Here is a 121,896-nt window from a genome sequence, read left to right on the forward strand (position 1 = left end):
CAGTGTGGACGAACAGAGGGATCTTGGGGTCCATGTCCACAGATCCCTCAAAGTTGCTACCCAAGCTGATAGGGTGTAAAGAAGGCATATGGTGTTTTGGCTATCATTGTCAGGGGAATTGAGTTTAAGGGCCGTGAGGTTATGCTGCAGCTCTATAAGATTCTGGTTTGACCATACTTGGAATATTGTGGTCAGTTCTGGTTACCTCATTACAGGAAAGATGTGAAAGCTTTAGAGAGGGTGCAGAGGAGATTTACCAGGATGCTGCCTGGACTGGAGGGCAGGCCTTATGAGGAAAGGTTGAGGGAGCTAGGGCTTTTTTCACTGGAACAAGGAAGGATGAGAGGTGATTTTTAAGCGACTCTTGAATAGGTACATGAAGGACAGTAAAATGTAGGGTATGCTGGGTAGATTAATCTTAGTAGGATACCAGGTCAGCACATCATGGGCTGAAGGGCCTGTGTTGCGCTGTGCTGCTCTATATCTATACGTAGATCTAGATCTATATCCATGGCTCTTTATTGTCCCTCAGCTACCCTATGCCCCTAATCATCCTTATGGTCCTTTAAAGTCCTTATGCTAACTCACATGCCCCAGCCATCACACTTGGTCCTTCTCTCTCCATGACAACTCACCTAGTGTGCACTGGGGCAAAACTCAGGAGACATGCTGACATTGTCTACTTATGATATCACATGGAAAACAGAACACACTCTCATTAATAAAAAAAAGACATTAAAATTCCTCAACTAATCTGTAAGGAAAAAATATTCATTCAGCAAACAGTTGGAGACAGATAGCAAATCCTAAAAAGCTAATGAAACAGCACTTGGATCTTGCCATCATTATGACAGATAAGAACTCTGAGTAACTTACAGACATATTGAGGTTTTAATACATGTTCTTTTTAAAAGGACATTAGACAAAACCTGAAAATTCACAAATTTAAAAAAAAGCCACCTGAATTGTGTGTATTCGTGAAAGAAGGTGTGGCAGTTAGCACAGAGATAACAAGGTGTAGAGCTGGATGAACACAGCAGGCCAGATAGCATCAGACGAGCAGGAAAGCTGGCATTTCGAGTCTAGACCCTTCTTCAGAAATCTCTGTGGTAGTTAGCACAGGTGCTCCTGTGTGCTAGCTGTTAAGGTATTTACGTACTAGCCTGGATATGAGCAGTGGTGGGCTGTGAATGTCACACACCCAATAATTAGCAATGCACAGCAGGTAAAATTATTCTCTCCCTTGACTGCTAGAAGCCAGCAGTCTAGTAAGCTGGTCAAAAGAAAACAGGACAAAAGGAAGACTCCCTCATTTTGAGAGCTGTATGCTAGCCATCATCAAAAGGAAACAGAAAAGTAAGATTTCAACTAACCTGGAAAGCCAAGAATCCTGAAACTGACTATTCATCTAATAATTTCCCAGAATCCTCTCTATGAAGAGACTGGTTAACTTTTGATTTTTATGTTTTTTTGGGCTCACCTCACAGTTCTAATCATTGTGTGTATTGTGTTTTTATTTCTTCTTGCGTTCAGTAACTAATGAACTCACTATTTTGTTAAGAAAACCTGGTTAAATTGGCTCCTTTTAAAATATTAATTCATTTGGCCTGGGTGAAAGGTATCTGTAAGGGAGAAGATGCTTTGTAAATTAACCTCATTCTGATTATCTGAGGAGGTAGATGAATAAAGAATGGGAGTCAATTAGTATTGCTCACCTGGGAGTTTGCCAATTTGGGGTATTCCCAAGTGGAATCATAATCCCTGGGGACCCTTCCTAGGCTCCAGTTGTAACATGGGCAACTATGTTCTTTTATTAACTTCATACATTTCTTTTTCACAATTCTTTGACAGCATTACCAGTCTTGATGAGTTTGAATGCTTTTTAAGCATAATCATGCTTCTTCACAATAAGTGTTTTACATATCTTGCATTCACCAAAGGTTTCCCTGAACCATTGAGTCATTCAGCATGGAAACGGACCCTTCAGTCCATGCTGAATATAACCCCAAACTAAACAAATCCCACCTGCCTGCTCCCGGCCCATATCCCTTTAAACATTTCCTATTCATGAAAAGACATTCTCCAAATGCCTTTTAAACATTGTAATTGTACCCGCATCCACCACTTCCTCAGGAAGCTCATTCCACACATGAACCATCCTCTGTGTAAAAAATTTGCCCCTCATGCCTTTTTTTAACATCTCTCTCCTCTCATCTTAAAAATGTGCCTCCTAGTATTGAAATCCTCCATCCTCGGAAAAAGGCAACCACCACTAACTCTATGTATAGCCCTCATTATTTTATGAATTTTTATAAGATCGCCTTTCAACCTCCCATGCTCCAGCCTAGTCCAGCCTTTCACCTTAACTCAAACCTTCCAAACCTAGCAACCTAACACCCCCAAAGAATACCTTACTTTCAACAAAGGAGTCTCGGATCCAAAGGGTACTTTACCTCTCCAGGAGTAAAATAAATCCATCTCCCTAGCCCTTATACCTTCATCAACTCCATATGCATCCCTTGCCCCAGCCATTCTAAACCATGCAAAATAATGATTTCTACCCATCATCCATTGGCTTTCACAGCCCCATTTCACTTTATGCCCTTCTGCCCAGCCCCTTGGCATTCATACCTTAATGCTAACTTAGTGCCTACCTACACACAGCACTTTTTAATCCCTTAACCTACACTGCCAACTCAGTGAGTATCCCTAAGTACACATGTACATTGGAGAAAATGTTACACTACAGGTTCATTCTATCAGGGAAGCACTCTCATTTATGAAAAGATATTCTGAGAACTTTTCACAGTTCATGGCAGGTTTTGACAAGTTGGACAATTCCAAGATGTTTTACTCTATTTACAAACAATAATTCTCCCTAGCTAATGTTTCCAACTCACCATCTGACTTGGAAACATATCATCCTTCCTTCAAAGTCACTGGATTAAAATCCTGGAACTCCCTTCTGTAGCTATTGTAATGAGGTCAGCCAGGTCGACCTCATGGAATATAAGTTCCCTGTTTGCGGCTGTTAATCTGGGGTGGCCAGGGTGCTCTGGCTAACAGATAAGAACAGGACTGTCAGATATCCTGCTCACTCTGAGACCTGGCTCTGAGGGAGCTGCATTAGAGTCAAGGATGTGTGTAAATAAAGGGTGATTTGATGGCGGGTAACCGTCCTCCAAAGAGTTACATCGTTGGCAATGAGAGAAAAGCATGCTCCTGAAGAAGTTCACTTGCAACAGTCGTCTTTGAGTTGGCATAAGCATTCTGGTATTACACCCGTATTTGGGAAGCTTGACTTGTTTGATTCTGTCATCGAAGACAGGACCCAGTATGTGGAAAGATTGTTTTTTTTATTGAGGCAGAAAAAAAACTGATGAATAATTCTCCTGACAGCTTGTGGGCCAGCAGTTTTTCTTATAGGAGTGTAACTTTACTTGAGGCACCAAGTACTAAAACCTTTCAAGAGTTGATGGATTTAGTTAAGGAATATTAGAGCATCAAGCCTCCTCTAATTCTGAGACATTATCAGTTTTACTTGGCAATTCAAGAACCAGGAAATTACACAGGATTTTTGATGAGGTTAAGACAGCTGGTGGAGTCAGGTGACTTTGGTTTAACCCTTAATGAGATGCTGAGAGACTGTTTGGTATGTGGGATTCATGTTGTAACCATGCAAAAGTGCCTACTAGCTGAAGCCTAACTGGGCTTCAAACAGGCATTCCAATGGTAGTGGACACCTCGCCAGTCTGACTGAGCTTGGGGAACACCACTTGAGTGAAGGTAATTGCATGGCCTCACTCAGGACATATCCAGAACAGAGTGACTCTCGATCAGCCCACTGGAAAACCCCAAAATAAAGCCAAATCTTGGCTAAATGGTTAACATTTTCTTCATGATTCCGGGCCAGCAAGCTATTGTAGTTGCTGACGGCATGTGGCCTTTAAGACAGCAAACAAGTCTGACTGGACCTAAACTGAGTAAGAGAACTCATTGGCCAGTATCCAGGAGGGTGCACACCCTAGAAATTCCACCTACATCTCGTTTGGAATGGTTAAATTGTTTAGCAACATCCTAATCAGAGCCAATCATCATAAACATCCAGTTAAATGGTCACCTAGGTATAATGGAAGTTGGCAATTGCTCACCTGTATCAACGATTGCAGAAACAATCTTGAACAAAATTCACTCTGCACTCCAACCTTTCAGTCTGCACAAGACCTCAGTTAGACTGAGAACCTGCACGAGGGAAACTTTATAGATTGTGGGTTCAACTTTGGATCCTGTCTCTTGTGAGAAGAAGCTGATTAAATTACCACTGACCATAGTAAAAGGCTTGGATCCAAGCTTGATGGGGTGAAATTGTTTGCGAAAAGTTCACCTAGATTTGTTCAACATTTCCAGATTAGAATACTTTAATTTAATTAAATTAATAAGATGCGTGGAAGTCAATTAGCCTAATTAAATAAAATAAAATTAAAACATTTTTACACTCTCTAGGGCAGCACGGTGGCACAGTGGTTGGCACTGCTGCCTCACAGCACCAAGAAACTGGTTCAATTTCACCCACAGGCAACTATCTGTGTGGAGTTTGCACATTCTCCCCATGTCTGAGTGAGTTTCCTCTGAGTGCTCCGGTTTCCTCCCACAGTTCAAAGATGTGCCGGCTAGGTGGATTGGTCATGCTAAATTGCCCATAGTGTTCAGGGATGTGTAGATTAGGTGGGTTGAGGGGGATGGGTCTGGGTGAGATGCTCTGAAGTTCGGTATGATCTTGTTGGGCCAAAGGGCCTGTTTCCACACTGTAGGGATTCTATGATTAAAGTCTCAAAAGACATTCAACCCTCCCTAAGTATCTCTGACCCCTGCTCTCAAAGATACCCGATTCCCGCTATCAAGATATCCTGGGACCATATCAACAGAGGTACCTAAGCTCTGTGAAGGTGTACTCTGGCTATTCAAAAGAAATGCATTAAGAGAAGTCCTGTTCTTATTTTATCTAAATTCCACACTCTATGTTCTAGATATGAGGGCGACTGCAAAATCTCATTTCATTGGAGACAAAAAGTAATTTATTATTAGGCCTGATGCCTCCTGGAACTGCACATGCATGAACTACAACCCACTCCTAATATCGCTCCTTCAATGATGAGAATACTAGGTTCTGGGAAGGGACTTGTGATTTCTAATTTCTTCTGGTGTTTCCATGAAAGCAGAGACACTGTCTGTAAATTTAGCTTTAAGCAAGAGCTCCAAAGAAATTTGTTACCGTTAACAGATTTTGGATAAAGCCTGTTCTTCTTGCAAAATTTGATATGCATTATTAAGATGATAGTCACAATAAAGTAAAGTTAGATTGCGTTTGGACTTTCTATTTTTTGTGTGCAATTTAACCATTGCAGGAGATTGGGATTAACCAAGTGCTTGTTAAGTCCAATTTATGCTACTAATAAGGAAAAGGCATGATTTCTTATACAATTGACAAAGCGTAAGTGATGTACTGAGGGAATGCTACATTGTTAGCAATGTTGTCTTTCTGATGAAGCATACATAATATCAATACCACATACAGCAGTTCAGGTACTGACAAAAGATCCCGTGACACCACTTCAAAGAAGGCAGAGGAGTTATCCCTCATGTTCTCATTAAATTGGTTTCCTGCAATGCAACAGTGACAGCACTTCACAAGGATTCAATTGGCTATAAAGTGCTTTGGAATGTCCAGAGGTATTAGAAGTGCTACATTACTGGAGGGGAAGTGATATCTTCAAGTCAGGCAGTGGCAGCGACAGCATTTTTGATCCCATATCACGCTTGTGTGAAAAGCCAGGTTCTGAGACTTTAAAGGAAGAAAGGAAGGATTGCATTTTTATAATGCCTTTCAAATTCTGAAGCCGCAGGGCTTAAAGCCTGTTCTGCAGATGTTAAAAATAGTTTTTTAAAATCTCGTTATTAATAAGGACTGATATATTTGTCTCTGGTGCAGTTGAGAGAAGGTTCACCAGACTGTTTTCAAGGATGAAGGTGTTATCTTATGAGAAAAGATTGAACAGGTTGGCTTTATACACACTGGAGCTGAAGAGACTGAGATGTAATCTTATTGGAACATACAAGATTCCAGTGGCTTGACAGTTTGGATCCTGGGAGAATGTTTTCCCGACTTTTTCTTGCGAGGGATGAAACAAACTCTCTGACTGATTTCTTAGATAGACATAAAAGATTCCAAAACTATGTTGGAAGTAAAGCAGAGGAATTCTCCTTGGTGTCCTGGGCAATTTTTATCCCTCGAACAACAGAACACTTAGAAACATTGTCAAGTTCATTTCATCGCTGTTTGTGAAAGCTTGAGTAAATCGGCTGACAAGTTTTATTGCAGTGACCACATTTCTCAAGTACTTTAATGATCGTGAAGTACTTTGGGATGTCCTGAGGTATATTATAAATGTACATTCTTCCCTTCATTCCTACTGATTGCTTCTGTGACACTCAGGCCCACAGGGACAAAGATTTGCTCCTGTGTTTGATGTTGGCTATACTACGGTTGACTCTGGAAGAGAGGTTCGTAAATATTGCAGTATCAAACATTATCTTTTTATTGCTAGAAAACAGCATATTTTGTTGAGGCTTTTCATCTTGCATGCATCAGGACATATTTGCAAGAAAGGGAAAACTAAACTAGGTGTTGCCAAGAAGCATTCACCAGTTAATAGTAATTGACAGTTAGCTGCCAAATTTTCTTTATATTTAAACCAGGTGGGTTGACTCTGAATGGTCAAGGCACTGCTCTGAGAAATAAACCAATGAATAGCTGTCATATAGTTTGCTGAGTTGAATCAGACACCATTTATGTACATGGCCTGTGTGCAAAGAACAGTGCCCTGTGTATTAATATATATATATAGCTTTGAATGCATGCACATACACCACTACGCAAATCTGACTAGCAGTCCTAAATTGGTATCCAGCATAATTGTGCATTCAGGATTATCCAGCAAATGTTGTCTAATTGCAGAATCACATCTAATGTCGGACACTACTTTGACAGTTAAGCAAGCATGGATTGTTTCGATATGTTCAGCATCTTGATTATTGCAAAAACCCGAAGGGATATATTTTCTCATACAAGTATTTGTGATACGCAGCCAACCAATTAGGAATTTCCTCTCTAGCTCCATAAATACTGCTTTCCTCTTTAAATCGGTGCTCTTGTAAATTGTCCTGATGAGCGCAAGATGAAAAGCTTTGACGAGGCATGTCTTTTTTCAGCAATACACATGCTCTGTATTAGCAAATGACTACGATGTTTTTATTTAAACACGACCAACACTAACCAGAGGTCAAGACTTCATTTCTGCCACAAGGTTCTTCAGGAGAGCTGTCTTCTTGCAGTCATGTGATTGTACATTACTTCTCAATGATAATGTAAACCACCTTAGTTACATATCACATTAACCCTCTAACTACAATGGCAATCCTGATGCTGGCCACAAACGGGTAAATACATGAATGTTGACTCCAACCCTTTTCCTGTTGCCACTTTGGCTTAAGGCGAAACCTTAGTGCATAGTATAGCTTCCTCGCCATGTTCAATCCATCTTGTTTCAGCAGTGTTTCCACACTCGGTCTCTACCTATCCAGCTGTCAAACCCAAAACTTTGCCTTGTCTGCTTTGGTGTATGGATTCTCCCATAGCTCTCTCTGTATTATAGCTGTAACTACATCCCCCTGACCTCAATAAGTTACATGGGATCCGTGTTTCACCATGAAGATTTGAGTCCCTACCCCCTTCAGATCTCTTCACAACTTCAGTGCTGCCTGACTGTGTATGCTCCTCCAGCCCAAGAAGAATTCTGTGCACTGTTTCAACATTGCCCACTACCCTGACTCTTACATTTCCAACTATCAATCCACCTCCCTCAGTATAAACATGCCTTTAGGACTCTCATGTTTGTGCCACTTTATTCTCCTGGCCCTCTTCCTTTGCTCCCTGTTGTCCATTCACTCTCATGTGTCCTGTAAACACAAAAAAGAGAGCTGATGTAGGCCAGTACAATTATGGCTGCTCTTGGGCTTCAACTGCATCTCTGGCCTGCTTCTATTCGAACTTTAAGTATATTCAACAATGGAGCATCCATAATCCCCTGGGATAGAGGATTCCATAGATTCATGACCCTTTGAGGGAAGAAATGTCTCCTCATCTCAGTCCTTTGTGATTGGCCCTTTCTATTGAAATTGCCACTGTATTTTCAAAGCCCTAAACAGTGAAAATAATTTCTCAGCATCTACGGGGCAAAATAACAATTGCCCTCCACCTTTTCCAAAACTTTCAATACCCCAGCCTCCAACACCTCACCTTCACCATGGATGTACATTCCTTTTACACCTGTATCCTTCATACAGCGGGTCTAAAAGCCCTCTGCTTCTTTTTCTCCCTTAAGTCCAACCAGTCCCCCTCCACTGACACTCTCATTTGTTTGGCAGAACTGGTCCTCACCCTGAACAATTTTTCCTTTGATTCCTCTGATCTCCTACAAACGAAAGGGTTGGCCATGGGCACCCACATGGATGCGAGCTATGCCTGCCTCTTTGGAACTCAGTCCTGTATGATTGGGCCTTTCTATTAAAACTGCCACTCTACTTTAGAAGCCCTAACCAGTGAAAATAATTTCTCAGCATCTACTCCATTGGTAGAATGGTCCCTCTTCAACATATGCACTGGCACCTTGCCTCACATCTTTCTCTGTTACAGAAATGACTGAATCAGTGTGGCCTCATGTACCCGCGAGGCGAACAAGCAGTTCATCAACTTCATCAACACATTCCACTCCGCCCACAAATTCACCTGGGCTATTTCTGTTACCTTCCTCCCCTTCCCAGGACTCTCTATCTCCAACTCCAATAACCAACTCACCACTGACATCCATTTTAAAGCCAGTGACTCCCACAGCTAGTTTGACTAAACCTCTTCTCATCCACTCTCCTGTAAAAATGCCACCCCATACTATCCACCTCTGCTGCATCTGCTCCGAGGATGAAGCGTTTTACTCCAGCTCATCCAGATATCCTCCTACTTTAGGGCCGAGAATTTCCCCTCCTATGTCATTAAGGATGCCCTCAAATGCATCTCATCTATTTCCTGCACTTTTTCCCTCAATCCTTCCCCGTCAACAACAATAAGGATAGAATCCCCTAGTCCTCACATACCCCCCCACCAACCTCCGACCCCAACACACCATCCTCTGACATTTTTGCCACCTACAATCAGACACCACCACCAAAAAGATACTTCCTTCCCCACTCCTATCTGCTTTCCACTGGGACTGTTCATTCCGCAACTCTCGACAGCTCTACACCCACCACCAACTTCTCCAACCCCACCCGGTACTTTCCCCTGCAGCTGCAGGACGTGCAACACCTGCCCCCACATCTCCCTCTCACCTCTGTCCAAGGCCCCAAACTGATCCAGATCCAGTAGAGATTCACCTGCACATCAGCCAACCAGATCTATTGTGTCTGTTGCTCCTGATGTGGTCTCTCCTATACTGGGGAGACCAATTGCAGACTTGGGGACCAGTTCGCGGAGCATCTGTGCTCCACATGCTCCAACCAACCCAACCTTCTGGTTTCCATCTAATTTAAATACCCCTCCCAATCCCCTGGTGACATGTCCATCTTTGGCCTCCCCTAATGTCAAAGTGAGGCCAAATGTAAACTGGAGGAACAACACCTGATGTTTCGCCCTGGGAGCTTGCAGCCCAGTGGCTTCAATATTGACTTCAGCAGCTTCAAAATCTCTCCACCCCTGCTGTAATCCCACATCCAGCCCTCCCCTCCTCCTCGCCTCTCTGCCCTGACCTAATCTAACCTGTTCACCTTCTGACTCACTTATCCTCTCCACCCTCCCACTGACCAATAACCCCCTACCTGTATCCTCCTATCACCATCCCACCTGAGCTTCTCCCAGTCCCATCTCCCTTCCTTTACTTCTGGGTTCCCTTCCTCTGCCTCAGTCCTGACTTCCCTGCTCCTCAGATGCTGGTCTGACCTGCTGTGCTTTTCCAGTTTCAGATCTATTGACCCTGGCTTCCAGCATCTGTAGTCCTCACTGTCTGCAAATCAATATAGAGAAACTCTGCTGTAACATCTCCAATGCAAGTATTGTGTTTCCTCCTTAAATATAGAGACCAAAACTGCACTCAGTACTCCAAGTCTCATCAAAACCCTGTAAAGCTTCCCTGGATTCAAGAGGTGCCTGTGAAGATGTTGTTAAGAGCTTCTGTTTTGCTTACTTTAGGGATATTTATTTACAGTAGACTGTATTTTCCACTTCAGTGTGCTCTTGAACTAAACCAGCAGAGCAGTTCAGAAAACCCTTAAAGCTGAATGTGACAGCTAAGTAATAATGGCTGTGATCTGTAATTTCATAAAGCTGTTCAAATGAAAAATTCCAACTGAAACCCCAGCCGCTGTTGCCAGTTGAGAGAATTCTTCCTTCAATAAGCGTTTATAATTGAGCTCAGTGAGACATTGGAGAACTCTGGTTTCCTCTCAATGTTGATATTAGACACTACTTTCCGTTCCTCATTGCCTGCGTGAAGCTTATGTGCACATGTGGAGAGTCTCAAATCTGATAGTTAAGCTCTTAGAATAAAAAGAATGTCTTGAATTTAAATTGTGTCTTAATAGATTTTCTGAGAGCACTTTGCAGCCAATTAAGTACATCTGAAGTGCAGTCACTACTTTAATGAAGGAAACGTGGTAGCCAATTTGTATGCAACAAATGCCCACAAATAGCAGTGTGATAGCAACTTGTGTTATCTGACAGAGAAGTGTAGTCAAGACACCAGTGAAAATGTCCCCGTTCTGCTTTAAATAGTAAAACAGGATCATTTATGTCCACCCGGGATAGTAGATTGCGGGAGTGTGGGCTGGAGTATTTTGGTTGGGTCATTGCTGCTCTATCTCTAACTCAGTACTTATCGAGTGATGTGCATATTGACTCCAATACATAATGATTTAAAGCTGTCTTTCTATTTTCCTGAAGTTTCTCAAATACAATATTTTTCAATTTGATCTTGGGATACTGGCAACACTACTGCAGTAATTTAATGGTCATTCCTCACTGTCCTGAGGATCGTGAGAATCAACCAGCGTTTAGAGTGGCAAGTTGAGTCTTTGGCTCGCATTTTTGATTCTGTGCCAGGGACACAGAGGCAGAAGATTTTCTGACTGCCTAAATCTATCTTGGGAAAAAACTTCCTGGAATGGAATGGGGGAAGGAATGTTGCAGGTGCTAACTGGAGTTGGGTCTACTCCTCCTGGAAAGAGTGGCAATGAGGAGGCAGGTCCTGTATGCAAACCACTCAGGCTTTACACTGAGGCGCAGGCTTTGAAGCAGGAACTGGCGGGATAGTTGGCAGTTGCTAGGGGGAGATAGCAGATGATAGTGCAGCAGATCATGGAACTTCTTCCTGCATAGTATCCAAGAAATTCTATGGTCCCCTCTTGGGCTAATATCTCCTGCCGCACTCTCTTGGTCTCAGTGGGTAGGTTACACTGGCCAAGGGGGTATAAAATGGATCACTGTCTCTGGGCCTCCTCCAGGAAGATCTGGGGTCCTGGTGGCTGATGTATACTGCTCGACTTGTATTCTGGTCACATTCAGAACGATTGTTATGCTCACAACTGCAAACTATCTGGTGGTCCGTTCCTTCTAGTCATACTCATACTGAGTCATACACAAGGGAAACCATATGACATAGGAACATAAGTAGTCCAGTCAACTTCTTGAGTCTGTCCCACCTTTCAATGAAATCCTTGCTCATTCATAATCCTCAACTTCACTTTTCTGCCTTATCCCAAAACCCTGGATTGCCAGATTGTGAGCAGATTTTTAATAAATGAGGTCTCCTCTACACTGGGGAGAGGAAGCACAGACTGGCAAACTGCTTTGCGGAACACTTAGGTTCTGTCTGCAAAAATGGCCCTGACCTTCTAATTGCCTGTTGCTTCAACATACCACCATACTCCCTGGCCAACATTTCTGTATCCAGCTTGCTATAGTGACCCAACAAAGTTCAGCACAAGGTGGAAGAACAGCACCTCATCTTCCACTTGGGAACCCTGTAATCTGTAACCTTTAGGGCTCAATATTGAGTTCAATAGTTTTAGGGTCCCAGCACCTTCTCCCATATTCCACACCTTGTCATTACATGGGCTGCTACTACAAAAACAAACCATTTTCAGCACTAATAGTCTCCATTAGCAGCTATTCATTTTCCCAGGTTAACCTTTACCCACTCTTTTGTCTGCCCAACTGTTTTTCTCACTCTCTGGGCTCCATCTCTGCTTATCGTTTACTTCTTCTCAACTCTCATTTCCTCCACCCCTTCTCTAGCATATATACCCAAATTTTCCTAAACACAATCAGTTCTGAAGAACGGTGACAACGTCCAAAATGTTAACTCTGCTTTCTCTCCAAAGCTGCTGCCAGACCTGCTCAGCTTTTCCAGCAATTTCTGATTTTGTTTCTGATTTCCAGTGTCCATAGTTCTTTGGTTTTATTGGGATTAAAAATATATCTCACCTTGAACATATTTAACACCACAGCTTCAATACCTCTTTATGATGAAGAATTCTACTACACTCAGAAAATAAATCCTAATCTCTGTCTTAAATGGGTAGCCTCCTGCTCTGAGATTATGCCCATGGTCTTAGAATCTTCCATAAACAGGAACAACCATTTTGCATGATTCAATAAGGTCTCCTCTCACTGTTCTAAACTCCAACAAGCCCAACCTACTCAACTGCCGCTCACAACAAAATCATTCCATGCTAGGAATCAATCCAATGGACCTTCTCTGAGTGGCCTCCAACACCAATATACATTTCCTTAGGTAAGGGAACAAAAACTGTTCATAATATTCCAGCAGTTGTCCAACTATTTCTTTATGTAGTTTTAAAAAGACCTTCCTATTTTTATATGGCATTCCCTTTGAAATAAAGGCCAACAGCACATATGCCTTCCCAATACCTACTGAATGTGGATTGTAGCATTTTATGATTCGTGCACAAGACCTTCAAATTCCTGAATGCTGACTATTTGTGGAGTGTTTTTCCATTTCCATAGTACTTAGCTCTTTTACTCCTCTGTATAATTCCATTACCTCACATTTTCCCATGTCATTCCATCTGCTAATTTTTTCCACTCATTTAACCTATCTATATTTCTTTGTAGACGTTGTGTCATCCTCATTGCTCGCCGTTGCATCTATTTTCATATCATAGTACCTTCATCCAAGTCAATAAACATTAACAGCATTAATCCCAGCGGCATTCTATTAGGTACAGATTAGTAAGCCAATTCTCTATCCATGCTAATATACTACCTCCAAGACAGTGTTCTTTATTTATTAATTTATCTCATGCCCGCCCAGCTCTGTTGGTAGAGCATGAGACTCAATCTCAGGATCGTGGGTTTGTGACCTACACTAGGCGTCTTTATTGGGCAGCACAAGTGGTTCAGTGGTTGGCACTGCTGCCTCAGAGTGGCAGGGAACTGGGTCTGATTTCAACCTTAGGGTGATTGTCTGTATGGAGTATGCACTCTCCGACGATCACCACCTTGTTGTTCTGGAGAGGCTGCTGTGTATCAAGGAACCCGAGATTCAAACCATCTGGAGTGTAGCTCCTGACAGAGTCATCCATGATGGTAAGGCCTCTGGGGAGCCTCCAGACAACGTTGGATGCATGAAAACCTCACCAGTGGAGCAGGCAGAGGATGATAGGTGAACTTAAATTGGAGCATTGCGGTTGTGAAGCTGCAACAGAGAGTGGACACCAGTCATCTTAGTCTCCATGGCACTGGGCTTAGACACCTATCTGCCAAGGGCCATGTGGAGGGGTGGCTGTCTATGCACCAGCCTCCCCATTTTAAAAGACACACAGATGCCTTTCCAAGAAATATCAGTCCTATTTACATTCCGGATAAAAGTCCCATGGCAATCAGCTAGTGGTAAAACAGTGGTATCTGGAAGCCCCAAGCACAAACTGACCCATTAGGTGTTGGCTGTCAGATTCATCCATCTTTTTCCTGCACGAGGTAGATAAAGCATTTCAGCAGCTGCGCACAGGATTGAACATCCCAGTTTATAATCTGCTTTGCACACCCCAGTAGGGGAGGGGGCCTGGAAAAGGTGCCCTAAAAAAATAGCCTGCCTAATAACTCCTGACTGGATTACTGCACAAGAACATAAGAACCAGGAGCAGGAGTAGGCCATCTGGCCCCTTGAACCTGCCCCACCATTTAATAAGATCATGGCTGATCTTTTTTGAGACTCAGCTTCACTTACCCACCTGCTCACCATATCCCTTAATTCCTTTACGGTTCAAAAATTTATCTAGCCTTGCCTTAAACACATTCAGCGAGGTAGCTTCAACCACTTCACTGGGCGGGAATTCCACAGATTCACAACCCTTTGGGTGAAGAAGTTCATCCTGACCTCAGTCCTACATCTGCTTCCCTTTATTTTGAGGCTATGCCCCCAGTCCTAGTTTCACCTGCTGGCGGAAACAACCTCCCTGCCTCCACCTTATCTATTCCCTTCATAATCTTATATGTTTCTAAAAGATCTCCCCTCATTCTTCTGAATTCCAATGAGTATAATCCCCAGGCTATTCAGTCTCTCCACATAGGCCAACCATCTCAACTCTGGAATCAACCAAGTGAAATCTCCTCTGCACCCCCTCCAGTGCTAGTATATCCCTTGTCAAGTAAGGAGGCCAAAACTGCACACAGTACTCCTGGTGTGGCCTCACCAGGACCCTGTACAGCTGCAGCAGAGCCTCTCAGTTTTTAAACTCCACCCATCTAGCAATGACACACAAAATTCCATTTGCCTTTTTAATTACCTGCTGTACCTGCAATCCTACTTTTAGTGATTCACGCACTAGGACACCCAAGTCCCTCTGCACAGCAGCGTGCTGCAATTTTGTACCATTTAAAACATAGCCCATTTGCTGTTAATCCTACCAAAATGGATGATCTCACATTTATCAACATTGTACTCCATCTGCCAGAACTTTGGTCACTCACTTAGATGCCCCTCTGCAGACTTTCAGTGTCTTCTGCATACTTTGCTCTACCACTCACCTTAGTGACATCTGCAAATTTTGACACACCACACGTAGTCCCCAACTCCAAATCATCTAAGTAAACTGTAAACAATTGCGGCCCCAACACTTATCTCTGAGGTACGCCACTAGCCACTGACCGCCAACCAGAAAAAACACCCATTTACCCCTCCTCTTTGCTTTCTACTAGTCATCCAATCTTCTATCCATGCCAACACATTACCTGTAATACCACGCAACTTTATCTTATGCAGCAGCCTTTGAGGTGGCACCTTGTCAAATGCCTTCAGGAAATACAGATACACCACATCCACAGGTTACCCACTGTCCACCATGCAAGTAATGTCTTCAAAGAATTCCACCAAATTAGTTAAATATGACCTACTCTTCATGAGCCTATGCTGGGTGTTCCCAGTGGGACAATTTATATCCAGGTGCTTTGCTATTTCTTCCTTAATGACAGATTCAAGCACTTTCCCCACTACTGAAGTTAAGCTAACTGGCCTGTAGTTACCTGCTTTTTGTCTACTTCCTTTTATAAACAGTGGCATCACATTGGCTGTTTTCCAATCTGCAGGAACCACCCCAGAGTCCAGTGAATTTTGGTAAACAATTACTGGTGCATTGGCTATTTCCCTCACCACCTCTTTTAGTACCCCGAGATATATTTCATCAGGGCCAGGAGACTTGTCTACCTTTAGCCCCATTAGCTTGCCCAGCACTGCCGCCTTAGTCTAGGTCCTCACCTGCTATAATCTTCTTGCCATCAGTTTTCGGCATGTTATTTGTGTCTTCCACTGTAAAGACCAACATAAAATAACTGTTTAATGTCTCAGCTATTTCCTCATTCCCAGTTATTAAATTGGCCTTCTCATCTTCTAAAACACCAATGTTTACCTTTGTCACACTTTTACGATTTATATATTTACAGAAACGTTTGCTGCTTGTTATTATATTTTGAGCTAGTTTACTCTCATAATCTATCTTACTTTTCTTTATAACTTTTTTTTGTGGCTTTCTGTTGGCATTTAAAAATTTCCCAGTCTATTAGTTTCCCACTAATCTTTGCTTTTTTGCATTTTTAAAAAAATCTGATACTTTTCTTTATTCCCTTAGACATCCATGGCTGAATACTTCTTTTCCTACAGTTCTTCCTTATCACTGGAATATACTTCCGCTGAGCACTGTGAAAAATCGTTTTGAAAGTCCTCCACTGTTTGTCAATTGACCCACCATAAAGATTTTGCTCCCATTTTACCTCCTCCCTCATCCCATCATAGTCTCCTTTGTTTAAGCACAGTACATAGGTACTGGATTTAACCTTCTCATGCTCCGTCTGTATTTTAAATCTGATCATACTGTAATCGTTCCTTCTGAGAGGATCCCTAATTGTGAGAACATTATTAATTACTGACTCATTACACAGGTCTAGACCTAGGATAGCTTGCTCCCTCGTAGGTTCCATTACATATTGTTCAAGGAAATTATCGCAGATGCATTCTATGAACCCCTCCTCAAGGCTGCCATGACTGACCTGTGTTGACCAATCAATATGTAGATTAAAATCCCCCATGATAATTGCCTTATCATTTTTATATGTATTAGCTATTTCTAGGTTTATTGCCTGGCCCACCACAATGTCATTATTTGGTGGCCTGTAGACCACACCTATCAGTGACTTCTTCTCCCTGCTATTCCTAATTTCCACCCAAATGGATTCAACCTTTTGTTCAGTAGAACCCAGGTCATCTCTCACTACCGCCCTGATATATCCTTAAAAATCAGAGCAACACCACCTTCCTTACTTTCCTGTCTGTACTTCCAAACAGTTTGATACCCCTGGATATTAAACTCCCAGTCATGACCATCCTGTAACCATGTCTCTGTAATGGCCACTAAATCATGTCCACTTGCCATGATTTGAACCGTCATCGTCACTGTCATCCACCTTGTTTCGAATGCTCCCAACATTCAGATGAGGTGCCCTTATGCCAGTTTTTGCACCTTCTTTTTGGTTCCTATCACCTCCATTACTAACAGCTCTTGAGTTCTCCTCCCTTTAAATTTTCTCCTAATTTTCATGGAATTGAAGCTTCCTCAGAGGGATCACCCACACGCGGTAAACCACGAAGAATAAATAAACTTTTGGAACCTGGGATTTAAGAACCCAGATGGACCCAGCTAACAGTGACTGAGCTGAGAGAAGAACTGCAATCATAGCCAGACAACTGAAGAGTGCCAGATCAGCCTAGCTGCTCTTTCCAAAACTCGCCTTGCAGACAAAGGGCAACTGAAAGAGGTGAAAGGTGATTACAACTTCTGAAAAGAGAAGGCAGCTGATGAGCCCAGAATTCAGTGTTGGATTCGCAATTACGAACCAGCTCTCCAGTTGTCTCTTACAACTTCCCTTCGGGATCAATGACCAACTTATAACCATCTGCCTGATCCTCACTAACAACCAGATGCCTACAGTTGTGAGTAATTATGGTCCGACTGTTGACTTGAAAGAGGTAGTTAAGGGGACTTTCTATGCTGATCTTGCCAAACATCCCTAAGGAGGACAAGATAAATTCTCTTCAAGGCTTCAAAGCCAGGGTTGGTCGAGGCCACAACCTTTGGAGGGGCACTATAGGAAGGGAAGGACTCCAAAGAAGTCCTTTTTCTCACTGAATACACAGAGTACAACCTCACCATTACAAACATACTCTTCCATAAGAAAAACAAATGCAAAGCACTTGAAACAATAGCATCTCATTGATTATGACACTGTTTGTTCCAGGGACCACACCATCACCAGGGTTATGATTGGATCAGATGACTGCTGGACTGATCATTGCCTTGTCCATTCCACAATGTCCATCAGACTACACAGAAAGGGGAAGGCTCAGAAGAAGCAGACTTGGCCAAGATTCAACATGGACAGCCTGGGTGACATGGGCACTATGTGACATCTGCAGGCCTCACTTGCTAAGAACCTTCCTCAGGAATACCCACAGGACATAGGAGAATGCTGGAGTCTAATTAAATCAACCGAACTCGGTACTTGCGGTAACACCCTCTGGTACCATCAGGACTGGTTTGATAAGAATGACACAGAAATTGAACAGCTCATTTGCAAGAAAAGGACAGTACTCTATGACTGGCAGAATGACATCAGTTGCAAGGCCAAAGAAGGGCCTATGCCAAAGCTTAGGCTGATGTCCAGAAGTGTGTGACGGAGCTCGAAAATATGGTGGACTGATAAGGCCTTGGAAATCCAACTGCTGGCAGATGCCAGTGACACAAGAGGCTTCTTCATCGCAACCAGGCAGTATACGGTCCAAGCTACTATGGTCTAATCGTCCTGTGCTTGAAATATGGACAAAATATGGACAAAAACTGCTCAAGGACAAAAAGGCTGTTGGAGAAAACATTTCCCAGAACACCTCAACCACAATGCCAATGTTAACGTGGAAATCATTAACCAAATCCCCCGGAGATCCATGCAAGGCGACATGGGAGAACCTCCCAGTGCGACCTAAGTACAAGATGCCATAAAGGAGGCTATGAAATACCAAGGCTGCTGGCCTTGATGGGATTCCTGCAGAGATCCTGAAGGAGAGTGGGCCAGAGGTCCATGAACACATACTTTGCTCTTGAAGATGTGCTCAAAAAGAACTCATCTCGGAGCTCAAGAATGCTCTGATTGTGAACTATTTTCAAAAAGGATGACAAGGCTAACTACGGGATTTAGAGAGGCATTTCCCTTCTGTCAACCACTGGCAAAGTACTTGCACGTGTCCTTGCCAATAGATTTCTGCTGTTATCTGAGGAAATACTCCCTAGATTGCAATACAGCTTCCGCCCTTCCAGGAGGAACAACAGACATGATCTTCATAGCACATCAGTTAGAAGAAAAATGTCAGGACCAGAAACAGCTGGCCTTCATTGACTTAACTGAGGCCTTTGACACAATTAGTCGCTAGGCTCTCTGGCAGATACAGCTGTCATGATGCAGCTGTCCTGGTAAGTTCATCAGGATGCTCAGGCTGTTCCATGATGACATGTCTGTGACAGTTGCTTAGCAACTGCGGATTGAAGTTTGAGCCTTTCACCTTGGTGACGGGGGTCAAGCCGGGCTCCATCATTGCTCCCACCCTATTCACCATCTTCACTGCCATCAGCATCCATCTCACTGCCCAAAACCTTCACAATGGAATTCAAATCATTTACCGCATGGATAGCAGGCTGTTCAGCCTTAATACTTTCAAGGCCAAGGGCAAGGTCTCCAGCATCTCCATCTTGGAACTCCAATATGCTGACAACAACACCACTGCAGCACACTCTGCAGAAGATCTGCAGTGCATCTTGGATGGCTTTGCCAAGGCACATAAGCTCCAAATTTCACCCTTAATTTAAATAACCACTCTAGTACTCCATCAACCACCACCCAGCAGTTCCTCCACCCTTCCTACAATAAGGGTCAACAACCATTCCCTTGAAAATGTGGATAACTTCCGATACCTCAGTAGGTTCCTCTCCTCCAAGGCCAACATCAATACAGAAATACAACACCATCTGAGTTGTGCCAGTGGACTCTACTCCCGACATAGAAGAAGTGTGTTTGAGGACCATGACGAACAGGCCTTCTGATCTACAAAGCAGTTGTCCTTCCCACACTATTACTTGGAGCTGAAATACAGACTACCTAAAAGCAAGCACTGCAACAACACCACCCAAGATCCCTGCGAAAAATCCTGTGGATCACCTGGGAACACAAGCGCACTAACACCTGTGTCTTGGAGGCCAACGCAGCCATGATCACCACCCGCATAATTCAACAGCATTCATCCAAATGCCCAACTTACACTTCTAAAACAGATCTTGTACTCCCAGCTGAAGGAAGGTCAGCATGTTTCTGGAGTTAAAACAAACACTTCAGGGCAGCACGGTGGCTCAGGTGTTAGCACTGTTGCATCAAAGTGCCAGGGACCCGGGTTTGATTCTGCAGTCAGTGTGACTGCCTGCATGAGTTTGCACGTTCTCCCCGTGTCATGCTAGGAATCTTTTCTAGCCTGAATAGAGTGGCTTCCTTCATTGCAAAGTGAATTCATAGCAGCAATAATTATATTTTCATAGGGAAAGCTCATGGGAGCCACCTTATGCAGTACTGTCAGGACAGATTCAATTCAAAAAGAAAAACACTTTCTGATCAAGGGCCGTTCTTCTTAGAGCCAAAAAAGGGACAAGGCATTGCATGTTCCAAAGTCTGTCGGTCTCGTACATGTGATCAAATCACTAATCAGACATGGGGTCCTGGCAGACAAAGCTTACTCAGCGGATACAACATTGAGAGGTGTTTTCAGTCACTGTCTTCCAGGAGATCGGATTTCATATTGGATTCACCACAAAGATGCTTCAGAAACCGGGGACACCAGCTTGTACTTATTCAGAGCCAAATTTCAGAATTGAGGTGAGTGACAACACTTGATATCAAGTCTGCATTCGACCGGGTGTGGCACTAAGGAGGCCTGGAAACACTGAAATCAATGGGAATCCGCACAAATGTCAGGCAATGATCATCATCAATAAGAGGCAATCTAACCACTACCCCTTGACATTCAATGGTGTTACCATCACTGAATCCCCCAACATCCTGGAGGGTATCATTGACCAGAAACTCAAGTGGACTCACCACAGACACAGCAGCTATAAGAGCAAGCCAGAGGCTAGGAATGCTGCGACAAGTAATTCACCTCCTGACTCCCCAAAGCCAATCCACTATCTACAAGGCACAGTCAGGATTGTGATGGAATACTCCTGACTTGCCTGGATGGGTGTAGCTCCAACAACAGTCAAGAAGTTTGATACCATCCAGGGCAAAGCAACTGCTTGACTGGCTCCACATCCATAAGCATCTACTCCCTCACCACTGATGCTCAGTAGCAGTAGTGTGCACTGTATTCAAGATGCACTGCAGAATTCACCAGTGTTCCTCAGATGGCACCTTCCCAACCCACTATGACTTCCATTTTGAAGGAAAAGGACCCAGTGACACAAAGAAAGCTGACATACTTCCAAATCTGGATACTGAGAGGCTTGGAAGGGAACTTGCAGCTGGTGATGTTACAACATAATTGCTGCCCTTGTCTTTCTTGAAGGTAGTGGTCATGGATTAGGAAGGAGCCTTTGTGCATTTCAGCAGTGCATGTGTAGGTGTGATATACTGCTGCTACTGACCATCACTGGTGGAGGAAATGAATATTTGCAGATGTGGTGTCATTCAAGAAGACTACTTTGTCCTGGGTGGTTCAGCTTTGAGTGTTGTTGGAGCTGCGGGGTTTGGGAGTCCAGAGGTGAGTTAATCGCTGGCTACAGGAGAAGGGCAGAAGCTTGGAATCCTGTACAATATATCTAATGGATAGTCCAATTCAGTTTCTGGTCAATGGTATTCCCCAGAACGTTGATAGTCAGGGATTCTATGATGGTAATATCATTGAGTGTTTAGAGGCATTTCTTAAATTCTCTCTTAATGGAAATGGTCTTGTTCTGACACTTGAGAGGTACGAGTTATTCGCCACTTGTCAGCCCAAACCTGGACATTGTTTACGTCTTATTGCACAGGGGCTGGACAGCTTCAGTACTTGAGGAGTCATAAATGAATGTTATTCACTGACAATTGCACATCCCCACTCCGACCTTATGATGGAGAGAAGGTTGTCGATGTGGCAGCTGAAGATGTTTGCACCAAAGACACCTCGCTGAGCAACTCCTCACTGTCACAGGAGTGTGCTGGCAGACAGCAAGCTGGATTGAAGTGTAACTACTTTAATGTCAGGAGTATCCGGAATAAGGTAGGTGAACTTGCAGCTTGGATAGGTACCTGGGACTTCGATGTTGTGGCCATTTCGGAGACATGGATAGAGCAGGGTCAGGAATGGATGTTGCAGGTTCCAGGGTTTAGATCTTTCATTAAGGTCAGGGAAGGTGGTAAAAGAGGGGGAGATGTAGCTTTGTTGGTCAAGGACAGTATAACGGTGGCTGAAAGAACCTTTGAGGACTCGTCTACTGAGGTGGTATGGGCTGAGGTTGCCGAGGAAGGTTTGTCGAATGAGTCAGTAAGGGTGGGTGTTAGGAACAGCAAGGGAGCAGTCAACTCACTGGGGGTTTTCTACAGACCCCCAAATAGCAGCAGGGAGATCGAAGAACTCATTGGCTGGCAGATTGTTGAAAAGCACAAACATAGCAGGGTTGTTGTTATGGGTGACTTCAACTTTCCCAAAATAGATTGGAACCTCCTTAGTGCAGATGGTTGGATGGAGCCGTTTTTGTCAGGTGTGTTCAGGAGGGTTTCCTTACTCAGTATGTGGACAGGCCGACGAGGGGGGAGGCCATTTTGGATTTGGTGCTTAGCAATGAGCCAGGACAGGTGTCAGATCTCGTGGTGGGAGAACACTTTGGTGACAGTGACCACAACAGCCTCACATTTACCATAGCCATGGAAAGGGAAAGGAGCAGTTACCAGCGGAAGATATTTAACTGGGGTAAAGGAAACTATGATGCTATCAGACAGGAGTTGGGAAGTACAGATTTGGAGCAATTGTTCCACAGAAAGGGCACAGCAGACATGTGGAGGCTGTTTAAGGAGCAGTTGTTGCGACTGATGTATAAATGTGTTCCTCTGAGACAGCTAAGAAGATGTAAGATTAAGGAGCCTTGGATGACAGGTACAGAGGTGCTTCTTGTCAAAAAGAAAAAGGCAGCATACGTAAGGTGGAGGAAGCAAGGGTCTGGCACAGCTTTAGAGTATTACAGGCTTGCTCAGAAGGAGCTCAAAAGTAGACTGAGGAGGGCCAGGAGGGGGCACGAAAAAGGCTTGGCAGGAAGGATTAGGGAGAACCCGAAGGCATTTTACTCATACATGAAGAATGAGAGAATGATCAGGGAGAAGGTAGGGCCGATTAGGGATAGCGTAGGGAACTTGTATGTGGAGTCTGAGCAGATAGGGGGAGCCCTAAATGAGTTTTTTGCTTTGGTTTTCACTAAGGAAAGGGACCTTGTTGTGAATGAGAACTTTGAGGAGCAGGAAAACAGGCTTGAACAGATCAAGATTGGGGAAGTTGATGTGCTGGAAATTTTGGCAAACATTAAGATTGATAAGTCCCCAGGACCAGACCAGATTTATCCTAGGTTGCTCAGGGAAGCGAGAAAGGAGGTTGCTAAGCCGCTGGCGAAGATCTTTGCTTCCTCACTGTCCACGGGAGTTGGACCGGAAGATTGGAGGGAGGCAAATGTTGTTCCTCTTTTCAAGAAAGGGATTAGGGAAATCCCTGGAAATTACCGACCAGTCAGTCTTACGTCTGTGGTCAGCAAGGTTTTGGAAAGAATTCTGAGGGATAGGATTTATGACTATTTGGTTAAAGCATAGAGTGATTAAAGGGAGTCAGCATGGCTTTGGTGAGGGGCAGGTCATGCCTTACAAATCTTATTGAGTTCTTTGAGGAAGTCACGAGACAGGTTGACGAGGGTCGAGCAGTGGATGTGGTGTACATGGACTTCAGCAAGGCATTTGGTAAGGTTCCCCATGGCAGGCTCATTCATAAAGTCAGGAGGTATGGGATACAGGGTGATTTGGCTGTCTGGATTCAGAATTGGTTGGCTGACAGGAGGCAGAGAGTGGTTGTAGATGCTAAGTATTCTGCCTGGGGGTCAGTGCTGAGTGGTGTCCTGCAGGGCTCTGTTCTTGGGCCTCTGCTCTTTGTAGTTTTCATAAATGACTTGGATGAGGAGATTGAGGGGTGGGTTAGTATGTTTGCTGATGACACAAAGGTTGGAGGTGCTGTTGATAGTATCAAGGGCTATTGCAGGCTTCAGCAAGACATTGACAGAATGCAGAGCTGGGCTGAGAAATGGCAGATGGAATTCAACCTGGATAAATGCGAAGTGATGCATTTTGGAAGGTCGAACTTACATGCTGAATATAGGATTAAAGGCAGGATTCTTGGCAGTATGGAGGAACAGTGGGATCTTGGTGTTCAAGTGCATAGCTCCCTCAAAGTTGCCACCCAGGTGGATAAGGTTGTTAAGAAAACATATGGTGTTTTGGCTTTCATTAACAGGGGAATTGAGTTTAAGAGCCGCAAGGTTATGCTGCAGATCTACAAAACCCTGGTGAGACCACACTTGGAATATTGTGTCAAGTTCTGGTTGCCCTATTATAGGAAAGATGTGGAGGCTTTGGAGAGGGTGCAAAGGAGGTTTACCAGGATGCTGCCTGGACTGGAGGGCTTGTCTTACGAGGAGAAGTTGACTGAGCTCAGACTTTTCTCTCTGGAGGGAAGGAGGAAGGGAGGTGACCTGATCGAGGTGTACAAGGTAATGAGAGGCATGGATAGAGTCGATAGCCAGATACTTTTTCCCAGGGCAGGATTGACTGTCACGAGGGGTCATAGTTTTAAGATGTTAGGAGGAAGGTATAGAGGAGATGTCAGAGGGAGGTTCTTCACCGAGAGAGTTGTGAGCGCATGGAATAGTTTACCAGTGGTAGTCGTGGAAGCGGAGTCATTAGTGACATTTAAGCGACTGCTGGACATGCACATGGACAGCAGTGAATTGAGGGGCATGTAGGTTAGGTTATTTTATTTTTGGATTAGGAATATTCCACGGCATAACATTGTGGGCCGAAGGGCCTGTACTGAACTGTACTTTTCTATGTTCTATGTCCGGGAGCTGAAATGATTGACTTCTAACAACTACAACCATTTACTTTTGCTTAAGCCTTGACTCCAACCAGTGCAAAGATTTCCTTGATTCCCAATAACTCCTGTTTTGGTAAAGCTCCTTGATGCCACACTCAAATCAAATGCAGTATTGATGTCAAGGGCAGGATGGACTTCGCTCAAGTGGTGTTCTCCAAGCTCAGTTGGATTGGCAAGGGTCTCCAATTTCACTGCAATACCCTGCAACTCATATGGTCCTCTTGCTGCATTTTCCAATGATAAAGCGAGTTGTAGTGCTTGTCTGAAGTTCAGTTAAGCATCAGCTAGTAGGTCCTTTTGAATGGTTACAGCATTATTGCCACATACCAAATGGTCTCTCAGCAACTCATGATGGGTTAAACCAAAGTCACATGCTTCTGTCAGTCACCTTAACCTAGTCAAAAATCCTGGTACGGATTTGCCTCCTTCTCAAATTGCTGAATAAAACCAATAGAATCTCATAATTACAGGAGTCTAGGAGTCATAATATTCTTTTTTTAAAATATAGAATCCTAACAGTGTGGAAACAGGCCCTTTGACCCAACAAGTCCACATTGACCCTCAGACATCCCACCCACACCCATCCCCCTATAGCCCAATTAATCTACACATCCCTGAACACTATGGGCAATTTAGCACAGTCAATCCACCTAACCTGCCTATCTTTGGACTGGAATACCTTGGGTGGCATGGTGGCTCAGTGGTTAGCACTGCTGCCTCACAGCATCAGGAACCCAGGTTCGATTCCACCCTTGGGTGACTGTCTGTGTAGAGTTTGCACATTCTCCCTGTGTCTGCATGGGTTTCCTCCTGGTGCTCCATTTTCTTCCTACTTAACTAAATCCGCCAACTCTTGAAACGCTTTTAACTGGTGCCTCAGGCAAAGTTAGGCTCCTAGCAGCCAAAAAAGCTGTGCATCCATAATTTGTCAGGAGAATTACTCGCTGATTTTCATCTGTCCCAATTTGCCTGGAAAACAATAATGCATTCTTTCTACATAACGGGCCCAGAGTTCAACGGCTGGATCAAATAAGTCAAGCTTCCCAAATAATAGCATAATACCAGAAATGCTTACCCTAATTCAAAGATGACTGTTGCGAGCAAGTTCCTTGAAGAGCGTGCTTTTTTCTCGTTGCCACTGAAATAACCCTACAGAGGTCAATACTGCATCACCAAGTCACCCTTTAGTTACACATGGAGAGACCTTGACACTGATCCAGCTCCCTCAGAGACAGCTGTGTGAGTGAGCAGGATATCTGACACTCCTGTTCCTATTTGTCAGCCAGGGTTGCCTGACTGGACCAGATTAATAGCTCCAATCAGAGAGCTCATTTATATTATGTCACCTGGCTGACCTCATTACAATCTCTACAACCATCAACTTTCAGCTCCAAACCAAAAGTGATAAAAAATAAAAATAAAAATAAAACAATAAAGGTCTCAACACATTTGAGTGATAGTAGCCCCTGACCAGAAACCTGCTATCCTCTCCCAGAATGACAGCATTCATACCGCAATGCACCAGTGGCCCTGTCAGTCAGCATGGCTTACTGCCGTTTGTTTGAAAATAGTTCAATTCAGCACACAGCTCTCAAAGCCAAAGTTATTTGAAATTGACCTCTGAGTCCATCTGCAGTCTCCCCACTGTAAGACAGTAACCTTCCACCAGCAATATTGGGACTGTTGATGATGCAAAATATAGGTTAGGTAAGGAATCCCAGAAGATATTCTAAGATGCACAAGGCTGAATGATTGTACAATGCTTTTAATAAAGGTGTTAATGAGGTGACTTTTGTTGTTAGGTTTCATTGTTTGATGATAGCCAAGACAGCATCATAAAGGCGGGGGGAAGCGGGGTTTCATATAGATGTAACACTGGATCTAGGGGAATTGAGAGCAGTGTAGTATGAAAACATATCTGAGAATGTGATCTCTATGATTGTGCAATGTGTTAAGTGTCCTCCCTACTTCTTCCTCCAAGACGGCTGTCCCTTCATAATCGAAATATTATGGAGAACACAAGCCACCACAACCTTTCAGGCCAGTTAACTGCGTTCAGTAACATGTCATGAGTGTACAATGCAAAATAAACATTGTTTCAGCAAGATGACTGCCTACTTGTTTTTTTTTAAACGAGGTTTTCATTGCACATGTGCTCTCCTCAAGTGTGGTAACAGAGAAAGTTCACCAGCAGGCTGGTGTTTGACCCATTAAATAACAATGGTGCTGGATCTATTCCGCGGCTGAGTGAAGCTCCTGCACGAATGAAAACTGAATATGTCAAACAGGCTTGCCTGTTCCAATTTCAAACCAAGAACATAAAACTAGCTTGTAGGATTGAGTAAGATCATAACGCCACGTGTAGAGAGACTTCTAGTGCATATAGGGGCTGCCTGTCTGGGCACCTTTCTTAAAGTGGGCACCCAGGTAAGTAAGATAATAAAATGTGAGGCTGGATGAACACAGCAGGCCAAGCAGCATCTCAGGAGCACAAAAGCTGACGTTTCGGGCCTAGACCCTTCATCAGAGAGGCTCTCTGATGAAGGGTCTAGGCCCGAAACGTCAGCTTTTGTGCTCCTGAGATGCTGCTTGGCCTGCTGTGTTCATCCAGCCTCACATTTTATTATCTTGGAATTCTCCAGCATCTGCAGTTCCCATTATCTCTGACACCCAGGTAAGTACTTTTCCCAGCAGGTAATGCAGGTAGGCACCCTGCCCAGTGTGAAACACCTGTGTGAGCACACAGTTCAGTGCGAGACATTTGTGGGCACCCTGTCACATGTATGAGCACAATACTCAGTATGGCCACCCTCTCCAGTGTTGGCACGCTATCTAGTGTGGTACACCTATGGTTAGCCCGTCTGGTGTGGGGTGCCTGTATGGGACAATTGCAAGGGCACACTTTCTGGATTTACAAAAGAGAAAGCAGCAATGGTGACTTCAGGTGGCAGCAAAGGCTGTGGATGAGACAATGAAGGTGGTTGATGGCATGGAAATATTATTAGGTGGGGATTGAGGCTGAATGGTTCAAATAGGACACGTGTAAGTTTGAATTCCATTCTGCTGGCCTTCTTCCTCAAGAGGCTCAGAAGCCAATCTTCTTCTAAGACTGCTGGACCCCAATCTTTGCCCTTTCCCACTTCAATAATGCTGCAGTCAGACCCATCAATCCTCTGAATCACAGAATGCAGACGTCTGAAAAAACGTTCGACTTTCACATAGAATCGACATCATTGCACCAATTCAGTGAGAAGAATGTGGATGGGAAATATTCCAACTTGCTGGAAGTTCATTCAACTGAGGAATTCCTCAGAAGATTTGAAGATGTGCCAGAGGACTCGCCTTGGAAACCACCACCTGGAAAATATATTTAACATACCATATACTGGAACAGTGTTTCAGTACATCATCGGTTTGTACTCCATCTGTGTTTGCATTTGAAAATCACAGGCTAATGATAATATAGGAACAGAAGAAGGCAATTCAGTGCCATGAGCTTGTTCTGCAATTCAACAAGATCATGGTTGACCTGTATCTCAATTCCACATTAACAATTACCACCGTCTTCCCACCACCTCCCCTTCCTTCATACTTTCCTGAACAAAAATCTCAGCATCAGTTCTGTAAACTCCAAACAGGCCCCATATCGACATGGTGCAGAATTCAAGATTTCAAATAGCTATTACGTGAAACACATTTCCAGATTCCAGCCAGTAATAAGTTGCACTTACATGGCAATCTCCACAATGTCTGGGCACAGCAAAACACTTTACAATAAATCAAGCATATTTGATATGTACGCACTTTTATAATATAGAAACGCAACAGGTAATTTGTACCAAGCAAGCTCTACAAACTGAAATGTCATGGTGACCCAGATGTCTTTTAACGATGTTAATGAACAGATAATCATTGGCATGTTCACATGAAACACACCCATCCACACCTGGGGCCTCGGTGACAGAGAGACAGAAGGAGACAGAGAATGCGTGTATGCTGGTTTACATCAGGGCCTAATAATTGGGGCCTGGACCTCTATGGGTCCGTGCTGTGATTGGGTCAGGTGCAGGGCCACTGAATTGGGTCAGGGCTGGTGCTAGAGGTCCAGGACAGGAGCAGTCCCTGCCCACAACCACACCTTAAACAAAGCAAATATGCACACACACACACACACACAGCACAACCACACAAATACATACAGCCGTACATACATCAGAATGATCAAATCATTCCAGATTTTCTAGGATTGCCATGTGTTTGGGTCTGTGAACTGTTGCCTATCTCCTGCCTGAATGCTGTTTGTTATGCAATACTGTTTTCTAATTTTGTGCACGCTCAATAAATCTTTGCTCAATAAACCTTTCCTTACAGCACACTCCGACAGTACTCCCTCCTTCTTCACCTGACAGCAGTGCCAGTTCAGAATGTCCCTTAGTTTATTACAGAAGCGCTGATCCACTGCAATAAACAAAAACATATTATCATCACCAAAGGACTATGAAGGTCAAGTCTTTATACCCTTGTGGTTTGGACTTTTGATTCTTAGAGACTGTTCGTTTTCACTTATGTTTTCCACCAATGATCTTTCACAGAATTGTCTATCTCATTTGAGAATAGATGCGTGTAGAGATTTAAAGGGGTATAGCTGAATTCTGGATATTAACAATGAATAATCCATTTTTCCATTTGTTAAATGATGTATTTGTTTAAATTTTGTTGTTTATTGATTAATTCGGGCGTGAGTTTCTCTTATCACAGACAGCAGTCAGAGTCAGGCAAATTAACCATCTTCATGGATTTATGACACCTCATGGAAAAGTGGGGTTTGATTTCCAGCACACCACTCCCCTCCGGGTCATGGCCACACACACACACACACACACACACACACACACACACACACACACACACTCTGGCATCGTCCCTTCTGATTGCAGATGATAACGGATAAATGGAAAGGTTAACTGCAACTGAACTCATGATCCTTGAATTGCAAGAGGTGGAATGAACACCCATGAAGGCAGTCATTCAGGGGTGGAATGGTCAACTTGGAGACATTGACATCCATGAAAGAGGAGGTCCTTGGCATTGAAACAATGCCTACAGGACAGGCAGTTGCTGATGGTGAGACTGGTGTACAGCAGAGGATGATTTGTTCCCAAGCACTGCTTCTACCAGTGCAGGTCTATGCACCTCAGTTAGGCCTCAGGCAAGTTTAGAATTGGAGCTCAGGTAGAGCATAACGGCACGTGAGCAGGAATGGGTGATGGAGGTTTTGAAAGCTTTGAGCAACCAGTGGGGCTATGAGAAAACAGTTTGAAAGGACCTCCCACATGCCTGACTAATTCCTGAAGAATGGTCTGAAGAAGGGTCCAGACCTCCTCTGATGCTGTTTGGCCTGCTGTGTTCATTCAACTCTACACCCGTTGTCTCAGATTCTCCAGCATTGGCAGTTCCTACTATCCCTCTAATTGCCTGCTTGCCAATGTCAAAGTTGTGGTTGAACACCCAGCTGTGCCAAACCTACAGCTGCTGCCCAAAACAAAATAGCACTGAGGTGGTTTTAAATTGGGCGACTGGCCCACCATGCTGCAGCCTAGACTGCCAAATCACCGAACCTCTACCTCTGTTGCAAAATCCAACCCGCAGACACAAATACATACAATCACACACAAATGCACATATACACAAACACATGCCAACACTTGCGCATGCATACCATTAAACAAATTGCTGCACTGAATTTGAAATCTGCAGCCACTGATTGGCTTGTCTAGGAGGAATTCCTGTCTCTAAGAGCTGTCTGGTCGCAGGGCCACTGCTGCAAATATACTGAATCCCCGGAAGAAGAGGAGCTGGAGGCTTGGACAAAGGTAAGTCCTGCTGGGGTCAGGTTGGCAGGTCTTGAGAAAAGTTTGTGATCTGAGATGGACAGGGTGATAGGAAATTTCAGAGGGTCTTTGTTATGTGGCTTTTATGCCCACATTTGTAAGTTTGGGTTCAAGATAAATGCTTGATAAGAAGGCAAGGTCAAGTATTGTCTCAGGTTTGCATTTCTTTATACCACTGTTTATTAGATATTAAGGCTGAATACTCCAAAGCAAGGTATAGACAAAGATCTAGTCTTACTGTTACACTATAAAAATACTAATCCACAAACTCTACTGCCTCATTTCTTTTAACCCATGGGACGTGAGTGTTGCCGACTGGGGCAGCACTTTTTGCTTATCTGGAGCTACCCTTGAGTAGGAAGTGGTGACCTGCCTTCCTGAGCCACTATAGTCTATTTTGTGTAGGACACGCATGATGTTGTTTGGGATAGTTCTATGATTTTGACTCAGATGCTGAAAAGGAATTGTGATATATTTCCAAGTCAAGATGGAGAGTGGTTTGGAGAGGAACTAGCAGATTTTGGTGCTCCTGTGTACCTGCTGCATGTCTAGATGAAGTGGCTGTGGCTTTGGAAGGTGTGGTCTGAGAAGACTTAGTGAACTTTGATAGTGCATCTTGTAGATAGTACACATTGCTGTGACTGAGTGTTTATAGTGGAGTGAAAGTTTATGGATACAAGGGATATATCAGACTCTAATTTTACTGTTATCTTATTGAAGGTCTATTGTATAAACTTTACTGCCTAATGCTACTTTGTCCACTCTACTTATTTCTCTGCACATGTTTCCAACATTCAAATAACTGGACTTCAAATTTGTGCCTAGAGCTCCATATGTTTCTCTTTATTAATTTGACCCACACTCTTTATTTATGCCCAGTGGAAGCAACTCCATAACATCATCTCAAGATTCCTCCAGGATCCACAATGTGGAAAGGGGGTGGAAACCAAGGTGAGGTCTCTGATTGACATGGAAATGTAGGAGGCCCTATTGCCATTTCCCAGCCACCAGTGGTGGCTTAAATACTTTGCACCAGCCTTCAACAGCATGGGAAAAATTTTCAGGCAGGATGAAGGCATTAAGTTAGTGTCAATCAGCAAAACTGAAATGAGGGGTGAAGGCACATGGATTAGCCAACATGCATAAAATGAAATACCAATTAATGGGGGAGTTCAACTTGGATGCACATTGAGCCAAGCAAATTACCAAGTGTCAGAATGATAGTATAATTATTCGGGTTAGTGCTCGAGTGCTTTCTGCAAAACTGGTCATAGAGCCAGCCTAGGGGCATGCCACATTAAACACAGTATTGGGTGATTATCCGCATTTAGTTAACAGCCAAATGATGCAGGGCATTTCTCTAGTAGAGGCCAACATGTTTGTAAAGAGAACAGCAAATGTTGGAAATCATCTTCTACAGAAGAGTCACTAGAATTAACATTCTGTGGCCTCCCCACTGACGCTGCCAGACCTGCTGAGTTTTCCCAGCAATTTCTGTTTTTGTCACCAAAATGACTGTATTCAACAAAGGTCCTAATTTCCACTCCCAGCCCAGGTGCACAGAATTGGAAGAAATCTCGGCTCCACAAGCTCAACTTATAAAAATGGCCCTATGTGCTCTTTTTATTTGATCCACAGGGCAGAATGGCTTAGGAGTGAGACCAGGTAGTTCAGAAAGGCTAGAGACAGCAAAGTGTCGAGCTGGATGACCACAGCAAGCCAAGCAGTATCTTAGGGGCAGGAAAGCTGATGGTTTGGCTCTAGACCCTTCTTCAGAAATCTGAAGCTTTCCTGCTCCTCTGATGCTGCTTGGCCTGCCATGCTCATCCAGCTCTACACCTTGTTGTCTCAGATTCTCCAGCAGGGGCAGTTACTACTATCCCAGTTCAGAAAGGCTGCTGCTTCCCAAGACATGTTGGACAGAAAACCTGGAAGTTAACTATGGCACTTTATATAAAGTTTAACAAAATTAAATCAGAACTATTCCTATTGTTCTTACCCTCTCATTTTCTATACCCCATTCCTGCCAACCCATACCTCTGTGCCTTCCCAGTGCTTCCTCCTATACCTTGTGCCAATCCACATCCATCTACTCAAACCACATGTCCCTTAAACTCCAGTAGGCCCAATAAGTTTCACAGCCCTTAATAAATACTATACTTGCTCAGCGCCAACTCATACCCACCAACCTTTATCTTTCAGTCTCCAAGGCTACTCACCCATTATCTCAGGAGGAGCACAAATGATGGAACTCCTGGGGAAACAATCTCAAACAATACACTGAAATTCAACTAATCCCTTGTGTAAACAAACATTTCACTTGAACACTGACAGATGAGGGGTGACCAGATAGAAATGATGAGTTAGAGTCTTTTGCCCCAGCGCAGAAATGCTAATGACGAAGGAACATAAGTTTAAGGGGAAAAGTTAAAGGTGATGACAGGCAGGTTTTCTCTTTTACACAGGGCAGTAAGAGAATTAACTGCCAGAGTACATGGAGGAGGCAGATACAAATAGCAACATTTAAGAGATATCTTGACAGATATATTAATGAGCAGGTAATAGTGGGATACAGACAGCATTGAGGCGAAAGGATTTTAGTTTAGAAAGGCATCATGTGTTGGTGCAGTCTTGCATGGGCTGACAGGCCTGTTCCTGCGCTGAACTGTTCTTTATTTCTGGAGGAGGAATTGTGTACACATTATAGCACAAAACAACAAGGAGTACACAGGAGCTAGAAAATTATACGAGTCTATGATCTGTGGTGATGGAATATACTTTTATGGCCACTTCAAATGGGTGGCATTGTAATGCAACTGGCTCATTTATAAACTCTTGGTCTAACAGTCACCTGGTTTGGCCAGATGCTAACTTTCCAACAACTTCATTATTAAGGGAACAGAATACAAACTTCATTAAGTTCTGTGCTTATAGAGTTGGTGTTTGGTGGGAGTGGGGGTTAGGGCAGCAAAGGAAAGGGCAGTGAGAGTATACAGGAAAGAAGAGACGGGAGGAGAGAAAGGGAGAGGAGAAAAGAAAGGAAAAGGGATGGGGGTTGGGGAAGCAGAGGAAAAGAGAAAAAATAGTGGGTAATGCGGGAGTTGGGGGAGGGGCACATGGAGAGGGGCAGTGTAGGGAGAGAGAAGTAGGTGATATGGTCACTCAGTGATTAGTACTGCTGCTTCATAGCACCAGGGACTTGGATCCAATCCAGCCTCAGGCGACTGTCAGTGTGGAGCTTGCTCATTCACCTTGTATCTGCATGGGTTTCCTTCCACAGTCCAAAGATATGCAGGTTAGGTGGACTGGCCGTGCTTAATTGTCCATACAGTCCATGGATGTGTAGGGTAGTTGGATCAGCTGTGGGAAATGCAGGGTTTCAGGGATAAGGTTTGGGTCTGGATGGGATGTTCTTTGGAGGGTCGATGGGGACTTGATGGGCTGAATGGCTCATTTCCACTCTAAGAATTCTATGATTCTACAACACGGGGGCCAATCTAAGTACAGGGGAGAGGTGAGGGTGGTGCAGGAAGAGGGAGGTGGCACAAGGTAAGAGCGGTGAGGTGAGGGGGAGGGCAGGCTCAGGGTGAGGGAGAGAGAAGGGGAGTGGGAGGGAGGGGGCAGGTGCAGAGGAGCGAGAGGGAGCAGAGGAACGAGAGATTTACACAGACTGGTCCATGTATGGAATGCGCTGCCGGCAATGGTAGTGGAGTCAGATATTTCAAAGACTTTTAAGTGACTCCTGGATAGACACATGGATGATTGTACAATGTAGGTTATGTAGGGTAAGTTGATCTTAGTAGAATAATAGGTCGGCACACAACATTGTGGGCCAAGGGGCGAAAACTGCACTGTACTGTTCTATGTTCTATGAAGCAGAAGGGGCAAAAGCAAAAAGTGCAACATGGATGAAAGAGGTAAAGAAAAGGGAGAAAGACAAGGGGTGGAGTTAGCAGGGGAGTGCAAACATAGGGAAACTATCCAGCAGAATTAAAAATGAACAGTTAATAAAGCACTAAAATTTAAAAAAGGACAATTCACCAGGTCATTGCCTAGGATGAAGGCTGGATAAGCTCAGGTTATCTACTCTGTGGAGCAGAAAAGGTCAATGGAGGAATTGATAGCAGTGGATAAGATTATAAGGGGCAAGGACAGGATGGATAGGAAGCAGCTATTCCCATTAGTTGAAAGTTCAAGAACAAAGGAGCATAATTTTGAGATGAAAGGCAGGAGGTTTAGACAGAACTTGAGCAAACTTTTTTTCACTCAGAGGATGGGGAAGGGGCGCTATCCAACCTGGGGAGCTAAGGTAGGAAATCTCACAACCTTTTAAAAAGTACTTGGATGAACCCTTTAACCGTCATAACATGTAAGGCCACGGTCCTACTGCTGAAAAGTGGGATAAGTATAGATTGTGTTTTTTGGGGTACAGATTTGATGTTATTGAGGAGTGAGTGGCTGTAAGGGCCATACCATCACCCACCACCAATTAATTTTTACTTTGTTCTGAAGCCACAATAGCAGCAGACAGACTATAGATAGTAGGCTCTGCTGTCTAGAGGATGCTTATAAATATGGTGACCTTCTAGGTCCATCACATCCACCAGCCACATTATCACAGACTACCTCAGCATCTATGGGGTGACAGTGGGATCCAAAGTTTAGTGGGTTTTAATGGGTGGAGGAGGCAACTTTTTTTCCTAGGCTATGGCTTGGCAACAGTTGCGGGGCAGTGGGGGGGGAAGCGGGGGAGGGGGGGTGGAACAGGGAGGTAGGAGGCAGAAAGCCTTGTGGGTGTGATAAAGGGACTAACAGCAGAATGAATGAAATTCGGAATTGCCACAACTACGAATGCACAAATACAGTAACAATCCCCAGAGCAAATCCTGTTCACTCACGTTTATCATTCTGAAGGATGATGGGACTGTTTCCTTTCAAATGTCCAGTCTTTCCAGACTTCTGTTCCAGTGACTTGTAGTTCAGGCTGCTGCAGCTCCTCCAATCGCACGTTCCTTCTCTCCTGCTTTTCATTGCTCCTACAATCACAGAATCTCTCTCTGGCGGAGCAGCAAGATGAGGAGAGGAGGAACCTGCAACTGGAGGTGCTGGAGTGCGACCAGCAGCTTGGGAGAGACAGAATTTGCAATTTCAGTAGCTCAGTCTCTCCCTGTACTTTCTGACTGCAGAGCTGTGATTTTTTTTTAGAAACCCCATTCAAAAGACCAGAAAATGTATTTAAAATGGTGGATTTCCAAGATGCAAAAGCTCATAATCTGCCAAATGGCTGCAAGTTCTGATCCCTGCAACCTGTGAAGGTAGAATGGCAGGTTGAGCAAATAATTAACAAGTCATACTGAATCTTGGGCTTTTCAACGTAGACGCATAGTCTACAAAACAAGAATTGTGATAAAAGGTTTTGAAGTGCTGGTTGTGCCTCAGCTGTAATATTAGTCCAGTCATCCAATGAGAATCAGAAACCCTAAAAATTAACCACTTACTTTTAGATGTTTTCTACACTGTACAGTTCTGGTCAGGGGCCTTGGGTTCCAAAGCTGTCCAGGAATCCACAATTCCAGCTGTGAAGAAGATCTTCATAAAAACCAGGCCCCATTTTGCTGCAGTCAGTATGCCCTGTTCTGTGATTGAAGTGTCTAGAAGCACAGGAAGCTGCTTTTACAGCTCGTGCAAAAAGAACAAGTCTATAAAGTAGGAGATGGCAAGAACTGCAGATGCTGGAGTCAGAGACAACACAGTGTGCAGGAACACAGCAGGCCAGGCAGCATCATTGATGCAGGAAAGCTGACATTTCAGATCAGGACACTCCTTCAGACTTGGGGAGGGGGAAGGGAGCAAGGAAATAAAGAGAGAGAGGAGGGTTGGGGCTGGGGAAGGTATGTGGAATGGTCATAGATGAGTGCAGGTAGGGAGTCGTGGGGATTGGTCAGTAGGATGGATGGGGGAGATAGGTGGGGAAGAAGATGGACAGGTTGTGTCAGGTCAAGGAGGTGGGAATGAGAGGGAGGTTTGGACATGGGGTGAGGCTGGGGGTGGGGATATTTTAAAACTGGTGAATTCTACATTAAGGCCATTAGGCTATAGGCTCCCGTAGCAAAATATGAGGTTTTGCTCCTCTAGTTTGCGCGTCGTGTCACTGTGGCATGGGAGGAGGTCGAGGATGGACATGTCACCCAGGGAGGGGGAGTTAAAATGGTTGGAGACTGGAAGGTGCTGCCGTTTGTTACGAACAGAGCGCAGATCCTTTACGAAATGGTCCCCGAGTCTATGCTTGTCCTCACCGATGTAGAGGGAGCAAAGGTTACTGCAGACCAAGTTGGAGGATGTACAGATGAACCCCTGTCGGATATGAAAGGTTTGCTTTGGGCCTTGGATAGGGGTTAAGGGAGAGGTGTAGGGGCAGGTATGGCACTTCCCAGGGAAAGGTGCGGTTAGTGGGGACTGTGGAGCACACGAGGGAGTTGCAGAGAGAGCAGTCTCTCCATAAAGGCAGATAGGGGCGGGGAGAGAAATATCTCTTTGGTTGTGGGGTCGAATTGTAGGTGGCGGTACTGGCAGAGAAGGATATGCTGGATGCGGAGGTTGGTGGGGTGGTATGTGAAGATGTGTGATCCCTTAATCCCAATTCCTCCGCCTCTGCCACATTCGCTTCCAAGATGGAGTATTCCACTCCCGGACATCCCAGATATCCTCCTATTTCAAGGACTGCAACTCCCCCCTTCCAGTGATAAAAAATGCCCTCACCCGCATCTCAGGCATTTCCCTCACTTCTGCCTTCAAACCTCTCTTCCCCCAACAAAAATAAAGACAGAATCCCCCTAGTCCTCCAATACTACCCCAACAACCTCCAGATCCAGCACATCATTCTCTGCCACTTTTGCCAAGGGATCAAGGCTGCAGGAGTGACAGATTGCCAGATTTTCTCAATTCAATCCCAGAATGAGAGATCTGAGAAAAGGCACACCTTAGGCTGGAACAGTTAGAACTGCAAAGAGATCCTCTTCCAATCACAGATAACAAGGTGTAGAACTGGATGAACACAGCAGGCCAAGCAGCATCGGAGGAGCAGGAGGTCTGATGTTTCAGGCCTAGACTCTTCTTCACAAATTCAGCTTTCCTGCTCCTATCATGCTGTTTGGCCTGCTGTGTTCATCCAGCTCTACACCTTGTTATCTCAGATTGTCCAGCATCTGCTCTTCAAATCAAAGTCTGGTTCCTGCCCATGTTTACTGCAAATAAGCTCATAGTGAACCTATCAGCAGCTAATGCACAGGACAAGTAACGTGCGATTAGAGAAGTAGTGAATGACTGCAGTGACTAAGTCTGTTGAGGCTAAAAAAGGGCTGAAGGTAAGGAAGCTTCGACATGCACAACCAAAGGAAGTAACAAGGTGATGTACGACCACCGATATAGTTCTTGGATCTAAAGGCATCATAGTGTGTAGGGAGAAGTATAGGAACTCAGCTGGATGATCAACTGTGATCATGTTGAATAGTAGAGCAGATTCGAAGGGCCAAGTTGCCTACTCTTGTTTTGTGTTTGTAAGTTCGTAAAACAGAAACAGTTCCAGGAATTAGGGACTTTAGTAATGTCGTTAGATTGGAGTAGCTGGGAATATTCACTTTAGACAAAAGGAAAATGACAGGAAAGTTAGTAGGTGTTCAAAATCACGTAGGATCTTAACAGGTTTAAATGATAAATTGTTCCCATTGGTAGAACAGCCAAGAACCAGAGGATGCTAACGAAAGGTGACTGGCAAAAGAACCAAAAGCGATATGTGGATTTTTTGAACTCAGCAAATGATGGGCATCTATTGTGCACTTCTTGAGTTATGATGGTTCAAATGTAATTTTCAAATGGGGATTGATCTAATTTCTAAAGAGGAAAGATTAGCAGGACTATAAGAAAGGGCAGGGGAGTGGAACTAGTTGAATTATTGTTTCAGAGAACCAGCACAAACATGACAGACTCAGCTGTCTGTCCTGCAGTTGTTAAAAAATGCTAACCCGCCAGATGTGCTGACTTTCAGAAGAGGTATTAAACCAAGGCTCCTTGAGGGAGTTACAAGATCCCATGGCACTATTTGAAGAACAGCAAGGAACTTCTCCCTGATCACAGATAATGGGAACTGCAGATGCTGGAGAATCCGAGATAACGAAGTGTGGAGGTGGATGAACACAGACGCCAAACAGCACCTTAGGAGCACAAAAGCTGATGTTTCGGGTCAAGACCCTTCATCAGAAAAGGGGGATGGGGAGAGGATACAGAAATAAATTGGGAAAGGGGGGAGGTGGACCGAAGATTGACAGAGGAGAAGATAGGTGGAAAGGACAGTATGGCTGGGGAGGTGGGGAGGGGATGGGGCAGTCCGGGGAGTACGGACAGGTCAAGGGGGCGGGATGGGGTTAGTAGGTAGGAAATGGAGGTGAGAGGAGGGGATAGGTGAGAGGAAGGACAGGTTAGGGAGGCGAGGACGAGCTGGGCTGGTTTTGAGATGCAGTGGCGGGAGGTGAGATTTTGAGCTGTTGTAATCCACATTGATACCATTGGGCTGCAGGGTTCCCAAGCGGAATATGAGTTTTGTCCCTGCAACCTTCGGGTGGCATCATTATGGCACTGCAGCAGGCCCAGGATGGACATGTTGTCTGAGAAATGGGAGGGGGAGTTAAAATGGTTCGCAACTGGGAGGTGCAGTTGTTTATTGCGAACCGAGTGGAGGTGTTCTGTAAAGTGGTCCCCAAGCCACCGCTTGGTTTCCCCAATGTAGAGGAAGCCACACCGGTACAGCGGATGCAGTATACCACATTGGCTGATGTGCACGTGAACATCTGCTTGATGCGGAAACTCATCTTAGGGACTGGGATGGGGGTGAGGGAGGTGGTGTCGGAGGATGATGCGTCGTATCTGGAGGTTGGTGGGGTGGTATGGGAGGACTAGGGGGATTCTCTTTTGGCGGTTATTGCGGGGGCGGGCTGTGAGGGATGAGTTGCGGGAAATGCAGCGACACTGTCAAGGGCATTCTCGACCACTGTGGGGGGCAAGTTGCGGTCCTTGAAGAACAAGGACACCTGGGATGTATGAGAGTGGAATGCCTCATCCTGGGAGCAGATGCGGTGGAGGCGAAGGAATTGGGAATAGGGGATGGAATTTTTGCAGGAAGTTGGGTGGGAGGAGGTGGTCTCGAGTAGCTGTGGGAGTCGGTGGTCTCGAAATAGACATCGGTTTCTAGGTGGTTGCCTGAGATGGAGGCAGAGAGGTCCAGGAAGGTGAGGGATGTGTTTTCGAACCTACACTGGCCCTAAGCCCCACCTCTTCCTCTGTTACGTTGATGACTGTATCGGCGCTGCCTCGTGCTCCCAAGAGGAGCTCGAACAGTTCATCCACTTCACCAACACCTTCAACCCCAACCTTTAAGTTCACCTGGACCATCTCCAACACATCCCTCACCTTCCTGGACCTCTCTGCCTCCATCTCAGGCAACCACCTAGAAACCGATGTCTATTTCGAGACCACCAACTCCCACAGCTACTTGGAATACACCTCCTCCCACCCACCCTCCTGCAAAAATTCCATCCCCTATTCCCAATTCCTTCGCCTCCGCCGCATCTGCTCCCAGGATGAGGCATTCCACTCCCGTACATCCCAGATTCCTCGTTCTTCAAGGTCCGCAACTTCCCCCCTGCAGTGGTCGAGAATGCCCTCGACCGTGTCTCCCGCATTTCCCGCAACTCATCCCTCACAGCCCACCCCCGCAATAACCGCCAAAAGAGAATCCCCCTAGTCCTCCCATACCACCACACCAACCTCCGGATACAACGCATCATCCTCCGACACTTCCGTCATCTACAATGCAAGCCCACCACTAAAGACACTTTTCCATCCCCACCCTTGTCTGCCTTCCGGAGAGACCATGCTCTCCACGACTCCCTTGTCCGCTCCACACTTGCCTCCAACCCCACCACACCCGGCACCTTCCCCTGCAACCGCAGGAAGTGCTATGCTTGCCCCCACACCACCTCCCTCACCCCCATCCCAGTGCCTAAGATGGGTTTCCGCATCAAGCAGATGTTCACGTGCACATCAGCCAATGTGGTACACTGCATCCGCTGTACCCGGTGTGGCTTCCTCTACATTGAGGAAACCAAGCATTAGCTTGGGGACCACTTTACAGAACACCTACGCTTGGTTCGCAATAAACAACTGCACCTCCCAGTTGTGAACCATTTTAACTCCCCCTCCCATTCCTCAGACAACATGTCCATCCTGGGACTGCTGCAGTGCCATAATGATGCCACCTGAAGGTTGCAGGGACAACATCTCATATTCCGCTTGGGAACCCTGCAGCCCAATGGTATCAATGTGGATTTCAACAGCTTCAAAATCTCCCCTCCAGCCACTGCATCCCAAAACCAGCCCAGTTCGTCCCCGCCTCCCTAACCTGTCCTTCCTCTCACCTATCCCCTCCTCCTACCTCCATTTCCTACCTACTAACCTCATCCCGCCCCCTTGACCTGTCCGTACTCCCCGGACTGCCCTATCCCCTCTCCAGCCATACTGTCCTCTCCACCTATCTTCTCCTCTGTCAATCTTCGGTCCGCCTCCCCCTCTTTCCCTATTTATTTCTGTATCCTCTCCCCGTCCCCCTTTTCTGATGAAGGGTCTAGGCCCGAAACGTCAGCTTTTGTGCTCCTAAGATGCTGCTTGGCCTGCTGTGTTCATCCAGTTTCACACTTTGTTATCTCAACCTCTCGCTGTTGTCTGTGTCAACATTTATTAACTCAGCCATCAGGAACAAGAACATGTTATCTGTCATTAGCTCACTGCTGTTGATGCGAACTTACTGTACACACACTGACTCAACATTACAACAATGACAGGAATTCAAAAGTACTGCATTGGTCTGCACACCACTTTGGAAGATCCCAAGGTCGCGAACGTTTCGCTTACAGAGATCCTTGCTTAGTTTTTGCGACGAGGGTGGGGAGGGTTACCTGAGGAAGAAGCAGATGTAACAGCCAGGCCTTCAAAGTGGCAGCATCTCGTTCCCACATGGACGACATTGGCGGGAAGACGGGCAACTCGACGCGTGCGCGGAGCTGTCTGGACTACAAACCCCGGCATCCCATGCGGCCGCACAAGCCCAGTTTCCCCGGGGATGGCCTTGCCGGGATGCACGTGACCATGAGAGTAGCGAGCGCTGCAACCTGCACCTCTAGTAGAGCAGAGCGCACACTGACAGTGACAACGACAGCCCCAGGAGCAAGAGCGCTGTCCAGCAACCTCTGCAGCTTAAAACAATTATCAAAGTGATTCAAAGTGCGCTGGGGCTGCAAAACAAAAATCAGATAAACAACTCTTATTTTTCTCTCTAAATCAACAAGTTACTTGGAAGAAAGAATAAGGACAGCATCGTTGGATGGAACACTTTTTTGAAATGGTTCGCAATGTCATTAGGTACGATTATACAGTCCGGCGTGATTTTTTTAATATATGCATTCGGGATTTTTAAGTTGCCTGTCAGAGCAATATCAAACCCAAAAGAAAACGGGGCATTTTTTTTTCAGCGGGGCAGGATTAATTTTTAAAACATGTACTTCCGTCTTCAATTTGTTTATTCTGAGAGTTTGTGCAGTTTATAAAAAGACACCATCTGAAAGACTTTGGAAGATATCGTTGCAAAGAGCTTTGGATTTCCATTTTGTCTTTGAAACCTAGTTCAACCATCCCGCGTCATTGTTATTTCCAAATCAGAAATTTCGAATTAAAAATAAATAAAATGTGCCGTTACTTTTTGCATAAAGTTCGTTCCGGCGAGATAATTAAGATGTTCAGCCATTCCATGTTATAGAAATTTTAGTATGTGTGAGAAAGAGAACCAGCGGTTCCTCAGCAGAATTGGAACGCTTCAATTTATCGCTACATGGTCGCTGTCACTGATTTTCTCGGCCCCATCCCGATCTGAGGTGCGAGTTTCAAGTTTCACGGCATTTGTAGTAATTTGGCATCTTGATTTCAAAACGCGATGAGACGAGTTTACCTGTTTTAAAACTGCCGCAGCGTGGCAGTGGTGTGCCTCAGGCGAGAGCTGTCGGAAACGGCTGCACCATCCAAACGCCTTGCTGACGTTGAATGGGAGGATAGAGCAGTAGTGTATAGTGCACTTCCAGCTAACCCGACACAAAGAGCGGGGAAATGTATTTGTTTGGTTAGCCCTCCCCCAGTTGGTGCCAAGCTGGACAAACTACTGCTATTTCCCAATCCCCTTACGGACACCAAAGCTCAGAAATACCTTTCTTTTACTTAGCTGTCTCTAGATTTTGGATCATAAAATCAATTGACTGTTTACTGCTTGCCTTGGTATGAGTCTATAACTATATCAGAACACTGTATTGGAGACAGAAGTGTAAATCCAAGCATGTTCTAGATTTTTGAAAAATGCCATATTTTGGTTTTCATTACAACAAGGCAACAACATGTGTGCCTCATAACCATAGTCCTTGAAAATTGATCTCTGTAATTTATTTTCTTCCAACATGGTTTGGCTAGTAGTAACTTTGGCTCGAGTGGCACTTCTGACAATTGGGTAAGATGGTTGTGGGTTTTAACATTATTGTTATAGACAGGATGTTGCCCAAGTCACCAATTATCATTGAACTGAAGTAATTAAAACAGATTGTCCAGTTATTTATTCCTTTGCTGATTCTAGAGTCTTGTTCTGTGCAAATTGGCTGTCATGTTTCCTAATAGCAAATAGTTAGCACTTCAGTACTGAATTGGATAGAACACGCTATTACCTTTAAAAGCTGCTGGAAAAATTCTTTCTAATGTAATGCATTTCCTTTGACAAAGGGAGATTTTTATAATTTCATTTAAATGAGAATTCCTTTAAATAGATTCTTTTGTAGCAATTGCAGGAGTATTTATAATTACTTGTTCATAATTTTCCATGTATTATCCTTAAATGTTAGCATTCAGTGATGAATTTAATTCGGGGATCTGCTTTTGAAGTTCAATCTAGGATCCTTGTAGAGACAGGTTTGGTGTCAAAGGATGAGAGAATTGCAAATGTTGAAGCCTTGATCGAAAATAATGATATGCCCAGCAATTATAAGGTATCAGCTTAACCTTGGTGTTGGGAAGGCTTTCACATACAAATGTTGGGGAGAAATTTAGGAAAGTGCAATACAGACTTGAGGAAAAATTTGTGTTTAACCAACTCAATTTAAATGAGATAAGAAGGATTGATGAGGGTCACGTATTTGATGTAGTGTATATGGACTTCCAAAAGGCATTTGCTGAAGTGCCACATAATTAGCTTGTTTGAAAAGTTAGTCCCTGAAGTAAATAGCAAACATGGATTACGGAGTTGTCTGAGTTACAGGAACTAGACATAATTAGTGTAGTCAGGGAGGCAATGGCATTATGGTATTATGGTATTATCATTGGACTATTAATCCAGAAACCCACCACCTGTCTCAGTGACTTGGGTTCAAATCCTGCCTTCACAGAGGGTGGAATTTGAATTCAATAAAGAATGTGGAAATAAGGGTCTAATGATGACCATGAAATAATTGTCACTTGTCCCATCTGGGTCACTAATGTCCTTCAGGGAAGGATACCGCTATCCTTACCTGGTCTAACCTAGATGTGACTCCAGATCCACGGCAATGTGGTTGACTCTTAACTGCCCCTGGGCAGTCGGAATGGACAATAAATACTGGGCTAGCCAACGATGCCTACATCCCGTGAGTGAATAAAAACAACATGTTTTTGGGACTGGAGCAATTGTTTATGTTGGGGCTCACAGTCAATACTAAGTCCCCGAACTTAGCACTGTTTCTTTACACAGACCTTAGTGAACTTGGCACATTTGCAATATGTATAAGTGAGACTAAACTTGGGAGATTGTGATCTGTGGGGAGGATAGTGATAAATTCTATCAATAGGCTGCTGGAATGGGCAGGAAAGTGTCTGATGAAATCCAGTACAGCGTAATGTGAAGTAATAAAATAAAAATAACAATATGAAGTAAGAGGTACAATTCCAAAAGGGCCATAGCGTATCATCCACTAGTCATCCTATGATCTTGCACCTCTTACTAATGATGATATTAAGTAGCTTATTTACATGGTCACAATAACCATTTTCACTAGTACCCTGGGGTTATATGGGTGTAGGAGGGTGGTGGCTCTTGTAGTGCAGCAATACATATCGCTGGGCCAGGAGCTCATTCAAGTTCCATCTGCTCCAGAGTTGTATAAATACTTAACTGAAGAAGTTGATTATATAATACCTACAATCTCAGCGGGTGTCATCCATATAAGTTGAACCAGCTTCAGTTTTGTGAGATTGTTTTGCTCTGCACATTTGATTTTAGCCTGAAAGTATCGTTGTGTGAAGAAAGAGCCGTTTAATATTGTTAGAAGCAGTTACTGGATCTGGAGCTCAGTAGAAGATAGATTTTGCTTGCACCATTACCAAATCAAAGCTTTCTGAGAGCAAGACAACAAAATGTGAGGCTGGATGAACACAGCAGGCCAAGCAGCATCTCAGGAGCACAAAAGCTGACGTTTCGGGCCTAGACCCTTCATCAGAGAGGGGGATGGGGGGAGGGAACTGGAACAAATAGGGAGAGAGGGGGAGGCGGACCGAAGATGGAGAGTAAAGAAGATAGGTGGAGAGGGTGTAGGTGGGGAGGTAGGGAGGGGATAGGTCAGTCCAGGGAAGACGGACAGGTCAAGGAGGTGGGATGAGGTTAGTAGGTAGCTGGGGGTGCGGCTTGGGGTGGGAGGAAGGGATGGGTGAGAGGAAGAACCGGTTAGGGAGGCAGAGACAGGTTGGACTGGTTTTGGGATGCAGTGGGTGGGGGGGAAGAGCTGGGCTGGTTGTGTGGTGCAGTGGGGGGAGGGGATGAACTGGGCTGGTTTAGGGATGCAGTAGGGGAAGGGGAGATTTTGAAACTGGTGAAGTCCACATTGATACCATATGGCTGCAGGGTTCCCAGGCGGAATATGAGTTGCTGTTCCTGCAACCTTCGGGTGGCATCATTGTGGCAGTGCAGGAGGCCCATGATGGACATGTCATCAAGAGAATGGGAGGGGGAGTGGAAATGGTTTGCGACTGGGAGGTGCAGTTGTTTGTTGCGAACTGAGCGGAGGTGTTCTGCAAAGCGGTTTGGAATAGGAAAGATGCAGAAAGGGTGAGGGAAAGGAACAGATATCAAATCATACATGACTCAGTGGAAGCACTATTCCAAGAGTCAGAAGATTGATTAGATTAGATTACCTACAGTGTGGAAACTGGCCCTTTGGCCCAACAAGTCCACACTGCCCCTTGAAGCATCCCACCCAGACCCATCCCCCTATAACCCACACACCCCTGAACGCTACAGGCAATTAATTTAGCATGGCCGATCCACCTAGCCTGCACATCTTTGGACTGTGGGGGGAAACCGGAGCACCTGGAGGAAACCCACGCAGACATGGGGAGAACATGCAAACTCCGCACAGACAGTCGCCCGAGGCTGGAATCAAACCCAGGTCCCTGGCACTGTGAGGCTGCAGTGCTAACCACTGAGCCACCATGCCGCCCTGTGAGCTACATTCCAAAGAAAACAGATTATACTACTATACTGAGGGTGTACTGCACTGTCAAAGACGTTGTCTTTTGAATGGGTCATTAAACTGGATCCTTTCTCCCTGCTATTTTAATTTGAAAAGATCTCTTGGCACTAGCTGATAGAGGTGATAGAGGACAGGAGTTATTCCCAGTGTTCTGGCCAACATTTATTCCTCAATTGTGATGCGTTCCATTCTTATGCATGCAATTTATTCTATGGGAGTTCACACTTGTCGGACATTGTAACTTTTGGGAACAGACATTCCATTGGACTGCCATGTGAAACTGTTCCAATATGTTGGTTACATTCATTCATAAGTAAGAACAATGCCGGGTCTTGTTGCAAGGTTTTCAAAAGGTTACTCAAAATAATTTCTCGGTCACTGATAAACGGTTCCAGGGTTTCAATTAATTGAAGAAGAAGATAGACAGAGGTAGAGACACACTCTACGCAGATAACTACTAATGAGATATATTGCTGAGAGGCAGCTTAGACCCACTGGGTCTATGCAGTCAGATCTTAGGGAGAAGTTTTAGGAATCGGCACGTGCATAATTAATACAAGGTAATATATTTGGAGCTCATTGAGAAGTCAGGAGAAATTGGATAGTTTGTGCAGTCAGAGCACAGGAAAGAATTCTAAGAGTCAATAATCACAGCTAAATGTTAGATCTTGGGCTCAGGAAGTGTCCTAGGACCCCCAGAGGAGACGTTATGCAATTAATAGTTCAGTGCAGTGCTGAGCAGATGCGAAAGAAACCCACAAGCTGTAGTTGCTTGGTGCAGTTGTGCAGGATTGGACCTCAGGAAACAAATCCAGGGGCAGGAATAGCTTGTTGAAGCACTTTTCTTTTTACAAAAGAAAGTTGAATTGTGCCTACCGGTAAATTGTATTGTAATGTTTAACATTATTTTTCTATTGTCATATTTCAACCTAATTAAATCTAGTTAAACCAATTTAATTACCCAATATCCTTTAACAAAGTCACCCCTTCACCATCTTCATACCTTCTTAATCAATTCTGTTTAAATTTCAGATGTAGTTTCAGACTTAACCATATCACTCTTAAACTAAAATACCTAATCCTCAGAGGATCCTTTTTCTGTGAGATTATCAAACAAACCTACTCCATTGCACATGTTCTAAATTGCTGCAGTTGGTTCCATAATACATTGCAGCAAGCAATAGAACTTCAAGGTTTATTAAATAATCTTTTTTGCCCAGACTATATGAAGGTAAAAGTTCTCCACAATTATTTCAATTTAATACAAGCCCCTCTAAATACCTGAAGTTTATACCCTCTAATAGTATCAGTGGGAATATAAACACCTCCCTACTCCTACTACATTAAGTCACCATCTGATTTCCTGGGCTAACATCATGTCTGATTTCAAGTTTTAATCTCCCCTTTAAACAACAGGCTACCTTACCACCTTTCCAGTTCACTTGTGCAACCATAGGTGGCACTTAATGCCATGCATAGAGGGTGAGCTGTAAGTTTGGCAGGCAGAGGGGAGAGAAAAAGGAGGAATTTATAACAGCACACAAAAGTCTTCCTGACTGCCCCTGAATAAGACAGGATCATCTGTGTGGAGGACAGCAATCTCTCCCAGAGATCGGTTAAGGCACTCAATCTGCAACTGCTGGTATTCAACTGGTTGCAGATATGGATGTATAGGGATGCCTGTGGCCTTGTTGTTGGGGGAGTCCCTTCTTCTCCTCTATTCTAAGTCCAACGACAACTTCCACCTGTGTAAAGGAAGCCTTTGGAAATCACCCCTACACTTGACAACAACCCCACAACCCCTTTCCTACACTAAAGGGACCTCCTTAATTGGTTCTGAGGTCCTGCTCACTCACCTTCCTTTCACAGCTCCAAGGGCAATCTTCAGCCTCCTGGCCTCACTGCAGTACCAGCAGTGACCAATACTCGCAATGCTGCCAGACTTGGGTTAGCCAGCAGCTCTTGAGGTGGGGAATAACAAGCCTGCACCAACTAAACCAGCTGGGAGTTGTCTCTGTAGCCGTGAACCCTGTGTGTGGCCTGCATGATCCATACTTTGTCCTGATGGGGCCTCGAGGAAATGTGGCTGTGAGGGATAGCCACTGCGGCTGTAGTTGGCAGACAGGCCTGCTGCCATACCCTTCAAATTCTACCTCCACTCTTCATTTTATTCACTGGATCAAACCCTTTCAACTCAATTTGAACCATTTATTCATCTGTCTTGTGAACTGACACTTTCTGTATTCCGATTAGCATCTTTAACTGATTAATAATTCATCCCTAACATGCCTTGGTCATCAATATCTTAAACACTATTAAATACTGTCCATTCTTGACACTTTATTCCAGTCACTAATCTGCACAATGGCCTTTTCTGTTCAGCTTATAAATACTTTGCTCTGAATTCCCCCTTTCCCTTTTTAGTTACTTGCTCCCTGAGTTAATTCCATTCTTCAGCCTGGTTTAAATGGTATCCATCTTAAATCAATTGCTTATCTATTAAATGCAGAAATGCAAGAGGCCTCTAACCATGTGCTTTTAGCCTCTGAGCCAGGATGTTTGCAGGCTCTAAATGACTTACCCAAGAATTGCTCAACAGCAATTAGAATTGGTAGCTTTGATGAGATGTGTCCAAACATTTGCAGAAGAATGGCTTGCGCTTTTAGTTCATACACAAATGCTTATTGATAATATTTTGTTAGATAAGCAATGAAACTTTATGAAACCAAGGATGGTGGATGGAAGGGGGATTTTGATCAACCGTGACTTCATTTGAATGACAGAACAGGCTTGAGGGGCTGAATGGCCTTCTCCTGTTCCCATATTAGTTCTAAGACTCTTGCGATGATGTTCCATAGACAATACATTATTGCCTCAAAGCACAAAAGTGTAGCCCGTTGATGGTGTAAAGAGTGATATCTTTTGACAATGCATTCACAATAACTTCGTGAATAACAACTGCTCTTTATGCTTGTATAGTTGAGTTGAGGCCATAAACAATTGAAACAGAGTCTTACTGAATGGCAGAGCAGGCTCAAAAAGCTGTATAGCCCATTGCCGCTAAATCACTGCTTTATAAGTTAATCTCTCTGAGCAAACTATATTTACTTCCACAATCTTATTACAGAAGACAGGTGCCAGAGATCTTAAAGCTCATAAATAGATAAATTCCTGGGATTTGATCAGGTGTACCCCAGAACATTGTGGGAAGTTAGGGAAGAGATTGATGAGCCCGTTGCGGAATATTTGTACCATCTACAGCCGTAGGTAAGGTGCTAGGAGACTAGAGGGTGGCTAATGTTGTGCCATTGTTTAAGAAAGGTTGCAAGGAAAGCTAGGGAGATACCAGCCATTGAATCTGATTTCAGTTTGGGTACATTGTTGGAGGGGATTCTGAAATATGGGATTTCCATGCATTTGAAAAGGCAAGGACAGATTAGAGATAATCAGCATGGCTTTGTGCTTGGGAAATCTTGTCTCTCAAATTTGATTGAGTTTTCTGAAGCAGTTACCAAGAAGATGGATGAGAGCAGAGCAGTAAATGTCGTCAACATGGACTTTATCACAACCTTCGACAAAGTTCCATGTGGATAGCAAAGTTAGATCTCATGAGATCCAGGGAGAGAGAGCCAATGGGATACAAAATTGACTGCATGGTTGAACACAGAGGATGGTGGTAAAGGGTTGTCATTCAGACTGGAGGCCTGTGACCAGCAGTTTGCTGCAAGGATTTGTTCTGGGTCCACAGTTGTTCGTCATTTATATCAAATGATTTCAGTGTGAATATAGGAGGTATGGTTAGTAAGTTTGTGGATGATACCAAAATTGGTGGTGTAGTGGAGCATGAAGACGGTTATCTAAGAGTACAATGCTACTTTGATCAGATGGACCAATGGGCAGAGGAATGGCAGAGGGAGTTTAATTTAGCTAAATGCAAGGTGTTGCATTTTGTTAAGGCAAACCAGGGTAGGACTTACACAGATAATGTTAGGGTCCTGGGGAGTGTTGTTGAACAGAGGGACCTAGGGATTCAGGTACATAGACTTTCCCCCCTGGAGCATCGCAGGCTGAGGGGTGGCCATGTAGAGGTTTCTAAAATCATGGGGGGCATGGATAATCAAGGCCTTTTACCAGGGGAGGGGAGTCCAAAACTAGAGGGCATAGTATTAAGATGAGAGGGGAAACATTTAAAAGGGACCTAAAGGGGCAACTTCTTCACACAGAGGGTGGTGTGTGTATGGAATGAGCTGCCAGAGGGAGTGGTAGAGTTGGGTGCAATTACAACATTTAAAATGAATAGGAAAGATTTAGAAGATAAAGGCCAAACACAGGCAAACGGGACTAATTCAGTTTAGGATACCAATTTCCGTGCTGCATGTCTCTATGGCTCATTCTTTTAATTAAATTTTTATTTAAAGCCCTATTCATAGCCCTAGTGATTCAATTCATCAGAACACTGATCCCTGACCAGTGTTAACTGCAGCAACAGCTTCCTCTTCTCCTAGTAAACTTCCCACGATTTGAAACCCCTTTCTCCTACACTGTTCATTGAAGCCCACCTTGAAATCTGTGATCTTATCTATCAGGTGCTATTCGCACTTGATTTTTCTAGTAATCCAGATATCCTTTGCAGTTCTGATGATCTCAGCCTTGAGTACAACCTTTGACTGGCTGCACAGTACAGTATCCATCCGCCCGACTAGCCTGTTCCTGAACGGCCCCACTATCCCTTTCACTCCTCCTATTTGAATGACCTCTTGTAGAGGGATGGCATTGTCAGAGGTGGTAAGGTCTGTGTAGCAGTTGATGTGGGCAAAGGCTGATTCTCTTCCAGCTAGGCACCTGAGTTGCACTTAGCTCAACCGGACCTTCAGTTACCTCCTGCCCCTGACCACTCGGAAGGCTTACTTTCACAATCTCGTCCTTTTACATCTTTGTAAAAGCTGTAAGGGGCTACGTGTATTTTTCTTTTCTGGACTATAAGCTGTAATGGAAATCCATTACTGCCAAGTAGCTGAAATTTCAGGAGAAACTTCTGACTTGAAAATCAAGTGGTGCCCACTTTTAGCTAAAAAAGACAATGCTGCTATTAGGCACATTATTGAGTCACTGAGGCACCAGGTGTTTTTGAGTTTTGAAAATATGACAACCCTCAGATTTGTCAAACAGACATTTACTACAGACCAGTAAAGACAGCCAGAAACATCCAGACCCAGCAAGCAGAAAACATCTTTCTTCCTTCCCCCGTGTAAGAGAAAAGATTAAATAAAAACAAAACACTTAAAATAAATAATTATAGGCCCACCCAATCCATTAGCTAAGTGATGAATGACCATCACTCTATAAACAACAGCATGTCATCATTCACACACACACACACACACACACACACACACACACACACACACACACACACACACACACACACACACACACACACACACACACACACACACACACACACATCCCCCTATTTTCTTCCATCCACAATATTTGTGCCAAATCATCTGTCTTGTTTGTAAAGGAGACTGTATTTGGGAACTTAAACCAATTTAGTTTGCACAGCACCAGATTAGCAATAGGAACATACAAACAGGAGTAGACATGCAGCCCTTTGATCCTGCCCTGCCATTTAGTGTTATCACAGCTGATCAAACACTTCACACCTATGCATCCCCATAACCTCTTGCACCAGTAGTAATCAGAAATCTATCAATCTCTACCTTAATCACACTCAGGCTAAGCTTCTACATGTTCTGTGGTAGAGAATTCCAAAGATTCATCACCCTCTGTGTTTAAAAAAAAGAAATTCTCCAAATCTCAGATTTAAGTGTGATATTTTGAAATTATTCCACCACCCTACCTCACACCCCTCGCCCCACTGAACTTCCCAACCAGAGGAAACATCTTACCTGCTCCTACCCTGTCGAGCCCTTTAAACATTGTGTAGGTTTCAATCAGTTCACATCTCATCCTGCAAAACTCTAGAGAGTTCAGGCCCCCAGGACCAAGTCTGATGAATTTTTGTTGTGTTGCTCTATGGTAACAGCATCTTTCCTGAGATAAGGAGACCAAAGCTGCATACAGTATTGCGGTCTAACCAAGCACCTATACAACTGAAGCAAGATTTCACAACCCTGTGCTCAAATCCTTTCGCAATAAAGGCTAACATTCTGTTAGCATGCTGTATTTGCCTGTTAATCATCATTTACTTATCAACAAGGACACCCTTGTACGTCTGAATTTTCTTATCTCATTCCATTTAAAAAATACTCTGCTCATCTGTTTCTCTTACCAAAGTGGATGACCTCACATTTTTTCAAGATTATATTCCATCTGCCCATTTGTTCAGCCTGTCCAAATCCTCCTGAGGCCACTTTACATTTTCCTCACAACACATATTTCTACTTAGCTTTGTATCAACTGCAAATTTGGAAATATGACATTTGATTCCCACATCCTTATTGATGCACGTTGTGAGCAGCTGGGACCAAGTACCGAAACTTGCAATACTCCAATAGTCACATTCTGCGCTTTCTGTCTGTAGCCAATCATCAATTCATGTCAGTACATTACCTCCTACCATGTGCTTTAAATTTTCTAATCATCTCTTGTCAAGGGCTTTAGAAAATGCCTTCTGAAAATCTAAGAATACTATGTTAAGCAGTTCATCTGTATCGGTTTTGTTCATATCATCTTCAAAAAAAAGCTTGTCAGACATGCTATCCCATTCGCAAATCCATGCTGACAATGCTCAATCAGATTATTATCAATTAGGTAAATGTTATCCATCCTTTATAATAGATGCTAGCATTTTCCCTATTGCTGATGGAAGGCTGATGGGTCTGTAGTTAATTATTTTCTCTCTTGCTCCCTTCTTAAATAGTTCGGTGACATTTGCTACCTTCCAATCTGCAGAAATCATTTTAGAATCTATGGAAATTTGGAAGACAATCACCAATACATTGAATATCTCCATTGGAAACTCCTTCAACACTCTGGGATATAGACCGTCAGGTCATGGGATTTGTCAACTTTGAGCCTCCTTAATTTCTCCAGCATAGATTTCTTACTCATATTAAATTCCTTCAACTCTCAGTCCCCCTAGCTACTTGGAACTCCAGTTCTGGAAGATTTCTTGTATAAATTAATCAGTAAGCTTCTCTATGTCTCCACTTCTCTATGTCCCGTTATAAGTGTTTACAGACTCTGCCTGTAAAATTCTGAAATAAAAAGCTGTTCGCTCACGGCAAACGTATTCACTGCCGATTGACAAATGTCTGTCTGGCTCACTGACATCCTTTAGGGAATGAAGTTCTGCCCTTACTTGGTATGGTCTAATGTAAATTGACAATGTGATTGACTCTTAACTGTCCTCTGGGCAGTTATGGAGGGAATGAAAAATGCTGGTCTAGTCAATGATGCCCACATCCCTTGAACAAATAAAATGTATCTATCTGGCCTGCGCATTTGGAATAAGTCCATCCTATTTTAACTTCTACTATTTTTCCTGATTTCTTGTTGAGGCGTTACAGCAATTAAACATTTCGACATTCCCTTTCATACTCAGATCACGTTTGTTCAATATCTCAAGCTGCCGTGTGGCCTTGACATCTTCCATTAGACTTCTAATTCTCCTCACACTTGAACTATTAATCCCAAGCAGCAAACTCTTCCCCACAGCACTCACTATTTGGCATTTTATTTAAAGTCTTATTCATAGCCCTGGTGATTCAATTCTCCAGGGCACCAATCTCAGCCTGGTTTAAATGCTTCCTCTTTTCCTGGGTAATATACCCCATGAATTGAAACCCCTGCCTCCCACACCATCCATTGAGCCCCATTATGAAATCTCTGACCTTATTCAACCGGTGCTATTTGCATTTGATTTACAAAGTTATTGTAGAATCCCTAGAGTGTGAAAGCAGGCCATTTGGCTCATCGAGTCTGCACTGATCCTCTGAACAGCATCTCACCCAGTTCCATACACCCACTCTATCCTTGTAACCCTGCATTTCCCACTGCCAATCCACTTAGTCTGCACATTCTTGGACACTCTGGAAAATTTGGCATGGCCAATCCACCTTACCTGCACGTCTTTGGACTATGGAAGGAAACCAGAGCACCCGGAGGAAACCCAATCAGACTTGGGGGAAAATGTGCAAACTCCACGGAGACAGTTGCCCAAGGCTTTAAATGAACCCAGGTCCCTGGTGCCGTGAGGCAGCAGTGCTAACCACCGAGCCACCGTGCTGCCCCAGATAACTTTGTGGTTCTGATTTTTAACCTGGGCTTTATCTACTCAAACACTTTGCACAGAACATCATTTCTCAGTTAGCCCTGGATACAGCTTTTCTCTGGCTGCACAGTTCAGTATCCATCCCTCTGACTATACTGTTCCCTCAACAGCCACACCATCCTCCCTTTTGTATGACCTCTTGTATAAGGATGACATTGTCAGTTTGCTCGTTCAGAGGCAGCAAGGTTCCTGTAGCTGTTGATGTGGGCAAAGGCTGATACTTCGCCAGCAAGGCACCTGGGTTGCACATAGCAGTCCAACCCTGAGTCACGCCATCCTGATCATGAGACAGATCTGTACCACCTCGAACTTGGGTCGTGTTAATGCATTCAGGATCACGTGACCAGTTAACTCCCCATTTCTGATGGCCCACAATATTCATACATGAACCCCAACTGAGCAACTCCAACTGAGGTTTCTTGAAATTCTTAGTGTAAACATGTTTGTCCAGGATTGTAATATTTTCCACAGACCAGCATGTGCTGCATTTGCTGCACACCACCCAGGCAACATAGCATTATGTCTTAATTAATTATTCTATATATTTATCCAACTCAGCTTATGGTTTTTCATTTTTGAATTCCATCACTTGATCAGCTTTAAGTAATGGATCACTCTGCATCTGCTTTGTTGTGCTGACAGAACCATATGGAAAAGGCTTTACTGTCTGTCTAATGTTGTGCTGTTTAAACATGTAGAGAAAGCTTTACTCTCTACCTAACCCCGCACTGTACCTGAGCTGGGAGAGTTTAATGGGGGACAGTACTAAGGGAGTTTTACGTCCTCCTTAAGAGAGCAGAGAGCTTTACTTGTAGTTTAAAAGTGTAGAGGGAACTTTATTCTGTATCTAATCCTCTGTGCCTGTCCTGGGAGCTTTACTCCATATCTAACAATGGGTTTTATGTGCACTAGGAGTGTTTGATGCGACAGTGTAGTGCTTTATTCTTACCTAACCTCTGATGTCGTTGCCCTGGCATTCTGAAGTGGGTTAGTTTTTCCATTCTTCAGCTCTAATATCTAAATGTGTTATCAATGGAAACAAGAAAATGAATATGACCTCATTGCTCTGTTTTGTCTTTGTGCAGATGGAGGAGGTTGGGATGAACGATTGAATGAGGTGATGACAATGTCTTAACAAAACCAGCCACTGGGAGCTGCACTTATGACACCGAAAATGCTGAGGCACTCCATCAGAGTCATCTGTGAGTAGATATAACTTAGTTCCCATAAGCAAGTGGTTTTGAATCAATTTCAGTAACAATTCGTGAAGGCTTATGACTTTTACCAGCACCAGCATTGCATACCTGCTTTCAAATGCCTTCAGAGCTCCCTGTCTCTGTAATCTCCTCCACCAGGCCTGCAATGCTCTGAGGTATCTGTGCTGTTTTAACTCAGGCACTGGGAAATAAGCAAGTGATGATCACTTAACTGGGATTGTGCTAATAGACCCCCCCACCCCCAACAATCAGCAGGAAATTGAGAAACATGCTTGTAAGGAGATCTCAGTTCTCTGTAAGAATAATAGGGTGGTTATGGTCGGGGATTTGAACTCTCCAAACATAGACTGGGACTACCATAGTATTAAGGGCTTGGATGGAGAGGAATTTGTTGTGTGTATGACAAAATTTTCTGACTCAGGATATACCTTCTAAAGTCAAAACTTGACTTACTCTTGGGAAATATGGCAGGGCAGGTGACTGAGGTGTCAATGGGGATTCACTTTGGGGCCAGTGACCAGAATTCTATTTGTATTAAATTTGTGATGGAAAAGGATAGACCAGATCTAAAAGTTAAAGTTCTAAATTGGAGGAAGGCCAATTTTAACGGTAATTGGCAAGAACTTTCAAAAGTTGACTCGGGGGAGATGTCTGCAGGTAAAGGGATGGCTGGAAAATGGAAAGCCTTCAAGAATGAGATAATGAAAGTCCAGACACAGTTTGTTCCTGTGAGAGTGAATGGCGAGGTTGGTAGTTGTGGGGAGTGCTGGATGACTAGAGAAATTGAGGTTTTGGTCACGAAAATGAAGGAAGAGTTAAGGAGAATCCAAAGGGATTCTATAAATACACTAAGCTCAAAAGAGTACCTAGGGAGAGAATAAGGCTCCTTAATGATCAGTAAGGTCACCACAGGCTATGGGGAAGTAGCTAAACCAGTATTTTGTATCAGTATTTACTGTGGAGAAGGATATAGAAGATAGACAGCATTGGGAAATAAATGGCAACATCTTGAAAAATGCCCATATTACAGAGGAGATGGTGCTGTATGCCTTAAAATGCATAAAAATGGATAAATCCCTGGGACCTGATCAGGAGTGCCCTGGAACTCGGTGGCAAGTAAGGGAAGTGATTGCTGGGCCCCTTGCTGAGCTATTTGTATCATCGATAGCCTCAGATGAGGACCTGGAAGACTGGAGGCTGACTAATGTGGTGTCACTATTTAAGAAAGGTGGTACGAAAAACCCAGTGAACTATAGACATCATTGGTGGGCAAATTGTTGACGGCAATCCTGAGGGATGGGATTTACATATATTTGGAAAGGCAAGGACTGATTAAGGGTAGGCAACATGTGTTTATGCATGGGAAATCATGTCTTACTAACTTAATTGCGTTTTTAGAAGAAGTAACAAAGAGGTTTGTTGAGGTCAGAGCTGTGGACATGGTCTATATGGATTTCAGTAAGGTGTTCAACAAGGTTCCTCATGGTAGACTGTTAACAAAGTTAGGTCACACGGAATACAGGGAGAGCTGGCCATTTGGATGCAGAACTGGCTCAAAAGTAGAAGACAGAGGGTGGCAGTGGAGGGTTGCTTTTCACACTGGAGGCCTGTGACCAGCGGTGTGCCACAAGGATTGGTGCTGGGTCCACTGGTTTTCATCATTTATGTAAATGATTTGGATGGGAACATGGGAGATATGGTTAGAAAGTTTGTAGATGACACCAACGTTGGACGTGTTGATGGACGGCAAAGGGGGTTATCTTTGAGCACAATGGGATCTTCATAGGATGGGCCGATGGGCTGAAGAGTGGCAGATGGAGTTTAATTCAGATAAATGTGCAGGCTGTATTTTGGAAAGGCAAATCAGGACCTGCTTATACACTTAATGGTAAGGTCCTGGGGAGTGTTGCTGAGCAGAGACTTGGGGCGCAGGTTCATAGTTCCTTGAAAGTGGAATTGCAGGTAGTAGGATAGTGAAGAAGGCTTTTGGTACACTTGCCTTTATTGGTCAGTGCATTGAGTATAGGAGCTGGGGAGTCATGTTGCAGCTGTGTAGGTCATTGGTCAGGCCTGTTGGAATACTGCGTGTAATTCTGGTCTCCCTGCTATAGGAAGGATGTTGTGAAACTAGATAGGGTTCGGCAAAGATTTACAAGGATGTTGCCAGGATTGGAGGGTTTGGGCTATGGGGAGAAGCAGAATAGGCTGGGGCTATTTTCCCTGGAATGTCAGAAGCTGAGAGGTGCCCTTATAGATGTTTATAAAAATCATGGGGGCATGGATATGGTAAATGGACAGGGCTTTTCCTTGGGGTGTGGATGAGTCCAAAACTAGAGGGCCTAGGTTTAAGGGGAGAGGGGAAAATTTAAGAAGATCCTAAGAGGCAGCTTTTTCAGGCAGAGGGTGGTGCATGTATGGAATGAGCTGCCAGAGGAAGTGGCGGAGGCTGGTACAATTACAACATTTAAAAGACATCTGGATGAATACATAAACAGGAAGGGTTTAGAGGAATATGAGCCAAATGCTGGCAAATGGGACTAGATTAATTTAGGATATATGGTCAGCATGGATGAGTTGGACTCAATGGTCTGCTTTCTTGCTGACATCTCTATGACCCTATGACTCGATTGTCTGCTCAGCATGCACAGTTTTAGTTGCTGCACTGTTAACTTCCATGTCTTCCATTGCCTACAGCCTGTTCCCTGAACTGCCTCTCTCTCTCTGTTGACTGTGCTGACACCAGTACCTTTCCAAGCACCTTTATCTCCAGGGCCCATATAGTCTAGTGTGTATGAAGCTAGCCACCTTCTGGTCGAACTACATGTGTATCTTGTAGTAAACAACAGTTTATTATATCACTGCAGTTATTCTAATGTTATAAGAATATGGTATATATTATTACAGAGACTATCAGGAAGACCTGGCCTTAGGCTCTGACTGTTTCATGGTCTTTAGTTAATCTTCCATCAGACCTCATGGCATTATCACAATGGTGGGGACATGCAGCTTGCCATCAGTATTACATCTTTCAGACACATATACAACAACCTCCTTAAGGAGCTCCTTTACATTCGGTCTTCCTGATCAAACCAAAAAACCAAAACAACTGCAGATGCTGGAAATCTGAAACAAAAGCAGAAATTGCTGGAAAATCTCAGGACTGGCAACGTCAGTGGGGAGAAATCAAAGTTAACTGTTTCGGGTGCAGTGATCCTTCTTTCTGATCAAACCTTTTGTTCATCTGACCTAATGTCTCCTCTGTCGCGTCTGTGGCAGATTTTGACTGAATATGCTGTTGTATGGCGCTACATTTATCTGCATTAAGGTGCCATATAAATGCAAACTGTTAGTGTTGGATGCTTTTATTTTGCTATGCACACGTATCGAATACACATCTAAAGTCACTCTACTGGGGCAGGGGTGGGGAGTTATCACTGGAGAGCTGCAGTAGGGCCAGTGTGCATTACTGGGGGAGGTTCCAAACCCAAGATCACTTCCATCTAGAAGGACAAGGGCAGCAGAAACATGGCAACACCATCATCAGCAAATTTCCCTCCCAGCCACTCACCATTCTGACTTGGGAACATATTGCTGTTCCTTCAGTGTCGCTGGGTCAAAATCGTGGAATTCCCTCCTTAATGATACAATGGATTTACCTACAGCACATGGACTGCAGCTCACCACCACCTTCTCAAGGGCAACTCGGGATGGGCAAGAAATGCTGGCCAGCGATGCCCACATCCCAGGAATGAACTGTGTCAGTGGCTTTTTCTGACCAGGTAGAAGTTCGAAACTCACTCTTAATGCTGACTTCGGTTTCCCGATCCCAAATTTAAAACCTTAAGCCATGGTCTCTCCCCACTGATCAGCTTCTAAACATCGCAATGGACAAGCCAGGAGGCCCCCTTCCTCTCGGCCCTGTTTCTCCATTTGGGGTGCTGCTCCTTGTGTCCAGTTGCTGCAGAAACATCAGCAGCAACGTCTTTCCAATCTGAGTTGAGGGACAAGTTTTCTTTAGCTCAGTGCCAGCCAGAAATACATGCTGCTGTGCTGCCCTGCTGGGATGGAGGCATGTAGCCAGCAGCACTGGTCATGTTTGACTGAATGCTACAATCGTATAAGTAAGAAGTTAGCCTAATGCTGACCATGACCACTCCCCCTTTCAAAAAACAAGAAGTTTTATTTTCCTCCTTTTGCAATTCTTTCTAATTAATTGGCAATGATGTCAAGGTTCAAACTCAATAAAAAGGAACCAGAATGTTTCTCAATCAGATGAATGCCTAATTGTTGTAAGAATGAAGGAGAAGATTTAGTTTGGGCTTTTCAAAGAAATCTGAATCACAAAACCCATTTATTTCAGACTTACCACAAATCAACTGCGAGAAGCTGGATTTGAACCTCCTTTCCAGCTCTTGGTCTGTGCTATCCTAGATGATGTGGAATTTTGATCCTGTGGGAGCAGATGATAAAAATCATGCCGTGTGTTTCAGTCGCTGAGGGAGTTTGCTGAGTCATCAGAATGGGAAACCGCAGCAAGTGTAGGCTCCCTTTAGAATGGATGCTGTGTTTGAAAACCAACTGGGGTACAGCAGGGGTGCAGCCTCCAGCACACAGCAAGAGATCAAGCAATTGTGTCTTTGTCCAAGAAAGACTGTTTCATTATCAAATAAAAAAGGCTGCCAGCTAGAATATTGATGACTTGGCTTGTTTCCATTAATTATCAGCCAAATAGTTCAAAATTAACTTTAAACAGGGAACCAGATAAAGACCTGACACAGGCATGGTGGGGAGTGAATGGCCTGCATTTGTGTCTATGATCCTGTGGTTTTCGAAGACTGATTTCCTCAATAACTTTATCCTCACCTTTTCCAATACTAGTATGATTCTAATGAAAGCTAATCACACATTAAGGATGGGTTATAGAATACATCAGCATTGTCTAACATGCTTTGTTTTGTAGAGTGGTATGAAAGGTAGTAATTGGGACAGATTAAGAGGGCTCCTAGGTTTGGGCCTACAGTGGGAATGTGTGGAACAGTTATCTAGAGAGTGACAACTAGCTCGAACAAACCGCTCAGAAGGTTAATTGAGACCATTCACAAAGTCGAAGAGCAGAAGCTGGCAGGACTGGATAGCTTGAAAGAATAGATGAGCTCCTCTTGCTGACCCGCTGTGAAATGTTCAGTTAATTTTCTTGGCTGAATTTTAGAAGGCTTGGAAGCGTGCAGGTGTGCAATTTGGCATCACCAGCTTCCGTGCAGGATCATCACCTCGACCTTGAGTCACCTTTTAGTAAAGACAACTTAGGGCCGGAATGGCTGCCCAATGCTTGTGGCTGGGCAGTCAGTCGTGGCTGATTATTTTCAATTAATGAACCCATTGAAGCCTAGTTCCTGCATCGATTGCAGTTCCCAGTTGGCAATATGGCCAGTCCATGTTGCTGGGGATGTTAATGTGGTGGGCTCAGGGACGGGTGGCAGGGTGAACATGAAGTACTCTGACTGTGCCCCCCTGTGCCTGGTCTGCTGGCTTCCTCTCGGAGAGGGTACCCCTCCAGGATTATGGCCCGGGAACTGCAGCTTATTGTGTAAAACAGAACTTGGCTACACTTGTTCTTTTGCAGTCTCCGTGTTCATGTTAGTAGTTGCTTGCTCAGTAAGTAAGGCTGCTAATCACTGGTTGCTGGAGGATTTCATGTTGGCCTATCAGTACTGGGCACCAGCCAGACAATCCTATTGGCTGATGAACTCTGCTTCTTGGCCTTCATTTGGCTGAGGATATGAGAGCCACGATGACCATGTTTTGTGGGGGATTGTGATCTGGAGCAATGCCCCCATCTTTGGTTCCTGCTCCAAGTGAATATGTAGCCCCTTTTGTTGGTTGAATATGCAAACAGTGACCATCAGGACATTCTTTTGCTATAGATGTCACACCATTGTGCCAATCTTCCTTTGCCAACCATCCAGAAAATGGGTACAATGTGGGGGTGGGATAAATGGTCACAAATTCATTGTTTTATTCTCTTAATAGCAGTGGTGCATCCCTGAAGAAGCCAGCAGTATCTGCTCCCTGGGATGGTGGTGTTCTCCTTTTGAGGAGAGATTGAGGAGGTTGGCACTTAGTAGTCTTCATTGCAATGAGAGATGGAGCATGCAGTGTTTTTCCAGGGCTCAGCAGGGCGCATGTGCAAAGGGTGTTAACCCTAGTTCAGAAGCTTTGCAGTCTCTCCCCCTCGATGGCTGTGGAGGCTCAGTCATGGTGTATGTTTCAGGCAGTGATCACTTGGTTTAGAGCTATTAAGTGACATGAGGATAGACCAGGAGCATGGCGTTGAAGTAGAAGATCAGCTATTGATTGCTGGAACAGGTGTGATGGGCTGAATGGACCACTCCTATTTTCCATGCTGTTAGACTCAATCAGTCTTCAGGCAAAAGCTCATTGTAGCTACAAGATCTGACCCTTACAAAGCTAAACTGGGAAGTGCTAACTGAGGGATGGACCCAGGAGGTGACTTATGCCTGAGACATTTCAGTGGACACCTGGCAGAGCGATGGTGGAAGTCCATTTGGGGATAGCCTAACATGCCCAACCGCTGGAATTTCATAACTACTCCCCATCCCACAGCTCAGCCCCAGAACAGCAGATGGACTCACTAAGGAGCATCCGTGAGGCTGAGAATGTTGTGGAAAGCACATTTAGTAAGCTGGTCTCATGCTGAGCCAAACCCAGCTCATGATCAGGGCAGACTTTCTGAAGCTGCGGGTTTTTATTGAAATATTAACTCAAAACCTCATTTGCCTGTTCCACAGGTTCAGGGCAGCTTTGAGGATTAAAGAGAAAAGATTGCATCTTCATGAAGCATTTTCCTTTTCTTCTTTGAATTGCCAAGATATGGGTGTGGCTAGTAAGTGGGAGGTGGAAGCAGAATTTTACTGGCCGTCACATTGTAGATTTGGAGTGAGGAACTAGGTACTGGAGATGGGGTGGGAGTAAAATCAAAGGGAGCCGTGTCAGATGTCAACAAAAGCAAAGCAAAAATCAAAGTGAGAAATTCTCTGCAGTTGTGATAACAAGATTCCTGCAGAATTATTTTCTATATGTTTATAGTCCTAGGCATTCAAAGATGTACGCTTGACTGATCATAGTGCGCCAACATAAATAAGTTATTTGCTTCTGATCTTTCTCCCAATGACCAGTTATTTGCACAACATTTAGAGATGTGAAGTGCATAAAACTTCTATTATTCATACTTCAGTGGTTTGTTTGACTCATTTACAGAGTTGCAGCAACTTCTAATTTTTATTCCAAACAATTATGAATGGATTCTTTTTTAAAACGGATGTCGGATTATTACTGTAAAAGTAAAGTCACCTACAGTTTAATCAGACCGTAGGATGATTCTCTTGTTAGAGAGAGACATGAATGATGGTCGTTTAACACTTGGGTCAGCACATCTCAGGTGAGGGAAGAGCTTAAAAGAAGAATCCTTCATGGTAACTTTTAACTGGTTTAGAAATTAAACCCGCATTGTTGACATCAGTCTGCATTGCTGACACATCCTCCCCATATCCCTGGAACCCCAGAGGGCTAATTTAGACTAGGTGAAAGGGCTGGAATGACAGAGTTGAAATGGTTCCTGACTCCTCTGAGACCACAGCTCGTGGAGAAGTTGGCTGAACTCCACGGAGATTGTAGCATGCCAGGAGACGTGGAGAATGCAGAAAGCCGGCTCACTAACCACAACCCTCATTCAGCGCCAACAGAAATCATAGATGAGTGAACGTGAATGGGGACAGGAACCCAGGAAACACGCTGACTGCACGTACAGGAACTGTGTTCAGCTGCAGCTCCTGGTTTGCTGCACGGAGCGTCTGGGGCCATGCACGGACTCACTGTGGAGCACCCATGTGGCTGAGAGTGTCGTGGATGGCATGTTTAGTGAGCTGGTCACATCACCAGTAAGGGCTACAGAGACAGAAGAGAGTTGGGTGACCACGAGGAAGACAAGTAAATGTGAGCAGATAGTGCAGGCGTCCCCTTTGGGCATTCCCCTCTCAGAAAGGTATACTTTTTCTGGTTGCTGTTGAGAAGAGAATGGCCTCCGGGGAAAACAGCAGCTACCAGATCAGTTGGCACAATGACTGGCACTGTTGTACAGCAGGGATGGTGGAAATATAGGCGAGCAGTGGTGACCGTCAGGGACATGGGTCGTTTTTGTGGCTGCAAGCCAGATTTAGGATTGTGTGTTGCCTCCTTGGTGCCAGGGTCAAGGATGTCTCTGAGTGGGTACGGGATATTCTGAAGGGGGAGGGTTGTGGTCCATTTGATGCCAAGGGAGAAAGAGAGACGAGGTCCAACAAAGGAGGTTCAGGGAGTTATTGTGGGAAATTGGGAGAAAAGCAGGGCCTTTAGTGTTGTAATCTCAGGATTACTCCCTGTGCCCAGTGAGGCTAGGAATAGAAAGAAAGCACAATTAAATATGTGGCTCAGGAGCTGGTGTAGCAGTGAGGGCTTCTGGTATGTGGATCATTGGGATGTTATCCCGAGCAGGAGGGACATCTACAAGAAGGGTGGATTGCGCTGAAACTGGAGTGGCACTAAAATCCTGGCAGGGAGGTTTGATAGTGCCACTTGTGAGAGTTTAAACTAGTGTGGCAAGGACACAGGAACCAGAGCACTAGGTCAGCAAGTGAAATGACCAAGGTGGGGTCTGAGACTAAAACCAGTAAGACTAAGAGGAAGAACTGTCTGTGTGGATGTTCGCACGTTTCATGCCCCCCCCCACCTGTGTCTGCGTGGGTTTCCTTCAGGTGCTCTGCTTTCCTCCCACAATCCCAGAGGTGTGCAGGGTAGGTGGAATTGCTGTGCTAAATTGCCTGTAGTGTTCAGGGAATTGTAGAGGGTGGGATACGCTGACAGTCGGTGTGGACTTGTTCACCAAAGGGCTGTTTTAGGGATTTTATATGGGCTAGCACGGTGGCTCAGTGATTAGTGCTGCAGCCTCACAGCATCAGGGACCTGGGTTTGATTCCACCCTCAGGTGACTGCCTGTGTGGAGTTTGCACATTCTCCGTGGGTTTTCTCTGTGTGCTCCAGTTTGCTTCCACTGTGCAAAGATGTCCAGGCTAGGAGTATTGGCCATGCTAAATTGCCCATAGTGTTCAGGGATGTGTAGCTTAGGTGTGTTTACAAGGAAGGGTCTGTGGGTCATTGTGGACTTGTTGGTCCGAAGGGCCAGTTTCCATACTGTAGGGATTCTATGAATTGTATGAACAGATAGGGAGAGGTTACTAAGCATGGTGAGACTGGCAGTATGAAGTGTATATGACAGGTAGAGCAGATGAATTTAGAGCTTGGATTAATGTGTACAGCTATGATATTGTAGCTATTACAGAAACTTGGTTCAGAGAGCGACAAGACTGGCAGCTTAATGTTCCGGGATTTAGATGTTTCAGGTGAAATAAAGGAGGTGTAAAAGAAGTGGAGGAGTTTCGTTACGGATCAGGCAAAATATCACAGCTGTACTGTACATCTTGGAGGGGTCATCCACTGGGCCCATAATTGTAGAAAGCAGGAAACGGAAGGGTGTAATCTATTTGGGGTTGTGCTACAGGCCTCCCAACAGCCAGTGGGCAATAGAGAAACAGGTGCGTGGACAGTTTATGGAAAAATATGAAAACAACAGGTTGTTATGGTGGGTAATTTTACCTTCTTTTTTATTGACTGGGATTCACTTAGCACCAGGGGCTTGGGTGGAGGGTGATGGTGGAGGCAGTGGAGTTTATTTATGTGTCCAGGACAGTTTTTTGAAGCAACATGTAAATAATCCAAGTAGGAAGGAGATGATATTTGACCCGGTATTATGGAATGAACTCGGCCAGGTAGCTGAAGTTTCACTGGAGGACCGTTTCGGGAACAGTGACTATAACTTCTGTAAGTTTTAAGTTACTTATACATTAAGGATAAGGCTAGTCCTGAGGCGAAAGTACTAAATTGGGAGAACGCTAATTACCACAATATTATCTAGGGAATGTAGACTGAGGGCAGCTGTTTGAGGGTAAATCTACATCTGACATTTGGGAATCTTTCAAAGGCCAATTGATTAGAGTTCAGGACTTTCGTGTGTCAGTGAAAATGAAAGATAAGAATGACAAGATTTGGGAACTATGGATGATAAGGGAAATTGAGAGCTTAGTCACAAAAAGAAAGAAGTCATACATTGGGCTTAGAAAACTGAAGACAAACACAGCTCTCAAAAAAATCCAAAAAGAGAACGAAGAAAAAACTCAAACAATGAATTGGGAGGGCTAGAAGTGGTCAGGAAATGTTTTGGCAGACATAAGTAAGGTGGTACATACATACTTATATAAATGCAAGAGGGTAGCTACGGAAAGAGTAGGCTCACTCAAGGATCAAGGAGGGAATTTATGCATGGAACCAGAGGACGTGGTTGAGGTCCTTAATGATACTTTGCATCATAGAATCCCTATAATGCAGATATAGGCCATTCAACCCATCTAGTCTGCACCACCCTACGAACAGCATCCCACTGTATCCCCATAACCTCACATTTGCCCACCTAGCCTGAACGTCACTGAAGACTACATGGCAATTTAGCATGACCAGCCCACGTAACCTGCATATATCCTGCACATTGGGAGGGAACCGGAGCACCTGAAGGAAACCCACACAGACATGACGAGAACATGCAGACTCCACACAGACAGCCACCTAAGGCTGAAATTGAACTGGATCCCTGGCACTGTGAGGCAGCAGTGCTATTCAGGGAGCTACTGTGACATCCAAATGTGTATTCACAACAGAGAAGGGCATGGTGGATGGCAAGTCCTGGGAGGGGTATGTTCATATTCTGGGGCATGTCAATATAAAAAAAGAAGAGGTACTGATATTTTGAAAAGCAAGAAGGTCGACAAGTGTCCAGGACCTGATGAGCTCCATCCCAGAAGATTGAAGTGGGTGAGGAAATTACTGGGGCCTTGTGTGAAATCTTTGTATCTTCTCTACTCAGAGGAGAGGCCTCAGAGGACTAGAGAGTAGCCTAATTTGTTCCTTTGTTTAAGAAAGGCAACAGGGAAAATCCTGGAAATTACAGGCCAGTGAGCCTGACGCCAGTGGTCAGGAAATTATTGGAGAAGATTCTTAGGGATACGATTTACTCACATTTGGAGAAATACGGACTTATTCGCAATAGGCAGTGTGGCTTTGTGTGATGAAGGTTGTGTCTCACAAACTTGATTTGAAGTTTTACGAGGAAATGATAAGTTGATTGCAGAGGGCAGGGTCATATGTGTTGTGCAAAGGCCTTTGACAAGATTGCTAGTGGTAGGCTGATACAGAAAATGAAGTCATGTGGATTTTGCAGTAAGCTGTTAGGATGGATGCAGAATTGGCTGAGTGTAGAAGACAGAGAGTAGCATTGGAAAGGTATTTTTCATAGAATCATAGAATTCCAGAATAGAATACCCAAACCTGAACTGGGGACCACTTGATAGGCAGTCAAATGCTCTACCACTGAGACCTACCCACACCTCACTGACTGAAGATCTGAGGCCAGTGGTATTTGGCAGGAATCAGTGCTGGGACCCTTGTTGTTTATAACAGGTACGAAAGTTTAAAGGTGAATGCCGGTGGCATGATTAGTAAGTTTGCAGACAGCACAAAAACTGGGCGAGCTGCGGATAGCGAGGAGGATTGTCAGAGATTACAGCAGGATGTAGACAGATGGGAGACCTGGGAGGAGGAATGGCAGGTGGAGTTTAAACTGGACAAATGCGACATTGATGCATTTTGGAAGACCTAATGCAGGAGGGAAGTATACAGTAAGTGGCAGAACCCTTAGTAGTATCAACATACAAAGAGATCTAGGCACAGTTCCTTGAAAGTGGCAACACAAGTAGGAAAGGTGGTCAAGAAGGCATATAGTATGCTTGCCTTCATTCGTTATGATATAGAGTATAAAAATTGGCAAGTCATTTTGCAGCTGTATAGAACTCTGGTTAGGCTACATTTAGAAAATTGTGTAGAGTTCTGGCCCCCACACTGCCAGAAGGATGAGGAGGCTTTGGAGAGGGTACAGAAACGCTGTACCAGGTTGTTACATGGTTTGGAGGGCATTAGCTATGATGAGAGATCGGACAAGCTTGGTTTGTTTCACTTGAACATCAAAAAATGAGGGGCGACCCAATAGAACCTGATGAAATTACAAGAAACATGGACAGAATGGATAGTAAGAGTCTTTTTCCCAGGCTAGAAATGTCAATTACTAGGGCACATAGGCTTAAGGTAGAGCTTGCCAATTGGACACATAATCGGCTTGCTGGTAGGAGAGAGGGGTTGGTGGTGGAATGTGGTTTTTCAGACTGGAAGCCTATGACTAGTGGTATTTCACGGGAGAGTGCTATTGTTTGTCATTTATATAATCAATTTGAATGAGAACATAGAAGTACGGTTAATAAGTTTGCGGATGACACAAATTTATGGTATAGTAGACAGTGAATTCGGTTATCTAAGATAGCAAAAGGAACTTGATCAGTTGGGCCAATGGGCCGAGGAGTGGCAGATGGTGTTTAATTTATATAAATGCACGGTGTTGCATTTGGGTAAAATGAACAAGGACAGGACTTACACAGTTAATGGTAGGTCTCTGTTTGACAACGCTCTCCAGGGCCCAAAGGGTTCAGGTACGTAGTTCCGTGAAAGTGACATCGCAGGTAGACAGGATGGTAATGAAAGCGTTTGACACACTTGTCTTCATTACGCAGACCATTGAGTATCAGAGTTGGGATGCCATGTCACGGTTGTACAAGACATTGGTGAGGTTGCTTTTGAAATGCTGTGTACAGTTCTGGTTACCCTGTTATAGGGAAGATATTATTAAACTGATGAAGGTGCAGCAAAAAATTTAAAAGGATGTTACCAGGACTGGAGGGTTTGAATTATAAGGAGAGGCTGGAACATTTCTCACTGGAGTGTAGGAGTTTGGAGGTAACCTTTTAGAGGTTTATAAAATCATGAGGGGCATAGATTAGATGAATATCAAAAGGCTTTCCCTAGTGGACTTAAGTTTAAGGTGAGAGGAAAAAGATTTAAATGGGACCTGAAGGACAACTTTGTTGACACAGAGCATGGTTCATATGTAGAACAAACTGCTAGAGAGAGTGGTAGATGCAGGTACAGTTACAACATTTAAAAGACATTTAAATAGGTACATGAATATGAACGGTTTAGCAGGATACAGGCCAAATGCAGGCGAATAGATTAGTTTAGTTTGGGAAACTAGATCAGCATGGACGAGTTGGACTGAAGGGTCTGTTTCCATGCTGTATGATGCTGAAATGTGAGTTTTTTGTAGCACAGAGGGTGGTAAGTACCTGGAATGAACTGTGAGAGGAGACGGTAGATACAATATTGACATTTAAGAGGCATCTTGACAAGTACATGAATAGGCAGGGAAAAGAGGAATATGGATCATGTAGAGACAAAAGGTTTTTGGTTTAGAAAGGCATCGTGCCTGGATGCATTCTTTGCGGGCTCCAGGGTCTGTTCCTGTGCTTCACTGTTCTTTGTCCACTCCCTTATATGACATAGGAGGTCCGTGGAAAAGTGGAGACAAGATAAAAGATGAGTTCAAATCGTATTGAATGACAGAGCAGGTTCGGGGGGCTATCTTGTACCTATTTCTTACATTCCACTTTTCGCTCTGACATTGGGGTCCCGAAGACTGCAATGAAATTTAAACCCTGTTTTCTGATGTGATAGTGAGGTCGCAGCTTAAATTGCTGACTGTGGTTTGAAATAACCAAAATGTTTGCTAGGGCTCAGCAGAGGACAGTTTAAGAGGTAAAAAGATGGAGCTGATCATTCAGCTTGATGCAGTGAATGCCAAATGACTTCGACATTTATTTACCCACAAAATCCACAGTCATTTCAAGTAACCACAGGATGTCGATCATTGTACAGGGTTTCCGAGCAATGCAGAGAGACATTTCGTAAGTGCAGCTGCTTCTTAGCCAGCTGGTAACAGTCTGATGCTACACACAGTGTTAGGCAGAGAGCAGTCTCTTGCCTTCTCTGTGCACACAAGGCTACACTGTTATAGATGGAGCACAGGTCCCAGTGTTGGATTACAGCACTCTGGTAGAATATGACTTCCTTCTGAATCTAATTTATGAGCAGCCCAGTAAGAATGTGATTTTAGAATAAAATCCAGGAAAGAAACAGATGTCAACTGATGGCTTGCCTGTAGATATGTTCCACATTTGACATTTATCAGTGTTTCACAGGGGCATTAATTTACCTGGACAGAAAGTTTTGTCCCTGATGCTGCTTGGAAAGGCAAATTAGTAAAAGCCAGCTTGAGTGGGTGCTGGGGGGTGGGTGGAAGGAGCTACCTGTCCTCCTCTGTTGGGGTAGGTGTAAATGACTGAGTTAGTTTAGAGACATGCCTGGACATTTGATCAAATGATGATCTGGTCACTTGACATGACCCAGTTTCCAGCTCTTTTCCCAAATAGTCTTGACCTCAAGGAATAAGACTACACTGCTGGAAAATGGTATCAATGGGGAAGATTGGTCATGATCTTATCTAATGTTGGAACAGGCTTAAGGAGCTGAATGGCCGACTCCGACATCTGTTTGCTGTGTTCCCTTTTGATTTGCCTGACGCCCGAGTACCAGACCATTTCCACTGCCTTAAGCTGGATGTGCAAATTCACCATGGAAGAGGTATTTCTCTGGAGTTTGTTAGCAGGAGCCTCGGAGGTGAATCACCAATTTTGACAGGCTCCCGCTGAAAGCTGCAGTTTTGGGAGCCCCTGAGCCTGTAGTACGTCCATTGCTTTCTGACCTCAACCTCCTCTATCAGCCATCAGGCAGTAGTTGCACAGGGATTAGGAGTGAGGTGCTGATCAGTGGCTAAGGGGGTAAGGTGGGGGAGTGTTCATGCATTGAGTAGCCTGTTAATCCGAATGGCCAGTGTCCAAAGTAGTCAATTAGACCATCCTGATTGTCTGGAATAGAATAGAATTACAATTTATTGCCACTTGTATTTATGAAAATACAGTGAAATGTGTATTAGTTGCCACAATTCGGCGCCGTTTTAATAACAGCAATTATGAAAAATAAATAATTGAGACAAAGTTAGGACGAAGTTCACCTTCTGTTCCCTCCATGGCTCCTGGGTTTATGGAGTGGCTACAGGACGCAGCCGTCCCTCAGGCCCCCCGAGGCAAGGATTTCCGGATAGGACCCACTACACTGGGAAGGAGGGTACAGACAGGAGCCACCTACAATGAAGCGTCCCCGTTTTCCTGGCAGCCTGAAACCGCAGCATCACCGCCGTAGCCACGAGGAGCGAACCGGAGCTACCGGGCCACTGCCGCCGGGACGAGCGGACCGAACCCACTAATTACGTAGCGTTCGACAGAGCTGAGGCCATGAGGAACAGACGCCCGGAGCCACCACGCTGCTGCAGGAGTGAAGAGAAGGTGAGCTTTGATACAGAGGAGAAAAGCAACAATATCAACAGTAAAGAATGAAGAAGAATGTAGCCGCCCAGGCAAGCGGGAGCTTACAGGCACAGAGCCCGAACACTTCCTGTCCTGCCACCAGCGCTGCCAACTTGAAACAAAGTACAGAACTCACTGAGATTCACACGGATGATCCCTGGAATGGTAGGTTTAACGTATGAAGAACGGCTAAGGATCCTGGGATTGTACTCATTAGAGTTCAGAAGGTTGAGGGGAGATCTAATAGAAACTTACAAGATAATGTATGGTTTAGAAGGGTGGACGCTAGGAAGTTGTTTCCATTAGGCAGGGAGACTAGGACCCGTGGGCACAGCCTTAAAATTAGATGGGGTAAATTTAAAACAGAAATGAGACGACATTTCTTCAGCCAGAGAGTGGTGGGCTTGTGGAATTCATTGCCGCAGAGTGCAGTGGAGGCCGGGACGTTGGATGCCTTCAAGGCAGAGATCGACAAATTCTTGATCTCAGAAGGAATCAAGGGGAGAGAGCAGGGAAGTGGAATTGAAATGCCCATCAGCCATGATTTAAATGGTGGAGTGGACTTGATGGGCCGAATGGCCTTACTTCCACTCCTATGTCTTCTGTCTTATGTCTAACTCTATAAGCAACAGTGATTGGCTGAGTAATATGTGTACAGATTCCCTCGTGTCTTTTTTATTGCTGCCCTTGTGTCAGAAATTATGGTAGGCTCTTCTGTTGGAGCTTTGTCTGCTTCCAGTCTGTTTGGAGGCTGCTGGAGCATAAAATGAGATGAAGTGTACGATGCTTACCTCAACCTCCCAGAAGGGCCCTTACACACATACAAACACACACACACACGCACACACGCCCTGTCTCTCCAAAAAACCTAACCACAGGGCAGGGCCAAAGAGTTGAGGAAAGCTCAGGCTGACACACAATCTCCTTTATTCCCCACTTCCAGGTGAATTCCACCAGGGCCAGGACGAACTGTGCACCATTACAGTACTGTAGGGTGTGTTAGTTAATCACAACTGCAACCTCTGCCATTGGCATCTCCCCCTTCCCCTGTGTCCAGAAATTAGGGCCTAATGTGTCTCTTTCTAGGTTCGCTTTTTAAGTGAAAGGGACAGATGTTCTTTTAGTTAGCTCTGTGACAGTTGATAATCATTTTTTATTAGTTACTCATCTTTTAAAATGATCACAAATTGCTTTGTTATTGCCTTTTGTTTTGCTCAGCAAGTTATTTACATTTTCACCACTCCTTAACTTCCCTGACTGGCTATCAGGAGTATCAGAAATAGGTACACTGTACCCGATGAATAGATACTGGAGATGAAACGTAGAAATGTAATACAATAAATTTGTGTAAATCATGATGACGTGACTCTAACAGAAGTACAAGAGAAGATACCAGTCTAGAATGAATATGTGAGGAGAGAAGTTTTAGACACTACACCGGAGAGCTGTAATTTATAACCTACAATGAACAAACAAAAAACAATACAGCACAGGAGCAGACCCTTCGGCCCTCCAGGCCCATGCCGACATATTTTGCCCTTCCATTCTAACACAGTCTTCACTTATAGGATCTGTATCCCTCTGTTTCCTTCCTATTCATGTATTCGTCCAGGTGTTTCTTGGAAGCTGCTTCCACAATCTCCTCTGGCAGCACATTCCAGGCACTCACCACCTTTTGTGTGAAAATCCTGCTTCACATATCTCCATTTTCAAAACTTGTTGAAAACATTACATGGAATCTTGTGTTTTTTCGTCTCTTGGCAGGCGCCTCCATTTTTCCCCCCACCCAACCCCTGCATCTTCAAACTGTCTCCTCTAGTAATTGACCTCTCCACTCTGGGGGAAAAAGCCTCATGCTTTGCATTCTATCCACAATCTTCTAAACTTCTATCAGATGGTCCCTCAATCTCCTCTGTTCCAGTTTATACTATGTATAAATATGTGATCCGTGGAGATAAGGAAGACAATTTCAGTGATAATGTGAATAGACACCACTGCTCGAGATACTCCAGACCAATATAGTGTACAGGCACAAAAGCGCAAGATCAAGCAGAAAATATGAAGGGGCATGGGGACAGGGGTGGGGCTCGTGTAGATGGATGTGTATTCAGACTGTTTTTCTGCCGGACCTGCGATGATATTACGTTACTGGGCTCCACTTCTGTGGGAATACGGAAGGAAGATATCTTTTTACTCCTGTGGTAAGGGAGTTGGACTAGGATCTGACGAGCACACTAGGCCCAGCAGAGTGGTCTCCCTAGCCCCTGTGTGATTTGTTCAAATTATAGGCTTGCTTTCTTTCCCCCCCATGCTCCATTCACCCAACACTCACCGACGCAAAATAACATGTATTGCAACCAAGGATTTTGTTTGACCATTATGGTCGTTGAAGTCCAATTGAAAATTTGCCTGAAACTGCACTTGAACATTATTAAGTATGCACGCATCGCTAATATTGGAAAGCTACTCGAGGATTCCTTTGAAAGCATACACTCTGACCTGGATGATTTCCCAAAAATCCTTTGATCCAAGTAACTCAAAGATATCTGCTCTATCCCCAAAAATGGGAACAAAAGGGAACTAACAACATCGTGCATTTATGTAGTACCTTTATCCTGGTTAAAACTTCATAACACTATTGTCCAAATGTAAAACTCTGCACTTCTTGGAATTCTGACCTAAAACATGAAGTGCTGGGGGTAAGTCTGCAGGTCTGGCATATCTGTGGCGAGAGAACTGAATTAATGTTTCAGATAATTGACAAGTCGTTCAAGTTTTTGCTGCATCACCAAGTTGTTGAACAAAACTTTGTACCAAACCCCATAAAGAGACATTAGAAATAAAATGTTGAAAAAAGTCAGAAATATTGAGTTGGGCAGCAGTCACTGAGGACAGCATAACAATTGCCATTTAGGGATGACGGCCTGACAGCAGAAGAAGGTAAAAACCGAAAGAACTGCGGGTGCTGTAAATCAGGAACTAAAACAGAAGTTGCTGGAAAAGCTCAGCGGGTCTGGCAGCATCAGAGAAGAAAAAGAAATCAGAGTTAACGTTTCGTGTCCAGTGACCCTTCCCCAGAAGCAGAAGAAGGTATCGGGACAGATTACCAAAAGCTTGGTCAAAGAAATGGGTTTTAAGATGTTTAAAGGAGGAGGGAGGGAGAGCTTTACGCAGCAAATTCATGTGCTGAAGGCTTTTACAATCCTTAACAGCGAAGAACTTGTATTACAATCTGACTAGAGAACAGAAGGATTGATTGTTTAAAGCAAATAAAGTTTGGAATCCTAGGCACCTGCCAAGAGATGAAAAAACACAAGATTCCATGTAATGTTTTCAACAAGTTTTGAAAAAAACAAAATTAACTTCACTGTGCAAGATCAGCAAAGCAAACTGTGACAAGTTACATTCTGTCATCCAGAATTAACATGAGGTAAACGTGGGCAGTCTGTAATTCCAACGCTCCATGAAGCACAGCAAATCATAGACATAGTGAAGACATCTCCTCGCAGATTACTTAGTAACTCACCAAGACATTAGTGACACTGTGAGTAACCAAAGTTTTCCTTTGTCACAAAGGGCTTCAAGACTTTGAAGATTAAGTCTCTGAATTTTGTCAAAAGCTGCTTCAAGACTTGAAGACTGCTTATCTCCTTTGTTGCGGTTTGATATCTTTTCCAAGGGAGAAGGAGAGAGAGAGAGAGAGAGAGGACTGTGGGCACCTGCATTCTCATGGCTGAATTCCAGAAACTGCTCATAGAACATAGAACAGTACAGCACAGTACAGGCCCTTCAGCACACGATGTTGTGCCTAACTTTTAGACTAAACCTAAGGTCTATCTAACCTCCACCCCTACCTTAAACTATCATCCATATGCCTAGCTAATAGCCGCTTAAATACCCCTAATGAGGCCAACTCCACTACCCTCTCTGGCAATGCATTCCATGCCCCTACGACTCCATGAGGAAAGAACCTATCTCTGATGCCTCCCCTATATCTACCTTCACTCACTTTAAAACTATGACCCTCATAATAGCTACCTCCACCCTAAGAAAAAGTCTCTGGCTGTCCACTCTCTCTATACCTCTGATCATTTTGTACACCTCTATCAAGTCACCTCCCATCCTTTGTCATTCTAAAGAGAAAAGCCCGAGCTCTCAACCTTCAATGACACAGTTTGAGCTCATTTGTGGCCAGCGAGATTAGATTAGATTCCCTACAGTGTCGAAACAGACCCTTTGGCCCAACAAGTCCACACAGCCGCTTAGAGCATCCCATCCAGACCCATCCCCCTTTAACCCACTCACCCCTAATCACTATGGGCAATTTAACATGGCCGATCCACCTAGTCTGCACATCTTTGGACTGTGGGAGGAAACTGGAGCACCTGGAGGAAACCCACACAGACACAGGGAGAATGTGCAAACTCCACACAGACAGTTACCCGAGGCTGGAATTGAACCCAGGTCCCTGGCACTGTGAGGCTGCAGTGTTAACCACTGAGCCACTGTGCCCCCCACAATTTTGTAATGTTGGCACTGCACCCATTCCAGTCTCTCAAAGTACATCAAGCCTCAGCTTTCGGCAATCAAATAGTTCCTGGAACTTCTATGTGGCCCCAGTACCTCAGGGCTAATAGCAGTACTGTAGCTGTGTGAAACTACCTGCTTTCACTTCCTTTTGGAGGCTGACTGAGGAAGTGACTCATAAACTGTTTTCAGTGCCCGATAGAAACTCTCTCAGAGTATCCCACTTTTAAAAAAATTAACTTATTTTCCTAATCAGAGACATTATTACGCATCTCTGGAGCAGGTGTGACCTGCACCCGGTCCTCCTGGACCAGGGGTAGGGACTCTATCACTGCACCACAGGTAGAATCAAATGTAACCAGCAGTGAAACATGAGATAACAAGGTGTAGAGCTGGATGAACACAGCAGGCCAAGCAGCATCTTCGGAGCAGGAAAGCTGACATCTCGGGCCTAGACTTTCTATTCTGATGAAGGGTCTAGGCCTGAGGTATCAGCTTTCCTGCACCCCTGATGCTGCTTGGCCTGCTGTGTTCATTCAGCTCTACACCTTGTTGACTCAGATTCTCCAGCATCTGCAGTTCCTATTATCTCTGATACAGTTTTAACTCCACAGCAGTGAAACATCCTTTTTTAATCTGCTACAATTGTGTTACCAACGCAACAAAAAAATAGATTTTCTCACAGGGCCCAGCAAACTGAAAGAATGTCCACCAATAATAGATCAAAGGTAAATAGATTGCACAAGACATCAGAATTGTAGGAATGCAGATATCTTGGAGAGTTGTTAGGTTTTAGAAATAGGGAGGGATTCAGGCTATAGATGAGATTATTTACAGAGAGAAAGGAGAGAATAACATAAGAGAAAGCATGGGAAATTTCTGGGAAAGACAGGTTTACTTGATCTCGTGAGATTTTCCTATCCTGCTAAATTCTAATGTCAAAAGCATTATATTTATGCAGCATCTCTCACAAACGCAGGACTTCGCAAAGTGCCTTACAGTCAATGCAATATTCTTGAAGTGTAGTTACTGTTCTAATATTGGAAAGGGGACTGCAGATGCTGGAGAATCCAAGATAACAAAGTGCAAATCTGGATGAACACAGCAGGCCAAGCAGCATCTCAGGAGCACAAAAGCTGACGTTTCGGGCCTAGAGATGCCTAAGCTGCAGAAGTTACCCTCCTCCCTCCGGGCTCTGATGAAGGGTCGAGGCCCGAAACGTCAGCTTTTGTGCTCCTATGATGCTGCTTGGCCTGCTGTGTTCATCCAGCTTCACACTTTGTTATCTAGGCGATAATGACCAGATAGTCTATTTTTGTGGTATTGACTGTGACAAAATGTCTAGCTCTTTAAATGGTAGCATGGGAAATCTTATGTACATTTAAGAGGACAGTATTCCCTCTCTACTGCACTGGATGTGTCAGCCTTGATTTTTGTGCTGTAGTCTCTGGATTGGGGATTGTGGGGGGAACGAGGAGTAGGGGTGAGAAACTGACTGCAAATGATCGAGGGAATTCGGGGCAGAATAAGCAGGTTGAAGTTTATGATGTGTCATTCGATATGACCGCTGCAACCCCCAAGGATGTTGGGATGAGTGTGTGGAAGCTGTTGACACAGCGTTGACCCCTAAATTATGTCAACCATGCTGGATATGTTCCCTAGCCTGAAAGACATGGAATGCTCAGTAAGAAAACCTGGTTCTTTACCACCTGGTGTGGAAAGAGACATGTTGCAATGTTCAGTAAACTCCATTGTTCCTGAGCTGCACACCAGATGGGAAGGGCGACTTGGAAGACCTGGGAGACTTACAGGCCGGTGAGCCTTGTATCAGTGGTAGGGAAATTATTGGAGGAGGTTCTTAGGAATAGGATTTACTCACAGTTGGAGAAATATGGATATATTAGCAACAGGCAACAAGGCTGTGTGCAGGAAAGGTTGCGTCTCATATACTTGGTTGAGTTTTTTAAGGATATAACAGAGACAATTGATGAGGACAGGGTGGAAGATTGTGTCTATGGACTTTAGCAAGGCCGTTGACAAGGCCGCTCATGGCAGGCTGATCCAAAAGGTGGAGTCACATGGGATCCGCAGTGAGCTGGCAGGATGGGTACAGAACTGGCTGCAGAGAGTAGCAGTGGAAGGGTGTTTTTCAGACTGGAGATCTGTGACCACTGTTGCTGCGTGGAGATCAGTGCTGGAACGTAGATGGCCTGATTAGTAAGCTTGCAGACAACACAAAGGTTGGAGGAACTGCGGATAGTGAAGAGGATTGCCAGAGGATGCAGTAAGATATAGACGAGCGGAGGAATGCACTTGGAGTTTAATCCAGACAATCGTGAGATGATGCATTTTGGAGGATCTGATGCAGGAAGGAGGTATACAGTAAACAGCAGAAAAATTTGTGGCACTGACATACAGAGGAATGTAGGCCCAAGTCCACAGTTCCCTGAAAGTGGCAACATTAGTGGATAAGGTTGTCAAGGAGGCATGTAGCATACCTACCTCCATCGGTTGTCATTGTAACATCGTATTTATAGTAACATGTAGTAACATCTCTGTACACTCTGAGGTCTCCATTCCCCTTGACTATTCACCCATCCAACATTTGCATCAGCAAACCACTAGCCTCTTCACGTTATCGTGGCTGCTTTCGGACCAACTCCAACTCTGCGTCAGGTCTCCAACACCATTTTAGAGCTGACAGACATCCAAGATTTGCATGTTTCTTGCTTTCACACTCTGCTTGCTGGGATAGCCATGCATCTACACAGAATGCTGCTGCAGATACGGGGACACACACGTCTTTCGGCTCTTCGATTGCTTTATTTACACTCCCTGACTTTAGCCACGCCTTGCAGGCAGCCCGCCTCTGTGGTTTAGCTTGCTGTCCAGTGCAGAGGGAGAAGTCAGGCAGCTTGGGACACTGCGTAGGGGCTGAAAAGTCAATCAGACAGGGGATGCCCATGTTGCTGCGCAACACTGTGCTGCACTAACATCAGATCTGCATTTTTCAACAGTTTATGTAGTTAAACACATGTGCTTCAAGTAAATGGCAGTCTCTGAAAGTCAGAGGAAGTACCTCTCGGTGTATGGAGGAGGACTATATTCAGGAAGAGGATACCAGTGCACTCAGTCAAGGGGCTTGTGCTACGACACTACAGTGGGCTGACTGTAGGTAAATGCTGCAGACGAAGTGCCAGCAGTGCAGCGATTACAGGTAGCTTAGTCAGGAGACATCAAGCCACAGGAGGCTGGACTAGTATTTCCTGTGATGAGACTAGAGGTGGAATTGAGAACAATAAAGGGGATGCAAGAGCAGTTAGAGGCAGGAAATGCGATGAGTCATCTCTAGTGATTGAGTAAGAAGCACAGATGGCCGTGAAGGATTAGTAGTTTGGGAGGATGAGATGAGTGTTTACATTGTTGAGGTTGGTTGGCTTGCTGAGCTGTTTTGTTGTTCTGCAGACATTTCGTTACCGTGCTGAGTAACATCCTCAGTGCAGCCTCTGATGGAGCGTCGGTGTGTTTTCCCGCCTGGTTTTTAAACTCTGGGGTCCGTTGTGATGGATTGCCTCACTTCCAGGTTTCCCCCATTGTGGAATGTATATGGAGTCCAGTTCAATGTGTTTATTAATAGCCTGCTTTATGGATGGCCATGTTTCCAGGAATTCCCGTGCCAGTCTCTGCCTAGCCTGTCCCAGGATCTTGGTGTTGTCCCAGTCGAAGTCATGGTTCTCCTTGTCCATGTGGATTGAGATGAGTGAGTATTGGTCGTGCCTTTTTGTAGCCAGTTGGTGTTCCTGTTCTCTTGTTGTTAGTTTTTTCCTGTTTGTCCGATTATAGTGTTCCTCACAGTCTCTGCAGGGGATCTTGTAGATGTCATTGGTCCTCTCCATGGTGGGGAGTGGGTCTTTAGTTCGGGTGGGCACTTGTCATAGGGTTGATGTGGACTTGTGTGCCACTCTGATGCCCAGCGGTCGTAGGAGTCTTGTGGTGATTTCTAACGTGTTCCTGATGTAGAGCAGTGTTTTGAGTGTGTCGGGGAGTGTAGAATCTTTCTGATGCTCCTCCTGTAGGCATCTCCTGACGCCTTTCTTTGGATATCCATTACCCTTGAACACTTGGAAGAGGTATTCCTCCTCCTCTTGGAGTAGTTCCATGTTGCTGTAGTGCATTTTAAATTTAAAAAGGCAACAACACACTGCAGCAACATGGAACTACACCAAGAGGAGGAGGAATACCTCTTCCAAGTGATCAAGGGTAATGGATATCCAAAGAACGGGGTCAGGAGATGCCTACAGGAAGAGCATCAGAAAGATTCTGCACACCCCGACACACTCATCACACTGCTCTACATCAGGAACACGTCAGAACCCACCACAAGACTCCTACGACTGCTGGGCATCAGAGTGGCACACAAGTCCACGTCAGCTCTGCGACATGTGCTCACCCGAACTAAAGACCCACTCCTCACCATGGACAGGACCAATGACATCTACAAGATCCCCTGCAGAGACTGTGAGAAACACTATAATCGGACAAACAGGAAAAAACTAACAACAAGAATACAGGAACACCAACTGGCTACAAAAAGGCACGGCCAATACTCACTCATCTCAATCCACATGGACAAGGAGAACCATGACTTCAACTGGGACAACACCAAGATCCTGGGACAGGCTAGGCAGAGACAGGCACAAGAATTCCTGGAAGCATGGCACTCCACGAAGCAGGCTATTAATAAACACATTGAACTGGACTCCATATACAGACCACGATGGAGGAAACCTGGAGGTGAGGCAATCCATCGCAACAGACCCCAGAGTTTAAAAACCAGGCGGGAAAACACACTGACACTTCATCAGAGGCTGCACTGAGGATGTTACCCAGCATGGGTTTTCTGCAGACATGAATTGTCTGCAGAACAACAAACCAGCTTGGTGAGCCAACCAACTTCCACACCCACAACCTGAGCTACAGATCTACTCCAAAACCTTAGAGCGTTTACATTCTTGAATGGACAAGACACGTGCTGTACTGAAGGTTGTAACCCATGAGCTTTAGTGAGATACTTGTGTCATGACAGTATAGGCTAAGTGCTTAACCTCAATTGTGAGGTATTAGAGAAGAGATGGTGGAATTTACCCCTGATGGACCGCAGAAGATCATTCACCGTCTTGGACACTACTGGTCATCCCGTTTCACTCAGGTCACCTCAATGGCCAGTGCTATGATTCCTATTCAGACAGGCTGGGCTTGTTAGTGCAGCCTCCCTTAACGGTCAGCAGGAAAACTCTCACTCTCAATCAGTGCCTCTGAATCTCTGTCTTCGAAGTGGAGAGCGAGCTTGCCTTTCTTCTGTGACATTTTCAGTGTCGAACACTGCAGATGACGTGGTAGTTATTTGCACTTGTGCTGGACTTTTAAATGTGGCAACTCAGCTGTGTAAGCTGGAAGGTCCCTCAGCAGCAGGTACTTTATAGAATCCCTACAGTGTGGAAGCAGGCCATCTGGCCCATTGAGTCCACACTAACCATCCAAACAGCATCCCACTCTGACTCACCCCCCTAACCTATCCCTATATCCCTGCTAGTTCCTGTGGCTAATCCACCTAACCTGCACACTGTGGGCAATTCAGCACAGCCAATCTACCTAACCTCCAAATTTTTACGCTGTGGGAGGAAGCCAGGGGATGCAGGCAGACACGGGGAGAACGTGCAAACTCCACACAGACAGTTGCCTGAGGGAGGAATCGAACCTGGGTCCCTGGTGCTGTGAGGCAACAGTGCTAACCAGTGAGCCCACCGCGCTGCCTAATCCTGTCCTCCTGACTTGTGCATTGCTAGCTACACAATTTCCTGGGAAATGCATATAACATCTCAATTGCATGATTAATGAGGAAGAAAAGCAGAAAACTGTGTGAGAAAACTTGTTCTGTGCAATGGTGGATTGAACGCTGTGAAACGTGCTTCTTGTCTCACTTTAACTGCAATTAGGAAAACCCTGTCTTGTGTGAACACGTGCTAGAAGAGTTCACATTAGACTTGGAAATACCTTCACACTCCAGCCCCAGAGACCCTCAGGAAGCAGATCAGCCAAAACATTGACTTTATTGTTAAGCAGTGAGTTCCCAAACAGGCTGTTTGGAGTCTTCTCACAGATTAGGTCAGCATTGAGCATGTTGCCATCCAGTCTGGACTTGGATGAGTTGAATTGTTTTTATTTTAAAGTCGACCAAAACCATCTCATGCATCTATCCAAGTAACAAAAGGAGTCTTTCAAAGCTGTTTGACACGCACAAAAACATTGATTAGGGGGCAGCTCAGTGGCTCAGTGGTTAGCACCGCAGCCTCACAGCACCAGGGACCCGGGTTCGATTCTAACTTCGGGCGACTGTCTGTGTGGAGTTTGCACATTCTCCCCGTGTCTGCGTGGGTTTCCTCCAGGTGCTCTGGTTTCCTCCCACAGTCCAAAGATGTGCAGGCTAGGTGGATTGGCCATGCTAAATTACCCCGTAGTGTTCAGATGTGTGAGTTATAGGGGGATGGGTCGGGGTGGGATGCTTCAATGGGCGGCGTGGACTTGTTGGGCCGAAGGGCCTGTTTCCACACTGTAGGGAATCTAATCTAATCTAGAATCAATGAGTAAACTCTGCCATTATGGGTCTACCAGCCCTGTCTCTGAAAGCCTTCTGACCCCATCAGATTTTGGCCAATTATTTAGCTGTCGGGTTAAGGCAACATGACTGCACTTCCATGGCAAAGGAAGACCTAAGTTTTCTTTATTGTAAATGCTGCTTTTGAGGTAAATTACAATTCTAATGTTTCTTTTCTGATATGAGGCTGGTGCCAATAACTCAAATAGCAGCCTTGCCCCCTCTTCCCCAAAAAAACATGTTGCATCAACACCGCAATATTATTAACAATGAATATTGGCCAGAGAGGAGATGTGGAGGTGCCACTGTTGGACTGGGGAAAACAATGGCAAAATTACACGACTGCTTTGCAGACCATCTACGTTCTGCTCACAAAAAAGACCCTGAACTACCTGTTGCCTGTCACTTTAACGCACCACCCTGCTCCCTGGCCAACATCTTTGTCTTTAGCTTGCTGCACTGTTCCAGTGTAGCCCAATGCAAGCTGGAGGAACAGCACCTCATTTTCCGCTTGGGGACCCGACAGCCCTCCGGACTCAATGTGGAACATAGAACATAGAACAGTACAGCACAGTACAGGCCCTTTGGCCCATGATGCTGTGCCGAACTTTTACCCTAAACCTAAGGTCTATCTAACCTCCACACCTACCTTATGCTATCATCTATATGCCTATCTAATATCTGCTTAAATGCCCCTAATGAGGCTGACTCCACTACCCTCTCCAGCAATGCATTCCATGCCCCGACCACTGTCTGAATAAAGAACCTACCTCTGACATCTCCTCTATATCTACCTCCACTCTCCTTAAAACTATGCCCCCTCGTAATAGCCAGCTCCAACCTAGGAAAAAGCCTGATCCACAACTCGACCCGCCTTCGTATCATCGCCAAACATACTAATCCACCCTTCCACTCCTTCATCCAAATCATTTACATAAATCACAAATAGAAGAGGAACCAGAACAGATCCTTGTAGTACACCACTTGGAACTGAGCACCATGTTGAATACTTTCCATCCACTACCACCCTTTGTCTTCTAAGGGTCAGCCAATTCTGAATCCAATCTGCCACACTGCCCCCCCCCCCCCCCCCCAATCCCACGTCTCCTTACGTTCTGCATGAGCCTACCATGGGGAACCTTATCAAACGCCTTACTTAAATCTATGTATACCACATCTACTACTGCTCATTGAGTTCAATAATTTTAGGGCCTAAACTCTCCCATGTCCCAGCCCCCCACCCCACACACCAGGCCTTGTTACCACATCGCCTGCCACTACACACTCCCTGTTGCTAGTCTCTAACAGTCCCCATTAGCAACTATACACCCTCCCAGCCTGATCGTTAGCAACTCCTTTATCTGTCCAACTGTCTTTCTCTCTCTTTGGGCTCTATCCTATCGTTTACTCCCTACCCCACCCAATTCCTCATTTTCTGCATATAAACTGATGTTTTCCCAGCCACAATCAGTTCTGAGAAAGGGTCACCAGATCAAAATGTTAACTCTGTTTTTTTCCTTCATGGATGCTGCCAGACTTGCTGAGCTTTTCCAGCAACTTCTGTTTTTGTTCAAAATCACACGATTATCGTCCAACAGCTTTATTTGAAAACACTAGCTTTCGGAGCTCTGCTTATAGATTCTGTGTCAGTATACCTCCTCTTCCACACTACACTTGAGGAAGGACCAGAGCTCTGACAGAGAGGAGGTGGTGAGGGGCCAGAATGGTTGTCCTTGAAATACATTTAAGACTGTAAGTAGCAACCACAGTCAGAAGGCATTGTAGTAACAGGACTGGAGTTTTCGATCCTGTTGGCATTTTAGAAGGCAGGGTGGCTTGTAAAATGCAATGTGTGGCATGCTTGCCTCCTGCCCCTGACCTGACTCCCATTTTACTGAGTGGGTGCTGAAGACATTAGGTGAGTCACCCATTGGGACCCTTAATGGCCACTTAAGTGGTTCATCCTTCACCTTGCACTGTTTTACTCAAGGCGAGGGGAGTTCCCTGCCAATTGGGTGGCCTGGCATTTTCCGTTGGGTGAGCTAGTGTTGGGCAAGGGAGGAAGTGGGAGCTTCCTTTGTTGGCCATCTAGACCACATGCCCCCTTTTGACCCTTAGCTCCACCAGTCTCCGTCCTGCCGTTGCTAACTTGCACCTTCACCCCTCTCACAGACCCCATGTGCTGGGGATTGCCAACCGGTGCCGCAGACACACCTTCAGTGTGTGCTCCAGACTGTAATTCCAGCAGTGACCACCAGCTGTAGCGCTGTTGGGACAATGGAATCCCCAAACCGGAGCATGAGGGTCTCGCCCTGAGCCATTGAGTGTCCCGCTGAGGGGGACAGTTTCCTTCCTCTGGGCAGTTTCCAGATTGCCCTGTTTTGTCAGGGTACGGGGTGACGTTTTCAGGGAGCACACCATCCCCGAAATCCAATCCCTGAAAACGGGATGCTGGGTTCAGCCACAGATTATGGGCTGTCCTCTTTCACTGCAAACTCTGTGTCTGAAACCAAACGCGCTGAGGCACAGCTTTGTAAGACATAAGTCCTGACCGCATCTGGACACCAGGCTGTTCCAGAAGTAAATCTCAGCTGCCTGCTCTTTCTTGTCCAGCGAGGCACCATTTGGGAGGTGAATAAATTCCATGGCACGTGCTACTGTGTAAAACCGCAGAAAGCTCCTAAAAATACAACTGAGACCTTCACTATTGCACTGCCCTCGGGCTGGGTCCAAATTCTTTCCTCTCGTGTGGTCCCTGGATTGCTGAGTTGGACTCCTGAACTACAATGACTGTGTTTGAAAACTATATTATAATTCGCTGAAACTATAGCAGGATAGATAAAGATTTGGTACCCTTTCCACGCCCACTTGAGGAAAACTTAATAGGCAGTAGACAGACTGAAGCCTCATCAAATGCCAATGGATACGAAGTTTAAAGAGTCAGGGGAGTCAGCCAAGCTAGACAGAAGGAAAAGAAAAACTCCCATTTGTCTCATCTTTCATGACCCCTGGGCATTTCAGTGTGTTTTAACAGCCAAGAAAGTGCTTTTCTTTTCAGGTCTGGTCACTTTCTCAAATGTGAAAAAATGTGGCAGTTCTGTTTTACCGAGCAAGATCCTGGAAGCAGCAGTGTGAAAATGATATTTCTTTAGCTGAGTTTCTGTCAGGTACTGACTATATTTCAGAGGGCCATAGAAATTTACGGCATGGGTGGAGGCCTTTTGGCCCGTCCTGTTGCACCAGCCAATGTGGATCCAGTCTTGCCAGCCTAGCCTCACCTTCATTGCAACAGGGGAAGAGGAGAGGGCCTGCTGTACTGATCATCCACCTCAAAGTCATTCACCACAATCTCTATATCACAAGATATCATCAGTTTCCAGAAATCTGTAACATTTTGTCTTGCTCAATGATTCAGTAATAGTAATAAAAAAGTAATAATAGTAACAATAGTCAATAATTCCAGCTCTGGGTAAGTAGACCTGTAGGTTATGGTTCTTCAAGTGCTTGTCGAGTATTTGTTCACCAAGACTAAAGGGTTCTGCCTGTTTCAGACAGTGAGTTCCAGACTTCACACCATCCTCTGAATGAACATATTTCACCTCAAATGCTCTCTAAACCTCTTGCCTCCTATCCTAAACAGATTAGGCCTTTATTCGTTAGGGTCTAGAGGAGTGACCTGTGATGTTATTTGAAGCATACAAGATTTTGAGGGGCTCAACAGGGTATACATTGAGATGCTCCCACTGGTGTGAGAATTTTGAACTTGGGGACATAGTTACAGAATCAGGGAATGCTCATTTAAAACTGAGATGTGGAGGAATTTTGTCTTCCAGAGAGTTGTGGAGGCTGGAGTATTTAAAGAGGAGGTGGATCGATTTTTGAAATGTCAGAGCTAACAGCCATGCTGAGCTAGTATGAAAGAGGAGTTGAGGCCTGGGGTGAATCAGCCATGACGTGTTGAATTTGTTGAATAGTAGGGCAGGCTTGAGAGCTATGAAGCATATGCCAGCTCCTATTTCCTACATTCCTATGTTGCATTGTTCCTGGCTGTCACCTAGGGGAATAGGACTTCCTGTCACACAATCTACATCCTAATAGTTTTATTCACTTCATATCAGCTGCTCCTCAGCGTATGTTACAAGCTCACAAGACAATAGTCTGACCTGTACCAGAGATAATGGGAACTGCAGATGCTGGAGATTCCAAGATAATAAAATGTGAGGCTGGATGAACACAGCAGGCCAAGCAGCATCTCAGGAGCACAAAAGCTGACGTTTCGGGCCTAGACCCTTCATCAGAGAGGGGGAATGGGGGGAGGGAACTGGAATAAATAGGGAGAGAGGGGGAGGCGGACCGAAGATGGAGAGTAAAGAAGATGGGTGGAGAGGGTGTAGGTGGGGAGGTAGGGAGGGGATAGGTCAGTCCAGGGAAGACGGACAGGTCAAGGAGGTGGGATGAGGTTAGTAGGTAGCTGGGGGTGCGGCTTGGGGTGGGAGGAAGGGATGGGGGAGAGGAAGAACCGGTTAGGGAGGCAGAGACAGGTTGGACTGGTTTTGGGATGCAGTGGGTGGGGGGGGAAGAGCTGGGCTGGTTGTGTGGTGCAGTGGGGGGAGGGGATGAACTGGGCTGGTTTAGGGATGCAGTGGGGGAAGGGGAGATTTTGAAACTGGTGAAGTCCACATTGATACCATATGGCTGCAGGGTTCCCAGGCGGAATATGAGTTGCTGTTCCTGCAACCTTCGGGTGGCATCATTGTGGCAGTGCAGGAGGCCCATGATGGACATGTCATCAAGAGAATGGGAGGGGGAGTGGAAATGGTTTGCGACTGGGAGGTGCAGTTGTTTGTTGCGAACTGAGCGGAGGTGTTCTGCAAAGCGGTCCCCAAGCCTCCGCTTGGTTTCCCCAATGTAGAGGAAGCCGCACCGGGTACAGTGGATGCAGTATACCACATTGGCAGATGTGCAGGTGAACCTCTGCTTAATGTGGAATGTCATCTTGGGGCCTGGGATGGGGGTGAGGGAGGAGGTGTGGGGACAAGTGTAGCATTTCCTGCGGTTGCAGGGGAAGGTGCCGGGTGTGGTGGGGTTGGAGGGCACACTGACCCCTTCACCCGCTTCCAACACAAGTCCTCCTCCTGGACACCACCCCCAGGCCTCCTACCCTCCCTCGACCTCTTCATCTCCAACTGCCGTCTAGACATCAACCGCCTCAACCTCTCCACCCCTCTCACCCACTCCAACCTCTCCCCCGCAGAACGGGCAGCCCTCCGCTCCCTCCGCTCCAACCCCAACCTCACCATCAAACCCGCAGACAAGGGTGGCGCAGTGGTAGTATGGCGTACTGACCTCTACATCGCCGAGGCCAGACGCCAACTCTCCGACACCACCTCCTACCGCCTCCTCGATCATGACCCCACACCCGAGCACCAAACCATCATCTCCAACACCATTCATGACCTCATCACCTCAGGGGACCTCCCACCCACAGCCTCCAACCTCATTGTTCCCCAACCCCGCACGGCCCGTTTCTATCTCCTTCCCAAAATCCACAAACCTGCCTGCCCCGGTCGACCCATCGTCTCAGCCTGCTCCTGCCCCACTGAACTCATCTCCACCTATCTGGACTCCATTTTCTCCCCTTTGGTCCAGGAACTCCCCACCTATGTCCGTGACACCACCCACGCCCTCCACCTCCTCCAGGACTTCCAATTCCCTGGCCCCCAACACCTCATATTCACCATGGACGTCCAGTCCCTGTACACCTGCATTCCGCATGGAGATGGCCTCAAGGCCCTCTGCTTCTTCCTGTCCCGCAGGCCCGACCAGGCCCCCTCCACCGACACTCTCATCCGCCTAGCGGAACTCGTCCTCACACTCAACAACTTCTCTTTTGACTCCTCCCACTTCCTACAGACCAAGGGGGTGGCCATGGGCACCCGCATGGGCCCCAGCTATGCCTGCCTCTTTGTAGGTTACGTGGAACAGTCCATCTTCCGCACCTACACAGGCCCCAAACCCCACCTCTTCCTCCGGTACATTGATGACTGTATCGGCGCCGCCTCTTGCTCCCCAGAGGAGCTCGAACATCCACTTCACCAACACCTTCCACCCCAACCTTCAGTTCACCTGGGCCATCTCCAGCACATCCCTCACCTTCCTGGACCTCTCAGTCTCCATCTCAGGCAACCAGCTTGTAACTGATGTCCATTTCAAGCCCACCGACTCCCACAGCTACCTAGAATACACCTCCTCCCACCCACCCTCCTGCAAAAATTCCATCCCCTGTTCCCAATTCCTCCGCCTCCGCCGCATCTGCTCCCACGATAAGACATTCCACTCCCGCACATCCCAGATGTCCAAGTTCTTTAAGGACCGCAACTTTCCCCCCACGGTGATTGAGAACGCCCTTGACCGCGTCTCCCGCATCTCCCGCGACACATCCCTCACACCCCGCCCCCGCCACAACCGCCCCAAGAGGATCCCCCTCGTTCTCACACACCACCCTACCAACCTCCGGATACAACGCATTATCCTCCGACACTTCCGCCATTTACAATCCGACCCCACCACCCAAGACATTTTTCCATCCCCTCCCCTGTCTGCTTTCCGGAGAGACCACTCTCTCCGTGACTCCCTTGTTCGCTCCACACTGCCCTCCAACCCCACCACACCCGGCACCTTCCCCTGCAACCGCAGGAAATGCTACACTTGTCCCCACACCTCCTCCCTCACCCCCATCCCAGGCCCCAAGATGACATTCCACATTAAGCAGAGGTTCACCTGCACATCTGCCAATGTGGTATACTGCATCCACTGTACCCGGTGCGGCTTCCTCTACATTGGGGAAACCAAGCGGAGGCTTGGGGACCGCTTTGCAGAACACCTCCGCTCAGTTCGCAACAAACAACTGCACCTCCCAGTCGCAAACCATTTCCACTCCCCCTCCCATTCTCTTGACGACATGTCCATCATGGGCCTCCTGCACTGCCACAATGATGCCACCCGAAGGTTGCAGGAACAGCAACTCATATTCCGCCTGGGAACCCTGCAGCCATATGGTATCAATGTGGACTTCACCAGTTTCAAAATCTCCCCTTCCCCCACTGCATCCCTAAACCAGCCCAGTTCATCCCCTCCCCCCACTGCACCACACAACCAGCCCAGCTCTTCCCCCCCACCCACTGCATCCCAAAACCAGTCCAACCTGTCTCTGCCTCCCTAACCGGTTCTTCCTCTCCCCCATCCCTTCCTCCCACCCCAAGCCGCACCCCCAGCTACCTACTAACCTCATCCCACCTCCTTGACCTGTCCGTCTTCCCTGGACTGACCTATCCCCTCCCTACCTCCCCACCTACACCCTCTCCACCTATCTTCTTTACTCTCCATCTTCGGTCCGCCTCCCCCTCTCTCCCTATTTATTCCAGTTCCCTCCCCCCATCCCCCTCTCTGATGAAGGGTCTAGGCCCGAAACGTCGGCTTTTGTGCTCCTGAGATGCTGCTTGGCCTGCTGTGTTCATCCAGCCTCACATTTTATTATCTTAGTCTGACCTGTACAGTGGCTTTACTGAACTGGGTTTAAGGTGGTTGCCTGCCAGAGCGCATAATTGCAGACATCACATGACTACAGCAAGCTAGGAAGCATATTAGCACAATTTCACAATAGACCCCTCAAAACGCATGCGCTATCATTTACGATGAGAATTACTCAAGTTACTCACAATGCCAACAACTGTGCTCATCTATGAATAGCGAACAGTTTTGTTAGTTGTTCTAGCTAGAGTTCTCCTTGTCAGCTTTTCCTCTAATGGCAGATTGGAATGATTGGATTGTTTACAAATCTTCCCAGCTGATTCTTCTGATTCTCACTATTGCCAGAGACACATCTTCCCTTTAGTTGTATCCAGTAGGGCAGTCTTTTCATTTTGCAAGTTTGGCATAAGTTTCCTTTGTATTCCTGCCAACCTCCTCCAAGTTGTAGACTGAATTGTCAGAGTCTTTGTCCAGTATCTCTCTTGCTCACACTTGATTTGTCTGAATCATTGTCTGAAATTCCTGTAATAATAGTAACTCTGAGTTTTATAGGCTTTCTTGTTTACTTCTCAGTGAAACACGTGTATGTAAAGTATTTCGCTTCATGCAGTTAAAGCACTGCTTACTCGACATTCAATGTGTTTTCTTTGTTTCTGTGGATACTTGTTCCTTTTCTCCACATTGTTGAGTTTGTAACATCTTGACTGCTTTTCAACATAGTGGATAGGTCTGAGCTGCTCACTAAAATAGGGTTAGGGTTAGAATTAAAATAGTAATAGGTCTGGGTACATTGGTCCTTTCTCCATTTTTGTGCTATCAGTTTATAAGTTCGGAGGTTTATAACTTCTTTGAGAGTCAGATTTTCTTCTCCTATTGGTCAACATATCATAGTAGGATCTCTTCAGCCGCAATAATTCTGTTTTCAATGAGATTTGCTTTCAAGTGCTCAAAGGATTCTGTGAGTTGTGTTAACACTGTCACATATCTATCAATGTGCACTATTTCACATTTTGCTCTAATATGCAACACAGAGTACTCATGTGTATCAAGTAAAAACCGAAAGCTCTGTGAATGCTGTGAATCAGAAACAAAAACAGAAGTTGCTGGAAAAGCTCAACAGGTTCGGCAGCATCTGTGAAGAGAAATCAGTTACTGTTTCGGGCCTGATGACCTTGCCTCAGAACACTGCTGAGCTTTTCCAGCAACTTCTGTTCCTTGTTTATTCGTGTGTACCATTCGATCTAGGTTCAAAGTTTGCCTTCAACGCTTTCAAAATTTCTGCTTTTGTGTTCTTCAGTGACACTCAGGAGAGTATACTCATTGTAACAGTTGGTGTGCTTCAATCTACCTCTTCATCGGTCTATCTCAGCTCCATTCTAACATCACTCTTTGAGTTCAACGTCTGGTTTTTACTTTGTCTTCCTTGAACTGCACATATGATTGCTGTCTGCTTCCTGCTGAGATCACATAACTATGGCAAGCGAGGGATTACATTAGTACTTTTCCATCCAAATGGCCTGTTTTGTTCCAAAGTAAATAAACCTGGTGTATGGCTAATTTCTGAATAGCCAATAAAGTTTTAGCAATTATTTCCATCATTGATTTCTGAAGGAATTTCTAAAATGACTGTAAAATAATCAGGTCGAAACCAGCACAAAGTTATAGTACTGATATGTCAGCAAAATAAGCACGTTTTAGAATAAGGAACACATTTAAATCAAATAAATTAATAATCCATGTCACAAAACCACTTCACAAGGAGCAAGCAGAGTGTTCTGGCCACAGGCTTTTCAGTAGAGATTCTGAATGGGGTTAAGTGATTTGGGAAAGATCAGACAAACTTCAAGGGGTTGTTAAGTCTTGTGGATTTTCCTTCTGTTCAAAGGACTCTGCTATTTTTTCTACAGTGATGGCCATCTTGCATTTCAAAGCCTAGTGTTGTGGATACACCACCCACTGCCATCACTGAACCATCAAATCTTGGGACAGCTCTGTAGGGAAAAAGCAGGGGTGATTTCCAACAAGCCTGATTCTGGTTCGCCCCAGCAACCCCCAGAACCACCGGCCTAGACCTTCAGCACTAATTGGACATACTCCTAAACGTTTAATTCATTACATGGCCTGCCTCTGACTGACTCATGCAATCAAGTAACCTTTCACTGATCGCCAATAATTTAGCAACTAAACGTGCACAAAAGCTGCAAAAAATTCACTTTCCTTTTCTGAGCCTTTTCACTCCTGGGGTTGTTTGCTGCGTGTCTGTGAAATGTCTCTTAAATTCCTGCTGCCTCTGGGATACTTACGATAGAGACATTCAGCTTGTGGCTTTTTTTTTATTAATTCACAGGATTTATTTCTAGCACTTATTGTCAATATCTAGTTCCCTGTAAGAGGGTGGTGGTGAGCAGCCTTCTTAAACTGCTATTAGGAGGGGAGTTCCAGCACTTTGACTCAGTGACACTGAAGGAACAATGTGATAGTCCCAAGTCTGGATGTGGAGTGGTTTGGAGAGGGACTTACAGGTTACTATGTTACCGAGTATCTGCTATCCTTGTCCTTCTAGATGGTAGTGGTCTCAAGCTTTGAAGGTGCTGTCAGAAGTGGTTTGGTGAGTTGCAGTAGTGCACCTTGTAGACAGTACACACGCCTTCACCTTGCAGTAGTGATGGAACATTGCAGCAGATGTAGGACAGAAATGTTATCATGGGACCAAGATGATCTATTGGAATGGCAGGGGAAGAACATGGATTAGTCAAACGACAACCAGATGTCACAATGTGTGAGCCAGAAGAAGGGCTGGGATCTGTCAGGTTAGAACTGTGCCTGGTGTCTCAATTAATTGGCTTAGAGTAGTTGTGTCAGTTTGACAATTATTCGATGCTGGCTTTCCACAGAATTTGGGTAATTGCTCAACATTTTTCACTTCCGTTCCTGCAGATTTCATTCTACTTGGAGTTCTTGCTGTTGTGAGCTCACAGTGTGTCCATTTGTTGGAGTTACATAGTGAACTACAGTACAGTCTGCGGGTCCGATACATGGTAAGTGGTGCTTTGCAACTTACATGCATGTAATCGAAGCCCCCATCAACATTTTAGACTTGGAATCCTCCACCTGGGGAAATGGTTACATTTGCAGGCCTCCCACAGAATTACATACCCTTTCCCCAAACACCTTCCCCATCTTACATCCTTATCCTCTGATGACGTTTACTGCTGGGGTTATGGCTCTGTCGTTTCCGACAGCTTTTTCAGAGCTGTGGTGCTGTCCATCTTTATCTCGTGTCAGTGGGCCATTTAAGGGTGAAGAGGGACATCAAACTCAAATTTCGCCCTGGACTACCATTATCTGAATAAGTGGATTTTCCAGCTAAGGTGTGGTTGTGGTGGTGGGGGAGTTCAGTACAAAGTCTACTTCATTCCTCATCCAGTCTGACCAGTGAGGGTGAGAGTGAAGGGATGAGTTTACTCAATGCCGATTAAGGCTGGCTAGCGACCTCACAATTCAAAAGCAGGCTTATTTCTCCAGGCCAGCATCAGCCCTTCTCACAAAGAGGTGAGAAGCTCATGAATCCTTTGCAGAGAGGCAAGTTATGAATGGATATAAACTGGCTGTTTGAAATTCTGTAGATTTGGAATCCGTTTTGAAGTCTGGATTATTAGGAATTCCCGGATCTTTGACAACGAGCGCAGCTCCCAGACCCCATGTTCCACATTGTCTTGGCATATGTGGACATCACTCTGTAGCAGTCAAGCAGCCTCCTTTTCCAATCGAGTACCTAATTTGAACAAATATGGAGGTTCTTAGAATCCCTACAGTGTGGAAACAGGCCCTTCGGCCCAGCAAGTCCACACCGACTCTCATAGCATCCTGCCCAGACTCATCCCCCTAACCTACACATCCCTGAACCTTACAGGGCAATTTAGCATGGCCAATCCACCTAACCTGCACATCTTTGGACTGTGGGAGGAGAACAAAGCAAACCTACACAGACATGGGAAGAATGTGCAAACTCCACACAGACAGTCGCCTGAGACGGAATTGAGCCAGGTCCCTGGTGCTGTGAGGCAGCAGTGCTAACCACTGAGACACCAATAGGTTGCACCAAGGTGAATGATTTAGGTCTTGTGGTATAGGCTGCAGTGGGCGGAAGAATGCAGGAACACATTCAAGTACTTGCACAAAAGTTTAATGGTCAGTTCTGTTTTATTTACAGAAGGATTACTTGCCAGTTAACTACGCTATGAAGGTTCACTATGAAGATATTTATAGAACAATAAATGTTACTCGCATGGTAAGTTTGAATGTAGCAAGTTCATTTCTTTTTGGTCTTCAGATTTGTTCATGGGATGTGGATGTTGCTGGGTAGGCCAGCATCTATTACCCAACCCACATTAGCCAGAAGGCAATTAAAGGTCAGTCATGTACCTGTGGGTCTGGAGTCACATGTAAACCAGAACTCATTACCTAAGTATCATTAGTAAACCAGGTAGATTTATGACGACTATTAACAGTAATTTCACAATCACCATTAGACTAGCTTTTTATTGAATTCAAATTTCCCCATCTGCCGTGGTGGTATTTGAACCCATAGCCTGCTGTTATGGGTTATGAATCAAGTGACCCTACATCCACACCACTGCCTCTTCCAAAGCCATGGGCTCCTTGTGACGTCCATGCTTTGTCATGTTCCTGAAAAGATGAATGGTTCCCAGTGGTACACAGTGGTAACACTTTCCGTATCTGCCTTTACCAACTAACCATCCCTCTTCCCTCTCTGCCCCTTGTACCACCAAGCCATTATTTCCTGCAGACCATTACTGAGGGCAGCTTACTCAATGTGTTTCTTGTTCTGTGGCACAAGAGGAGATGGTGGTGTGATGGTGATGACACTGAACTGTAATAATCCAGAGGCACTGACCGGAGCTCCAGGATGTGTGTCCAAATCTTGTGGAATTTAAATTCAGCTTTTAAAGAACCTGGAATTGAAAGCTAGTCTCAATGATGCTGACCAGGAAACTATCATTGGTTGCTGTAAGATACCCATCTGGTTCATTCATGTTCTTTAGGGGAGGAAATCTGCTGGCCTATGTTTGACTCCAGACTCCCAACTATTGGAAGTCACTCAGTTTAAGAGCAATTAAGGATGGGCAACAATTGCTAGCCTTGAAACCCTCCTGTTTTACCTCCAAGATTTGACCATGCAGATGCATTTTGAGTTGGCCATCTGAATGGTACTCTCTGTAAACTAGTGGTGACCCAGAACTCTGCTGCCTGAGTCCCCTTGTTTCCTTAACCATGGTGACAGTTGCCCCCAGTTCCATGAATCTATCATCCTTGTGCTCACTAACCTACACAGGCCCCGATTTTAAACAATGCCTCAATTTTAAAAGTTTTTGGGTGTTACTTTTCCTCAGGACTGGATGTGGGGGTATGGGGTGCTGCAGAGTTTACTTCTCCTTTCCTTCGGATGTTGCTGGCTTGTTGTCTTCTTCCAGCCTACGCTTGTCTACTTATCTACTAGTGGACAAAGTAGTTTGTCTGCTTTGGATGCTAGCATCTGAGATTTTTCAGCCTCTACCCAATAAAATTCCGTGCTTGTTTCCAAATTTCTCCACACCCTCGCCCCTCAGTCATACAACCCTCTGATATCCTCTAATTCTGGACTTCTGGGCATCCTTGATGTTGTGGGGTCCACAGAATAGAAGAATAACTAATGTACCTCGTTCATTCAAAAAAGGAGGAGAGAGAAAGCAGAGAACTACAGAACAGTTAGCTTAACTTCGGTCATAGGGAAAATATTAGAAGTTATTATTAAAGATGTTACAACAGAGCACTTGGATAAGTTCAAGGTTATCATGCTGAGGCAACATAATGTTGTGAAAGGGAAATCGGATCTAACTAATTTATTAGAGCTCTTTGAAGAAGTATCTTGTGCTGTAGCTAAAGGGACCTAGTGGATGTATTGAACTTAAATTTCCAGAAGGCATTTGATAGGTTTCATGCTAAAAGTTAATGTGCAAAGTAAAAGCTTATAATGTAGGCACAACATTTGGCATGAGTAGAAGATTGGCAGCCTGACAGGAAACAGACAATAGGATTTTCTGGGTCTTTTCCAGACTGGTAGAGTGTCACGAGTGGTGTGCCAAAGGCTCAGTGGTTTGAGCTGCAACTTTTCGTAATTGATATAAATGATTGGAGTGAAGGGACAAAGGTACAGAAGCTCAATTTGCTGATGACAAAAAGATTGGCAGGAAAGTGAGATGAGATGCAAAGGATAGGTGAGTGGGCAAAGATCTAGCAAATGGAGTATAAAGTGGGAAAATGTGAAATTATCCATTTTGGCTGTAAGTATTTAAAAAGACATATTATAAAAATGGTGAGAAGATTGCAGAGCAGTGATGCAGAGAGATCTGGGTGTCCTAATGCTGGAATTGCAGAAGGCTAGTATACAGGCACGCCAAGTCATCAGAAAAGTCGATAGAATGTAATGTTTCATCATGAGTGGAATTGAATGCAAGAGTATGGAGGTTATACTTCAAATATACAGGGCATTGTTGCGACTGCATCTGGAGTATTGTGTACAGTATTGGTCCCCATATTTACAAAAGAAATGTTGATGCATTGGAAGCAGTTCAGCAAAAAACTTACTAGGCTAATTCTTGGAATGAGCAGATTGCCTTGTGAGGAAAGGCTAGACAGGGCTAGGCCTGATCCTCTGGGGTTTAAAAGAATTAGAGGTGACTTAATTGAAACATGAGGGGACTGACTGGGTGGATGTGAAAAGGATGCTTCTTTTTGTGGAAGAATCTAGAGCTAGGGGTTACAGTTTAATATGAAAGGATCACCCGAACAAGTAAGAGATGAGGAAGTATTTTTTTCTCTGAGGTTTTGATTGCCTTTCTCAAAAAGCAAAATCTTAAAATATTTTTAAGGCCGAGGTAGATAAATTCTTGATGATTGAGGGGATGAAAGATTTATCAGGGATATGCAGGAATGTAAAGTTGAGGTTAAAATCAGGTCAGCCATGAAGTTACTGAATGGTGCTGCAGGCTCGAATGGCAGAATGGTCTTAGAGATGTTGCGAAATGGCCTATTCCCACTCGTCAACCCTGTGACTCACCAACCCTCCCACTGGCTGACCCCTTCCTGTGGGCAACCTCTCCGGTTCACTGACCCTGCCGTTTGCTGACCTTCCTGGTCACCATCTCTCTTTCTCTCTCACCACTTCCCTCTTCCTCTCCCTTGATGTAACCCCCGTGGCAAGAGGCAGGAAGCAGCTGAAAGCCATGAGCTGGAGAGGCACTTGGGGGCTGAGGGAGTGTGGGGGAAGGAGGGTGTTGGGGCCTTGTGTGGGAAGGCCAATTTGGGAGGGTCTGCAAGCAAGAGGGTCAGTCAGTGGGGTGGTTAGCTAATGGAAGAAGTTCCAATTTGGTCATAGAGTCCTTCATCACACCCAGCTTTTCTCTCCCCATACCAATTTGTGTATCTCTGTCTCAGTTTGTGTCTCTCTCCCCGTCCCAGCACATGTCTCTCTCGCTGTCCTTCCCTCCCTGTCCCGGTTTGTATGTTTTTCTCTCTCAGAGCCGAGAGTTTCCAGGGGATCTGAACTGGCCGTGATGTTGTTGTTCTTTCCCTGGATAATGATTGGGGGAGCAAGCAGGGATTAGGCAATGTGGTTTGGGGACCGGTCACAATAGCTGCTTTACTGTGTACGTGGGCAGAGGGACTGTTTCTCCTCATTTGCCAGTGGAAGTGCTTGTGAGTGCAGTTTGTTTATTACAGCGGGGGACGTGTTGAGGGGAGGACTGGGGACTGTTCCTTTCAACCTCTCCCAAAGCTCTTTCACAAAATACCGATTTGCTGCGTGTGAACGAGTTCCCATGTCGGTGTTTGACAATGAATTAGGTAAATGGGAGGGGAGGTGGGTGGGTGGCCAGCAATCTATGACAGGCAAATCTATCAAAATAAGACATTTGTGGAGAGAAAAAAAATAGCCTTGACTTTGCAGAATTAATACAAAAGCATGTACCCAGTGCTGGAAATGCGGTGACATTTTTTACTGAAGAGGTCAGCAAAGTGACACAGAGACTGTTCACAGATGTATTATGGCTTAGTTTTTATATTCCCTCTGTCCCGAGTTAAAAGGAAAAATATTTCTTCTTGAAATAAAGCCTTAATTACAAATCCTTCTGCACAGTTGTCTGCAGTGACATTGTATATCAGTCGGATGTTACTGGACAAGTAATCTAGAGGCCTAGATTAATGTTCCAGAGTCATGAGATCAAGTTCCACAGTGGCCACTGGGGGATTTTAAATTCAGTTGGGATTAACAAACTGGCATCCGTAATAATGATCATGAAACTACACGGCTGTTGCAAAAGCTCATCGAGTTCCCCAATGTTCTTCAAAGAAGGAAATCTGCCATCTTTATCCAGTCTAGCCAACATGTGACTCCAGGCCCACAGCAATGTGGTGCACTCTTAACACCCTCTGAAATGCTGAACAAGCCACTTAGTTGTATCAAACCACTAAAGAGCAAAGTATTGTGGGTGCACCTACAGCGCAGCTGATTAAGAAGGCACTTTGCCAACATTTTTTCAAGAGCGGTTGTTTTTTGTCTTTATTCTTTCATGTGATGTGTCTTTGGCTAGGCCAGCATTTGTTGCTCATCCCTGATTGCCCAGAATGCAGTTAAGCATCAGTCACATGTAGCCAGACCAGGTACGCATAGCAGATTTCTTTCCCTAAAGGACATTAGTCAACCAGATGGGTTTTTATGACAATCGACGTGGCTGCAATTAGGTCCGACATTTTGTTTCTAGGTAGATTTTTATTGTATTCAAATTTCACCATCTGAAATTTGATTTGAAACCATGTCTCTGGCACATTAGCCAGGGCTTCTTGATTACTTGTCCAGTTATATTACAATTACACCACCACCTCCTCTAATGTCCTTCAGAGAAGGAAATATGCTACCTTGATCTAGTCTGGCCTACATGTGACTCCAGACCCACAGCAATGTGGGCGACTCTCTACTGCCCTCTGAAATGGCCTAAGCAAGCCACTCATTTCTCTCCATTGCTACAAAGTCTAAAGAAAGACATGAAACTGGAGGGACTACCCGGCATCGACTTAGGCGCAGGAAAAGACAACGGCAGAAATAGCCCTGTCGACCCTGCAAAGTCCTCCTCACTAACATCTGGGGGCTAGTGCCAAAATCGGGAGAGTTGTCTCACAGACTAGTCAAGCAACAGCCTGACATTGTCTGTCAGGTATTGACTATGAATATGACAATGTCCAAGACACCACCATCACTATCCCTGTACGTGTCCTCTCCCACTAATACAGCAGACCCAGCAGATGTGGCAGTATTGTGGTATACTATTGGTAGGGAGTTGCTCTGGAAGTTCTCAACAATGACTCTGGACCTCATGAAGTCTTAATGCAGCCTGCTTGATTGGCACCACATTCACAAGCATCCAATCCCTCCACCAACCAATGCTCACTAGCAGCAGTGTGTACTATCTACAAGATGCACTGCAATAATTCACCAAAGATCCTTAGACAGCACCTTCCAAACCCTTGATCACTTCAACTTAGAAGGACAAGGGCATGGAATAAACTGGAAGACCACCATCTGCAAATTCCCCTCCAAGCCACTCACCATTCTGACTTGGAAATATATTATCTTCCTTCAGTGGCAAAAATCATGGAACTCCCTCCTTAAAGGCATTGTGGGTCACCTACAGCACGTGGACTACAGCGGTTCAAGATCAGCTCACCACCACCTTCTAAAGGGCAACTGGGAACGGGCAATAAATGCTGGCCCTGCCAGTGACACCCACGTCCCATGAAAGACTATTTAAAAAATTGTCAATAAATTCTGGACGAGGCAATGATGTCTGTATGCTGAAAATAAATATTAACTAAGGGTCTTTGGTTTGCTCTTTTAGACTTCCAATTAATTTATTTGCAGTTGCTCTATGTTAGAATAGAAATGGTCACTAAGGCCTGGTATGGTGACTTCATAGTTTAACACCCTCTTTTGGTTCACACTCTAGATGCTTTGATATCACTTTAAGATGCAGGAAGGGTTGGGGCATCAGTAAAACCCTCCTTAGCAAACTCCAGGATTTGAAATGATTCAGTGGCTTGTCCTGTTCACAACCCCGGGCACTCCGAAACCTTGATCGGGGTTTTGGTCTTGGAGCGCTGCCACCTGAAGTGCTACTTGTGGAATAATCCACCTAGCCTCCAACCTGGCGGAGGCTGTGATGGAGCGGGAGCACCCGAGCTCAGATCACGCAGGTTAGAGGACAGCTCTCCATTGCTCACCGTTACCTCCAACTTGTAGAACTACCCTGAGCTGGACCAGCACTGTCAGACTGACATCCCTCCTCACACCCGTCACCTAGGGGCAGGCAAGTGAGGAGAGCATTCCCAATGTGCGCCCACACCAACCACTTACACTGACCACTGGCATCTTGCTGGGACCTGATGTTCCCTGGCTGGAATGATCATAGCATGTGTGAAGGACTTCCACACTGTAACTGCCATTGGCAACAATCACTTTAGAATGTAATCAATGTCTGAAGCACTCTGAGTGGTTTTGACGTGATATCATAGAAGTATAAGCATTAGAAATTGATCCTTCACAGCCAGAGCCTCCACTTTTAAGGCAGTAACTTATCGGGAGTTAGACTGCCTAGGCTAAGGTGTTCTGAAGAAGGGTCTAGGCCTGAAATGTCAGCCTTCCAGCTCCTCTGATGCTGCCTGGCCTGCCGTGTTTATCCGGCTCTACACTTTGTTATCCCTGACTGCGTAGGCTATTGGATTACTTCATCGTTGGAAACACATGAAATATAATGTAATTTTGGGGAGGAGCAAGATTGGTTAAACCCATTGGAATTTCTCCAGTCAGGCCCTGCAATGTGGCACGCCACTGAAACAAGACAATAGTAACTTCCTCCTGGCTATCAGAGCCTGATAAACTTAGTATGTAGGCCCCACGTTGAATGCATGCTGTTTAAGCTGGACCCTCTTCGATTCTAAACAGTGCTTCAGTTAAAGGATTCCTCCTTTTGCTCCCTTCACACTCAGTCTTTTTTCCACCCTGGGGAACAGCGGAAGGTTTTTCAACTTGGTTCCCATCTTTCTGCCTGACATGAACACTCTTATTGTTAACATGTCCCTGGAGCAGGGTCTTGGACCTGGCAATGCTGACTCAGAGGCAGGGACACCACCTCCTGGGTCCCGTGACTTCCAGCTAATCCTTAATTTGTATTGTACAGGCAAGGAATGACGTACATTTGTTCATCCCACAACTTGGAATTTTGGTTGCAAAGTCTTCATTTGACTGAAATTTTCCGGTAAAATTTAAGGTGTTTTCCTGATTTTGTAATATGAACATGAGCAATCCAGGCCTTTCTTCCCACCTGAGGGTTGTTTTATGAGGACTTATAGTTGAGATTTGTGGATTGAGGACTGTGTTGTATGAAACATAACGTACAAAGTTAGGAGCTGAAAGTGTTAGCTGACGTGATAAGGTAAATTCCGTCCATTAGGATATAAAGGACTGTTCCTGATAGGAGCTAATCAGTGTTGGGTTCTGTTTGTTACCAATGCTGTGTGAGGATGTTTTAGTAGCTGTCTTGTGATCTGACTCTTAAGTTGAGCCTGATGTCTCAAGAGACTATTGTGTATCTCAGATGTAATGGAACTTCCTATTAGAACTTACTATTCAGTAAATGCTATTAAGTAATATGTAATGAACGGGACATGTTTAAATAAGCTCAAGTCTACCTTCTGCCAAAGACATTGTGTGGGCATCCTCCTTCACATGGTATCAATAATGTAGACTAATTCCAACAAGGAGATTGGTGCCAGTGAATCTACCCGAGACATCCTGGTGTTTCAAGCAGATACCAGAGACAGGAGAGCCCGTAAGTTTTGCTTTAAGCTCCCAGAAGCATTGGGTTGTTCCAAACCCTGCATTTGCTCTATCAGACACAAAACATCCCAAGAAACTACATAAGCTTAGTTATGTGAGATTGTTCAGCAATGAGGGTGAATAAGAAGGTTGATGCTGATACTATACATTTAGCTCCAACATAATGCCTTTCTTCTTTCACTCAACACAGCAAAAAAGAAATTTTACTGAAATAGACCTGAAATTGCTATGGGTTTATATCAATTCTCAAGTCCTGGAGACAGTCCTCGAAGTCCTCCCAAAAAGGCACCCGTCCAGAGCTTACGTGGAGGGCATCTCCACTCTCTTTAGTTATTTGAGGATGGATATGGAAGAAATGGTAAGTCCCACCTGGAATGTAAAGGGGTTTTCTCTGATAAGCTGCAAAATTGGAACAAAAACAGCGAAACTGTTCTTGCACAAAGGGAGCAGCGTTTCATCCCCTCTGTCCAAACCTCTGCTGCACATCTCCCAATTTGCAACAAGTCCACCTGGACCCATTGTCCTTGTGGTCTGGTGAAGTTTCAAATTTAATATATTTATCCTTGTGTACATCACCCTTCCCATGGCCTTGTTGTAATCTTGTCCAGGCCAGCCACAACTCTCTGAAACCTCTGCAATCGTCCAATTCTGGCCTCTCACTTCTTTCCTGTTTTAGTCGCTGCACTATTGGCAGCCTTGCCTTAAGATTCCCAGTCCCTATGCTCTGAAGTTTTCTCCTTAAACTACTCCCCACTTCTACCTCTTGTCTCCTTCCAGATGTCTCTTAATCTTGCTTTGATCATCTAAGATCTCCTGGAGCTGCTTAGTGTCCAAGGTATTGTGAGAATGCACCACTGAAGCACCATGGCATGATTTACTACGTTAAGGGTGCTATGTGAGTGCCAGTTGCTGTATAATGAAGATTGGAAGTCAAATGAAAAGAAAGTGAATGTTACCATAGTTCCACAGGCCAAGAGTCACCAGACCTCAGATGAGGGCAAAGTTGAGGGAATGGTGACCTTAGCTAGTACGTAAATTGAACCCGCATTGATGGTGTCACACTTTACTGCAACCAAATCGTCCAGTTAGTTGAGTTGTCTGGCACCAAGGAAATCAAACTTTAGACAGTAAAGGCAGGGAAGTTGAGTTGAGGATTTTCAGATCTGCCATGATCTCAAAGAATGGCAGCACAGACTCATTAGACCAAATGACCTACTTCTGCATTTAAGTGGGGTATTGGGAAGGCAGGATATTTCATGGGAGGGTTTTTTTGAAATGGAAAATACATTAGGTGGTGCATGAGTTAATGGAAACCTTAGAGATCAGGAGGGAATATGTATTAGGAAAGGAAATTAATACATGTGTGAAAATTCTCAATATGGTTTGGATTATGGTAGATTAAATATTACAAAATGGTAACTAGAAGTTGAAGCTCTTCATCTTGCACTCATCAGGACTAGGATGGAAGAAAAAAACTTGAGGAAAGGACACCAATTTACACAGCTTGTTAAAGTGATGATTGTTTGGGCCATGGTCGGTCTGGAGCTGCAGCAGGAATTGTTAATCTTAGCTCTCAGACCAGGCAGGCAGACTCTAATTGGTCAAAATGTTGCCATGGGAATGCAGCAGGGATTGGCAGTATCCATGACCCCGTTATTCTCCAAGTGTAAAAGTACAATGTGCGCATGAGTTTCTTTTGCTAATGTAAAACAGAGTCTTATTGTTAATGTATGTAGCTTTATGTGTAACGACTGAAATTATATTTTATACATAATACATAAATATTGATATCTGTATTTATGCAGACATTGTACAGTACATTGTCACAAAATAAAACTTTTGCTCTAATCTGTTGCCTTTCAAATATGGGCATGCAGTTTATAATAAGTGGATGGATAATTGAGGACTGTACTGATTTAAGTTATGATGTGAGTGTTTAATTTTCAGAATATAGGTGTTGCTACTGTGGCAGTTATTGTGCATTCCTAATGGTGACGATCTTCTTGAATTGCTGCCTACTATAAAGTTTTGGTACACCTTTGGGAATCTTAGGGAGCAAGTTCAAGGATTTTGACCCGGTCACGATAAAGTCCCAATTCAGCATGGTGTGTGACAGACAGATGTTGATCTCTCATATATCTGCTGTCCTTGTTGTTCCTGATGGTAGGCTTCAGTTTTGGATATTCTGCACAAGAAGCCTTGGCAAGTTAGTTGCGCGTGTTTCACAGGCCATTCACGCTGCAAACATGGTATGCTGCTGATGAAGGGAATGGATGAATGGGGTGGCAATATTGTAAGCCGGCAGTGAGGACGTTTGCTCAGAATTGCACTATGTTCAGAACTATTCACAACAACTTTGGATCCTGTAACGGTCCATGTCCAAATGCAGCAAGACATGGGCAGCATCTAGATTTGGGTGGAAAACTGGCAGGGAATGCTTGTGCCACACGTTGCCATGCAATGACCATGTGGAACAATAAAGAATCTAGCCATCACCTGTTGACATTCAACAGATTGCCTTTGCTGAATTTCCCCATTATTTACACCATGGGAGGTTGCCTTTGATCGGAAATTATATCAACCAGCCATATAAATACTGTGGTTACAATAGCAGGTTAGTGTCTGGGAATTCTGCAGCAAGTAACTTGACTTCTAGCTCCCTAGTATCCATTCATTATCTACAAGGCACAAAGTGATGAAATATTTTCCACTTAGCTAGGTGGGGACAGCCCCCAAAACACTCAGAAAGCTTGCCACCATCCAGGACGAAGTATGCTGATTGGTATCCCAACCATAACTTTCCACAACTACTCCTCCCACCCCCCACCACTGACACACAGTGGCAGCAGTGCATACCATCTACAAGACGGACAGATAATCCTGGGGTTGTGAACGGGTTATGTTTGGACGTCTGTTTGCAAGCCAAATTGTACAAGTGTCAGAGCACAATGCAGGACAATGGAAATGAGCTGCTCGTAAATGCAGGAAATGCTCACTTGATGGATCTTTTGTAAGTTGGACGTTGGTACATTGGGGAACCCCCACACTGCACTAGCTTACCAAAGCTCCTTCACAGCACCTTCCAAACCTACAACCTGAACCATCTAGAAGGAGATGGGCAAAGATGTTTCGGAGCACTGCCACCTGCAAATTCACCCCCTATTCGTGCATTACCCTGTCTTTGAATATATTGCCTTTGAATATATTCACTATCGCCGGGCTAAAATCCAAGAGCTCCCTTCCTAATAGCACTGTGGGTGTGCATGAAACGTATAGATTGCAGCAGTCCAAGAAGGTGGCTCAACAAATGCTTTGCCTTGTGCTTTAGGCCAATACTGCTATCTGTGCATTGAGATGCTGGTGCAAGTATCTCAGGCTGACTCTCCCTGAAAATAAACTGACCCTGAGGCTGTTTACTCCTTATCTTTTAAGAAGGCCTTCAATTCTTTATGTATTATAATAGCTCCTTTAATTACCTGCATACAGGTAGGTTATCAAGTACAGCTGTAGTGTGTAAGGCCTCTCACTTCATATGCTCATTCTAGACCAGTGTCATCTGATTCATGTCATCAGTTACATCATCACAATTTACGTAAATCTCATTTCCTCCACAACCAGCACCTTCTCAAGGTCAGTTCCAAATGGTTAACAAATATAGGCCTAGCCAGCTCTATCTACATTCAATAAAAAAATTTTTAAAAATCATGCAGGTTGATTTCCAGGATGCTGGCAAGGATCTTGAGCATTAGGGCAAATGGAGAACATACCAACAGATTCCTGACTTGAAGGTTCGAGTGGGGTTTGAGAAATGAGAGAAAAGCTCATAACATCTCGCCTTTCCATGTTGTATTTTAAGGGGAGGGGATGGCCTAGTGCTATTATCATTGGCCTGTTAATCTAGAGACCCACTAATGTTCTGGGCACCTGGGTTCAAATCCTGCCAGGGCTGATGGTGGAATCTGACGTTAATAAAAGCCTGGATTTAAGAGTCTAATGATGACCATGAAACCATTGTCAATTATCAGAAAAGTCCCATCTGGTTTCCTTATTAAGGGAAGGAAATCTGCCATCCTAACCTGGTCTGGCTTACATGTGACTCCAGACCCACAGCAATGTAGTTGACGCTTATGGCAATAAATGCTGGCCTGGCCAGTGATGCCTTTGTCCTATAAACAAAGTCACAGAGTCATAGAGTGCACAGCATGGAAACAGACGCTTCAGTCTAACTCATCCATGCTGACCAGATATCCTTCCTGCTCCTCTGATGCTGCTTGGCCTGCTGTGTTCATCCAGCTCTACACCTTGTTATCTAGCATTTAGCCCATATCCCTCTAAACCCTAACTATTCATACACCCACCCAGAAGCCTTTTAAATGTTGTAATTGTACCAGACTCCACCACTTCCTCTGGCAGCTCATTCCATACACGCACCACCCTCTGTGTGAAAAAATTGCCCCTTGGCCCCTTTTAAATCTTTCCCCTCTCACCTTAAACCTATGACCTGTAATTCCTGTCCCCTCAGGATCCCCTCCAACAACTTGCCCACCACCGATGTCAGGCTCACTAGTCTATAGTTTCCTGGCTTTTCCTTACCACCTTTCTAAAATAGTCGCACCACATTGGCCAACCTCAAGTCTTCCAGCACCTCACCTGTAGCTATCGATGATGCAACTATCTCAGCAAAGGGCCCAACAATCACATCCCAATCTTCCCGCAGAGTTCTAGGGTACACCTGATCAGGTCCCAGGGATTTATCCACCTTTATATGTTTTAAGACACTTAGCACCTCCTGCTCTGTAATATGGACATTTTTCACAGACATCACTGTTTATTTCTCTAAGTTCTCTAGTTTCTATGTCCTTCTCTACAGTCAACACTAATACAAAATACTTTTTTAGTATCTCCCACATCTTCTGTGGTTCTACACATTTTTAAGGGGCCCCATTTTCTCCATAGTTACTCTTTTGTCCTTAATGTATTTGTAGAATCCCTTTGGATTCTCCCTAACCCTATTTGCCAAAAATATTTCCGGTCCCCTTTTGGCCTTCCCAATTCCCCTGTGAAGTACACTTCAACCGCCTTATACTGTTTTAGGGATTCACTCGATCCCTTACATATGCTTCCTCCTTTTTCTTGACCAAAACCTCAATTTCCGTAGTCATCCAGCATTCCCTGTACTTACCAGCCTTGCCCTTCATCCAAACAGGAAGATACTGGCTCCGGGCTCTGATTATCTCATTTTTCAAGGCTTCCCATTTTCCAGCTATCAATTTACCTGTGAATATCCACCCCCAAATTTTGCTAGTTCTTGCATAATACCATCAAAGTAGGCCTTCCTCCAGTTTAGAACTTTAACCTTTGGATCTGGTCTATCCTTTTCCATCACTGCTTCATGAATTAAAAAAAATCCATAAGCCACTTCTTTACCCTGTTTCCTAGACTGTTCAAATCCTTTTGCAGTTTCCTCAATACTTCCTGTTCCTCCACCTATCTTTGTGCCATCTGCAAACTTAACAACAATGCCTGCAATGTGTTCGCCCAGATCGTCAATCTGTAATAGAATAGTTATGTTCCCATCGTGGCCTCCTGGGGAACTGCACTTGTCAGTAACTGCCATCGTGAAAAAGACCACTTTCTCCCCACTCTCCCAGTCAGCCAATCTGCTATCCATGCCAGCACCTTGCCCCTAACATCAGGGCTTCTTATCTTATTTAACAGCCTCCTGTGTGGCACCTTGTCAGAGGTCATTGGGAAACCCAAATAGATCACGTCCAATGGCTCTCCAATATCTAACTTGCTCATTATCTCCTCAAATAATTCTGACAGATTTCGCGGGCATGACCTCCCCTTGACAACATCATGCTGACTCAGCTTTATTTTGCCTTACATTTCCACGTACTTGCAGTCTTATCCTTAATAGTCTCTCAAATTTTACCGATGGACTGAGGTCAGACTGACTATTGTTCCCTGTCTTCTGCCTCCCTCCCTTCTTAAACAGGGGTGTTACATTAACATTTTTCAGTCCTCTGGGACCCTCTCTGACTCCAGTGATTCCTGAAAGGTCATGACCAATGCCTGCACAATCTCCCCAGCTACCTCCTTCCAGAACTCTGATGTGTAGTCCATCTGGTACAGGTGATGTTTCCACTTATAGAGCTTTTAGCTTCCTCAGCTTCTTCTCCTTAGTAATGGTCACTACCCTCATCTCAGCTCCCTGATTCTCTCGATGTTCTGGTAAGCTATTAGTGCCTTCTACGGTGAAGAACTCAAGAATATTGGTGTATGACTCTGTATTGGTAAGAGAACAGGGCTGTCTAGACTAATGATAATGGGAACTGCAGATGCTGGAGAATCCAAGATAATAAAGTGTGAAGCTGGATGAACACAGCAGGCCCAGCAGCATCTCAGGAGCACAAAAGCTGACGTTTCGGGCCTAGACCCTTCATCAGAGAGGGGGATGGGGTGAGGGTACTGGAATAAATAGGGAGAGAGGGGGGGGCGGACCGAAGATGGAGAGAAAAGAAGATAGGTGGAGAGGAGAGTATAAGTGGGGAGGTAGGGAGGGGATAGGTCAGTCCAGGGAAGACGGACAGGTCAAGGAGGTGGGATGTGGTTAGTAGGTAGGAAATGGAGGTGCGGCTTGGGGTGGGAGGAAGGGATGGGTGAGAGGAAGAACAGGTTAGGGAGGCAGAGACAGGTTGGACTGGTTTTGGGATGCAGTGGGTGGAGGTAAGAGCTGGGCTGGTTGTGTGGTGCAGTGGGGGGAGGGGATGAACTGGGCTGTTTTTGGGATGCGGTGGGGGAAGGGGAGATTTTGAAGCTGGTGAAGTCCACATTGATACCATTGGGCTGCAGGGCTCCCAAGCGGAATATGAGTTGCTGTTCCTGCAACCTTCGGGTGGCGTCATTGTGGCACTGCAGGAGGCCCATGATGGACATGCCATCTAAAAAATGGGAGGGGGAGTTGAAATGGTTCACGACTGGGAGGTGCAGTTGTTTATTGCGAACCGAGCGGAGGTGTTCTGCAAAGCGGTCCCCAAGCCGCCGCTTGGTTTCCCCAATGTAGACAAAGCCACACCGGGTTCAATGGATACAGTATACCACATTGGCAGATGTGCAGGTGAACCTCTGCTTAATATGGAAAGTCATCTTGGGGCCTGGGATAGGGGTGAGGGAGGAGGTGTGGGGGCAAGTGGATAGGGGTGAGGGAGGAGGTGTGGGGGCAAGTGGCCCCCACACTTGCCCCACACTTCCTCCCTCACCCCTATCCACTTGCCCCCACACCTCCTCCCTCACCCCTATCCACTTGCCCCCACACCTCCTCCCTCAACCCTATCCCAGGCCCCAAGATGACTTTCCATATTAAGCAGAGGTTCACCTGCACATCTGCCAATGTGGTATACTGTATCCATTGTACCCGGTGCGGCGCCCTCTACATTGGGGAAACCATTGGACTTGGGGACCGCTTTGCAGAACACCTCCGCTCGGTTCGCAATAAACAACTGCACCTCCCAGTCGCGAACCATTTCAACTCCCCCTCCCATTCTTTAGATGACATGTCCATCATGGGCCTCCTGCAGTGCCATAGTGATGCCACCCGAAGGTTGCAGGAACAGCAACTCATATTCCGCTTGGGAGCCCTGCAGCCCAATGGTATCAATGTGGACTTCACCAGCTTCAAAATCTCCCCTTCCCCCACCGCATCCCAAAACCAGCCCAGTTCATCCCCTCCCCCCACTGCACCACACAACCAGCCCAGCTCTTCCCCTCCACCCACTGCATCCCAAAACCAGCCCAACCTGTCTCTGCCTCCCTAACCTGTTCTTCCTCTCACCCATCCCTTCCTCCCACCCCAAGCCGCACCTCCATTTCCTACCTACTAACCACATCCCACCTCCTTGACCTGTCCGTCTTCCCTGGACTGACCTATCCCCTCCCTACCTCCCCACCTATACTCTCCTCTCCACCTATCTTCTTTTCTCTCCATCTTTGGTCCGCCTCCCCCTCTCTCCCTATTTATTCCAGAACCCTCACCCCATCCCCCTCTCTGATGAAGGGTCTAGGCCCGAAACGTCAGCTTTTGTGCTCCTGAGATGCTGCTGGGCCTGCTGTGTTCATCCAGCTTCACACTTTATTATCCTGTCTAGACTAATATTGTCCAATACATTAGCCACAAGCTACATCTGGATTCCAGATTTAAATAATTGCATTTCTGGTTAGTAAATGCATGCAATTCTGATCTCCTTCTAAAGAAAGATGTTGTGAAATGTGAAAGGATTCAGAAAGATTTACAAGGAATTTGCCAGGTTGGAGAGTTCGAGCTATAGGGAGCGGCGGAATGGACTGGGGCAATTTTCCTTGGAGCGTTGGAGGCTGAGGGGTGATCTTAAAGAGGTTTATAAAATCATGAGGGGCATGGATAGTGTAAATAGCCAAGGTCTTGAGGTGGGCAAGTCCAATACTAGAGGGCATAGGTTTAAGGTGAGAGGGGAAAGATATAAAAGGATCCCAAGGGACAGCTTTTTCACACAAAGGGTGGTGCATGTGTGGAATGAGCTGCCAGAGGAAGTGGTGGAGGCTTGTACAATTACAACATTTAAAAGGAATCGGGGATAGGTATATGGATAGGCAAGGTTTAGAGGAATGTGGGCCAAATGCTGGGAAATGGGCCTTGATGTAATTGGGATACCTGGTCAACATGGACGATTTGGGCTGAATGCTCTGTTTCCAAGCTCTGTATCTCTATGTCTCTATAACTGTAATAAAAAATGGCAACATTGAGCATGTGAACTTAATGCCCATGCACATATGTTTGCATATGTATTTTAATCTTACTTTGTAAGCCTGTTGGTAAATTAGTTACAGGTAGTTCTGCCATAACATGCGATTCATTAATATGAATTGACTGTAATACGATTGAGGAGTAGTGAACGCTGTTTGGATAACATGAACTTTCTGCTGTGCGAGTATAGTGATTTTCTATACTGATTTCCCTATAACAAGATTTTCTGTATTGCAGTTTTCTTTTAAACTCAACTATCACGTTATGGGAGACCTACCTGGACCACTGAGGCTGGACTGTCAATTTAGTCCCACTATTGCGTGGGTCACAACTTAAAATAGAAATACTATTTCCAGTTGCCAAAATGACCAGTTAAATGCATAATTTATATCAGGTTTTAAATAACAAGATCTATCAACCTTAATATGCACAATTATTATTTATTGGCTAATTTATTAATGCCCGTATTCATTAATATTGAAGTATAAATGGTTATCCCTCTAAGTCTCCCCAAAATAAACAAACATACACGATCCAGGAAAAGAGAACAAGACGTCTTTGCAGAGACTGGCTTTTTGGACAATTGATCATCCTTGAAGGCAAATGGGCAAAGCACAGAATGTTCTGATGTCTGTTGTTCTGATGCTGTGACATGTGTTGAGTCACTCATTTCTCAAAGTTGTCTCTGACGTCTTTCAGATCCACCATACTCAAATGTAATCTTGTGATGTTTCTTCAATCACACTCTCAAAAGAACAGATTGGCTTCATCCTGAACTGAACAGGAAAGTTTTCTTCTCGGAATGCAAGATCAGCTGAGCAACTTGTTCTTAGCAGGCTTTCCTCCAATCTAACTTGTTCTTACCAGGCTTCCCTCCAATTGAAATGTTTGGAACAAGATATGTTCAAGTCAGTGTTGATTTAAAATGGTCCCACCAGGATTTATAGCAAAGCAAGCAGCTATCAACAGACATGTCATTCATAGAAAGCCTTCCGAAAAAAAAACTGCATGTCAATAGTGAATGTTCAGTGATCTCTTTTAAAGAAACTACTCCAGCTATGCCTATAAAACTTGAAGTAACCCTTTCATAAACTTTCAAAACTTAAGTCCCATGAGTAATATTACATATAAAGTGTCTCCATAACAAGTAGTAAGATGTAAAACATAGTGGTGAGTATTCTAAGGGCATCAGGAGCATTTCACAATTATTGGTTACTGATTGCTGGTAAATATAGCTTACATAAATACACATAGACAGTGAAGAAGGTGACCTCAAGAGTACAGCGGGATCTCAATCAGATGGGCCAATGGGTCAAGGAGTGGCAGATGGAGTTTAATTTAGATAAATGTGAGGTGCTGCATTTTGGAAAGGCAAATCAGGGCCAGACTTATACGCTTAATGGTAAGGTCCTGGGGAGTGTTGCTGAACAGAGGCCTTGGAGTGCAGGATCATAGTTCCTTGAAAGTGGAATGGCAGGTAGATAGGATAGTGAAGGCAGTGTTTGCTATGCTTGCCTTTATTGGTCAGTGTATTGAGTATAGGAGTTGGGAGGTCATGTTGCATCTGTACAGGACTTTGGTTAGGTCACTTTTGGAATACTGTGTGCAATTCTGGTCCTCCTGCTATAGGAAGGATGTTGTGAAATGTGAAAGGATTCAGAAAGTATTTATAAGATGTTGCCAGGATTGGAGGGTTTGAGCTATAGGGAGAGACTGAATGGATTGGGGCTATTTTCCCTGGACCGTCAGAAACTGAAAGGTGACCTTTATAAAGGTTTATAAAATCATAAGAGGCGCGTATAGTGTAAATAGACAAGGTCTTTTCCCCAGGGTGGGGGAATCCAAAACTCGAGGGCATAGGTTTAAGGTGAGAGGGGAAAGATTTAAAAGGGACCTGAGGGGAAACCTTTTTCACACAGAGGATAGTGTGTGTATGAAATGAGCCACCAGAGGAAGTGGTGGAAGCTGGTAAAAATACAACCTATAAAAGGCATCTGGATAGGTACTTGAATAGGAAGTGTTTCGGGTGATAGGGGCCAAATGGGACTAGATGTTTTAGAATATCTGGTCGGCATGGGCAAGTTAGACCGAAGAGTCTGCTTCCGTGCTGTATCTCTCTCTGACTCTATGACTCCATCTTTGCCTGCTTTCTGTACAAAGTGCTCTCCAATAAAATCCATCCAGGGGCTAAAATTTTCTGCCTACAGTCAGACTGCATGCATGGTCAGCACTTCCTGTTGGAGCACGTCATTAGGCGCTGATGTTAGGGAGTCACTGCAGGTGCAAATGTGAAATCCAGTTGCACATTGACTGAGGCGCTAACTGGTCGGAAATCTGATTATTAAGTGCCGTTACTGCCTAAAATGGGTAAAATTGATTGGAAAACCTACAGAGAGAGAAAAAAATAAAATAAAAACTCTGTGCCTTACATGTAGTTTAAATATCGCTCAGATTCATCGTCTGCTGCTGTTTGTTGAATCTTTCCTTCTCCTTTCTACTGAATGTTAAGATTGAAGACATTGAAGATGAGCGAGTGGAGGAAGTACTATACCGTATTAGTGATGTGGATGAGCACAGCAAGAGCAAGTCCATCAGGCCCAAAGCTTTATTTGATAACTGTTACCGGGTCATGAAACAACTCTTCCACTGTAAGTAGTGTCAGAAATATCCTCAATGTAAAATTTAAATCTGTAAAAATTGCAATTCAAAGGGCAGAAAACAGAGACCAAATGTTTAGAATTGAGAAATGCGGAGGTTGTTGTTAGACACATTTGGAATTCAGTTGGAGATAGTGAGAACTGCCGATGCTGGAGCCAGAAATAACACAGTGCAGAGCTGGAGGAACACAGCAGGCCAGGGAGCAGGAAAGCTGACGTTTCAGGTCAGGACCCTTCTTCAGCATTTCTGCTTTCTCTGTTAATGAAATGACACTAAAGAAGAATTCACAAGGAGGAATGCAGAACTGAGTGATAATACCCACCAGAAAGGTTGAACAGGCCAGCGCTGCCTTCTCAGTAAATGAAAAAGCTGAAGGGTGCCTGACAGAGGTATTTATTACAAGAAAAGGAGTTTAATAGGATAAACAGAGAAGGTGGGTGGCACAGTGGGCTCAGCGGTTGGCACTGCTGCCTCACAGGGCCAGGGACCCGGGTTCAATTCCAGCCTCGAGCAACTGTGTGGAGTTTGCGCATTCTCCCTGTGTCTGTGTGGGTTTTCTCTGGGTGCTCTGGCTTCCTCCCAGAAGTTCAAAGATATGTGGCTTAGCCATGCTAAGTTGCCCATAATGTCCGGGGATATGCAGGTTAGGTGGATTGGGCATGGGAAATGTATGGATAGGGTAGGGCGATGAGTGTGGGTGAGATTCTTTTCAGAGGGTCTGTGTGGATTTGTTGGGCTGAATGGCCTGTTTCCACACTGTAGGGATTCTATGGAAGATGTTTTCCTGTGTGGGATGGACCAGCACTAAGAGGGATACATATATATGGTAATTAATCTAATAGAAAAATCTGCTTTATCTAGAAAGTAGTGAGAATGTGGAACTTGCCAACTCATTGAATAGTTACAGCAAATTCTATAAACACCTTTAACTGATCTGAGTACACAAGAGAGTGAAGAACAGGATATGCAAATCAGATGAGGTAAACTGCTGGGCAGGTGTAGGGATTGAAGGGAGAGGGCTTGTTTACAGAATAAATAACAGCATGGAGCCATTCGGCTGAATGGCCCCTTTCAGGCTGTAAGTTCCATGTGACAGTGAGGGTCCAAAATAAGATGGCTCCATGTCAGATTCATGTCCGACATAGGATCATGCACGAGGGCATAGCTCTTAGAGCATGGTGGGTGCTGTTTTAGAATTACGGAAATATTATTGTGCAGAATGAAGCATTCCACCCATTATGTGTACCAGCAGAGTTACAAAGATGGTAGATGCATAGCAAATTTCCAAAGCCAAATACTCAGAAGTTCAAAGCATGGTGGGTGTGGTGAGTCCTGTGGTATGGTGAATCTTAGGAAATACAAGTCATGAATGGCTGATGGGTTTGAGGCTGCTCAACTGTGGGGAGCATCGCAGTCAAGCCTATGCCATCCTTTATTGAAGTAGATCCATACAAATTCACACTCACAAGAACTGGGATTTTTTTTTTCATTTTAGTACAAATAACCCTGTTGGGTCCATTAACCCCCTGCCCAAATTCCCAGAAGTCTGGAGGTGTTTTTGATGTGCCTGAAGCCCACATAAGGCGTGATCAGCAAGCGATATTCCATAAGAAACGAACACAGAAATTGCTGGGAAAACTGAGTTCTGAGGAAGAGTGATTGGACCTGAAACATTCATTCTGCTTTCTCCCCATAGATGCTGCCAGATCTGCTGTGCTTTGTCAACAATTTCTGTTTACTGTTTCTGATTTCCAGCACCTGCAGTTGTTTGGATTTTTTAAAATATCCTATAAGATCCAGGAGTGGGAATGTTAGCCAGATTTTCATTCTCCCTCCACCGCCCCCAAAGTAACTGCAGGACATTGAGACCAAACGGGGACCAGAAACCTGTAGTTTAATGCACCATTGTATTTACGAAGCAATTTTTATGATCCTGGGGTGAGATGTGCTTTACGTTTGAAATATGGTCTCCATTTTAATGTACAGACCAAAGCAGCCAACTGTGCACAGGAACCTGCCATAAACAGCCCTACGATGATAACCTGATCGTTGCTGTTTTAGCATTGTTGAATGTGGGATAAATAAGCAGGATACCAGTCATGCCTACCTGATCTTCTTTCAAATAGCCACCATGAGATCTTTTGCATTTGCAGGCCTTCTCATCTGAAAATTGACACCTGTTAACAGTGCAGCGTTCCCTCAGTACTCCAATGGCATGTCAGTCCAATTTGCAGTGTTTGAGTCTCTGGAGATTCTCCAAGGTGGAAGTGCTAGCAAATAAACCACTGCTGCCCCTGAGTAAACACAGAGAAGGGGCAGCCCGCAGCTGTATTGTGGACCCAAGGGGTTTTTTTTGCTGCGTAATAGATTTATGAGAGCACTGGGACCTTGATACGTGTGTGTTTTGAGTTGAGTTCTTGCTGATCGTGTTGTCTTTGCTGTGGTCCGTTGTTACAGGTAACTGGAGAACTTGATCGCCAGTCTACTCATGATGAATGATTTCATCATTATGGCCTGCCGCTAGCAACAGCATCTACTCTCCACATGCGTGCGTCTCCCTCCTTGCGACTGGAAGCATCTGGAACAGTATCGCCCACTCTCACCCAGCTTCTGAGCGTTGAGATGTGGAATGCACTTGCCATTGGCTGGAGTATTAGACAGGACCTCTTAGAACTGTACATGCAGACAATGGCCACTGGCTTGCTATTTATTCATTTCTCTCTGACGTGACTGTGGGTGTTGTAATTGACTTCAATGAAGCCTTTTTCCCTGTTTTGCCCCCACCCCATTCTGCATACTGCCATTTATTGGCTTTCCATTTGACTGAGAGTTCAATCTGGACAAGGTCCGTGCTAATTTCTTTCCATAACCCAGGATCATTGAAGTGGAAAGCTTAGGTTCTGCCCCCGACCCCATCATGCCCAAACTCAGCAAAATATCTGTTATGAACCGATAACAAAAAAAAATTCTGGCTGCGTATTGTAGCTGTGCAATGTAAAGATTCCAGTGTAAGGAAGAAAGCAATGAGGATGTGAAGTGTGCCTGCTTCCAAGAAGGAATAACATTGAAAACTTGGATCAGGCAAGTGCAAATCAACCATGTTTGTGCCAGAAGCAGCTGTTTATTAAAAAAAGGAACACCCCCCCCCCCCCCACCGCCTGAACATTTATTGGGAAACAAGCTACAACATGGAAGAAAGGTTCAATCACTTGATGTAACTATTTCCAAAGGCTAGGTACAAAAACACATCAGCCAATGCATTGAAGATTTTCTTTTATTATTCATTCTTCAAAGCTGATCTCTATTACATCTCCATCCCTCCCAACCGCCTCCAACAAGTTTAAACTCACAACCAGGGAATTCTTTGGAAATAGCTTAATCTTTTGCTGACAAGATATCAAATTTGTATCACTCCTCCCTCATTACCACTTCTACCATCGTGGTTTTGCCTTGGGCATCAGAGAACAGGAAATAATGTGTGCATGTTTAACTGTCCCAAAAATGTTCATTAATTATTCTTTTTCCTACTTGTATAGGGTGATCAGGCAACACACTGAATAATAAATGTTTGAACACTTTTAGTCTGTTCCATTCAGTATTGAACTTTGGTGCTGTGACTTCGATCTGAGGTGCAGATCTTGTGGAAATAACAATGACTAGATACTTTCTCAAGTAGACAAAGGTCCATGGAGTCCTTAGTTAGGCACTGTCTAATAGTGTACTCTGCTGATACCTGTGAAACTGCTGGTCAGACATTTACTCGTGGGATCTGTCACTGAATCTGTCCCATAGGGTTTCTGGATGGTGACTGGTCCCTAGGGTTATGTATGACCATACAAAACAGGAGGAAGTGTAAATGATTTGGCCCCTTGAGCCTTACTTTTTCAGTAAGAACATGGCTGATCCATTGCGACCTTGACTCCACTTCCCTGCCTCACCCCATGAACCTTGACTACCTTAACATCTGTAACCTAACCTTGAGTATATTCAATAACAAAAGCCCATACTGCTCACTGGGGTAGAAACTTTCAAAGACCGGAAACTCTTTCTAAGGGAATAAATTCCTTTTCATCTTGTCTTAAATGGGAGACATGTTGGCTCAGTGGTTAGCACTGCTGCCTCACGGTGCCAGGGACCCAGGTTCGATTCCAGCCTCAGGTGACTGTCTGTGCGGAGTTTGCACATTCTCCCCATGTCTCTGTGGGTTTCCTCCCACAGTCCAAAGATGTGCAAACTAGGTGGATCAGCTGTGCTAACTTGCCCATAGTGTTCAGGGATGTGTAGATTAGGTGGATTTATAGGGAAATGGGTCTGGCTGGGATACTCTGTGGGTCAGTATGGATTTGTGGGGATTCTATGATTTATTTTGAAACTGTGCCCTCTAGTTCTGATTACACAAGAGATTCCCCATCTACCCTGTCAATACCCCTCAGAATCTCCTCCCATTCTCCTCGGCTCCCACTTGTTCAACCCTTTCTTAGAAAACAACTCCTTCATCCCATGAATCAACCCAATAAACCTTCTCTGAGCGGCTTCCAATCAGTGTGGGTATATCAACTATAGACAGACCTCCAGGGGTAGTGTCAGCAAAGCCTGGCACAGTTGTAGTACGAATTCCTTGCTTTTTTATGCCATCCACCATGAATGGAGGTCAACATTCCATTTGTCTTCCATGTACATTCTGAATGGACATGTTAACATTTTAAGATTCATTTACTAGGACACCCAAATCCCTCAGAACTTGCAGTTTTCTGCAGTGTCTCTAGTTCAGTAGAATTTTGCTTTTCTAATTCTTCTGCCAAAGTGGACAACCTCACATTTTCTGAGTTATACAAGCATAAGGAAGGAAATCCCTTTGTGTGCCTGTTCCCTGGTCAAATATGGTTAGTGCAAACAATTCTTATAAAACACAACAGAGTTAGCATAATTTTGTGCAATATCTCACTCAGTACAGTCCATGAACCAGAATTCCAACAACATGCTGATACACCGTTGCTAGATTGTAAAATTTGAAAGATCATGGTCACATGCCACCACACACTGTGGCATTTAGACAATGATGTTGGATTTGTCTCCATAGCTCTGAAAAATGGTAGCCCTCAGGCCCCTGATTCGACTGTCAATCATTTGATGTCGAATTTGAGTTGACATTATGGATGAGGAGAGATTTTGGGGCTGAGTTTTACACCAGAGAATTTTTGCAATGTAGAATATTTCGCCAAAAGGTGGTTATGCAGATACCACTGGACTTTTAAAGAGAAAATTGCATAAATAATTGAAGCTTTGGAAGATAAGGAGCTATAGGGAGAGAAATGGGATAGCAGGATGCTCTAGTAAAGAGTTAGCCTAGTGGCATGAGCCAAATAGCCTCCTCCCAGGTTGCAAGAGGTTTCTCCGTGGAGGGACATGTTGAAGTGAAGGCATAGTGGTGGCATTGTTAAAAATTGTTTTCCAGAAACTTAGGGGCTGAGTCCAGAATTATAAACACTAGCGAGTTTATGCAGTCCTTTTTAGTTGAGATGACATCAGTCTATCCCTGCCTCACCCCCACACTGCCACGTCACAAAGCCCAGGGTACAGAACTGACAAAGACTGTAGACTGGTTATTCAAAAGACAAAACGCCGCCAACATAATTGTTCTTTAATTGTCGGTGCAGTATCTTCCAATTTTCAAAGTTATTGAAACCAAATGGGTTGATTCTGCATGATGAATCTCTGATGTGCAGATTAACCTGATTAATGTCTCCCAGCAGAAACTTCAGATTCAGAGCTTGACACAATCACTTTGAACATGAAGTCTGAGCAACAAAACCTGCTCTTTAACCCTTTGGTGGCTTGAGCATTCATTCCTTCCATTGTCTGCTGAGGTTTGAGGGTTCAGGTTTGGACACATCTAACGCAGCAGCAAAAGTAATAGTTAGTAATCTTGCCACAGGCTGAGAAACAGTATCATCCAACTAATGGTACAAGCCATAGACAGAGATATGAGGATCAGTGGTTAAAAGCTTGGTAAAAGAGAGACGGTTTAAGAGGTGACTTAACCGAAGGAAGAGAAGCAGTGAGGGGATTCGAGAGTATAGGACTGAGATAATGTGGCCATCATGGTCGAGTCACAAGAGGCAAGAGTTCCATGAAAGCTGATACCTCGGATGGTCGTAGAGTTGGTGGAGGCTACAGAGAAAGGAACAGATGATGCTCTGAGGGATTGAATGTGATGAGAGGAGTTTAAAAATGCTGGTTAGTGAGTTGGAGCCAAGGAAAATCCATTCTTCAGGAACAAAGTAAACTAATGAGTATTGGTTGCTAATGGGCCATGCCCATACTCAATATCAATCGTGTCATGGAGACTTGGAGGATCATTAGAAGCAGGAACTTGAACAGACTCTTCGATTCCTGGACTGGCTGGAATCACCATGGTGACAGTGTCTTTTCAACCTTGCCCTTGCCTGAGTGTGGTGACCTGCATGTTAAACTCTCTATAAATTGACTCTTTAGTCCTCTGGGACTTCAGCCAGTTTCGATTTCATTCCCCTCTCTTCACCCAATGGGGGAAGAGACTGATTCTTTACCCCCCAGCACATGCCCAGCAGGTTCAGATCTGGGTGACTAAGAGCTGTGTGGTTCAGTGTAAAGTGTCCTTTTGTTGCCTACCTAATGATTCACATGATGTGTCCTCCATTGGCTTTGCTCTCCTGTGCTGAAATGATGACTTATTGCGTGTGCCATCCAGTGGGTTTTTCAGAGAGCCTGTTGGGAAGATGCAAATTCACTCTTTGGCTTTTGTCCTTCCTTTCCTTCCTGTTTGACAAATCCATCTCCTGTATAGGTTGTTCACGCTGGGAATGGGGAGTGCCACTTCACCAACATTTCCCCCATCCTTCCTTTGTGTGGTCAGTAACCACTTGCAAGCCAACCGGTTTCCCATGTGTCTGCCCAGGGCAAAAACAGAAATCGCAGGTGAAACACAGCTGGTCTGCCAGAGTTAATATTTTGTCTAGTGACTCTTCATCAGCATGGTCTCTCCTTCTTTTGCCTGCTTCAGTTCCATGAGACCAAATGGTCACTATTCATGTGTGAGCTGACCAACTATTCAACTGTGGAGGGCCCCATAGTTGAGCCCAATCACGTTCTTGTCAACACCACCTTCCAAAAAGAAAATCATCAAATGACGTTGGGATACGAGAAATCTGCCCTCATGACCTGAGGGTGTCAGGGCAATTATTCCTGGAGAACATTGTCAGTAAAGCCTGAGTGTTAGAACTGGGTCAGTTATAGTCAGTATTAGTCACAGATGCCAAACTGCCTTCGAAATTAGGACCTCATTTTTCCAGTTCCAACGCTGCAACACAAACAAACCTTCTACATCTGTGTGCAGTAACACCAGCCAAAAGCAGAAAAATGTTAACTGCATATCTGGAAACATTCCTCGTTTGATTTGTTAATTTGAAACAACACCAGTAAATGGGAGGTGGTGTGTTTGCTGGAATTCTGTGCCTGAATTGAATTTATTATTAAATGATTTGACTGAGTTATAGAACAGAATGAGGCGGGGCTGGGGGGGGGGGGGGGGTGTTGTGGCTGGAGCAGTGGGTTACAGTATGCTGCCTCAGTTCAAATCTAGCCCAGATTCTCTGTTCCTTTCCTTTTCTCTCTCCACTACTCATCTGTTCTTGTGGTTTCACTTAGTTTCTTCTGCAGTCTTCACTCCCTCTTTCACTGTGCCTTTCCACATCATATCAATGTGAGATAAATTGTCCAACTGGGTTGAGTCCAACTGAATGAAACCCAGCAGAAATGTAACCCTTTCATATAACTGGTGGGTATACTCTTCAAAGAGTGGTGCAAATACAGGATTATATTTTTTAGATCAACCTCTTTATAGCAGAAATCCAGTGTTTTTCTCTATAACGTCTTTCATATAATATCCAGATGCCGTCCTGCCAAATGTTGTTTAAGCCCTGTCATGGTTCTGATGTATGGCAGCTCATTTGTGCATGGTAAGATCCCACAAATAGCCATGTGATCAAGACCAGACAAACTGTTTCAGTTTCATATTGGTTTATTGTCCAGAGCACCTCTAGTCTTTTTCAAAGCAGTTCCCAGGGGTCATCCACATCACCAAAGAAGATGGACAGGGCCTCTGCTACACGTCTTATCTGAAAGATGTCACCTCTGACAGTGCAGCACTCCTTCAGGATGTGTCAGCAATGATTCTGTACTGAAGTCTCTGGAGTGGGTCTTGAACCCATTCACTCTGGGTCAGAAATCTGGCTTGCCTGATGACACATTTCACCCAGGAATTCTCTCCCTCATCCTCTGCTCTTGTTCTTGTTTGCTGTGGTTCCAAATC

General features: G+C 44.8%; 1 protein-coding gene across 1 annotated transcript; it reads left to right on the forward strand.

Annotated features, from left to right (window-relative positions):
• The first annotated feature begins 42,022 nt into the window (after positions 1-42,022).
• il34 (interleukin 34) lies at positions 42,023-116,660 on the forward strand. Its single transcript, XM_048547137.2, has 7 exons — positions 42,023-42,232; positions 55,786-55,902; positions 93,094-93,194; positions 94,370-94,447; positions 102,297-102,464; positions 113,398-113,536; positions 116,004-116,660. The coding sequence occupies exons 2-7, from the start codon at positions 55,863-55,865 to the stop codon at positions 116,018-116,020; spliced, it is 543 nt and encodes a 180-aa protein (XP_048403094.1). The 5' UTR covers positions 42,023-42,232; positions 55,786-55,862; the 3' UTR covers positions 116,021-116,660.
• Positions 116,661-121,896: the final 5,236 nt, after the last annotated feature.

Source organism: Stegostoma tigrinum, chromosome 16, assembly GCF_030684315.1.
Source record: "Stegostoma tigrinum isolate sSteTig4 chromosome 16, sSteTig4.hap1, whole genome shotgun sequence".
NCBI classification, from domain to species: domain Eukaryota; kingdom Metazoa; phylum Chordata; class Chondrichthyes; order Orectolobiformes; family Stegostomatidae; genus Stegostoma; species Stegostoma tigrinum.

Excerpts from the sequence above, each read along its gene's own strand:
- il34 (XM_048547137.2), top strand. The coding sequence starts at position 55,863 with ATGACACCGAAAATGCTGAGGCACTCCATCAGAGTCATCT. Across the intron at positions 93,195-94,369 it reads GTCTGCGGGTCCGATACATG|AAGGATTACTTGCCAGTTAA; the intron begins GTAAGTGGTGCT and ends TTTTATTTACAG. Across the intron at positions 102,465-113,397 it reads GGATGGATATGGAAGAAATG|ATTGAAGACATTGAAGATGA; the intron begins GTAAGTCCCACC and ends CTGAATGTTAAG.